This window comes from Rhinolophus hipposideros (genome assembly GCF_964194185.1).
Source record: "Rhinolophus hipposideros genome assembly, chromosome: 18".
Taxonomy (NCBI): Eukaryota; Metazoa; Chordata; class Mammalia; order Chiroptera; family Rhinolophidae; genus Rhinolophus; species Rhinolophus hipposideros.
In genome coordinates this window covers 594014-735378 of record NC_138064.1, presented here as the reverse complement: position 1 = coordinate 735378, position 141365 = coordinate 594014, and the positions used below count along the sequence as shown (strand labels likewise).

The following is a 141365-nucleotide window of genomic DNA, read 5'->3' as shown; positions in this document are numbered from 1 at the left end:
TAAATCCTCTTTCTGCCCCCATCTCTTCTCCTCTCCTCTGAAATCCCATCCGTGTCATGAGATCCCAGCTGTGTCATTGTCCCACTGACCCCTGAGGCGCCGTTCGTGTTTTTCAGACTCTTTAATCTCCAGTCTTCAGATCAGCTGAATTCTGTGACCCGTCCCCACGTTCACCAACGCTGTCCTCTGGGATCTCCGTTCTGCTATTGAGCCCACCAGTAAGTGTTTCCTTTTATTTCTGAATTTTCCTTTGGTTCTTCATTGTCAGTATTGTTGTTGTTAATAACTTCCACTTCCTCGCTGAGATTTTCTATGTTTTTCACTTGTTTCAGAAGAATCCCCACTAGATTTCTGTGGTGTTGTTCTGATGGCTGCTTCAAACCCTGCGTCAGATCATTCCAGCAACTGACTCATGCTGGTGTGGGCATCCGTTCATTGTCGCCCCATTCATGTGATTTGGGCTGGGAACGTTTATTGCAGCCTGCATGCTTTGTCTGTTACGTAAGCAGTCCCTGGGTCCTCCCGAAACCTTTCATTTCTCAGGGAGTCACCATGTCAGGTGCAGCCTGCAGCTTTTCGGCCTGCTCTGTGGGCTGCATTCTAATGGAGAGCTTCTGTGTTCAGACACTTTGCATGTTATCCGGGCTCCTCGGTTCATCTGGCACGACTGACTGACACTGTCCCTCTCGTGCCCCTCAGGAGTGGAAAGGCGGTCCCAGCCTGGCTATCGGGAGGGGAGGGTGCAGTTAGTGAGGTGCTGTCAAGATCAACAGATGCCATCGGAGGGGCTCCCGTCAGCCCAGGTGAGGGACGCACCGACCTGGAACCCTTCTGCTGCAGGGCGAGCAGTCCAAGGCGAGCCTCGGGGCCTCCGACCGTTGGGCGAGGGGATGCCAGCCATCCTGCCATTATGCTCTGCCTCCTGCCCTGAGGTCTCCAGCCAGCTCACCACCTTCACCACCTTCCAGACTTCCCTTTGATTTATCATTGCGCTCACCAGGACCACGGGTCCAGCCGTTTTAAAAAATTAACTTTACAGTTAATTCAGTTCCACTGAGTGGAGCTGGACCACCGAGCTCCGTAGGCCAGGTGTGCTGCTGGATTTGTTTTTAAATACTCAGCTGCACAAAACAAAATGCATGCCGTCATATGTTCCTGCCAGGCATGACAGAAAGGGGAGAGAGAGAGTCTGTGTGTGAGTGTTTTGTTACCAACGTTCAAAGGGTGGGGACAAGAAAACAATAGGAAAACGGGCAAAGAACATTCTACAGGCAACTTACAGACAGGAAATCCAGAGGCCACGTGAAGGTTTGCCAAGTAAGCTGGCCTCACTCCTAAGTAAGGAATTGAGCAAAGGCACAAGAGCGAGCCTGCCTGCCCTTGGGCCCACACATGCCAACACGTGTGGTGATGCCATTGCTTTTGACATCGCTGGAAAACAGAACCTCTGACAGAAATGCTCCGCAGGTGAGAGACACCACACACCTGTGTCTTCAACCTGAGAACGCCGGCAGCTCCATCAGGCACCAAGCTCTCACCATATGGAAAACAGACATGCGCCCGCCTGGTCTGAGACCTTCCACTTTTAACGACTTCAAGATAACACACTCATAGTAAAGTTCCTTTTGGCAGGAAACAATTGGAAACATCCTGAATATTATAATACACAGCAGGGGGTTACAAACGGTGGTTACATACGTGAGAGTCCATTGGAAAAGTGAAAACAACACAGTCATTCAATCCTCCAGGTGATGGAATCAAAGTCCCCACAGAGATACTCCATGAAAAACGCTAAACGAGGAAAGCATTACACCACCACTGATGTAAAACTCAGAAGTGGAGCCTACATTCAGTCATGTCAGTGTTTAGTCACATGCAAACAGACGGACACCGGGAATTAGGGGCTGTATCGGGGCCTGGGCACCCAGGGCAGACGCCGTGCCCCAGTGTGTTACTATATGGCTCTTAGGTTTTCTACTTTAAATAAACGTTTTTATGAAGAAATCCCATTTTTCAACACTGGAATTTTGCCAGTAGTCTATGAAATTTCATCAGATAAAATGGGAGGAAAATAAGTAAGGTAAGAAAGACACACACACCCCCAGAGAGCAGGTACTCGTCCCAAACTTATTTGCCTTACACAAGCCCCAGATACGTGCTGCCAGAGGCCGCCCCAGGCCTCGGCAGGCAGCAGGGTACCGTCACAACAGTCCCATTTCACAATGAACACCGTCTGTAAGTAGTTACCTGGATCCAACTTCCTGCTTACAGGACTTTTTTTCAATAATTAAGATTAAGGTCATTTTTTAGTAGAATAAAGGTGTTTTGTGTGAGTGTGTGTGTCGATAGCAATTGAGTAGATGGGATGAATATAAAACCCATCTTTTATCTACTCACTTTTGAGGATTTTTAATCTCCAGATTGCAGCCTGCATCTGAAAGTCAGGTTCCAGGAGAGCACAGGTAGTGCCGTAAATAAACCCCAGAACATTAGCACAGAAGGGGACCACGGCCACATACCCCGGCTGACTGTCCCTGGTGGGTCCGTGATGGCCACATGCTTTGGGGACATGGTCCTGTCTGTGCTGGTCCCAGGGCCGCAGGGGTGAGCTGCTCATAGAGGCCAAGGGAGTCCTGGGACCCGAGGACAAGAAAGCTCCTTCACACAGAAGACCAGTGACCAGACACTGAAGCCCCCCCAGCTCGTCCTCCTACACGCACTTGTTATTTTTAGGGTTCACTCCCTCAGGGCGCGCCTGGCTGGTTCCGTGTTCCCTGACTGCTAGAGCACTATCTCACCTCACATCTGCATATAAACAGTTACAAATGACACTGCCCATGACCTGTCCCAGGAGATGGACACATAACATGGGCTTCGGATTCTCAAATAACACACTTGAGGGAAAAGTTATTGATTAATTTACTCAACTTGACAATATATTTTTTTTTTTGGAGACCACAGGCCATGACTGTCGGTTGGGGACACACAACATCAGGCCCAGAGGTACAAGGTGTCTGCGGCTGGTACAATCCCAGGTCTAACAGGGCAGGAGACGCACCTGCAAGCTGTGAGAAGATGCTAAGACCTGCGACGGCCTGGGGACATGTCCCCGTCCCACATCTGATGGATGTCCCCCAGGACACGTGCACGTTGGTCCGGGTGTGTCAGCGGTGACATGCACGGCCTGGGCCTGAGTGACGCTGCCTTCGTGCCTGACCCCGCCTGTCACCCCCACTCAGGAAGGACGGGCTGAGTGATGAGTAATGCCTGGCACCTGTCCCCTGGGTGGGCCCTCCTCAGGCCTGGAGCAGGAGCCAGCTTTACAGCTCAGACCTGCAGCTCACACCACCCTGGAGGGCGGGGCTGAGCCAGGCTGGCTGTGGCCCGGCGCTCGGCCATCGCTGCAGTGGGCATGGGCCAGCGGCCACCGGGCATCCTGGGTTCGGCCATCGGGAAAGCCTCTTCGGTTCTCCACCTTGAAGGCAGGACCTGGCACTTCCTGTCATGGAGGGGGCGGTCCTGTGCAATATGCCAGGTGTTCGGTGCATGCCAGGGCCCCCGTGTGCACAGGTGGCAGACGGGGCAGCACACGCTAAGTGCAGTCAGTGTTCAGTGAGCCACGGAGTCCAAGCCGTGTGGGAGGGAAGGCGGTGCCCCGTGTCCTCCCGCCCTGGCCCAGAAACACGCCCTGAAAGACCAGACGACAGTGTGGACATGTCCTCCGTGCTCTGAGTTCAAGCCCAGCTCTGTCACTCCACTGCCTGAGCCTGATTTTCTGAGTCTACGAGAGGTACTCTCTAAGACACCTTCCTGCACGTGGCTCTTAGGTCGTGGCTGACCCTCAGCACAGTGGCTGAGAAGGCCCTCATCCCTTGCCTGGCACAGGCTCCAGCCGTCTGGGCCCCAGAACTGAACTGCTGTCAGAGGCCTCGTTGATGAGAAGACAGTGAATGGCATGGAAGACGACGAAGAAGACACGTTTTGTGTCACAACTTTAACCTCTGACACAGGCAAGCGGGAGGGAAGGCAGCTGTAGCAGCAGCGTTTTTTCTTTTTCTTTTTCTTTTTCTTTTCTTTTTTTCTTTTTTGCAAACATAAATAGCTGAATATAAGAGATTCTAATGTCCCAGCTGAGAAACGTACAAGAGATGGCTTTGGCTGTCATGTTCATACAAGCCCGAGTGTCACTGCAGAAATAATTAGAGCTTTATTTAGCTGCTCCAACAACATGCTCGCACGCACGCACACAGCAGGCTGCAGGAAGGATCAGAGGGCCAAGGGGCTCAGAAGCCAGGCTGTGGCTTCAGTCCTGCAGAGAAGGCTGTGGGGACCCGACTGAACAGGCATTAGCAGCGGGGGCTCACCTGCGGGGAGGTGGGCCTCTGCTGGGAGTCCTTCCGAGCCTGTGGGACCTGGAGGGACGCTGGGGGCTGGGAAGTCAAAACACCCAGCGGGCTTCCTGCACTGAACACGCATCTTATGGTTTTGTTAAGTTGGGTTGTTTCCTGAAGTTACACTGTTCTGAAAGTAGTTTTGATGTTGTTTTTCTAAAAGAGGTTTATACTCCCTTAAAAGTCTTAGAACCCAGAAGCATGAGATGGTCTGCGGCCGCCTGCCTGAGCTGCTCCTGCCACACTTCACTCTCCTATCACCTGTTCCTAGGGTTTCCAGGCGGGAATTCCCACCCATTCTCAGGAATATCTTTCTCTTTCCCATTCCCAATCCCAAGAAAAGTTGGTCGGGAAATCGGGAAAATCAGTTTCTTTTTTTTTTTTTTTTAATTTATTTATTGGGGGGACAATTGTTAGTGAAATTACATAATTTCAGGTGTACAATTCTGTATTACATCATCTATAAATCCCATTGTGAGTTCACCACCCAGAATCAGTTCTCCTTCCATCACCATATATTTGATCCCCCTTACCCTCATCTCCCTCCCCCCCGCCCTTGTTTGTCTTGTTTTTGGTTTCATCAGTGAAATCATATGGTTCTCTGCTTTTTCTGTCTGACTTATTTCGCTTAGCATTATACTCTCAAGATCCATCCATGTTGTCACAAATGCTCCTATATCATCTTTCCTTAACGCCGAATAGTATTCCATTGTGTATATATACCACAACTTCTTTATCCAGTCATCTATCAAAGGACATTTTGGTTGTTTCCATGTCTTGGCCACCGTAAACAAAGCTGCAATGAACATTGGAGCACACATGTCTTTATGTATAAATGATTTCAAATTCTTTGGGTAGATACCCAGGAGAGGGATTGCTGGGTCATGTGGTAATTCTATTCGTAATTTCTTGAGGAACCTCCACACTGCCTTCCATAGCGGCTGCACCAGTCTGCATTCCCACCAACAGTGTATGAGGGTTCCTTTTTCTCCACAGCCTCTCCAACACTTGTTGCTATTTGTCTTGTTGATGATAGCCATTCTGACTGGGGTGAGGTGATATCTCATTGTGGTTTTTATTTGCATTTCTCTGATGATTAGTGATGTTGAGCATTTTTTCATATGTCTATTTGCCATTTGTAAGTCCTCTTTGGAGAAATGTCTCTTCAGGTCCCCTGCCCATTTTTCAATTGGGTTGTTTGTTTTGTTGTTGCTGAGTTCATGAGTTCCTTGTATATTTTGGATATTAGACCCTTATCGGAGGAACTTTTTGCAAAAATCTTCTCCCATTCAGTCGGTTGCCTCTTTATTTTGTCGATGGTTTCTTTTGCTGTGCAGAAACTTTTAAGTTTCATATAGTCCCATTTGTTTATTTTAGCTTTTACTTCCATTGCCTTTGGAGTCAAATTCATAAAATGCTCTTTGAACCCAAGGTCCATAAGTTTAGTACCTATGTTTTCTTCTATGCAGTTTATTGTGTCAGGTCTTATGCTTAAGTCTTTTGATCCATTTTGAATTAATTTTGGTACCTGGTGACAGATAACAGTCCAGTTTCATTCTTTTGCACGTAGCTATCCAATTCTGCCAGCACCATTTATTGAAGAGGCTGTCTTTCCTCCATTGTATGTTTTTAGCTTCTTTGTCAAAAATTATCTGTCCATATTTATGTGGTTTTATTTCTGGGTTCTCAATTCTATTCCATTGGTCTATGTGTCTGTGTTTCTGCCAATACCATGCTGTCTTGATTATTGTAGCCCTGTAGTACAAGCTAAAGTCAGGCAGCATGATACCTCCAGCACTGTTCTTTTTTCTTAAGATTGCTTTGGCTATTCGGGGTCTTTTGCGGTTCCAAACAAATCTGACGATTTTTTGTTCTATTTCTTTAAAAAATGCCATTGGGATTTTGATGGGGATTGCATTGAATCTGTATATGGCTTTGGGTAATATGGCCATTTTAACTATGTTGATTCTTCCAATCCATGAGCACGGAATGTCTTTCCATTTCGTTGTGTCATCTTCAATTTCTTTCAAAAATGTTTTATAGTTTTCAGCATATAAATCCTTCACATCCTTGGTTAAGTTCATTCCAAGGTATTTTATTCTTCTTGCTGCAATTGCCAAGGGAATTGTTTTTTGTATTTCTTTTTCTGAGATTTCATTGTTAGTATATAGGAATGCAATGGACTTTTGTACGTTGATTTTGTAGCCAGCAACTTTACTATATTCATTGATTGTTTCTAACAGCTTTTTGGTGGAGTCTTTAGGGTTTTCTATATATAGCATCATGTCATCTGCAAAGAGTGATATTTTAACTTCTTCATTCCCAATTTGGATGCCTTTTGTTTCTTTCTCTTGCCTGATGGCTCTGGCAAGGACTTCCAACACTATGTTGAAAAGCAGAGGTGATAGGGGACAGCCCTGTCGTGTTCCTGAACGTAGAGCAAAGGGCTTCAGTTTTTCACCATTAATTATGAGATTAGCTGAGGGCTTGTCGTATATGGCCTTTATTATGTTGAGGTATTTTCCTTCTATACCTATTTTATTAAGTGTTTTAATCATAAATGGATGTTGTATCTTGTCAAATGCTTTTTCTGCATCAATTGATATAATCATATGATTTTTGTCCTTTATTTTGTTTATGTGATGTATCACATTGATGGATTTGCGAATGTTGAACCATCCTTGTGCCCCGGGAATGAACCCCACTTGGTCGTGATGAATAATCTTTTTAATGCATTGTTGTATTCGATTTGCTAGAATTTTGTTTAGGATTTTTTCATCAGTATTCATCAGAGATATAGGTCTGTAGTTTTCTTTGAAAATCAGTTTCTTGAATCCAGGTGGTTGGTAGTATCGGCCATCACTTTGTGGAAACGATTCATCGTGGAGAATAGAAAACAGTTTATATCTCAGGATTCGGGAACCGAAAAGCAAAAAAAAATCCTGAGAATGGGCGGGAATTCTGCCTGGAAACACTACCTGCTCCATTCCCAGCCACTTGTCATACTTTGAGGAAAGTAGGACCCAATTCAACGTCGTAACTTGTCCACAGTCACTCAGTAAAACAAGGCCTAAATGTAAAACCTAAAACTGGAAAACTCCCAGAAGAAAACACAGGACAAAATCATTGGGACTGTGAGTTAGGTAGAGTTTTCAGATACGAGACCAAGAGCACAATTCATAAAACAAGTGATAAGTTGGAGTTTATCAACATTAAAAACATCAGCTTCCTTTTGAATGAGTTAAAAGAATGAAAAGCTAAAATGAGCTAAAATGTGAGTTTGAAGGCTGAAAAAGCGGTCCACAGACTCAGAGACTGTATTTATAAATAATATGTCTGAGGAAGACATTGCGCCCGGATCTGTAAAGAATTCTCAATACACAGTAACAAAAGAGCAACAACGACTTTAAAAATGGCCAAAATATATGAATAGACACTCTACCAATGAAGGTGGCAGATGACACACCCGCGAAAGGTAATCGACATCATGAGTCACTAGGAAAACGCAGGCTAAAACCACAATGACATGCCACCGCACTCCCTTAAAATGGCTCACCCCAAAAGCTGACCATGTCAAGTGTGGGGAAGTCCACGGAAGGCAGAGCCCTCGTACACCGCTGACAAACACGAGAAATGGTGCCGCCACTTTGGGAAACAGTTTGGTTTTTTTCTTGTAAAGTTCAATAGACAAATACTGCAAGGCCCAGGGTACTTGAATGAGTGTGTTTTAAAATGGAAAGAGAGAGAGATGAGGGTTTTGCGGTAGCCCCTGCTGTGCTGAAGGTGAGCAATAATGTGCTTCTAGGACCTAAAATAATGGCAATAAACGCACTGCAGGAAGTAGCCTCCTGGAAACAGGTCCAAGAACAGAATGCCACCCAGGTCTTCTATTTTAAATCGACAGGACCTTGGACAACTATGGCACTTGGTTTGACTGTCACTGGGCTTCGTGCCATGTGCTGTGGGAGGTGGGCACGTCGTGGGACCTCTGAGTGCCTGTCCCTCTTGTGTGATGCCAGGGATGGCACCGGCCTCAGAGGCTGAGGCTGTGGTGACTGACCACATCATGGGGCTGGCACGGGGCTCAGGACACATGGTCATCAGCCACCACCGTCGTCGGTGTCCCCGTAACTAAGTGCCACCTGACTGCACAGGCCCCACCTGGTTTGGACAAAATACTCACCAGCACAGACATGCCTCCTCGACCTCGTCTTCAACATGGAGATTCGCTGGCAATTGAAACTGTGTTGCAATTGTTTCAAGTATTTTAGGAAGGACAAACAAGAACACCTACAGCATTTTTCCTACATGAGAAGTTCATGTAGCTAACACGACACAGAAAACAAGTTCCTCCACTTGCTTTTGGCCTCACTATTTCCATGTCATTCCAGCTAAACCTCTTGATGCCAAAACCCACACCAAAGCCAGGGCAGGGGGCGGAGGTCTGCAGGAGAGGCTGCAGGGCCCTCCTTGCCGCTGCCCGCCCTCCTTGTCGATGCGGCACCATATTTCTTGGAGCAGAGACTCAGGTAGAACGGGCAGCCTGGCTGTGGGGGGGGGACACGCACTGCCCTTGGGTCCTCAGATCCAGGGGTCACTGCCGTCACTGTGGGGGGTTTCTCTCCAGTGGCTCCTCTTTGGTGGGAAGAAATCAGCACCCTCAGGCCTGAAAGAAACTTATCATTGTCTTGTGGCCAATTGCAATGCAAGCAGCTGAACCGAACTATTTTGTCTGAAGTGAGCGAGGAGAGGTGTCTGTATAAATATAATTACTCCAATTTACAACGAAGGACACCGAAAAGAAATGATCGGTACTTTGAGCTTTAAGAAATGCCATCGTATAGGAACATTTGTGACAACATGGATGGATCTTGAGATTATAATGCTAAGCGAAATCAGTCAGACAGAAAAAGCAGAGAACCATATGATTTCACTGATATGTGGTATATAAACCCAAAACAACAAAAGAACAAGACAAACAAATGAGAAACAAAAACTCATAGACACAGACAATAGTTTAGTGGTTACCAGAGGGTAAGGGGGTGGGGGTGGTAGATGAGAGTAAAGGGGATCAAATATATGGTGATGGAAGGAGAACTGACTCTGGGTGGTGAACACACAATGGGATGTATAGACCTATATAACAGAATTGCAGACCTGAAATCTATGTAATTTCGCTAACAATTGTCACCCCAATAAATTTTTTTAAAAAATTAAAAAATAATAATAATAATAATAAAGAAATGCCATCATACATGTGGGAAGAAGGATGGTAAAAAAATGAAGAAATAAAATCAATACAAAATTTAAAAAGACTCCCTGGGCTTATGTCACCCTTCACTCATGTTTTCACTCATTCAGTCACTGGTTCACTCATGAAAAATTAGATCACGTGAACAGTCCTTTCTTGGGCCGGGCGATTTCGCCCTTGGAGCCCAAGCTCAGCGAAGCCCCTCCTTTCAGCCCCCTGAATACCGACACATTTCTCAAGCCCCCCAAAAAGAGCCTTCGTCCCCAATCTGGGTGCTTCTGCCCAGCAGGATCCTGCACCTGGAAGGTCTCCCCCAGTCGCTCTTGCGTCCCCAGCACCTGGCAGGGCGCCTGGCACCACTGGGACCCACAGACACTTGTGGGATGTGTGTGCCTGCGTGTTTGAATAGAGGCTGTAACCAAGGGCAAAGCAGAGACGGTCTCTGCCTTCGTGTCACCTACAACCTTCACAAGACAGGCGCAAATCAGTTTGCCGGACAGTTAGCACTGAAACCACAACAGGGGAGCTCCACAAAAGAAAGGTGAAATCCGGCCTGAAAACATTCCACAGAGGGGCCTGACCTCAGCTAGCCGAAACCCAAAGAATGAGGAGGCGTAAAGTGGAGGCCAGTCTCATAGCAAAGGTTGGAGCCAAATGACTGGGTGTTGACACCCTGTATCCTAGCAACAAGAAAAGGGCCACCTCATGCAGGTGTGTTCCACCTGAAACCCACCTGACTTCGCAGGACAGAGCAAGCATCCTCACGCCCTTTGTGTCAGGTCACATGCAGGGGAGTGCCAGGTGGGGCAGCTGATGCTACCTGGGACATATTTAGGGGAGAATATGTTCCAGAGAATATATACTCCCCAGAGAAAGGAAGTTTGCAGTGACTTTGATTTCTTTACATGTTTATACAAGTTTAATTCAGAGAAAAAAACTCTTAATTTTCTAACAATGAGAGAAACGTGCTCTTCAGTTTATTTTTTAAAAGGGTGCTTTACTTTGGGGAAAAAGTATTTAAAAGAACACTCATTTTCTCAAGCTTTGCCATAATATTTAAGTAACGTTGAAAAGAGCAAAAATGGCATGGATTCAAAGGCAATGGGGAAAAAAGGACATTTTCAGAATGTATTTCATTTTTACATTAACTTATTTGATTCTTTATAAAACAACATTATATAAAATTGAGTTAAGATTTTCCTATATTTTAGAGTAAATTGGCTGAATATAATTACAAAGAGAGAACAATTTTTGCTGTATTTAATCAAATAATTTCTTTTCTCTTAAAGAATTAAAGCTAGGTTAATATAAGTATTTAAATTTAAGTTTTAGAAAGTCTGTTTTAAATAAATTTCAAGTATCTAGAGAGCATGACAATGAGGTAGGTAATGAGACTGTAAAATTAAGTAATGGACCTGGGAGCAAGAATACTTGTGTGTGTGTGCACGTGTGTGCACATGTGTGTGTCCGCATGCGTGCGTGTGTGTGCGTGTGTGTGCATAGTAATGAAAAGTGTAATTTGCGTATGATAAATGTGAGGTGCTAATGAGAAATCCATGGCATTCAAAAACTGCAGTCTTGAAACTCCAAATGACCATCCTTGTCAAAGCCGTACATTTACAATTCATCTACACAGAAGGGTTGGGGGAGCTACAGTTGTGACTGAACTGGCTCCCAAATAGAAAGATCAACAAAGGAAGTGAAACAGAGCAGTACCTTGGCAATTTCAAAGTTAACAGCCCCCGCCCAAGTTATCATCGCAGCAATGTAATGTTTCCCAAAGGGTTCTTATACTTATTAAGACATCATTTTAAATCTATAAACTCACTAAGAAACGCCTCAATATTCAAAATAAAAATGGGGGCAGCCGGTTACCTCCATTGATTACAGTGTGGTGCTCTTAACAACAAGGTTGCGGGTTCGATCCCCACACGGCCACTGTGAGCTGCGACCCCCCACAACTAGATTGAAACAACTCCTTGACTTGGAGCTGATGGGTCCTGGAAAAACACTCAAATAAATAAAAGCTTTTTTTTTAAAGTGGGTTGTTAAAAAATAACAATAATAAAAAGGAAAAGAGAGAAACCCGATAAACATGACATCAGCCAGGAGATCAAGGTCAGTATCAACAGTGACACCTGGTGACAGTGCCCGTGACATGTGCTGAGAATGACACTTCGTTTCTGTGGTCTCGCTCCCAATAGCCCGTCACCCCCGTCTAATCAGGAGAGAAGCACCAGGCTCATCCCAACTGAGGGGCATTCCATGGCACAGCTGACCTGTCCTCCTCCAACTGTCCAGGTCGTCAGGGACCCAGATGATCTGGGGACCTGTCACAGCCCAAAGGAGCCTCAGGAAATATGACGACTGAATGTCAAGTGGAGTCCTGGGTGGGGTCCTGGAACAGGAAAAGCACATTACGGAAAAACTAAGGAGCTCGAAATAAACTGCGGGCTTTAGTTCATAACAATGTGTTAATAGTGGCTCATTAAACGTACCGGAAAGAAGTTAAAATTTATTTTTAGTTTTTTTCGTTTTTGTAAGCCATAATATACCGAAATTTTTTAAGGTCACATGGTAAGGGTGTGAAGGGCGTGGCTGAAGCGGGAGATGGACAGCGTGGAGGGGGGCAAGGACACCCCAGGGAAGGACCCCAGTACACGTGCTGTTGTTTCGGTCTTGACGTAAACGGCTCCAGAGCTGAGCTCTCCCAGACTGAGACCCATTTTGAGAACCACACACCTTCCCCTATAAACTAGGGAAATGTCCCCCAACCTGAAAAATAACACACAGTGCCCAGGAAACAAAGCCCTTTCCATCCTGAAACGTGGTGGGGATTGGGACAGGACTGCGGGAAGATCACGGCAAACAGAGGCAGGACCGTGGGTGGCACTGCAGCAGGGCTGCCAGGCAGCAAGCAGTGGGGACGGCAGGCTAGAGACGAGAGGTAACAAGAGAAGGGAACCTGCCTTCACCCTGCATGAGCATCTCCAACGGCCAGGTGGGTGCAGCTGCGCTGTCGACTGGTAGAGAATTGCAGTGGGACCCAGGCTGCAAGTGCTCTGTATCAGTGAACTGTTGTGGTCACCAAGACCTTGCATGTGCCCGGGTTGTCCCTGCCTCACTGTTCCCGTAAAGGAGGGGAGAGCACGCGGCCAATACTCTTAATTAGTTTTCCTTGACGTGACCATAGGTTCCATTGCAGATGTAAGAAAAACACTAAGATACCACATGTGCCCTTTGCCCATTTGCAGGGGTAGGTTGACAGGGAGTTACCAGCCTGCTCTCAGTGACTGGAAGACGTCACGGTCCAGCGATGAAGGACTGAGCCACTTTCTCCATCCTTGCCTGCACTGCATGTTTTTACTGTTTATTTTAGTCATTCTCATGGATGTGTGGTAACATTTCATGGTGGTTTTAATTGGCGTTTTTCTGTAGGCTAATGACCTTGGACATTACCTCCTGTGGCTGTTTGCCATCCGTACATACTCTGGTGAAATGTTTCTTCGTGTCTTTTGCCCATTTTCTAATTGGACTTTTTATTAATGTTTCATTTTGAAATTTCTTTATGTATTCTAGATACTAGTCCTTTGTCAGATAGGCAGTTTGCAAATATTTTCTTCAGTCTGTAGCTAGTCCCTTTAGCGCCATAACAGGGTGTTTCACAGAACAAAAGGTTTTTAATTTTGATGCGGTTCAACCGATCGATTTTATTACTGATGATGCGTTAGGTGTCAAGTCTATGAACTCTTATTTAGCCCTAGAAATTCTGTGGAATCTGTTAAAATTATTAGAAATAAGTAAGCTTACCAAGACTGCAAGATATATATCGGACAAAAGACTTGTCAACGGAATATGTAAGCCATATATACGAAAAGACAAGAAATTAAATATTTGCAAAGACTTGAGCAGATTATCACAGAGAAAGAGAAACACATTATCAGTAAACGCTGGTAAAATACTCAGCATCATTAGTCATCAGAGAAACACAGATTAAAACCACAATGTGGTACCATTTTACATTCACCAAAATGACCACAGTTAAAAAGGACTGACAATATCAAGTGCTGGCAAGGACGTGTAAAACTGCTCTGCCGCTGCCGCTGCTCGAAGGCACCAACCCCGTGACCTAGGACCCCACTCTTACAAGCCATCCCCCCCCAAAAAAATGTGTGTCCACAAAACAACCTGTGCAGAAATGTTCACAGCAGCTCAAACTGAGGAAGAAAGACAATTAGGTAACCAAATTGCCTTCTATCCATGTGATGGCATGGCGCTCAGCAATGAAACCCCAAAAGTTATTGATACACACGCCAACAAGATGAGCAGTTGGGCAAAGTAGCCTGACGCACGCGAATGCATTCTTTCTGATCCTCTTTGGTTTTGTCTCTAAAACACACAAATCAATCTGTGCTGAGAACACTCAAGAAGTGGTTGCTGGAAAGGGGCAAGATGCAATTTTCTGGGGGAGGGAGATACTGGGGGTGACTACAAGGAATGTATACATATGTCAACATTCATTTAGCTGTACCCTTAAAATTTCTGCATTTTCCTGTATGTAAGCTGCACCTCAATAAAAATACTCCAGGAAACTAAAATGAAATACTTTGTCCATTGGAAATAGTTCACAATAAGACATGAAAGGGCTTCGAGGACCATAAGCAGGACCGACATGCATTCAGACCCCATCCTGACACACTCCAGACACAGACTGTCCCCCCCCCATTGCTCATGTGCCCTTTCCTTGTCACACCCACTCCCTCCCTCCTTAGTCCCTGACAACCACCAACCCCGTTCTCCATTTTTACATTTTGTCAGCTCTAGAAAGTTATATAAATAAAATCGTACAGAATGTAATCTTTGGGGGATGGCTTTTTCACACAGCATATCTATTCTCTGGCGACTGAGCCAAGCAGTCGTGTGAATCAGTTCTTCCTGCCCTTACAGTAACGAGCAGAATGGACGTGTTACATATAGTCGGTTTAGCAGTTCACCAGGGAAGGGGCAGCTGTGCTCTTTTCTGTTTGGGGCTCTTACTAATAAAGTTGCTATATATAAACTTTTATATACAAGTTTTTGTGTGAACATGAGTTTTCCTTATTCTGAGGTAGTTGCCCCAAAGTGAAAATGCTGGGTCATGTGGTCATTGCATGTTTAGTTTCATAAGAAAGTGTCGCACTCGCTCCCTTCCAGAGTGGCTGTACCATCCATATAGGTGGTCAGTTTCTCTGCATCATCTCTGGCATTGGATGTTTTCATATTTTTTGTTGTAACCATCGTGACAGGTGTGTGGCAATGCCTCACGGTGGTTCTAACCAGCATCTCCCTGAAGGTTTGTGATTTGGCGTGCTTTCATGTGCTTATCTGTAATCCTCTCTGGTGAAATGGCCCTTCGTGGGTTTTGCCCATTTTCTAACTGGCTGGTTTTTCTTTTTGTTCCCTTCTTTTACTGATTTACTTTTGACAACTCTTTACGTACGCTAGATACTAGTCCTTTCTCAGACATGTGGCTTGCAAATATTCAGTTTTGCAAATAAGCAGTTTGTCCTCTCACCATCTTAATAAGGTCTTTGCCGAGCAAACATTTTTAATTTTGGTGAAGTCATAAGTGCATTTGGATGGAGGAATGGGAATCCCTGGGCCGTGCTCAGCAGGCAGCCTGCACCCTCTGCATAGTAACTCATCTTCACCAGTAGTGTTTCCTTCTGGGACTGTCCCCACACTGGCCCGTGAAATCCTAACAGGCAGCCCTGTACCAGGACCGCTGGGAACCCCATCACAGCACAGCTTCTCGAACTGGGTTGTCTGTACCACACCACCAAGTAAGGAAGACGGGTGAAAACAGGCGTTACTCCTGTTATTCTCCAACAAACACTGTGAAAGCAAAGACCCCCAGAGGCTAACCCAGAAAGTTCATAAAATCCACTTGCTGCAAAGCTGTGAGCCCTTGATCAATACAGCAAATGTGGGCCTGGGTCCAACCTCAACTCTTACAGAGCGAAGGAGAAAGCATCAGAACAGACATAATAGCTGAGCTCTGTTTTCCTTTAACAATGTCTTTCCGTAAACATTTATTTTAAGAATAATGAGGCAGTGGAAGAACTTCTAAATGGAAAAACCTCTGTCACACCAGAAATGCCAAAAGATTTCTAAATTCTCGTCCTTCTCTCAAGAAATGTCTTAATCACTGCAAAACGAGCTTTTGGAAAATGCCTGATGCTCATCCAGACACATTCCTTGATGCTAAGAATGACTTCCGGTTCCTGCCTGACCTCTGTCTCGGATCCTTCTGCAGACAGTGGCTGGGCAGCTGTGAGCCATTGAGGTACCAGCAGGAGCAACTCGGGCCGGCGCCCTGCCAGGTCCGGGAAAGTGGGCTCCTGCGGGAGAGCAGTCAGGGTCGAGGTCTTCGCAGAAACACTGCTTGTCCTGTGGAAGAATGCCCTCTGTGATGCAGTTAAGGAGAAGCCCATCACGTAGAGCATAATTCGTTTATGCATGATTGATTCTCCCGGTCTGTGTCAGGCTCCATCACTTCCAATCCAAGCCCATCGATGGTCTACAGACACTTACCGGCAGCGCTCCACGTCCCCGCTCACTTTGGAAAGGTTTCTTCCCCATCCAAGTATGAACGTGATTCCCACCTTCACACCGTTTTCCCTCCTGCAAGTGAAAGCCTGGGGAGAACCGTTTCTACCCTGTGAGTCTGAGTCTGTCTTTCCCCATGCCGTCAGCCTGCCTGTCCTTCCTCCCCTGGGAATGCCCTCATCGGGGTCACAAAGAAATTCAGCTTTATCAAAACTCATGGGAAATCTTCAGTCTCCACTGCACCAGCCTCTTGACAACATTTGACAGAGTGGACACTGTGCCTCCTAAGAAAACACTTCGTCCAGTGCCTTCCCGACCTCAGCCCTCCTGCTTCTCCTCTGCCCAGTCCCCATGCTCCGTCTCAGTGGCCGTTCCTCCTGGAGGAAACCCACTCCTTTACCAGCAGCCGATGTGCCAAAAGGTCCACGTTCGTGCAGCCCCAAGTGGCCCCTCAGCTGGCGTCATACTCTGCTGCCTCTGACCCCCGTATCTGGGTAACAGCTGTTGTTCCCGCCGCCGCCACCATACTCATTTGGGTACGCAGTGATAGCCATGTCAAGAACGTCTAGTCCCCAGGCCTCCTTTGTTCCCTTGGGCCCTGTCACATCTCACCACCTGTGTCACTAGGTCCCGTCTGTGCCCTGGGTTACTCAGCACAACAGCTGTCGACGGCCTGTTAGCATAACTCCAGTAAAACCCACTTTGGGTCGTTTGTGCCTTTTAAAGAATACCTCCTTTTGACATCTCCACGTCAAATTCATCGGCACAGACTTACTCCTGATGTTCCCTAATTTCCCGTTTTTAACGTCTGTGGGATCTCCAGCGGTGCCCCTTTTTCATTTCTCATGCTGGTCATCTTCTCGCCTATGTGCTAACAGGCCACCCTTGTGTGGCCCTGCCCCCTCAGAGACCAGGGCTGCTCGCTGGCTCAGGTACCGACTGGGCAGCGGGGCGACTGGGCTCAGCGCCCACCACCTGGCATCTGTGTGCTTTCCTGGTGCAGACCCCCCCACCCGATGGTGGGGGGCCCAGGCGGCCTCACCAGTACCTCACTGGACACTCGCGTCCTCATGCGTCTCTCAGTCAGCGGCTCCTGATTGGAAGGTGAGGGGCCAGGCTGTGGCATCTCTGCTCCTCTTCACCTGAGGCCCCGAGGACGAGAGCTGCACACGAGGGAGGGAGTCAGCGCACACGCAGTGTCCCAGCCACATCTAAGGGACCAAGACGTCACACAGACGCTGCAGCGGGCAGCCTGTGTCCACCTTGGGCCTCAGTTCTTCAAGGTCAAGTCAGTGATTAATTCATCACGACCTCACCCATTTCTTCATCCCACAACTGTTTATTGAGCTTCAACTACATGCCAGGCAAGGTCAGAGGAGCTGAGGAAGCCACAGAAAACAAGAGACAAGAATGCCTGTCCTCCTGGTAGGAGAGACAGACAGTAAATGAGGTTAAAATATAGTACAGCCCATCTAGAAAGGACACGGGTGAGTCCCGGGGAGCAAACACTGGAGGAGGGGATTGGCGGGGTGTGCATGCGGCCGGGGTGGGCAGGCTGTGGATGGTGTGGACAGAAGGCAACTGTGGAAGCAGACGGGCCGGGGACTGTCGGGAACCCAGCACAGCACCTGGCATCTGTGGGAGACCTGGGCACAGGGCCGCAGAGGCCTTCCAGGGCCCCTCCTGCTTTGAGGACCATTCTCATCTTACCAGCACAGCTGTGACCTGCTCAGGGTCCCTTTGTCACAGGACCAGTGATGTGAACGGGAAGCTTTGGTTCATTTCAATGGAACCAAAGCTCTGTAAGCTGGGAAATTATGAGCCCGTTTCTGACCAACCATGGATTAATCTGAATCGAGTACAGACACTGCTCGTCCTCCCCAGAGTTGGCACCTCGGGCCCCAGCTGGCACTTGGTGGAGTAGGTTTTCTCTCTCCCCTGAGTTCCAACTCCAAGACAGCTCCGTGCACCCCAAAGCCCCTTGCTCTGCAAATAACTCTTCAGAGAATCCTTGCCTCTTGTGGGGAGACCCCCTCCCTGTGTGCATAGGAAGCTGCCCTCCCGCACCTGCCCTGCCGTCTGTCCCCTGGGTGTCCTTCCCACGCCTGCACCTCGTGGGGGCAGGTCCCACTCACAAACGCAGCAGCCTTTTCCACATCTAGTCACCAACATGACCTGCAGCCCTGCTCCTGTGACCCCTGGGGGAGCCACCACAGTAACAGAAGAGAGGGAGTGACTTCCCAGGCTGACACGTGAGGGGAAGAGATCGGACTGCACTGGGAAGGGACATTTCAGAAAGAATGGCGGGGCCACAGCCCCCCTCCCAGCACGCTCCCTCCCCTGGTCCCACCTTGGAGGATGAAGGTCTCCCGGGACCAGGGTTTGGGGGAGGGGCTGGACACAGGACCCGCCCACCCTCAGTCTCCAGCCACCTCAGTAGTAACAACAAAATCCACGTTCTGAGACGCCGATCATCCAGACGGAGCTGAAGTTGTCGGAGGACATTCCAAGACTAGTGTATCAGAAAGTCCTGAGTAATTGTGGGAACACTGTTCTGCATTAAAACCGGGCATTTTTAAGGGAAAAACAGCAGTAATTGCGGCAGATGAATGAAACATGTTCATTACGTGTGAGGAAATGGAAAAGTTGATGCCATGGTTCCTCTGAGCAGCAAGGATCTCAGGCTCAGGCCAAGCACCATTCCCACAGACACGGGAGTCCTGGACAGTTAATTAAGGTTCGAGAGGAAGGTCATGACAGTATCAAAAAGGATGAAAACCTTGGCAACGAAACTTACGCAGCATCTTACCAAAGATGTATAACGAAAATATTCATCTTCCATGAAATGCATACGACAAAGATAAGGGGCTGGAGTGATGGGAAGAAACGATGTTTCAGACAGGAGCCTATCATAAAAGTGCAAGTACCAGCAGCACATGCTGTGGACCCATGGACAGACAGCAGAGGTGGCTTTGAAAACCCAAGGGCAGAGCCGGTCCGTGGGCACGTGATGACGACATCAGATGCTGGGGACCGACCTGCCTGGAGGATGCCGGGCTCCGACAGGCTCAGCACTGGTTGCAGGAGGGAGACGTTCCGTCCTAAGCCCGAGTGCCCAGTGAGGCTGAGAACACAGAGTCCCAGGCAGGCGGCCTTCATGCCTCGACGAGTGAGCCCACGGGTGCCTCAGACCCACGCGTGCAGGATGGGGGTGGTGACAGGCCCCTCGTGGGGTTGTTGGTGACAGACACACAGAGGCATGAGGGACACCCTTTGCTGCAGGGGTGATGTTGGTCGTGGTCAATCGAACAGGCCGCCGAGGTTCAGAGGGGGCTGTGAGTCTATCTCCCCAAGAATCAGAGCTGGCGTGTAAAGTGGGGGCACCACAGGAAGACGTGCCAAGATGAGGCGGGGCGATGAGTGTCACGGGGGCTCCCAGGTAGCTGGGGAACAGACTGGTTAATTCTCTGTCATCTCCTGGCCTGCGGAACCATTGAGCATTGACATCCAATGGCAGCTGGACCCAACACTGGAAGACAGGAAGACGGCGCCTCTGGCCCGTCACAGACCCTGACCTTGCTCCTCGGGGCATCTGAGCCAAACAGAGGCAGATCTGGGCTGAAGTGAAGGAGGCCAGGGTTGGGGGAGGTGACCGGGGACCAGCGCTGGCCTGGAGCCCTAAGGCTGCACCGGGGTTTCTCCTGAATGGACTCGGGGTCCCCAAACATCAGGCACGTGGAAAGGGCAGGAGTGAGAGGCTAGAACCGGACTCCGCTCGCCTAGCTCCAGCCCTGCTGCCTTGTGATGGAGTAGAAGGTTCCAGAGCCCACGCCCGACTGACCAGTCCAGCCGTCCAGTGGTGGGAACTGTCTGTAAGACACGTTTCTGAGTAAAGACTGACCTCGGTTTCCTCCTGTCACCTGGGGCCCTGGCAGGTGGGGCGGGGAGCAATGGGGGCGCTGCGGTTGTGAGTGTCAGAGCCCAGGTCTGACACTGGCAAAGAGCACGATGGACACGGCTGTGAGTGGGTCTTCGTCCCACCATGGGCCTGGCCCACCTGGCCCCCAGGACGGAAGGTGGGGAAGGCCTCGTTACCTGCCACACAAAAGCCCCTGAGGGCAACCCTCTGACGTCACCGCCGTGGCCAGGTGGCCCGGACGTGGACAGGAAGGTCAGTGGTGCCGCTGGGCCTGTGCTTGTCACAGAAGACACTTCAATGCCCTGGGGTCCTTGTTCTGCTCCCACACACTCTTTCTGTGCGCTGGGAAGCAGTTTGCCTTTTCTGAGGGGAGCCCCACGGCTCTTGTCATGCGGCCTTGTCCGCGCACGTGCCCTGTGGAACCCCTGGAAGCCATTCCCACACACCCAGGATAGCAAGTCTGCCAAGGGGCTCCCCACAGCACGTGCTACGCGGGCCAGGCTGGTGCGTCTCTCCCACTCTCCGTCTCTCCTTCTCACCCTCCCTCCCTCCCTCTCTCTCTTGTGAATAGAAATGACTCAGGTTGGAACGTGCCCCCCAGGCAGTTTCATGTGTGCCCATTCTTGGGGCTACGTAAGGGTGTTACCTTCCTCCTCCAAGGGCGGGCACAGACTGACAAGTCCAGCTCCTCAGGCGTCTGCTAAGAAAATAAGGCTTGTCAGCCTGCGCTATGTTTAGCAACCCGTGATTTCATTTGGCATCTTTCTAGATAAGTGGTAAATTCGATGACACAGCAAGACTCCAAGAGCTCAAGGGTGGGTGGACCGGGGCCGCCCCACTGAGAGCACTGGCTGTGCTTGTCGGGACACGCCGCTGCCACAGCAGGGCTGCGGAGGGAAGTACACAGGTGCAGCGCCACACATGCAAGTGGCCGGAGGACAGAAACCTGAGTCTTCTAGCTCCCTGATTGATAATGTTCGTCTTCCAAATAAAAAGATGTGGCTGATAATGGAAAGAGTCAAGCATAGGGCAGGTGGGAGCGGCCACAGTGCGTGCACCAGGGTCCCAGCCACAGAGACCCAGCTGGCCAATGAGCAGCAGCCAAGCCTGGTCTTCGAGGGCATTACAGAGGGGAGGGGAGGATGTATGAAGGAAGGAGGGTCCTGTCCTCAAGCTTGGCTGGGGCTCCTCCCATCCCCATGTGTCACCTGAGCTGGGTTTTGCCTCAGTTCTGCTTGGCCCCCTCCCTTGCCCCATCCCTCCCCAAATCCTTCTCCAACTTCTGGGACCTAAATCTTACTAACCCTCTTGCACATGACGCCTGCTTTGGGGGAACCCGACCAGGGAAGGGCCAGGGCCAACGTGGGCACACTGCCAGGAAGTGGAGTGTCTCCCATGGACCATGAGCCACCTTTCTCCTGCACTCAGCCTTTTCTCTGCCACTGGAGGCATTCAAGACACTAGTAAGAAACTGTTCAGTCCGTCATGATCGGATGAAACAGAAAAATACTTCTTTCTGAGAATCGCTAACTTGACCTCGGGCATGTCCTTCCTTGGGTGACCTCGGTCATGGAGGTGCAAACGTATTCACAACACACTTCTCAGCGTTTATAACAGAATGCCAAGCAGAGATGTCAGGTAGCACAGCGCAGGCTTGGAGCACACACCTGCGAGCGTGTGTGGCCGGGCGTAAGCACCATCCTCAGCATCTCTTCTGTCTCCGGGACACAAGCTTGCATCATCCGTCACCACGTGAAGCCTAGCCGGTCACCGTGACCCACAAGTTCACTGCAGGAGGAACGCCCCCACCGCCACCCCCGGCAGGAGGAGCTTTCACCCCCGCAGCTCTGAGCTCAGAGGAGAGACTGCCTCCCCCGCGTCCTCACATCCCCTGTCTTTCTGGCACTGGGCCCTGCAGAGGTGCATGGAGAGGAGCAGCGAGAGAGACCCGAGCACCTGCTGAGGCCTGAGTCAGGCCGGCTCTCTGGGTGAGCGTGTGGCTAACACATGTACAGCTCAGAGCGCTGAGTAATTGCTGTGTGTCCCTGAGGCCAGAGTAGAATGCACAAGTTCTAACAATGGAGGCAACTGGAAAATACCTCCACCTCCGCGGTTCATTCTGCTTTACTCTGAATTCTGTGTAACGTAGGATGCTATATCCGAATCCCCGAGCCGCTGCACTGAGACGCTGTGCCCAAATCCAACACCGCCCCCCGCGGTGGCCTTGGCAAGCTGGTCACTCAGCAAGGGCTGCCCGGACACTTTCCAGAACCAAGCCTCTGCTGCTCCGTGAGAGATGGAGCAAAACTTCAGGGCCGAGTGTGCTGCAGTAACTGAAATGCAAAGTCTCCATTTTCCAGCATACAAGTTATCAAACACCTCGGTCCCAGGGCTTCTCAGAGTGCAGCCAGGTGCAAGGTGTCACAAGGCCTAAAGTTGCCCTTTGCTTCTGTGATGTGTTTCTTGTGAGAGCACCTGGCTCCTAAGGCTATTCTGAGTAGAAGCTCCTCCAGGAGCTGTCAGTCACAGCAGCGAGTTTTTGCAGAAATTCTCTCATGAAAAAAATGTACTGCTTTGGCTGGAGACCCCACAAATATACATTTGGTGAATGTTTACATAAAGGTACATTCCGGATCTTTCCAGGTTCCTGCGTGGAGGGGTCATGTCCCTGCTATGTGGGTCACCTGACCCCACAGCAAGGCTCCACAAGGAAGCCACAACCCTGGCACCAGACCCGCTGGTTCTCAGACTTCCTGCCCCAAGGTCCCCGACGGCTTCATCATCACCCAGGGTTGGGGGCCAGACCAGGAACTCCACACGCCCAGAGAGGGCTTCTCCCCTCGTCAGAGGGATGAGGGGGCCCCAGAAGGCGCCTGCCTGTCCCAGCCTCTCCCATCTGGGATCTGGTGGGGCTCATGTCTGCACCACATCCATTTCTGCAAAAGGCCCTAACTCAGCCCCCACCCTGTCGCCCTGTGGTCTGCGTGCCATGTTTGTCACCTCTCCCCAGCCCTCCCACCTCCCAAGGCCCTTCACCGTCCCCTGGAGCACATGCACAGCGGGCTTCCCCAGGTCTGCTCTGCCCGCAGCGGCCAAACACTGTGTCCCCGGGAGCCAGGTGCCACTCGTCTCGTGCTGTGCCGCCTGTGCTGTGGCCTCAGCCCCCGCTGGCCCTGCTCTTGCCCGCCTGGCCTCCAAGCTGCATCTGCGGCTCCTTCTGGTCTGTGCGCCTGGGACCCGTCCCATCTGCTGCCAGCTGCCTGCTCGCCTGGCCCCAGCCTCCCCCACTCCCCTCCTCACCTGCTCTCCGCTGTGGTCACTCACGCATCACTGTGCTCTTGCTTTCCTTTCCCTGTTGGAATCTAAACCCTGAAAGTGGGCGTCTCTTCCGTTCCGCAGAGCGTCCGAGGTGCCCCAGCAGAGGCCTGTGCATGTGTGGGACGCAGCAGTGCAGCCCGAGGGCCGTGAGCGTGAGGCCCCAGGGACACCTGTACTTGGTCTCCTGGGTGATGGGCTGGGCGTGTGGAGGGCACACATCCAGTGCTGGCTCTGCTGGCCCGGGCAGCGCGGCGGGTGTGGCAGCCGTGGCAGCCCCCAGGTCACCCTGCTGCCCAGGAGGAGGGACAGGCCTGCGAGCGCTCAGACGCCCACACCCCCGGCCGCTCCGGTGTCTTCTGTGCATAAATGTGCTCTTGACCTTCCCTCTCCCCTGCCCCCAGCTCCTGACTCACCTCAGTGTTTGGGGTAACAGCCGAGAAATGCATCAGCTGCAGGAGAAAATCCTCCAGGCGTTCACAAACCTATTTCCCGGGAAGGGGGTCTGTACATTCTCACATTCATTTCTTTTTGTTTTCCTTTGTTAGAGATAAAATGACTGATTAAACCACAAAGAATTTTCACACATTTTCCCATGTTGAGAAGCAAAGTTTATGGCATCTTTTTTTTTTTTTGAAATTTTACAGAAACTTTAATTACCTTAAAACTTTAAATAAAATCTGGTTCCTGGCTCAGAGAGGAAATGGAAATGCCACGGCTCCCCCAGAAAAGCACAGCAGCCGTCACTCGGTGTGGCACTGCCAGAAACCACCCAAGAGCGTTTGCATCACCTCTCGGCGGGTTCCGACTAGACCCAGCCCGATGGTGAGTTCCAGGCTGGTGACTGTAAAGTGCCATGCAGGACAACAGTCACTTCGTCTTATTTTAAGATGAGATTATTTGTCAGGTAATGTGAGGTCCGGCCTGTGCCGGGCCGGGCGCCGTCCCCACCCAGACCAAGTCCAGTGTGCAGAAGTAGCCAGTGTTCCCAGCGTCGTCAGGCTGGGCAGGGCCCACCTGGCAGTAAAGAGCCGTCTTTGTCATTTCGGCAAGAGCGTTTGGCTTAAGAGATGGTAAAATATAATAACATGATGACTTCAGCTTTTCCTGCATTTGCTCAAAGTGGGTTTCAGTGTGTTTAAGGAAATCTGAAAAATTAATATTCACAGTTGCTATAGGCTTCATGTGGCACCAACACCCCTTCCACAGCAAGGGAGGGCTTCACACTTGTGACGGCACTGACATTCCCAATGCAGCGAGGGACCTGGGGTCGTCATGCCACACAAGTGACGCAGGGGCCTCATCTGGAAGCCAGGCCATCGGCACAGCTAGCGCTCCCGTGTCCCTGCTCCGTGCACTTCCCCAGCACCTCACAGACACCACTTAGGGTTCTGCGGCCTCATCTGGCCACTCCCCAGTCATCAAACAGGATCCTGAACCCCACTGCTTCCCCTCCAACCCCCCCATTCCCCTGTCCCCCCATTCTCCCTCGTCAGCAGCCCTGACCCAGCGCTCCAGGGTACCGATCACAGATACCTGGGTGGCAGGAGGCCCTCCGATTAATGGTCCTGACTTGAGTGGCACCCTGGTGTCCCTGTGGATTAAGCACTTTATTTTGGGTAAAACAGTGCACTTTGCAAATGCAGAAAAGGCACAGGAGGAGCGTTGCTTGAAGTGGCTGCTTGGTTGGACTTGGCCTGGTGTTCACAGGCCAAAAGAGCCTCCAAGAAGGTCATGAACATTTTTAGGCTTTGATCACACTGCAGTATTTAACTTGGGCTTGTTTTTCTACTTTTAACTTTCCTATTCATCCTGCACGTTTCACCTACCATTTTTCTTTTTTAACCCTAAAAGCACTGACTCTTCAGAAAGACTGTCTCAATTAAAGTCCTTCTGAGAAAGAATTATCTAAGAAGTGGCAGCCGTGCTCTGGCGCGGCTGTGCCAAAGTGACAGACGTTTGGTGTGAGCACAGTTGCCTGAAGTTCACCCTCGTTCTGCTGTAATGGGTTGGAATCTGAGGCTCAGTGGCTGCGAATCATTTGTCCCCACACTCAAGCATTAGCAGCTGGACGCAACGGCCTTGGCATTCTCTTCTGTGTGCATTACTTTTCTCCTGGAATCAAACCACTTCATGGCTTCTTTTTTCTACAGCTGAGGACAAGTCCACAGGAAAAAAGTATATAATAATTAGTGGTACCAGCAGGGACTAAAATGTAAAACGACATTTTCTATACGATTATGGCTCATTATATCTTACAAAAGGAAAACCATGCATTCAAAAATCTTGTTCTAATTTTCCTGAGTTGTTTCAGAGAGCCTGAGAGGTCATACAAAGCATATGGAGAAAAACTGTACACATAATTCGCTAAGCAAATTAAGTTTGCATGTTGCCGTGTGGCCTGACCGAGAAAAGAAGAGAGAGGACACAGGGACCAGTGTGGGGACCAGCCTGCGGACGGTGCTTCCCAGTAAGAAAGACGCCTCTCTCATGGAAAGGTTACGAAAAATGCACGGGAAGGCGTGGCAAAGCTAGGCAGGGGCGAAACTGTAAGCGGCCTTGCAGCCATGCTAAGGAGCCTTTTCTCGGTGTAACAGTGCAACAGGCACGGCTTTCTTGTCAGTCAGACCAAACTTACATGATCTTTTTTCATAGCCGGCAATACTTTATCTTCACATATTGATGTATAATAACATAATTAACACATTTCCTGCTGTTGGATGTTTGGTTGTTTTTCAGTATAGATTTTGTAAACAGCACTGACGTCACTGCCCGTTTTGAATTCATGATTTTTTGCTATTGAGTATTATGAGTTTCTTACATTTTTTTTTAATTGGAGAATATTGGGGGACAGTGTGTCTCTCCAGGGCCCATCAGCTCCAAGTCGTCGTCCTTCCATCTAGTTGTGGAGGGCGCAGCTCAGCTCCAGGTCCAGTCACTGTTTTCAGTCTTTAGTTGCAGGGGCCGCAGCCCACCGTCCCATGTGGGAATCGAACCAGCAACCCTGCTGTTCAGAGCTCGCGCTCTGACCAACTGAGCCATCCAGCTGCCCTCTTACACATTTTAGATATTAGCCCCTATCAGATGTGATTTGCCAACATTTCCTCCCATTTCGTAGGCTGCCTCATCACTGCTGACATCACGTGCTGTAGGTTGTTTTAGTTTGATGGAGCCCCACTTGTCTATCTGCGCTATTGTTCCTTGTGCTTTAGGAGCCAGATCCAAAAAAATCCTCCCTAAGACCAAAGTCAGGGAGTTTTTCCCAGGTTCTCTTCTAGGAGTTTTATGGTTTCCAGTCTTACATTTAAGTCTTTCGTCCAGTTCGAGTTCATTTTCATGGGTGTGTAAGACAGGGGCCCAGAGTCTTTCTTCTGCGTGTGGTTATCTAGTTTTCTCAGCACCATTTATCGAAGAGACTGTCCTGTTTTCATTGTGTATCCTTGGCTCCCATCAAATATCAGTTGACGGTATATGGGAGGGAGGGTTATTTCTGGGCTCTTGATTCTGTCCCATTGCTCTGTGTGTCTACTTGTATGCCAAAACCATGCTGTTTTTATCACTACAGCTTTGTACTGTGGTTTGAAATCAGGGAGTGTGATGTTCTTCTTTCTTGACTGCTTTGGCTTTGGGAGTCGTTTGTGGTTAGGGTTGTTCCATTTCTGTGAAAAATACCGCTGGGGTTTTGGCAGGAATGGCACTGAATCTATAGATGGCTTTGGGTAGAAGGAAGAAACTACAGGCATCAAGCACAGGGAAGAGAAACAAGTTCTTGCTGACAGAATGAGCCGCCAGTGCTCCTGCCACTCGGGTGCAGACGGTCTCAGAAGGCTCCGGCACAGACAGAGCAGACACAAATGCCCTCTCTGCTCCTTGCTGAATCAGGAAGACAAGCATGGTCATGGCCGGAGGCGTAAAGGACCCGGTGAGTTCCATTACTGCGTGCCTGGCACTGTGCTGGGTACATGTGCTTTTGTTGTTTTAGCTTCTCAGGACTGGCCTTGCTTTGGAAATGAGGAATCAGGTACAGGGAGAACGTGACAAGCCAAGGTCACACAGCTAGGAAGAAGCTGAGCCACATAATCAAGGGTGGGAGCTGGCAACCCACAGGCCCACGCGGGACCTTGTTTTGTAAGCGGTTTTCCCTGGAGTGTAGCCGCAATCACCGCTGTGGCACTATTCACAGCTTCTTTTGCACAAAGTGACGGAGTTGAGTGCTTGCAGCGGAGACAGTATGGCCGGCAAAGTCTAAGCCAGTTACCGTCTGGTCCTCTTCGGGAAACAGTCGCTTTTCACTGTGCACAGCTTTAAAGCTCCAGAAGAAAAAGCTGTTCCATAGGTTTTATGTGGGGCACTATTGGAAGTCAGGGCTGTCAGTGATCGATTTCTTGCTTTGTAAGAAGAGAGTAAAAGAACAAAAAAAAAACAGCACAAAGTATTTTTTCTTGCAAACCATTCAACCCACTAATTCCCAGAAAATTAGAACTCTACACCCCAAGAGCATTTGGTGGTTCTAGAATCAAAATATATATATATATCTACTTGTTTCAGGCAGTCCTGCAGCTGGGAGGTATTTTATTTTAAAGATACGTCACCATGAATTGAGCATACGCGATGTGCTGGGAACACGTCAGATACTTGGCGGCTGTTTGCACCCTCAGAACAGCCCAGCGACATGCGTATGTTTGTCCTCCTTACAGAAGAGTGATCTGAGGCTTCCTGAGATAATTTCCCCAAAGACAGTCATGGACAGAAAGACCCCGTCTAGACCCAGGGCTGTGTGACTCTGGAGCCCCTCGCACCGGGCAGAACGAGGGTCTCAGACTAGGAGACGGGAAGCCCGGCAGCATGGGGGTCGTCACCTCTGCCACAGACCAACTGTCTCGGGCCCCAGAGCTGGCACCTGGTGCCCTTGGCTGAGTGCCAGCCACAGGCCCTGGCATGTACTCTTCCCCCTCTGCTGCAGAGGGGGAAACTGAGGCCTGGAGAGGTAAGAAGCTCCCAGACTCTTCTCAGCCCTGCACATCTGGCTGGGCCTTGGTGTTTCCGTTTGGGCAGTCCCTGTGGATGTCACACATAGTTCAAGGTTCCACAGCACTGCTCCATGACAATACGATGAGGTGTCACTGGGGACCCTTCTCTGTAATGACAGCACATCACTGGCCACACCCCAGCCTCTGTTTTGCACACATCCGCCAACCCCACACACCCCCAGCATAAAGCACAGCCCAGGTGGAGAGAAAGTCACACGAAAATGCAGCCAAGAAACCAAAGTGGCCACCAGACCTCCACCTTCTCGCTGTGAACCTGAGACGCCACTGCCGCTCCTGCTGCAGAGACCGAGAGAGAGCGTGCCCGGGCCTGTTCACTTCACTTCCTTGTCAGTGTCCTGGGGAAACAGACAATAAACATCAGGACAACAGGACGAGGGAATGGATCCGAATTACTGTAGTGACTAATTCTTATCAAAAGCTCCACCCAGGCTCCAAGCAGGAGGAGTAATAAAAGCAGTGTAGATTGGAGAAACGTGGTTTTCTGCATGTTTCTCTTCCAAATTCCTTCGATATATGAACTCCACATGGAGTCCAGGACATACAAGCTGAGCTGTTTTACAAAGTCATGGGGATGGGGGCTGGTGAGGGGGCTACAGCACAGCCGACCACGCCTGTCCCACGAGAGCCCCCCGACCAGGAGGGGCCAATGGTTTCCCCGAATCTGCTCCCAAGAGGCCGGGAGAGGAGCTCCATGGACCTCCTTCCGTCTGCGGTATTTAGCTTTTGTAAATCTATGTTTTGGCCTTTTAATTTTAATTTAAACACAGGCCAGGGAATGCTTTCTCCCTAAAAAGTTGTATAATGAAAAAGCTGTTCTCCCTCTTGGTTAAAAAAAAAAAATCCATGAACCCCTTGGAAATCATAAACAACACTGTTTCAAGAGGCTGTGATGTCATCCTCGCTTTCTGAAAAAAGGCAACGTGACATTTCAATGGCATCAGAAACAAGAGAAAGGCTCTAGCCTCGTCTCATTTCAAATAAATCTTCCCTGAAGGTGTTTATCTCTGACTGAAGTCACAGTCATGTCAAGAATAGGAAGTGAACTAGACCATCAAGGCGAATGCTGTCTGATTCCAACCAAAAGGCCAGCAGCCACGCGGCCGCAAGTGACCGACAGGGTCTGCTACGCCTGGGATAGTTCGTTATCCGTGCCCACCTTGGTCACTTCTGCATTAATGCCCGTTCCACACACACTTACTGAGCTTGTCCCATCCCCCAGGCACTGATGTCCCATCCACTGGGCACTAATGACACGGAACTGAAAGACCACAGCTTGGCACCAGACAACCCTGCAGTCGAGGAACAGACAGCAGCACAGCAGGATGAGCCCCGCAAGCAAGGCCACCAGGGAGCTGGGACACCCCGAGGGACAGCCTAGTGGGTAGTGTGGAGAAGACTTCAGAATGCCCGGGCGAAATCCTGGAGTAGAATGGAAGTTACCGGCGGTCAGGGAAAGGCCATTCCGGAAAGAAGGGCAGGGCCATCGGTCTGCTGGGGAGACCATCACAGAAGTGTGTCTTCTCACAGTCCTGGACGCTGGGAGCCCAAGGTCAGGCTGCTGATTCAGTTCCTGGCGGGGGCTCCCCTCCGGCTTGCAGGTGGCCGTCTTCTGACAAGGGAGACCGTGAGACAGCCAGATCTCTAGTTAGAAGGACACTAATCCCCTCGAGGGACCCCACCCTCGTGACCTCATCTAAACTTGATCACCTCCCAGCGGCCTCTGCTCCAAACATCGTCAAGCTGGGGTTTACGGCTTCAATGTAGGAATTAGGGGGGCAAGGGGGACACAAACATTCTGTCCATTAAAGGGCACAAGGCTAGCATGGGCAGCCTGGACATTTGGGTGAAAACTAACAGACTTTCATCAGAAAAAGCTTGACCTCTCGTCTCAATGTCCTTCTTCATCGGCTTGCTCTGCTGCTCCTGCGCCTCCTCAGGCGTTTGCTGTAAAAGAAACACCTTCATAGCTCCCAGTCCACTGGGCCCAGAGGGGTTAGGAACCCTCCTTGCTCAGTGATGTTTCCAGATCCTTCCCCAACCTTCCTCCCTACAACCTTCCATCAGGCCGAGTGCCGGGAACAGGGCACATTCGGTCGCTTATTTTATTGAAGGACTGCTTGTCACCCCGACCCTGCCTTCGCAGTAACCCCCACACTGGTCCTCCCTGTGCTCCTGCAGTTTTAGAATCTGGTTCACCTGACGTCACCAGCTTCTGCTCAATACACTCAGGAGAGGCCCTCTCTCTGCCCGGTCTCTCCCTCCCTGTGTCCCTTTCCTCTTTCCGGAGGCCCAGCCTCGGCCATGCCCATGCCACCCAGACCTCCACTCAGCCTCAATCAGTTGCCCCTCCACGCCCATCTATCGCTCCAGGCCCCTCCCTCTAGGTAAGGGCCCTTCAGCGAGAAGCTGCCTCCTGCCCTGAACTCTAATCCCTGGGTCTGAGCAGCGCTTCGCTCCGCATCCACACTTCCTCCTGACCCCCGCAGATTGCAGGGAGTGTCACCACAATGCCCCCTTGCCCACTCTGCCTCTATCCCATTATCCTGGTCAAATCCCAGGTCTGATCAGTCGTGTGACACTAGCAACGCCATGCTTCCCCACACCCCTTGTTGGAGAAAACACGACCACGTTGAAGGTGTCAGCATATGCTGTCTTAGCCCACTTCAGCTCCCCTCTGGTTGGGAGACTCACGCTTTCTCTCTTCCCTGAAAGTCCACAGCATGCCCTCCACGCGTGTTCTGGACTGATGATAGCTCTTCCCAAATCAAGCAGAAGCAAAGCTGAGAGAACAGGGACTTGTTCACCTCATGACATCCAGCCAACCTCCCAAAGCCAGACCGTCAGATCTGGTTTCATTTACTTCACTCAGCAAATACTGGTTGAAGACCATTCCAAGTGCTGGCACCTCAGTCGTGAAGAAGGGGAAAGAGACAAATCCCTGCTGTCACTGAGATTATAGTTTCCTGTTGCTGCTGTAACAAATTATCATAAAGTTAGTGTCTTAACTCCAAACAAATTCATTCTCTTACAGATCTGGAAGGCAAGAGTCCAAAACTTGTTTTCAGGGGTTAAAATCCAGGTGTCAGTGTGGCTCATGCCTTCAGGAGGCCACCGGGCCTACGCCCCACACTTCTAGAGGCTGCAGCAGCTCTGGGCACTGGCCACTCCCTTCACTCTCTGCTTCCATCGTCACATGTCCTTCCTTCTCTCCTTCAACGTATCTTTTGGTTGGTATTTGATGGAATATCTTAGCCACCCTTTTTGTTTCTGCACTTTTATGTCTTTGTACCTGAAGTGAGTCTCTTGTAGAAGCAAATAGTTGGCTCCCGTTTTCCTGTTTGATAGGTGCTGCGAAGAGTTTCACCCATTTACATTTAAAGTAATTACTGTTAAGGAAAGGCTTGCTTCTGCCATTTTTCTATTTATATTCTGTAAATTTTATATCTTTTTTGTTTCTCAATCCTTTCATTACTACCTTGGTTTTTATTTCATTGATTTTTTTTCTAGTGTACCATTTTGATTCAATTCTCATTTTCCTTTCTATAGTATAATTTTTAGTTATAGCCTTAACTAAATATTCTTTAGTTATTTCCTACTTCATAATCTGGAGATTATCATTAACATCTTACATTTTTAACAGTGCAGCTTGAACAATACCAACTTAGCTTCAATTGCCTAAAAAAGCTCTGCTATTATGCCACCCCATTCATCCCTTTATTGTAGTTATTGTCACAAATACTTCTTTATACATTGAGTTCCCATTAACATAAATTTATATTATTGTTTTATGTATTTGAATTTTAATCTGTATAGGAAAAATAAGAAAGACAAGTTACAAACCAGAATACAGTAATACTAGTTTTTATGTTTACTTCTGTAGTTACCTTTACTGGTGTTCCTTATTTCTCCAGATGCTTTTGGTGTCTGTCTATTGTCACTTACTTCAGCCTGAAGGAATCTTTTTAGCATTTCTTGTAGGTCAGGACTACTTGCAGTGAATTCCCTCAGCTTTTGTTTCTCTAGGAATGTCTGAATTTCTCCTTCATTCTTGAAGGAGACCTTTTCCAGACCTAGAATTCTTGATTAACAGTTTCCTCTAGCCTTACTTTAAATATTTCATCCCTCTTCCTTCAGACCTCCATGCTTGCTGGTGAGGAATTGTCTGTAATTCTTATTAAGAACCTTTCTAAACAAACAAAGTAAGTTGCTTCTCTCCTGCTGCTTTCAAGATTCGTTCTTTGTTTTTGTCTTTTAAAAGCCTGATTATAATGTGTCATGGTGTGGATCTCTTTGTATTTACTGTACTTGGAGTTCACTGAGATTCTTGGATGTGTAGATTCATGTATTTCATGAAATTTGGCAAGTTTGGGGCCATTATTTCTTTAAATATTTTTTCTGCCCCTTTTTTTCCTTCCTCTTCTTCTGGGGCTCCCATTATGCATATGTGGGTACACTGATGGTATCCTACAGGTCTCTTAGGATCTGTTCATTTTTCTTTATTCTTTTTCCTTTCTGTTCTTCACACTGGATAATCTAAACTGAGCTATCTTCAAGTTTGTGGATTCTTTCATATTCCTGCTAAACTCTGTTGTTGAATTCCTCTATCATCTCAGATATTGTGCTTTTCAGCTCCAGAATCACTATTTGGTTTCTTTATATATTTTCTATCTTTTGTTTCTTTATATATTCTCTATTTGTTTAGATATCCTTTCCCTGGTTTCCTGCAGTTTTTTGTCTATGGTTTCCCTTTAGCTCTTTGAGCATGTATAAGATGGTTTGTTTTAAATCTTTTAATAGTAAAGCCAATGTCTGAGCTTCCTCGGGAACAATTTCTGCTCAGTAGGCTGTACTTTCTTGTTTCTTTGCATGTGTTGTAATTTTTTGTTGAAAACAGACACCAATATTATAATATGGTAACTCTGGAAATCATAATCTCCCTCTCCCCAGGGTTTGTAGTTTCTGCTTTTTGTGGGTTGTAGTTGTTTGTTTTGTGGCTCTTCTAAACTCTTTTCTGTAAAGACTATTCTTTGTCATGTGGTCACTGAAGTCTCAGTTCTGTTAGCTTAGTGGTCAGCTAGTGATTTGATGGAGATTTCTTTAAATGCCTGAAGCCAACATAATAAAATATTCTCCCAGTCTTTGCAGGTGGGCCCTGTGTTCGGCACACCTTCAGTGCATGGCTAGGCCATTTATAACTCTGCCTTATCCCTCACTTCCAGAATGAGCAGGGCCTAAAGGTCAGCCAGAGATGGAAGTTTAGGGTCTCTGCCAGTGTCTCCTGAGCATACATCCATCCACGGGCCTGTGTGTAGCCTCCTAGATTCCCAGTATACTCAGAAGCTTTCCAAGACCTTACTCCTCGTTTGCATTCCCATCCCCCTCTAAGCCTGTGGTCTGTCTGCTGCCTGTCCTGTCTCTTGCCCCTTGCCTCAGGCAGCTGCTGCTAATACATTTGCCTTTAAATATGTTTGACAAATGCCACCCAGGAGATGCTCCAGCCCTGAGAAATTTCCAGGCAAGTGAAACAAAGCCCCACACCAATCCCTGAGGGAGCCACCAAACAGACACACAGCCATAATTATTTAAGAACATTGTCCCCTCTGGCACCAGCGAGTCACACTAGGGACACGGTCTAATACCCCCAAAACTGCCACTGAGCTGGGAAGTGGAGAGTTTAGGCGGGTGAGTTAAAACACCACAATGCTCTTACATCAAAATGGAGGAGCTTCTTTTTCCATGAACTATTCCTCCAGTTGTAGTAAACTTTTTATTAGATTCCTGAATTTGGAAAACATGGTTCTGATATTTTTTGCCAGCTTACTTGTTGCTTTAGTGGAGAGAAAGAGTTTTGGAGTTCCCTACTCTGCCATTTTCTGTGCCATCGGTCCCCTGACTTACATTTCAGAATATCCTCTGGCTGCTGCCCCAAGAGCAGACTGTCAGGGGGACGAGGCCAGGGAGCCACCAGGAGCAGTGCAGGCGATGACAGCAGTCAATCCTGGGCCTAACTCAGAGGTAGAGACAAAAGGCTTTGCAAATGGATTGTAACGTAGGTCGCAAACAGTGTGCAGCTGAGAGGCCCGGTAAACTGGATGGGTTTGCCATGTGCTGGGTTCTGCAGGAGCCTCCCACTGGCCTCTGCTTCCACGCTCAGATTTCTATCATCTGTTCTCAACAGGACAGCCAGAGGGAGGGAGACTCAGATGCCAAGTCACATCACATTACTCCAGTGTCCCCATCCCAAATCCTTAGAGTAGCCTGCAGCTCGTCTTGAGATCAGAAGGGGTGAGTTCAAGCAGGCTTCTCTTTCTTCTGAAATGTGAAAGCCTGCCAGTGCCCCAGGAAAGTGCAGAGAGCTGGACGAGTCTGGGTTTTTCGGCCTCCCTTTGGTAGGAGAGCACACTGGCTCCCTGAGACCTTTCTGTGCACATTTTCTGACCCACTCACCCTGTTCCAGCTCTGTTCCAAGCTGGCGTCATTGCTGTTCCTTATCTCATCCTACCAGCTTCTGTCTCAAGACCGTTGCCCTCGTGTTCCCTGCTATGTTATGTATGTTATGTATGTTGTGTATGTTATGTATGTTATGTGTGTCCCACCTCACTTCTTTATGGATCCAGGTAAATGTCACCTTGTTAGAGACACACTGACTGCCTTATGCAAACAGCAGATTCAGCTGCTGCAGCCACCCTGCCACTTCCTGTTCCCTCCCGCTCTTGCATTCCCTCCACAGTGTGTGTTGTGTGGCTGTTTCTTTGTTTGATTATCATCCCTCTGTACACGGTTGTCCCACATGACCTTAGCTCCATGACCTGAGACGGCAGTTATCCTCGTCTGGTCTGTCCCCTGCACCTGGCAGTCAAAGAGCAAGTTCATCTTTCCTGAGGTCCTGAGCAAGGTGCAGTTTCCTGGGAGACACAACCATTCTGTTCAGAGATTCCACAGTAGAGAAGAGAAGAGGGACAAGCAAGCCAGTGATGGTATTCAAAGGATGAGCCCCGTGCTCAAGAAGAACATGGGGGTGGGACGTGGCAGGGTATTCCCAGGGCAGCTGGACAGCCCCCAGCCCCATCACAATGAGTCTGCCCTAAAATCCTTTATTTTATTTAGTTTTTATTAAAAATATAGCTAACGTACCATATTGTATGTTTCCGGGGTACACCACAGTTATTCAGCATTTATGCACCTAAAGAGGTGATCACCATGGTAAGTCCAGCAACCATCTGACGCCATCCCACACTGTCACAATGTTTTGGACTGTAGTCCCCAAGCTGCACATTATGTCCCCATCACCAGAATCCTTTCTTGTTGTTGGTGCACCTAAGACTTCGTTTGACAAAATTCCTGAGCCTCAAAATAGTGTTGGAAATGCCTGGTCTGCCCCACAGGCGCAGTTCTGTGCTCATCCCCACCGGTCTGCACGACTGCATCGCGGCCCTGCTGGGGTGAGACCTGCCACTAACTCCCCGGAGGTCCGGGCTGCCACCCGCTAGTTCTGACCTCTACAAGGAGGGTGCCAGAGGACGTTTCCGGTATGGTGTCCTCCAGCTTCAAAAGTGTGTCACCTGAGTCTATAAACACTTGGCCAAAAGGAGACAGAGCATCCTCACAACAAAAACAGTGAAAAGCAAGAGTTTATCAAGTACTTTATTTCTCCCGAGAGGCTTTCCAACTGCTCTTTGCTTTGCTTCTGTGCCTCAGAATTACGTTGCATGACCGATGCGACTTGTGCCATGGATTTATCGTCATCTGAACTTTCATGTCACGTTTCCATTGTTGGCTTCCTTGCGTCTGAGATACTTGTCCCAGGTTTAGAAAGGCGCTTTTCTGCTTTGTTTACAACAGATGCTAAAGAAATACAGCCAAGAAAGAGAGCCACGACCACTTCCACCACAGCTTCCCGTCAGCATCTCAAGCAGATGTGAAAATACGCAGCAGGCAAACCACTGGCCCAGAAATGCAAGCAGGTTTCTCCGCTTAGAGATACACGATCTTCTCGTCATCTTTTCTAAATCCTTTATATTTAAAAGGGTAGCTCATTTCTACGTAATTGTTACACGCTGGTAACACAATAACCAGTGACCTGGGCTCCTTATCATTAAAAGACTACAACAACAGAGAGGGTTGTCAGAATTTAAAAGACCACAGTAGGAAAAGGAGACTATTTGCTAAGGGGCACAGGGTTTGGGAGATTTGGAGGGGGGAGTTATGAATACGTTGTCAAACTAGATTATGGTGACGTTTGCACAACTCTGTGATTACACTAAAAGTCCTTGAATTGCCCGGTTTAAGTGGATGAACTATGTGGCACACTGGTATATGAATGACAGCTCAATACAAGTACTGCACTCTGCACGGAGCCTGGGGGTCACCAAAGACGTAACCCTCAGTTCTCTGCAGGGGAGTGGCGGAGGGCAAAGAGGGACGGCTCCATACAGAGCTCAGAGGCATGTGGTCGCCTGCCCCTCCACACGTGTGACGGACGCACACCTCCGACTCAGCGTGCCCAGACCTCAGACCCAGTCTCCTCCAGACCACGTGAGCAGCGTACCCGCCTCAGCTGACCACGAGGCCATCACTGAGGGGCTCGGGCCAGTGACACGGGAGGGGTTCTGGACTTGGGTCTTTCTACGCAGCCCCGTCCACGCCACAGCAAACCCTGTCCATCGTTGAGCACCTCACCCACGCTCACCCACACTGGGTGCGGTGGCAGCCTCCCCTCTGCTCTCCCTCGCTCAGCCTTGCCCTCCAACGCCTCTTGTCAACACCGCAGCCCAAGTGAGGCTGTCAGATGACAGTCCAGAGATGGGATGGCTCTGCTCGAGATGCTGACGAGCTCCCACGACTGCCCTTGGGCGCTGCCGGCCTGGCGCCACGAGCTGCTGGCACAGCGTCCGCGCCATGGCGCCCAGCGCAGCGCACTTTCCTCATGCCTGCTTTGCTGTCAAGTGGCCGACCGGACTCCTCAACTCACCAGCTGGGTGACTGAGAAAGGGAAACTTTCAAGCAGAGTGGTCTTTTCCATTTTTAAGGAACTTTTAGTTTCAGAACAGTTTTAAATGGCAACAAATGTAGAGGAAAGTTTGTGAATATAGTGAAAAGAGAGCTCACGTGCCCAGTACCGGACTTCCTGTTTTCATGTTAGCACGCCACGTCTGTCGCATTTGGGCTGTGTCACCTCCACAGCTTTGCCTCCTGCCTGGGCCACCCCAACAGCCTGCCCTCTCGCCCTGCCCCATCCCTCTGCCCTGCGGGCCCGGGGGCCATGGTCACCTGTGACAGGCCTGCCATCGACAGCTGTGCACCGGGGACACCCGGCTCACAGCCCCCACCCCCTCCCCTTCCTCACACGGGCGACAGCGGCCCCACTCCAGGTGGGGCAGGGAGCCGTGGAGGCCACACGGACGGTGCTCCAGTCACACCCAGCATTCAGCCGCTTGTTGCCTCGATCTGCTGAGACGCTGCCTTTTCCCACTAGAAAGCCCCAAGTGGGAACTTGAATCTTGGGGCGGTGTTGAGCACAAGGCGAGCCTGACACAGCTGATTCAGCAGGGGGGAAACAGCCAGATCCCCTTGGGTTGGAAGAGTTTATTAGAGGCCAAGTCGGCAGAGGAAGAGCGGCCAAAGCTGCCAGCTCCCCAGGCCCTGGTGTGGCAGCAGTGAGAAACCTCCCACACGCAGGGGGCAGGTGTGGGCAGAGGCCTCACACCTCCTCAGAATCCGGGGACAAGGAGAAACTCTCAAGCCAGGGAAGTGACTGAGACAGGCAGCTCCTCACGGTCTGGGAGCACCTGAGAGATCCCAGGGTCCCATGAAGGAGCCCCCCCCCCCAGGGAAGGAGGCGCTTGTGGAGGGGGCTCACAGGTCTGGGGTTTCCTGCAGAGAAAATCGAGAACCCTGTGGATTTGAAGCAAGTTGATCACCTAATCAAGCTGGCCCTGCATTAGCTTTGACTGTCACTTTTCCAAAGCTCTTTGAGGAGAATGAATGCTCAAATTATCATGAAATAAGGAAGGCAGCTTTTTGTTAAATAATATTAAATAACAGATTTTAATTTTGGCTGTTTAATGCCTCGACGAAACTCCATTACTGAAGAAGCTAAGAAAAATACTTTTTAAGATTTTCTTGCCGGATTATGATTTTTCTCACCACATTGGACTTCCAAAGTTCTTGGCATTTAATGTATTTTTGTTTTATGAGACACCAGCGTGTCAGCAAGTATTCTGAAGAAGAGAGCGCTTCTTGCAGGGGAAAGAGTTGGAAAGCTGCTTACATTTTAGAAAAAGCTGGGGTTGGGGGCAGGAGGGCAGGGTCGACTTTGTGGGGTACTTAGTTGTGCAGAGTCGGGTCAGACTTCAGAAGTGAGAGTCGGGAAAGGCTCCCTCGGGCACGAGTCAGAAGCCCCGTCACCCAAACTTTGGCGGTGACAGGGCTCTGTTATTCTGATGTGTGTATATACTTTCCAATTATTTCCAAGTACCTCCAACAGGGGAAAAAACACCTTTCCCCCTGACCGCTCTAGGTTGTGCTAATAACCACGAACGCCAGATTAACCGACAATCTGACAAAGTTAGCCAGCATGTCACAAAATCAAGTTTTATCCCATCAAGTCCTCCCTGCAATAATTACATTCTGGGGGGTTTTCCCAGCACTTTTGTCATTAAAATGACTACCTATTGAAACAATTCCCTGTTGCAAGACTCCAGGGGAAAGGCGCTGACAGTCTGCATAACACATTGCTATGGAGTATTCTTGAGCGTTACCATGGACCGGTCAGCTTGTCCTGGTCCCCCTGTTCGCGGACATCCTGGAGCGTCAGCGCCCTCTAGGGACTCGCCGCGACCTCACGGCCGGGTCGGGGTTTGGGGAGCAGGACCGAGGGGGAGGCCTTAGGCGCTGTCCCGGCCTCCCCGTCCACTACTCAGATGACCACGCTGGGGGGGAAGCCGCCCTGACAGTGACCAGCGCGGCCGTGTAGACACTGAACTGAGCAGAAGCGCGCCTGCGACCTCGACAGTCTTTGGAGACACATCCCGGCTCCAATTTCAGAATCAAGGCTCTGTGGTTATTTCAGGAATAGATGTGCCCCTGAGGGATGTTTCCTTTCCTTTAAGTTTCCAATGACATCGGAGAGCCTGTTCGTGGCTGTCCAAGCAGGTGACACACAGCTGCCAGGAGCGGCGGGCAGTCAGGACGGGCGGCTAAGGCACCACGTGGGGGGGCCGAGTCAGGGGCTGCGCTCCGAGGGCGGGCGCGGGGGGACTTGTCCTCTGTCGAGCCTCGGTATTACCACTGTTTTATGTAGTGTTTCTTTATCCGCTATGAGGACACTGGTCTTCCGATTCTGAAAGGGGGGTGTATATTGACACACGTACACAGAGGGGAGACGGTGAGTGGCATGGGTGAATGTCAGCTTTACCTGCCGCTACGAGGGGGCTCGCCAGGTTGGACGTCAGGGGGCCCTAACGTGCTGTTTCCGGAGCAAACTGCGAAAGGCTCTTCCACGAAACCTACCCACTCACTCCTAGGGCAAGTGTCCAATTTCAACAGCGTCCAGGAAAGTCGCTTCCGCTGTGGCCGCACCGGTTCCCAAGCCTGATTCACCAGCTCTCTCCGAAAGCGTCGTTTCCAGTTGGAGCCTGGACCACGCGCGTCCTCTGGCGGCCACCTGGAGAAGGGGCGCGCGCAACGCCGAAAAGACGTCCGCGGAGCTGGCGGACGCAGGTCACCCCGACCTCAGGTTCTCGACTGCGCAGTGTTTTAATGGCGCGGAATGAAACAACCCCCAAGTCTCCACCTCCGCGCACCAGAGAGAACTTAGTGCAGGGGTACTAAGTGGCCGGGGGGAAATTGTAGTGAAAAATCACCAATTTTAAGGACTGTTTGATTATTAATTGCACTTCGGCAGTGCCCGCTTTACCGTTTTTATTATATTATTCTTTAGTTGGGCATGGAAGCTCTATTTGAAAGCGTCATCAGGGAGAACACCTAAAACAGATCAAACCTTGGACAAGCCCTGCTCAGGACTCGTTCCACGCCGGCCCACTTTGCCCACTGGGGACTTGCGGGGCGACAGCAAGTGTAAGCCTCCACCGCTTTGAGAAATGACCCTGTAAAGGGCAAAGCCCACGAGCACACCTGCAGACGCGCATCTGTGGGGCCGGGGAAGGGGACGAACGACCCCGCGGGTGCAGATAAAACCCCGAATATTCGGCTCCCCGAGACCTGAGGCGAATCGGGTCTCCTCAGAAATGTCCCACGAATTCCCAAGCCCGAGGACTTGAATTTTGGAAAGCTTTGCAAAGCACACACGGGTGCGGAGAGCGCACGCCAGGTCCCTCGACGCAGGCTCGCCGCGGGAGACCCCACCCGGGGCACAGAGGGAGAAGGGCGGCGGGGACTCCAGGTGGGCCGGGGGCCGGCGGGGCTGGAGTGACTGGGGCCTGGAGACGCGGGACGGCCGGAGGCACCGGGGCCGCCGGGGGATGGGCGAGCCGGGTTCTCGGGAACCGTCAGGTACGCGCGAGGAGCAGGTGCCCGCGTGGCCGCGCTGCGCCGGCGGGATGCGCGACCCCAGAGCCCCGCCCGCGCGCGCCCGCCCGCCGCCCCCACCCCCTGCGCGCCGTTCCGGGGCGTGTCCTCGGCCACGACGGCTCCTATATAGGCCGGCGCGCCGGGGCCGCGCAGATGCGAGCGCCGCACGGAGAACGAGACGCTGGGCGCGAGCCGCCGCCTGGGCCACTTCCGCAGCCTCGCAGTCTCGTGTCCCACGGTCCCCGTGCGCCCCGGCCGGCCGCGCTGCGGGTCCTCGCGGCGATCGCCATGCAGCTGACGTGCCCCGCGCTCTGGGCCGCGACGCTGGCCGCGCTGGCGCTGCTCCGAGGGCCGCCGGGGGCGCGGGCGGGGGCGGGCGCGGGCGCGGGCCCCGTGGTGCGCTGCGAGCCCTGCGACGCGCGCGCGCTGGCCCAGTGCGCGCCCCCGCCCGCCGCGCCCGCGTGCGCCGAGCTGGTGCGCGAGCCGGGCTGCGGCTGCTGCCTGACGTGCGCGCTGCGCGAGGGGCAGCCGTGCGGCGTCTACACCGAGCGCTGCGGCGCCGGCCTCCGCTGTCAGCCCGAGCCCGGCGAGCTGCGCCCGCTGCAGGCGCTGCTGGACGGCCGCGGGCTCTGCGCCAACGCCAGCGCTGCCGGCCGGCTGCGCGCCGACCTGCTGCCCGCGCCGCCCGCGCCAGGTGAGCCGCCCGCGCCCGGGGGCCCCCCGGCTTTCCGCGCCCCGAGGGGGGTGCGTGGCGAGACTGGGGCCCCGCGAGGCGAGGGCGCTACCCGAGGGACCCTCCGCAGCCGCTCGGTTCTCTGAGTGCCGAGTGCTTGTACATTGCAAAGCGATTTCGGCGACAGTGGGTGAAACATGTCGTGGCGGGTGTGGGGGGAGCAGTCACGGAGGTGGGGGGTCAATGGGAAGGTCCTGGACAGAGGAGACTCGCGGCCGCGTGAGCCCGCGCGGCGCGAGGACGTGGGCGTGGACTGTGCCGCGGGCTCCGGAACGCGACTTCGGTTCCCAGGAACTGGGAGCGAGCGTATCCGCGCCGAGGGCTGGGGGCCGGGGTGCAGGGAGGTGGATTGGGACCGCGTAGTAGGAAATGGTACCCGCCTTGCGGTTTGCAGAGCAGTGTCACGTCCCGGAGTGTCCCTAAAGGAGCCAAGTGGGAATCGGGTTATTAGAGTCTTTGCGCTTGGACATCTGACGCTTAGAAAGAAGTGGCTCTCCAAGGTCCCTCGGAGGCAGGAGCCTGCGCACAGGCCGCGGCACACCCCACCCGCCCCTGCCTGAGGGGCCCTCAGACACAGGCCAAGGGCTGAGGCCGCGGGCAGTGCGGGCCCAAGGGCTCGGTAACGGGAAGGGAGATGGATGAAGCCCCGGGGCTGTTTGCTGCCTTAACCTGAAGTGGGAGGAATGCGTCCAGTTCCGGAGGCGGAGGACGCATCAGGTTCGCGGCTGGTGAAGGACCGCACATCGTGTTCTGAAAAGAGCGTCCTCCAATTTTCACGCGGCCTCAGCCAGCTAGTGCAGCGAGCAGAGTCCCGACACAGCCAAAGGCTCGGGGAACTCGACCCCCGCCCCCTCCAGCCGGCGTGGGGGCGAGCGGCTCCCTTTGTCACCCCTTCCCCACACTCCACGGGCGTGAGGCTGTGTGCTTGCTAGGCAGCGCTGGCTCCGTTTCTCCCAGGACCGGTGGAAAGACAGCTTTTCAGTTGCTTGACACAGTGCTGTGTCGTCCCAGTAGGACTTCAGAGCACCAGCAGCGTTTGTCTCTTAGGGCGAATGGCTGTGCGCCACCGCGTTGCTGCAGCGCGTTTCCGGGCGTTCGGAAAGTGATCCGAGAGGCTCTTATAAACCTTGTCTTCTTGAGTTGCTTTATTGGACATGTTAATTACTACCACAGTGTGAATTGATGTGTTTGTTACAAAATTATTATAAAGAGACATAAGTGAGTTCTAAAATCCATGGGGGAGGGGCATAAATGACAGTCAAACGTTAAAATGCTCTGTTGCTTAAAAGGAAAGGTTTCCTCTTCAAGCCTCAATCATCAGGCATTAGAAAGGGGTGCTTAAGAAATTACTCAGAGTTCTTGGAAAAGAAATGCAAATATGTTTATTTACATATTCTTAGCACACCCTTTGCATCAGTACCTCCCCGAAAAAGAAAAAGGAAGAAACGAACGTTAAAGGAAATTGAAACCAAACCCTACCAGTTCAGGGCGTGGGCGCTGGGCCAGACGAACAGCCTCCCGGCACCACACCCCTTGGGAACCCTGGGCCCCCTCGCCTCCTAGGATCATTTCCTGGGGGGCCGTGGAGCCCCACCTGGTGCCCCTGCGCGTGGCGCCTCCAGAAGAGAGCGGGGCGTCTGCAGCTGGAGCGCCCTGACTGCCAGCCCCACTCGGCCCCGGGGCGCCCCGAGCGCCGGCGGACTTGGCGGGCTTCCCGGCGGTGGCCCGCTGCCACCACGCGCGGCATGTTCCTGGAGGGCAGAGAGCGGTCCGCTGGGGCAGGGCGCTGAACACGCCAGGCGGAGCCGACTGGGGCCCAGATGGCGAGGGGGCCTCAGGGCGCCCTGCCCTGAGTGGAGTGGCCGCGCGGCAGCTGCCCGGCTGCAGGGACAGGAAGGGGGGGCCTCCCGCGCTGCCCCAAGTTCCTCCTGGGCGTTCCCGCTGCACGTCAGCGCAGCTGCCTCAGTGTAGTTAAACCCCATGACAGTCGCATCCGACACCAGTGTCACCGCAGGTATTATTTCAGCACGTGGATTTCGGAGAGGGCCCTGCGGGAGGCGCCTCCTTTCCCGGGAGTGGAAGCTGTGGCCACAGTCGTGGGAGCCTGATGGCGCTGGTGCTCTTTGCGCCCCATCACTCACGTGCCCACTAGAGGAAGGTCTCACCCAGGAAGGTCACCCGGGACGCAGGTCTGAGCAGCGCCTGTGGGTGGGCAGTGAGGTAGAGGTGTGACAGGGGACCTCTCACACCGCCAGCCTGCCTCCCAGGGGGGCGCTGCAGGGGCTCCTGGTGCTGCCCGCACCCCCAGCACTGCTGATTGGGGGCCACCGGGGTAGGCAGGGCCGGCGGGATCTGTGAATCCTTTGCCCGGGGCTCCCTGGGGCTCAGCTCCGCCCCCTCCTGGTGGAGGCAGGAGGCCTGGAAGCTGAGCAACACCCGCATTGTAAAAGGTCGGCTCGCGTTTCCTTTTAAAACAGCTGCTTGAGGTAAAGCCACCACGCCACCGCTAGTATGACAGTCACAGTACCCAGGTGTTTTCGTGACTGCACTTGGAATCTTGAGTCCCATCCCCACTTAGACGTGGCTGGGTGCCACAGCAGGTTTTGAAAGGACTGCGTTAACCATCTGCTCTCCCTGTGGCTTCTAGAAAACAGCAGCGAGTCGGAGGAAGACCCCAGTGTCGGGGACACGGGCAGCCTCGTGCCGCCGGGGACACACCGGGCGCCCGACTCCAAGTTCCACCCTGGCCACACCAAGATGGACGTCATCAAGAGAGGGCACGCCAAGGACAGCCAGCGCTATAAGGTCGACTACGAGGCCCAGAGCACAGACACCCAGAACTTCTCCTCCGAGTCCAAGCGCGACACGGAATACGTGAGTCGGACCCTTGTCCCCTGCTGACCGGGTGGGTGGGGCCCGCCTGGGCGCTCCGAGGTCACGAGGTCCCTGTTCGCTCAGGAGCCCTGTGGGTAAGTCCAGCCAGCTGCGAGTGGGCAGCCTGGAGCCCTCCTTCCACCAAGGACAGTGACCCCCTCGGAGCTCTGGTGAGGGCCAAGGTGAAACAGTACTGCTGGAAGCGTGAGGTGCAGGCCTTGCAGTTCAGGGAAATGCTGTCACACACACTGCACTCTGTCTGCTTGGCCTGGGGTCACTCTTTCCTCGGTTCTAGGCCTTGTCTGGGGACACACAAGAGACGAGGCCGTGGTTGTCCGCGTCGGAGTGGTGACAACTGCATTCATGGGTGCAGCGCTGGTCCTGCCAGGCAGGCTCAGGCATGTGGGGTTTTGTGAGGCAGCTGAGCTCCCGAATAACCACCCCACCACCCCCCAGGGGCCCTGCCGCCGGGAAATGGAGGGTACACTGAACCACCTGAAGTTCCTGAACATGCTGAGCCCCAGGGGTGTCCACATCCCCAACTGCGACAAGAAGGGCTTCTACAAGAAGAAGCAGGTGAGCGCGGCCTCGCGAGGCCCTGTCCCTCCCACCATCCACTCACTGTCCCCTCACACCTGGCCTCCCGAGAGTAATAGGCTGTAAAGGGTCCAACACATTGCACATGGGGATATTTTAAGCCACAGGAAGTCACTTCCATAGATCCCGGTGACATGGTGGCAGCATGTCAGTTGGCTTTCTAGTCAGACAACTCCTTCTGGTACCTTCAGAATTAGCACCGAACAGCTCTGCCACAGGCCCGCCTTCTCCAGTGGCCGTGGCCTCGTGGCCTCTCATCCGTCACTGTCCAGCAAACTACCTGAGAAGCCAGCCTGTGCGTGGCATGGGGTGTGTTGTCAGACACACGTGACGGACACAGGGCATAGGCCGTTCTCGTCCCTCCTTCAGCACATGGGCCTGTGGCCGAGTGTCCACGTCTACCCAGGACCCCGAGGGACGCGATCCGCCCTGTCCCCTGCCTTTGTGGACAGCTGTGCACGTATGGCCTTGCCCGGCCTGTCCACGGCCTTTTCTCTGGCCATGCTGGGAAGCCAGCCCGGGTCCTGGCACCTGCCCCTGCCATCAGGACCCTGCGCTGGGGGCCTCCTCATTCACACTTGGTCTCCTGTGCTCCGTCCACAGTGCCGCCCTTCCAAAGGCAGGAAGCGGGGCTTCTGCTGGTGTGTGGATAAGTACGGGCAGCCCCTCCCGGGCCACGACGCGAAGGGTAAAGGGGACATGCAGTGCTACAGCGTGGAGAGCAAGTAGACACAGCACGTAAGCCTGGGGCTGGGGGCACCACGGCACCTGGCTCCCGCTCAGCCATGGGGCAGGAGGGTGGGTCTGAGACACAGGCCTGCAGGCTGCTATACCTGGCCCGGGACAGACCCCTGAGGAAGGTGCAGGGGGCCCAGGCCAACTAAACAGGAGGATCTGGGCTCAGCTGTCTCAGAGACACTTCGCTTCATTTTAAAGAATGAAGATCACGTGAACATTTATACACAATATAAGATTTTCTGAGTTAAGCTTTTTCCCTTACTCCTGACAGTTCCTTTATCATCACATATAAACTCTTTTCATCCAAAGGAACATGTTAAAGGAACATGTTTCTAAGTTAAAGATGTGGCTATAGTTTTTCCTGTAAAATGCATTGTGGATCTTCTGATAGTCTGTGGTTAATAGAATTGTAATAAAGTTTATTTAGTCTGATACGGAAATGAAATTTTAAACCATTGTTTTAAAGAAAGCTACCATATTCAATATTTTTTCTTTTAATAAATGAGAGAGTTTTGGGGAAAAAAAGAATAAATATATTTTCATCTCAAGACAAATTTACATAAACAGAAGAAAATTTCATTTTTATGTTTTGTTTCCTTGCAAATTGGAGAAGATAATTCTTATTTTAGGGTGCCTTTCTGTGAGTGTCTTATGGGGCTTTGTTAGCAGTGTAGGCCTGGGTGTCACTTGGCATTCTCCCAGGGCAGGCGTGGGGCCCTGATTGATGTTGGGGGTTATTTCAATATATTTCTTTTTCTGTTTGTTTTAGTTAATGTGGAGCTCAAATACGCCTATTTTGCACAAAAGACTGCCAACGACGTGATCAGCAGCTGGCTACAGTCTCGATTTGTATTTCTTTCTGTAGAGAATTGATTTTTTTTTTTTCTTAAAACCAAAGTTTAGAAAGAGATGCGTGAAATGCCTAGGGCTCTTTCTTCTATGTGGTGAACTTGAGTGTTTTTCCACTTTGCGGTAGTTGATGAAACAGTGTGATTTTTCCTGTCGCTTCCTTTAAAACTACTTGTAAACTCAAGCACAGCACAGCCAGCCCTGTCGCCCTGCTCACTGATGTGGCGACCCCCACTTTGCGCCTTAGCAGCTGCACGCTTCGTCCCCTCTGTGACAGGAGCCCGGCCTCTCGAGAACAGGAAGCCCCAGCACTGTGATGTCTGGACATCCGACACGCCCACTGGAGCAAGAGTCGGTGTCCCCCCACCCAGAAGATAGCTCCAGTCTTCAGGTCGCCTGCCCTGTGTGGGAACCGGTAGAGGGAATCGGCAGAGTCTTGCTTATTAAAATAAACAAACAAAAGAACGTTCTGGGGAACTCTGGGAACCCATAATGGCGGGTATTTCTAACCCTCTGTTGTCTGACAGGGCTTTTGCTGGTGGCCCCATGGGGTGGGGGGCCAGGGGCAGAGAGGTGAGTGCCAGCCCTTGGTTTCAGAGGCATCGCAAATAGTAGCACGCTGCTTCAGATAATGGCAGAAAATGGTGCCTTCCTGCTCAAAAATTCAAGACCAAGGTTACTGTTGAGGATAAGTTCCTTCAAGGTAAAGGAAGTTTGCTCGTCTCTCGCCTTTCGTCCTCCTTGGCACGACGTGAACACTAATGATTGTATCTAATCAGGAAGACAGACAGGGTGTGGGGGGCCGGCAAGGCCAGCAGGAGCACAGAATGGCCCCCCGCCTTCCTTTCTGATTCACACACAGACACAGAAAAGCCTCTTCATGAGCGGCTGCCTCTGTGTAGATAACCCCGGCCGAGCCTCAGCCACACTACAGGCCACAGCCACGCGGCCCTGCCGCCCGCCGCAGTCACAGCGGGGTCTCCAGACATTTGCCTGCCTATTAGCTCGTCTTTATTTTTTTAATTAAGGTTTTTTGGGGGGAAAATATTTTTGAAAAGTTTGTCTTGCAATGTATTTATAATTGATAAATAAAGTTCTCACCATAAAGAACCCCTCTCCCATGGCAGTGACTGGCCCCCAATTTGGTGTGACTGTAATAACAAGGATCAGGGAGGGCAGGATGTCCCCACGGTCCACCGGTCAGAATGGCACAATAAGCACGTGCCCCCACCTGGCCCCACGAGGTGCCAGGCCACCGGTAGTGCCCTCCAGCCAGGAGGTCTGGCCGCCAGCCTCACTGTGTCCCGGGAGCAGATCAGCAGGAGCATCTCGGTGGCCCTCGCGGCATTTAGCTTTTGTCCCTGTTGTCCTCTGGGGCAGGGACAAGGGGACACACACTGGCCAATTCAGCCTGAAGTCCTTCCCCTTGGTCCTTTCGCCCTCTGCCTGGAGAAGGGAGTGGCCAAGGCAGGAGGAGACACTGGTGGGGTTCTGGGGTCTCAGTACCCCCTCCCTAGTCTAGAGACAGTTGCCCCTTATCACAAAGCCACTTCAGGCACAGTGCCAACCCCGTGACCTCAGGACGTTGAAGGATGTGCTGTGTCTAGGAATCTTGTATTTAGAGCCATTCCTGATTCACTAGGAAAGCATCTCAGCTGCGTCCTTCTCACCAGGCACGTGTGCTGAGCAGTGAGTGCTAAGTGTTGGAGACCCAGGGGTGGGGGCGGTCCTCGGAGATGACAGGGGATCCAGGAAGGAGAGTGCTGCTTCTGGAGGTGAGGCGCCTGCAAAGTCATGAGGCTGGAGGGAGAGAGGAGCCCCTCAGCAGGCAACCCCCCGGGAGAGCAGGGCCCACGGCCACGGGGTGGGGGCGGGTGGGGCGTGGTTACCTGGGCCTGCGCGGGGGCGCCAGGAGCTGGGAGCTCTGAGGGCCCCTGACCGGCCTTCCCGGAAGTGCCACATCACCTGCCTCCTTCACCCACCGGCCATCGGACATGTCCTCCATCCCCCTTCCTTCTAAGTGCTCTGCTGTTCTGTCAGGTGAACACGTGACGTTGGACCTGACTCTCTCCCGATCTTCCCTCCATCAGCCGGCCAGCTGGACCCCCGGAGCGCCCCTGGCTGCCCCCTTCACCCACCCCACACCACAGGTCCCCAGCCACCGTCACCATGGAGTGTGTGTGTGGCCACTCCACCCCCTGGGTCAAGGCCATGCAGACTTGGGCGTGGCTTTCCAGGGTTCCATTAGCAAGTGGACACACTTGAAGAGTAACGGTCACTGCCCATGACAAGGTGTGTCCTGAAACCTGGCTCCTCTGGTGCCAACCTGTAGGGACAGAGTCCCAGAGAGCAGTTTCCAGGCTCTCGGCCTCACGTGGGTGCTGGCTCGGGTAGTAGATGGTCACTAGCTGTAATTGGGTGGCCATCAGCTGTAACCAGTTAGCCATTAGCCACTGATATAGCTGCCATGGCTGTGTTGGTTGGTTGGTTGGTTGGCAGGCAGAGAACTCGACGTCGATTGCGATCATGTGGGTCCTACTTCCTGTGTCTCGCCCAGGCCGCCAGGCACGAGAATATAGTGGTGTGACTCCCCTACCCATAGCTCCGTGGGTGTTCCTTTTGGCTTCGCCATGTCCTGCGTTCTTGTGCAGGGAGCAGGAGCTGAGACCCCGCGTGACACAACCTGTCCAGGGAGATGTTTCCTCTCGCGGTCACACTCCTTGGCCCCACTTCCTTTCAAAGCACAGCTGGAAGGCACACAGGAGGCCTGGAGATAGTCAGGGGACGGGTGTGGGTCCGTGTGCCAGCGGGCGGTGGGAGACAGGAGCTGAGGCTAGAGACTGGTCAGGTCAGGGCCGGAGTAAGTGGGGAGCTGGGAGCGGAGGGGACAGGGGAGTGACATGGGAGAGCAATGACAGGAGCCAGGGCTGGTGCAGGGGGGCTGTGTGGCCAGGCTGGGGCATGTTTGGAAGACAGCACCCCAAAACCTGGATGGATTGTGTGTGGGCATAAAAAGGTGAAGGTAGGCTCTCATAAACGACAGCGAATCTGAGCGACGTGCAGCTGACTTTCCACAGCAGAGAAAACCAGAGGAGGCAGTCTGGGGATGAGGGCGTTGGATCAGGGACAACTTACGGCTTGAGGAGGAGGCAGCCCAGGACAGTCCTGAAGGAGAACTTCAAGGTCACCAGAAACAGTGAGAAGCCCCAGGCAACTGTGAGCAAGTTGTGTGCACAAAGGCGGGGTCACGCGGTAAATTTATGTTGAATCATTTGGGGAACCAACTACCAGACTGTTTTCCAAAGTGGCTGCACCAGTTCACGTTGCCACCAGCTGTGTACCAGGGTCTGATGTCCCCGCATCCTCCCAGCACTTGTTACCTGTCTGTTGACCGTAACCACCCTCGTGAGTGTGAAGTGACATCTCAGTGTGGTTTTGGTTTGCATTTTCCTGGTGGCTGCTGATGCTGGCTGTCTTAAATATGCTTTACTGACCAGTGTGTGTCTTCTTAGTCTATTCACAGATGTTGCCCATTTATTAATTGTGTTGTCTTTATATTGAGTTGTAGCAGTTCCTTATATATTTTTGATACCAGCTCCTTATCAGATATGTGATTTGCAAATATTTTCTCCCATTTTGTGAGTCGTCTTTTCACTTTCTTGATGGTGGCCTTTGAAGCACATAAGTTTTTAATTTTAATGGAGTCTGATTTATAGTTTTTAGTTTTATTGCCTCTGTTTTTGGTGTGATATCTATTATAAGAATTCTTTGCCTAATCCAAGGTCATAAAGACCTATGTTATCGTCTTAAATTTTTTAATTTTTAGATTTTACACTTAAGTCTTAACTTTTGTATATAGTGTGACGTAGGAGTCCAGCTTCATTCTCTTGTGTGTGACTATCCAGTTGTCCCCATTTATTGAAAAACAACACTATTTTATCTTCATCAATGATTTCCCACCCTCACTGACCATCAGTTGGCCATCAGTGTATGGGTTTATTAATGGTCTCTGAATTCTATTTCTCCCCTTGACCTAAATGTCTCCTTCTTCCAGTAACACACTGTCACCATTACCATTGCTTTGTGATAAGTTTTGAAACCAGGGAGCATGAGTCCTCCTACTTTGTTCTTTTATTTTTTATTTTCCAGGACTGTTTTGGCTGTTCTGGGCTCCTTGCAATTCCCTGTGGGTTTTTAAATCAGCTTCTCCGGTTCTTCAAAGCCGAGACTCTGAAAAGGACTGTGTTTAACCTGTAGGTCAGTGTGGGGTGTGCTGCCACGTTATGCTGTGAAGTCCTCTGACGCATGAACATGGTATGCCTTCCGTCTATTTAGATCTTTAATTTCTGTCAACAATGTTTTGTAGCTTTCAGGGTCTACGTTTTGTACCTTCTTTTGTTAAGTATATTACAAAGCATTTTAATCTCTTTGATGCTATTATGAGTGAGATTGTTAGTTCCACTTTTGGACTGTTCACTACAAGCACATAGAAATACAATTGATTTTACGTGTTGATCTTGTCTCCTGAGTGGTGTTTGCTCATCTATTAGTCCTGAGTGTGTTTCATGGATTACCTAGGCTTTCTACATGGAATGGCACGTCATCTTCGGATAGGAATAGTTCACAGCTTCCTTTTTCTGGGTGCCGTTTCTGTCTCTGTCTTGCCTGTTTTCCCTGATGGGAACCTCCAGTACGATGCCGAATACAAGGGGTGAAGCTGACAGGCTTGTCTTGTCCTGGTCGTAGGGGGACGTACATAGAGCTTCACCACGAACTGATGTTTGCTGGGGGTTTTCTAGAAGCCTTGTGTCAGCTTCCTTCTACTCTTAGTCTATTGAGTTTTCTAATCATGAAAGGGTGTTGGATATCACGTGCTTTTTCTGAGTCTTTTGAGATGGTCATATGGTTTTTCTTTTTTATTCTATTGATATAATTTACTACATTCATTGATTTGGGGATGTCAAAACAACCTTGCATTCCTGAGATAAATCCTACTTGGTCGTGGTGAATGGTTAATATGTTGCCTGAGTCAGTTTGTTAGTATTTTGTTGAGGATTTTGCATCCATTTTCTTCAGCTATTATGATATGAAATGCTGAGTTCACAGATCGCTTAGTGACTGGGCAGATGGAGGATGGCAACCTTGGGGTCGAAAGGTGAAGGGGGACAGAGGGAGCCCAGACAGGGGGAGGGGGGACTGTGAGAGGAGTGAGGCAACCTGGGGTGAGCAGAGGCTAGGGCTGAGGGGCGCATGGGGAGACTGGGCAGCGGGGCAGCCAGGAGGCCCTGCTGGGATGGATGAGAGGCCCATCCAAGGAGCGCTGTGGAAGGAGCTCTCAGCAGGGCCGGGATGAGGGGTGCAGGCAGGACAAGCAAACGGGTAACACTTTAAGGAAGAAGGGATCCAAGGAGCAGAGAGGACGGTGTGCCCAAGGCTGAGCTGTGCAAACAGAAGGCACAGGCAGGGTGCCCGGTGAAGGAGGCCACTCCGCTCTGCAGAGGACAGGCTGAGGGGAGGCGATAGGAGAGGGTGAGCCAGCAAATCAAGGGGTGCCTCTGTCTTCACGTCAGATGGGAGGAACCCCAGCCTGTTTACAAGTGGAAGGGAAGGGGCGAATGGTGAAGTTAGGGCAGCAGGAGGTGGACAGTGCCCAGCCCAGGGTGACCCCAATGCCGCTGGGCAGCGGAAGCATTGGTCTCGGGGGACCTCAGCACGGCAGTACTCCAGGGGTGGGGGGGCCGGGAACTGCAAGAGGAAGGGGGTTCTGCAAGAATCCACAGCAGTAGCAATGGCCCGAGAACATTTATTCCGAACTGTTCACATTGTGCAAGTGTGTCTGACCATGTATCCATGCCTGTGCTCACATGTAGCCACATTGCCACCTCCAGCTGTGATCAATCAACATTGAACTTCTGCAAATTCACACGCACCATGGATCGTGGACGAGACTGGAGCATGTAGTCTTCCGCCAGGCTCCACTGTCCTCCACTGGTCCGTTTGAAAAACCACAGCACGTATTTGATTTGGTGTTTTCTAAGCAGTATTTTCCCATGCTCTTTACAAAGAGAAGCACAAACCTTCGAAGAGCTCAAATGTATTTACATAGAACGTGGTAAGAAGTGTTTCATGATATATAAATTATACAGCACAAGTTACAGTGTAGAAAAATAACTTACAGTGAATAAATAAACTACACCTTTGTACATCAAGTAGTCTGTGCAGTGTAAAAAGTAGTTCCTATATATACATACACATATATATAAAAGTGTGTGTTATAGAGTATAAATATACCATGTACTTAAATATCTCATGGGAAAGAATCAGGCGTTTTGCTTCTCTTCTCAGTGGAAATACTGATGGCAGCTGGGGTCCCCTCTGACCTCCACAGACCCTGGGATCCTCTTCCCACTCCAGGGGTAGACACACCAGCAGAGCCCCGCCTCTCCATCCAGGGACGTCTCACACTGCAAACACAAGATCCAAGGTCGAGAGCAGTCAGTGGGAAGCTGGAGGGAGGGGAAGACAGAGGTCCATGCCACCCAGCACCATGCAGAGAGTGTGGCGGCTGGGAGCCCGGGCCACGGGAAACACCTGCAAGCCCTGACCATGACCGCGGGCAGACCCAGGAACCAGGAGGGGCCCTGGTTCTCCTCGTAAACTGGAGACAAAGCTCAAGTGTCCATTCTGCGTGTGTGCAGAACGGTGTGCTATGTGCACAGCCGTCGGCGTCATGCCCCCGTGGCAGAGCCCAGGCCCCCGGACTTCCCCACAAACTCCTAGTCTGTTATGAAGCTCTGCCCAGTCTTCAGTTTCCCACCTAATATCCACAGAACCTGCGCTTCGCTGAGTCCTAAAGGGCGCCCCAAATTGAGTCTTTGTTTGATCTCATTGATTGCCTGGCCAGCTGAGAAAATACTATTGTGTTTATAGTTTCTTTCCCCTTGTAGGGAGAAAAAAGCAAGAGGTGTCCAAGGCTAGCTCTCCTAAGCAGAGTGGCTCCCTCCCCTGGGGTGGCCGGTGAGAAGAACCCGCCTGCCCAGGCCGTGAGTACGGTGTCCTCCGCAGCCGTCAGCACTGAGCTGGTCTTCAGGCTCCCAGGCTGTCTGCTCCTTGGACCAGAGGGCTGGTTCTTACTTAACAGATCAGCTTCCTGGAGCGTTAGGGAGTGGGCGCCGTGTTGGAGGAAAGTGGGCTGTGTGGGGACACACACCTGTTTGCTGTAATAGAAGCCATTCTTGCTGCAGTTGGGCAGATAAAAGGTGTAGAGCCCGTCGCTCGCTTTCTGCTGCTCCTCAGCTAATCTCTCCAGCACACTGTACAGTTCCCGTTGGCAGGGCCCCTGAAAGAGTAACGTGACATTGGGATAAATGACAAGTGCATTCTCAGTCTAGGTGACACCGGGGCGGGAAGGCTGAGTGTGGCTGTGGAGGGCAGGCCTGGAGCAGCCTCTGCGTCTCCCCGTGTCCTGCAGTGGTGCTCGGTGTCCCTCTGGGCTTGTTAAGGATGGGACCTGGTGCCCTAAACGCCCCTAAGCACCATGGCTGTCTCCTACGGCTCCCGCCCCGTGGGTCACTTTGGCAGCAGCCGCCTGGTTGAAAGGAGGACGGCAGCCTCTCCGAATGGAGAACTTCGCCACAGAGATTTCTGGGCGTCATCGACTTGCCCTCTACAGCGTCAGTTTACAGGCGCCAAATCGGGTGAGGATGAAGGCATTCTTCTGGGCAGTTTGGCTCAGAATGAACTTTTCCTCATTTGTCATCACTTCCAGATGAAATTCTGAAGTGTCAGGAGAATGTTTCAACCCTTCACTTTCCCCGGTCACGCAGGTTGTGGAAGTGACTTTTGCAGAAATCCCCAGGAGTCACTCCCACTTCGGTTCTTTGTCGCCCTCAAGTGGCAGAATTAAAAACTGACGCCAGTGAGGAGGCCCCAGGGCGTCCAGGGATGGGCGGTTTCCGTGTGGGAAGATCAAGTTTTGAGGGGACAGGGGTGATGATGTCCTCATGCTACAGCACTCTAGACTTCCAAGTGGCTAAGTGCTAAATTGTATGCTATGTGTGGTTTACTCCGGTTTTTTCAGAAGGTGGGGGGAGATGTGATGGGGGGGCAGGGGTGTTAAGCCTGCTGTAAGCTTTAGAAGTCTGTGGTGATGTTCTTTGGCTGGCCTCATCTGAGGCCCTTATTCAGAGATGAGCTCAGAGACGTGAAGTAACAAGTCTAATGTCGCACAGCAGAGACTGCACAGGACCCTCTGCTCAGAGTCCTGTGCTCAGATCTCAGCTGAGAAATGTCTGCTGGGCTTGGGGGAAGAGCATGTTTGTGTCCAGGGCCTCAGGACCCACAAGAGGCTCATCTGCCTGCCCAGCACAGCAGGGTCAAGCAAGCAGCTCCCCTGCCCCAGCCTCACCTTCCCCTTTTTGACGTCGGCGACCTCGAGAGCGCTTGTACTCTGGAGATTACTGATGGCGTGCCAGAGGATGGGCAGGTCATGCCCAGACGGGCCCATCAGATGGGAACTGCCCAGCAACTGCTCCTGGGTCATCTCAGCGCTCTCAGGGGACACATCCTCTGGGGCCATGGAGCCCTGTGCATCTGAAAACGGAACGCCACAGACCATGAGACCTCCTGAGGCGTCTGCACCTGGCTCCCTGAAGACGTGTCCCTTCCCAAAAGACCAGGCTGGGACGCGAGGCTGGGACGCTGACCCAGAGCCACGCGGCATCCCTCGCCACAGGCACTTCTGAGGGTTCTGGGAGAGTGACACCGGCTGTTCTGGGAAAACGCTAAGCTTCGGGTCTGGCCAGGGTGCCCTGTGTTCTGCTCCCACCACATCAGAGAGGGAGCCACGTGCGTGCACCTTCATCCCAGTCCCGGGGAGGAGCCCTGAAGCAGCCACAGGTTATGGCTTAACTCCTGAGCTGCCCTTGGCTTCCTGCCCACAAAATGGACATTTCAGTAACTCCAGGTGAGCAGCGTGGGGCTGTGTAGGAGTGAGTCCAGATGCCCACATGGCCCTCCTCTCAGCCTCCCTGCAGACAGGGCCTTCTCCACAACTCCCAGAGAGGGGTGTCAGCACACATCTTGCAGATCGTCCTAGGGTGTGTATCGGGTGCTGGACAGAACCTCCCAGAACTGGCCTCCTGAGGGGCCGCAGGGAGCCCCTGGCTGGAGGACCTCGGGGCCCACTCCATTTCCTGGCCCCTGAAGGCAGAGAACCAGCAGGAAGTCTGTGTCCCCTGCACGGAGGGCCAGGCGCCCCAGCAGGGAACCTGGAGGTGGGGAGGTGGGCAGTGGGGGGAGAGGAAGTACTTCCTCTGGTTCCCACTACAAACAAATCACCGCTAAATTCAGGAAAGAGCCTGATTGTCAAGTTGTGGGGAGGCGGCAGGTACATCAAACACTGTTTTCTATGGCTTGAATCAGTGAGGTTTTCAGCCTAAACTCTCACATTATGTTCTGTAAACATCTGGGAAGCACATGCTGTCTCCACAGGGCGTATGTTACAAAGGACATTCCAGTCATTGGTGGGGGGCAGCTGGAGGGTTCCCATCGCATGCCTTCTGGAGGCCCCAGAGAGGTGGGCCAGAGGCCCCTGGGGCACCCCCACTGCCAGGGCACCCCACCGGTCCCCTGCACTCAGTGGGCTGCACACGAGCTCTGGGCTCTGCCCAGCTCTCCCGTCACGTTGCCGGCGCTCCTGGGCCCCTGCCCCAGGCTCCTTACAGGCTTCCACCCCACGCTCTGCGCTGGCGGGTTTGCGCCCCACTGGCTGTGGGTTTGGAGGTGCCCTGCCCCTGCCCGCTCCTCTGTCCCAGGGGAGGGGACCAGGTGGGGGTAATGGCGGTACCTGTGGCCTCAGCGCTGGGCGAGGGGTCCTCCGGGACGAGCATGCAGACGCCCTGGCCGCGGGTGAGGACGTACAGGGGCCTCGGCTCCCCGGGCAGCGCCCGGCAGCTAAGCCCGCGGCCGCAGCGCGCAGTGGCCACGCCACAGGCGGCGCCCAGGGGCAGGGCGCACGTCGGGCAGCAGCCGCAGCCGGCGGGCCGGGCGGGCTCCGGGCACGAGGCGGGTACCGGCGGGCAGAGCGCGAGCCTCTCGGCGGAGCAGGGCGCGCAGCGCCACGGCTGGGGAGTGCCGCCGACCGCGCCGAGCTGGGCGGCCAGCAGGAGGAAGAGCGGCCAGGCGCCGGCAGCGGGGACCGCGGACATAGCGGACATAGCGGGGGTGGCGGACAGGTCCTGCTCGCTGCTCGCTGCTCGCTGCGGGGGCTGCAGGTGGGCACTCGCCGGGCGGATGCTCGCTGGGCGCAGCGCGCGCCTTTTGAAGGGCAGGGGCCGGGTCACCTGAACCTCGAGGTTAATGATTGGCAGAGCCGCGTGCGGGCGGCCAGTGTTCCAAATAAGTTTGTTTTCTCGTGCGCTCAAGGCCCTGCGCAAACTGTGGGTGGAAAGAGGATTAACGTCCAGGTTTCAGACTGTTTGTCCTGTTGTCATGGGGTTCCCACTGGGCACACAGCCAGTTGGAGGATGACGCTGGCTCGTCTGGTTCCAGGGCACCTTGGCTGACCCCGGCAAAGCCCAGAGATCAGCGCCGTTCGCAAATGGGGACACTGAGGCCCAGGGAGAGAGGAAAACTGGCTTAGAACCAAGCTCTCTATCAGCCCTGGCTGGTTTAGTGGCCAAGCCCAGACTGCTTCTCCTTCTGCTGGAAGAAGGTCCCCAACCACTGAACTTCAGTCACCACCGCCTCTCCAGGAGGGAGGAGGGAATGGAGCAGAAGGTTCCCCCAGGGCTGAGGCCAAGCTGCCCGACCTCACCACAGCCCAGAACCCGCCTTACTAACCGCATTTCCAGCCAGGAGGCGGCCTCAGGGCCCAGACCCCAAGTTGCTTCTGACTTTCTAGCTCAAACCAAACTTTTATCAGGAGTCGAATACCAAGGCTTTCCTATTTCTTGAATATTCTCTTGGTTCACAAGAGAAATGTCACTGCACCTTCAGAGACAGTGAGAAATGGCTGCATTGTTCCCAGGAGCTGTAGGCACGCTCGCTGACACCCGGTCCCTGGAGAGCGGGCAGCTCTGTGTTCAGAGAGAAATCCCCAAACTGTGAGGCCACATAGGTGAGGAGAGCAGACGCTGCACAGAATACGCTGTGTGCACGTCACGTAATGTGAACTCCTCTGTCCCAGCGATTCAAAATGTGCCCAAGTCCTGAGAAGATACAGAAGAAACACCAGTGCCCCTCAGGGTGGCAATCGGACACTGAGGGGCCTGGCTCTCCCTGGGCCCTGGCTGATCCTTCTGGGTTACGTGATGCAGGAAACACTGCATTTGGTAAAATCAGGTACTTGCACTACCTAGCTCATCACCTGGCTTTAATCACCAAATTAGAATTACTGGGCTAACTCCGCTCCTGGCCACCACCCCTGAGATTCCTTCTGCTCTGCCTGTGACCAGAGACAGGTCACAGCTGCAGCGTCCCTCCCCCCCCGCCCCCCCGCAACTATCAAAATAAGTCCTGAGGATGATGGTGCTTGGAAGGTTATGGCCATGTTTGTCACTATTTTTCCAGAGCAAAGTTTGGTGTCCAGTTAAGGGGCGGATCAGGCCTCTGCTTTGGACTTGGTTAACACAACTTTTGCTGTGAGTTCCTGAATGGTTCAATTTCCAGAAGAATTTGTGCTCTGACTGTTCCCGACTTCCTCAGCGCGGAATCAGTGTGACCCAGAAATGTTTTCTTAATGACACATGAGAGGAGCACCGTAAACATCCGGGGGCCGCCTGCGTGCGCTGGCAGATGGTCAGCCCCGGGCACTCACCGCTGTGCACCTGGCCGGCCCCTCCCTCTCCGAAGCCTGCACGTAGTGGAAATCCCTCTCCACACGGATCGATAGCCCAGTGTTTCCACTGCTTGCCTCACAGCAGCAGCAGCAAAACAAACGGCCAGCAAATCCCTAGAGTACTCCCCCATCTGACCCCACAAAAGGAGTGGGACCCTCCCTGGAGGCCTGTGAGGGCCACCTGTCTGTCTGTCCTGTGAGATAAGTGCCCCTCCAAGCAAGCCGAGTCACAGTGAGGGGGCCATGCTCGTGGTCATCTCTGGGTGCCTGAACCTAGGCCCTGTGGCCCACTGCTGGGTGTCCACAGCCTGGCCTGGCCTCCTGTGCCCCCTGATCTGACTCCCAAGGCCGGCCCGACTAGGTGGACAGGTGCTCCCTGTGGTGCACAGGTGCAGGGAGCCCATCCTCCATGTTGAGCCTGGGAGCCTCCCCTCCCCATCCCAGTGCTGTGGACTCCTACTCGTGGTCCAGCCTTAATGTCCCCCTGCCAGCCCAGAAAACAAAACTGTCACATCTCCATAAGTTTCTTCTGTTTCTCATGCTCAAATTTCCATCACCTAATTCTTTACATTACCCTGCCATCCACCTGTGTCTGTCACCCATGTCTCTCCATCACCCACGTGTCTCCATCACCCACATCTCTCCATCACCCATGTGTCTCCATCACCCACATGTCTGTCACTGATGTCTCTCCATCACCCACATCTCTCCATCACCCACGTCTCTCCATTCACCCACGTCTCTCCATCACCCACATCTCTCCATCACCCATGTGTCTCCATCACCCACATCTCTGTCACTGATGTCTCTCCATCACCCACGTCTCTCCATCACCCATGTCTCTGTCACCACTGTCTCTCCATCACCCATGTCTCTCCATCACCCACGTGTCTCCATCACCCACATCTCTCCATCACCCACGTGTCTCCATCACCCATGTGTCTCCATCACCCACATCTCTGTCACTGATGTCTCTCCATCACCCACGTCTCTCCATCACCCACGTCTTTCCATCACCCACATCTCTCCATCACCCACATCTCTCCATCACCCATGTGTCTCCATCACCCACATGTCTGTCACTGATGTCTCTCCATCACCCACATCTCTCCATCACCCACGTCTCTCCATTCACCCACGTCTCTCCATCACCCACATCTCTCCATCACCCATGTGTCTCCATCACCCACATCTCTGTCACTGATGTCTCTCCATCACCCACGTCTCTCCATCACCCATGTCTCTGTCACCACTGTCTCTCCATCACCCATGTCTCTCCATCACCCACGTGTCTCCATCACCCACATCTCTCCATCACCCACGTGTCTCCATCACCCATGTGTCTCCATCACCCACATCTCTGTCACTGATGTCTCTCCATCACCCACGTCTCTCCATCACCCACGTCTCTCCATCACCCACATCTCTCCATCACCCACATCTCTCCATCACCCATGTGTCTCCATCACCCACATGTCTGTCACTGATGTCTCTCCATCACCCACATCTCTCCATCACCCACGTCTCTCCATTCACCCACGTCTCTCCATCACCCACATCTCTCCATCACCCACATCTCTCTATCACCCACGTCTCTCCATCACCCACGTCTCTGTCGCCGATGTCTCTCCATCACCCACATCTCCCCATCACCCACGTCTCCCTATCATCCACATCTCTCTACTCCATCATTCTTCTATGGCTCTATTCTGACCCCCCTCTTCCTGCACTTACCCCTCAGAATGAAGGGCCCTTCCTTCCAGCCCTCCCTCCCCAGTGCATGTCTTGATCTTCTGTGTTGCATTCTTTCCTCCCCCGCCTTTGGTGGCAGGACCTGTGGGTCCAGATGTCACAGGCTGCACCTGAGGACCTGAGATCTTATGTTGTATTGGCCCTGGGGGATGGGCCGTGGAGGCTGAGTCCCTTCAGTGAAACCGTGGCCCCCAGCAAAACCATCTGTGCTGGCACTTTGTGTGCCTAGATCCTGGCACATTATATAACCCCCCTGGCCTCAGTTTCCTCGCCTGTGAAAGGGGGACAATGCTGCTCTGGCACGTTAGCGCTGAGTGCGCCTGAGCTGTCACCACCAGCCTTAGCAGAGGTGGGGGGCTCTCTGGGTGAGAAGCGCACGGGCCCTTCTGTCACTCACTGTTTCCAGCTCTGCCTTCACACAGCCCGCTGCCTGCTCACAGGCAGTGGAAAATTGGGCAATCCATGCTCTGAAAAACAATGCTGGGTCAAGGGCAAAGCCAAGCTTCAAAGGGAGAGAATGCCGCAATCCAGGGACCCCTGAACGGAAGTTGTTTTCAACCTGGGGAAAAAAACAAAAATATGTTTTGCTGAGCTCTCTGATCGACGGGAATGATGTCAACTTGTGCAAAGGCTGGCCTGCTGCCCGGTCCGCAAGCGATGAAGGGTGCCGCCCCACACTAAAGGCACACCCAGCCCGCTCGCTAACCACTGTGGAAAAGTCACCACAATCTTGCCAGGTTGGAACAGCCCCGACCCTTCATGTGTCTACAGGCCCACCAGGGTCCTCTTACCAAGCCCACTGGACCCACCCATGGGGCAGCAGGGCCTCCCCCACCCACAGGGGGTGGCTCACGCCCACCTGTCTGCTGATCTCTGATCTGGGCAAACAGCAAGGACCCTGGCCCAAAACGGTACGACCTCTTCCTTCAGTCCCTAGTCCAATGTTGTGTGTACACTGGTGCATACGTGTGTGTGCCTGCATGTGTGTGTGCGTGTGTGGTGTGTGTTAGTTTTGAAATGGCATCACACGATACTGTCAGTTCTACAGCCTTTTCTCATGTAATGTGTTATGGACACCTTGTCTGTAGGGTGTGTTGCACACACGTGCATACACTGATGTACATACGTGCACACAGACACACAGCCATGCACACAGAGTATCCCTGCCCTTGGATAAGCCCTAATTTATTTAATCAGTGTGCTTTTCCTGGCTATGGGCATTGTTTCCGTTGGGCTCTTAAAGATAACGCTCCATGGACGTCAGAGTCGGGAAATGAGTGAGGGCTGGGCTGGTCATCTCCTGGTTTTCCTGTAAGTGGAACTGCTCCTTGAAAGGCCACACGTGGCCTCAAGTATCTGGCCCGTAGCGTCCTGCAGTCAGAAGGGCTATGTCCCCCAGGGTGAGGCGGCTCCTGCCCACTGCCCAGTGCCCACACACTGGAACTGGGAGGGGGGACGGTCTCAGGCTGTGATGGTCTGTGCTAACAGGAAGAGGACAGGACAGCCCCTGGAGGCGCCGTGCCGCTGACGGCACCTTCCGCACCCTCTGACCCTCGGTCAGGCCCCAGGATTCAGGGACCTCAGAGGATTGGGAGATTGCCTCAGCGCCTCAATTTACAGAGAAAAGACAGAACAGGTGACTGTAATGCAGGGTCTCAGCTCCTGGCAGGTGAACGCAGATGTGGAGACCAAAAGGGAACATGGGCACAGGGTTCACACCACTACACTCTCGCTGGCAGCTGGTCAAGGCACAAGAAGCAAACACCTGCCAGTACCCCCACCAGGAAGTAGGCTCCACACAATCCGTGCCACCAACAACACCTGCGCTTGCTGACATGGCCACGGCAGTTATATACAAAACAGTGGCTAACAGCCAACTGCTTACAGCTGACGGCTACTACCCGAGCCAGCACCTTTCCACGTGAGGCCGAGAGCCTGCAAACTGCTCTTCTGGCCCTTTCCCTACAGTGCCACAACCCCTCCACCCCAAACCACACAGTGGCTGCCTGCCAGTTTAGTGCACTGTACCTTTTCTACACTAGAGGAGACATCAGGAGCCCTGCTGCTGGAGCCTGGCAGGCCAGGTTCCCGTCTTGGTCTGCCACCACCACTCAGTCAATGCCCTTGAGCTGTCCTGACTCTCTGGGTTCAGTCTTCCCTCCATGAATGGGGATGATGGGGCAGGTGCAGGGATAAGAACAGACATGGTTGGGCCTCTCCACTGCTTTCTCCACTTAGTCCCCTCCCCCAAATGCTTCAGGAGTGGGAGGGGATCAGTACAAATTCAGTGAACTGGCCACTCATTAATGCAGGGCACCTGGGAGTTGTTAGAAATGCTAGTCATGGGTCCCCACGCAGAAACTGGGCCAGGGCAGGGTTCCCATCAGCTCCAGTTTGAGAACCTCTGATTGAAGGCTGGAAAGGACTCTGGACTGTGACAGGTGTGGTCATGCTCAGCTTCCCTGCCTCTGACGCTGCCCTCAGGACATGACATGGGGTGTCTGGTCCGGGTGCCATGGGGACTAAATTGGGATGCTGACCACCACTCCTTTGGGTTGTCCCGCTGATGCCTAGACCATGTGGCACATAGTGAGGGAACCACCATGGCTAGTTCCTGTTCGGGAGTCCACAGGCACCTGACTTCCTGAAGGCCGACACACACTCAGGTAAAGCTAGAACCATCAGGTGCAGACCCTCAGGGCTCTTGCCTCCGGCGCATTCTGCGCCTGCGCGGCCACGGGTCCTCAGGTGGGGGGCGGGCACAGGTGGGCTCCTGCCGCCTGATCCCACCTGCGGTGAGGACGCCCTCCCGTACTTCAGGGCGCTGGGCTCGCAGGGCTCCTGTCCGAGGTGGCTGTCCCCGCGGGAAGCGGGATGGAGCCCGGGGCGCAGGTGGGCCGAGCAGGAGCGGGGTGCGGGGGCGCCCGTAGGCGGGAGGGGCGCCAGGTGGGGAGGGCGGCTAGGAGGGGAGGGGTGCCATGGAGGAAGGGGGCACGGGGGGGGGGGGGGAACCAGGTGGGCGGAGTGCAGGAGGCCCCGGAGGTTCGGTCTGCGCACTGGGGGGGGGGGGGCGGGCGGGCGCTGAGGCCTCCGGCGCCCCGAGTCGTTACCGGACTCCTCTGGCGGCAGGCGGCTCCCATCCTCTTGGGCCGCCCCAGCCGGCGATTGCCCCAGACCCCAGTGGGGTGCGGAGCCAGGCCAGGGCCCAGGCACCGTGCCCCCCCCACCCCCGCCACCCCCCCAGTGTCCTAGGAAAGCTGGGAAGCCACAGGGAGCAGGGGCTCCAGGTTCGAAACGACAGCCGCGTGCAGAATTAGGTAACGGTCTGCAGGTGATGTTCAAAACCTGACCTCATACCGCGCGCTGGGCCCCAGAGGCACAGCTGGGTGGGGACCCCTGGGCACTCCCTACGGGGCAGGCCACTTCCTGCATCTCCTCATCAGACAAGCAGGGGTTTTTTCTTTTGTAAATAGGAAATAAACAGGTGTCCAGTGACCTTTGTCACCACCTGCCCAGCACCCACTATAAGAAAACACTGTTTTTAGCTTCTTCTGTAACTTTCTTTTTTCACAACCAGTAACTCATGTTTTAAAAAATATTTTTATTGGGGACAGTGTGTTTTCCAGGGCCCATCAGATCCAAGTCGTCCTTAAGTCCTAGTTGCAGGGGGCACAGCAATCCAATGGGCAACCTTGTTGTTGAGAGCTCACACTCTAACCAACTGAGCCATCCGGCCGCCCCTTCTAGAACGTCTTTAGATTCTTACTTTCCTTCTACCCAAAACATGGAGCTCCTTATCAGGATATTTTTAAAAGTTTGCAGGTAGAAAACAGTGAAAGGTCCTTGCATGTTCCTCCATTAGGGGGATGGTTTTTTCTCAAGTATTAGGAAGAGTAGCCCCTTTTATCTTTCATTGTGGTTTGTCTTTTCTCACTTAGTATATCATCTTTTGTTGTGTTTTTTTTTTTTTTTGCTTTGTAGACGTTTTCTTTTTTTAATTACATTTAGTTTAGCTTTTTCTTTTCTTCTATGGCCTCTGTGTTGTGCGTTATCCTTAGAAAGCCTACTTCTGACAAGTCTTCAGAGGAATAACCAGTATTTCCTCCCAGAACTTTTATGCTTTTGGTTTTTTTTTACATTTAAACCTTATATCCAGTTGAAATTTATCTTGTTGAATGATGTGATGTGAGAGTTTTTAATTCTCTTTTTTCCGAGTAATCTATGAATTTTTAAAGAGCATAATATTCAACCCCTGGTAACTCACTTTAGGGAAAGGCCTGAGGTGGGGCTGTGGCTTTGCTATTGTTCTGGGGGTTTTCCAAATGACCAACCAGTCAGAACAACGTGAAATGAGAGAGAAAACACTGTTCCCTACTCGTCTGAAATCCCCCACTTTCCCCTATGATATCCCAGCGAGTGTTTGGATCATCTATTCTGTTATAAAACAACACTGAATTGTTTCATCTGTAAGCTTTCATTATGTTACAATATTATTTCATCAAAGAATACATCAAATCACCAATATGTCATTATTGGTTCTTAGTGCACTTCATTCGTAGGTGAGTAAAAAGCAGGTTCTGTTAGGAACACAAGAAAATATGCTTGTGTTCCCTCATGTGTATGTGACTTCTGATGGTGGGTCCCGGACATGCCGGCCTCCACACCACACTGGAGAGGGCAGGTTGAGTGTCCCCGACACTCAACCTGCCCAACATGACTTATGTCCCAAAACCTGCAGTGTTTTCAACACGTTTGCTTTATTATGTTGAGTTTAAATGTTAAGATGATTTCATTGACAACACTTGGCACTTTTTTTCCTCAAAAATAATATTTTTACCTGAAAGCAACCATTTCCTGATCCCATCCTTAACAACACATTTTTGACTGGCGCTTAAAGTTTTCATCCCCAAAAAAGACGAAACTAATAAAAAGGCAGGCGTAGCGTCCGTGTCCAGTCTGACGCTGGGCCTGGTCTGGGTGCTGCCTGCCCTCCCTGGGGCCATGGGGGTCGCTCCTAGAGGATAGAGTGCCCGCTAGGCTCAGGGACCATCCCTGGCCTCCTCTGGAAGCCACCTCTGTGTGTCCTGACAGGTTTCCAGCTGGAGCTCCTCCGAGGACGAGGGCCCCCCTTCAGTGCCAAGATGGCCATCGTCAGGGCCGGTCCCCAAGCACAGCACCCCGGAGGAAGGCTCCCTTCCCTGGCGCAGGAGGCCACCGGGCTGTGTCCCCTACCACTGGGGAGGGGACCCTGCTGATGGGTCACCGCTGCCTTCACGCTCTTCCCGGGTCCTATCATCCTCCCTCAGAAAAAAACGGCTTTCTACTATCTGGGCCTCTGAGGAGTCCAGTGGGCAACTAGGGCCCGACTCGGACCCCCAGATTCCTGAGGAAGAACCACCTGTGCCAGCCTCGGTCACCCGACAACAGCAGCAGTGGCAGGAAGAGTCCCCAAAGAGCTGGCCCAGAAACGTGGGGTTTCCTGGGATCCAGAACACGGCCAGGAAGAGGTCTCGGAACCCCAAGAAGTTGGCTGCTGTGGTAGGCCCCCACCCAATGCTGCCCCAACCCCAGGAGGTGTCCTGTGACAGCTGGGAGCAAAGTCTCCGCCCTTCCATCCCTGAGGGCATGGTGAGGTCACAGGCTGGACAAGGCTAGAGGCCGGCCCCTCTCTGGGGTCCCAGTGCTCCCAGGTGGAGTATCTTTGCTTGTGCAGTTAAAACCTGTGCACCTGTTCCCATTGCTCCCTAAAATCCTGGGTGTACCGTGTAGACTGTCCCATGTTCCAGAGACGAGGCAGGATGGGTGGGAGTCCAGGAAAGCTGCTCACTCTCATGTCCCCTGCAACCACTGCGGCCTCCTCTCTGCTCTAGCTGGTGCCCGAGGGTCCCAGTGTCGTGGTCAGTCAGCAGGAGGGTCCCGGGGCCCTCAGCCTCCTGATGACCTCCCCAGTGACCTCTCTGTGTCCCGGTCAGAACCAGCTCCTCGGAGCCTGACCCCACCTGTCCCCACCTGTCCCCACAGCAAGCCTCGGCCCGCTGGGTGGTTGCTGGCTCTGTCATGGGGTCACGGTGCCCGGCTCATGCAGGGGGGCAGTGCAGGCCGGCCGGGGCAGTCTGGCTCATGGCGCAGATGGTGTCCGCAGCCTGGGATGGGCATCGCTGAGCCTACGTGGCTGGTCCCCAGCAAGGCCAGTGACCCTGCAGAGTGTTCTCAGAGAGCCTGTTCCTCCCCCAGATGGAGCGAGTGCGGCAGTGGGAGGCCCGCCAACTTCAGAGCATTGAGGAGGCCACCCAGCATGAACTCACTGTAGAGGATGACTGAGACACGCAGGTGCGCTCGGGACCCCTCCCCCCCCGCCTGACTGGCTCGGCCGTCCATCCGTCCACCAGTCTGTAAACCCCATGCCCTCCTCGGGACTTGCCCCAGGTCTCCTTCACTGGCACCCCCTCCCTGTGTTGTACCTGTCAGGCCGGGTGGGGTGGGTAACTGGTAACGGAGCTTTGTGTTCAGCACAAGTGTGGCGCTGAGAGGCGTCAGGTGCGGTGCCGGTGCCCAGATGAGGCTGCAGCTCCGCGTGTCCCTGCTTCCAGCATCTGGACGAGCCTTAGATGCTGCAATGACGTTTGGCAGAGAAGGACCTGGAGCTCAGCCACCCACCGGCCTGGCCAAGGCTGAGGCGTCCCACTCATGGGCTCAGAACGCCACCCAAGGAAAGGCTGGAACCAGGGCTCTCTCCTGAGGGGCCTCTGGGATCTGTGGGCACTGGTTTTGTTTGTTTAGTTGGGGACAGAGGAATTTAACTTCCTGCCCCATCCCTCTCCAGCACTGAGCTGAGGGTCCCACGAAAGGGACTCAGGTCCTATGAGCTTCACACTGAGGAAGAAGAAACGGGCACCCAGCGCACTTTAGTTACACAGAAACCAGCATCCAGTGCCCAGGTCGGCACCGCGACCATCTTCCTGAGGCCGACATACTCAGAGCCAGGCTTTACCTCGTAAAAGTTTCATCCCTACTTTATCTAAAATGGTCTGCTTTTCGTTCCTTCTAAAAAAACCAAAGAATGCTTATGTTTCCAGTCCCCTCCTGTGCCACCTCCTTGGCCCCTCGTCCAGCCTGAAGCAGGGCACCCCCAAGCAGCACCCGGAGACACTCAGAGTGTGTGGACACGGGACACGGTAGAGGGCAAGGGCTTGCTAGGCTCCGGGATGCAGGAGTGGGGGCAGCCCCGGCCAGACTTCTCCCTGGAAGTGCCACACCCTCTCCAGGGAGTGGGACAGGTGTAGGACAGGCTTCCCCCGAGGGTGGCATTAGGTGTGGCCAGTGGCAAACCCTCTCTGATCCCTCTGTTCAGGCTCCTTGGGGCACTTCTCTGCTAGGCCTGCCCTTGGCCTGCCAAACCCAGTTTTAGCCAACAATCCCGCTAAGCCTGCTGATGGCCCCAATCTCTCCCCCACTGTGAAGTCCAAGGCCCTGGCCTGGGTGTCTGACCAAGCCCCTCTCAGTAACTATGTTACAGCCCCCCACTCTGCCCAGGGGCTGACAATCCCAGCTGTCTTTGCTGTGTTGGGAGTGGGCTCCAATCTCCCCCATGTTGCACCAGCCTTGAGTGGACTTTTCCCTGTTCTCAACACATGTCCCATGAGTAATTTCCAGTGATGCGCTGGAGCTGGCAGCATGGTTAACTCCCGTCCCCACAGACAGGCCAGCCCCAGGACCCCTCCACCCACTAGGTCTGTGGGGGCACATGGCACATCAATAGGGAGTGAACCCCAGCTTGGATTATGGGACAACAAGATTTTTCCCTATTCTTTTAAAAAAGATTAAACTAGCAAGATAACTCAAAGTCAGGGGGAGACTGATCATGGGGTATTGCAAATTGTACAAATCACCTTCCCTTAGAATCTCTGGTTTAGGAGCAAAACTCAAGGGCCACAGTGTGTCACCACAGATCCACCTGTGACACATGGGCTTTCTCACAGGATGGCAGAGCCCAGCCAGGGCCCGAGAAGGATGGGGGCACATTTTAGGGAATCACAGAAAGTATCCTTCCCTGAAGGACAGTGAGTCAGCCAGGAGTGGCCTTAAAAACGGCCATAACCATTCGCTTTTCAATTAAAATGACAGAGTTTAGTCAAGCAATTTTTCTCCTTTTACTTTTGTTAAATAAGGTTCCAGAAAGTATAGTGCAAACACTCAGTAGAAAAACTGCGATTAAGAAATGTACATTCACATTTAACATTTCAGTCCATTCACTTTTTTAAAATAAAAATAGGACAAATTATTCAATTACTTGTCTCAATTTAACAATCTTGGAAAAGACTGGAAGGTACTCTACAGTGTCCAGTTGACATAAAAATAGACCCGTATTGATCATACAAATCTATCATGAGAAGTTACCGGTGAAATTGAGTTGTCATTCCGATCGTCATCTTGCTTTCGCACCTAAAGCATGCTCAGGGAACTCTCCCAGTGGAAGACCCATGTGCCACCCACTGTACCCCGTGGAGGGACAGCCCTACCAGCCAACACAGAGGGCTGAGGCCGCTACACACCTTTCTTATCAAGGACGGACAGTCCACGAGTGGACATGGGTTTACCCAAATGAGAATGGGATCTGCTGCTAAGAGGCTACATTCCGCTGTGTTTGCTTGTGCAAGGTGGTGCACAATCAGTGTCAGTGACAGACGGGGCTGGCAGGTGTGTGCAGGAGTTGCTCGGGCTCAGGCTGCAGGACCCGCCATGCCGGGGACGCTCTGCGGCCAGCCAGCAGATGGCCCGAGGCCGCCTGTCCTTCGGCTGTGCATGCTGCATGTCTTCAAACTAAATTTCACACAATTAGGGTCTTCATGGCATGCGACTCTGAGAGTGAATGGCTTATGTGTCGCAGTTTTTACAGGGACAGGGGCCAAACTGCTCAGCTCTGCAGGACGCCTGCTGGGAGTGTGGCTCTCCCCGTGTGTGCAAGGTGGCGGGGTTCCTCGGGGTTCCCAGGACAAGGGGATGGTCCCGAGACATGTGCTTCGTGCCCGGGGCCCGAGGCCCAAGGCTGCATGGGGGTTGCTGGTGGGAGGCAAGTAACAAGTTCTGGCTGTCCGTGTGCCAAGTGCCCCCTGCACACACGGGAGCCTGGACACAGCCACGAATGGCTGTCCTGCCGACTGCCCATACGTGGCTCACAAGCCCAAGAGGTTGGACAGATCTCCCCGGGGGTGACTCTAGGGTGCCCTTCACTTAAACATCAATTCTCAGTAAGTGACTGTTTTGGAAACCAACTCACCTGAAGTCTGAGCTGCCAGTTCTGGGGACTCAGGGCCCGAGCAGGGTCAGGGCACCCAATTCCCACCACCCATCGTAATCCCCAGTGAACCTGCTCTTGGCCGCCCTCCAATCCCCAGGGAAGAACACTGACAGCCTACACCAGGCCAGCAGGGTGACAATGACAGTGATGGCCGGTGGCTCTGACCAGGAGCCAGGAGTTAGGTTGGGTCCAGGTAAGTGGAGAAACACGTTCGGTTTGGGGGGCCCCATTCTCCCGTGTCTGATGTCAGAGGGGCTTCACAGAAAGATGGGACAACCACCATCTCGCCAAAGGAGAGCCTGTTAGACAGTGACAGGTTCCGCCGCGGGATATGGGTCACGACAGAAAGTGTGCCCGGACTCCGTAGGGACTTTCCAGGCCGAACATTTTACATCCTGCAGGATGAGTTGTTGAAGGACAGACAGGCTCAGGGAAGAGGACGACCCCCAGCGTGAGGTCCAGGTGAGGACATGCGTGCTGTCCTGTGCACACCCTGCCCTCCAGGCCCCTCAGCCTCAGGCCCGGGCTGCAACCCCTGCAGCCAAGGACACTGGCCCCAGCCCACCCGACTCAGGTGCGACTTGGTGGGTGTGGTGGGGGGCCGGGCCCATGGAGGTCGCACTGCCCTAGGCCCCCCACTGCCCTCTTTGCCAGCCGTGCACCCCGGGCTACAGCCTCTCCTCAGCCTGTGTTGCGTGAGCCCAGGAACGGTGGTGTCAGCGTCCTCGGGGGACATCTACCTCCTTGCTGTCCCCAACTCACGATGGCCGCCTGACAGACACGGGCCCCTGGCCCTGCCTGCCGACCTCTGGGCCTCGCCCCGCAGCCCCCAGCGGGTCCTGACTCTGATCTAAACGCAGCCCAGCTTTGGCCCCGGCAGGAACCTGCCGTCATCGTCACTTGCTGTGGGGCCCAGACTTTACACGGGAACCAGGCCGGCCGGCTCAGGCTCTCAGCAGGGACGTCCACAGGGGGCGAGGGACGTGCGGGGCCCAACCGCCCACCCGCACCACTCCTCATTGCTGCACCAAAGCAGTATTTTAAAACCAACAGCCTCTCAGAAGGCTGATGTCTTCTGGTTTTGCAGTTCTGTTTTTTTTTAATTGAAGCCATTAAAGGGGGGGCAGGTCCAGGGCGTCACTGCTTGGAGAGCCTACCGGTCCACACGGTGTCAGGACCAAAAGTACCAAGAGCAGCTCAGCCGCCCCATCCCAGGGCTGCTCAGGGACCTGCACCCGTGACAGGCACCTGCGTGCACAGTCAGCGCTGGCCGTACAGGACCCACCTCGGGACCCTGGGACACGCTGTGCAGAAGAGGGGTGCACGCTGGAAAGGAGATGGGTCCCCTGCCTGGCAGAAAACCTTAAGACAGGGCTGAGTGGTACCCCAGCCCTTCCTTCTGGAGCAGGAGTAAACGCAGGGCTCAGCGCTGCTTCCAGGGGGACGACGGGCGACCAGGTGCCCACATGTGATGTCTGAAGACTGGCGGGATCCCACCCGTGCCCAGAGCCCAGCAGCAGCCTGTGTACCACAGGAGATGGGCGCCTGGCCAGGAGCACAGCCCATGCACGTGCCATGCCCCCTGGACGACCTGAGACATGGGGATAAGTCACAGATGTGCCCAGAGCTGGGGTGCTCGCCTCCCTCCTTCCTCACCCGAGGACAACCTGGCAAGTGCTAAGGCAGGCCCTCTGCTTCCCGAGCCCGGGGCGCTGACAGCGAGCTCCCGGAGTGCGCTGCTCGAGCTGGGTCTGCAGGAAGGGCTGGGGGCCATGCGGGCAGCCCCACAGGGCCATCAATTCAGGCAGACTCGTCCCGTGACCTGTCTCTGAGCCAGCCCTGGACCAGACTTGTCTCTACAGTTTAGGTAAAGTTACTTATTGCTTCTAGGGACACCAGGTGTCCGGAAGCCCTGGTGGCTTTTGAGCCTGATGAACACCGCAGGCTCCGTGAGCTGGATGTGTGGGGATGTCTCCCTGCAGGACTCGGCACCGTGGAGAGAACCGGCCAGGGTCAGGGGTCTGTGGAAGTTCGGGCTGTGTTCTATGCTACTGAGGTTGGGCACAGGCACACAAGGGTCATGCAGGGTACATGGGTCACTGCGAAGGGCGGGTGTCACCCCGCAGGGCGCGACGCGTGAGGGGCACACGCATCGAGCTGAAGCGCACCCGTCACACAGGGTCCACTCGCTTCACTGCCGTAGGACTGGCGTGGTGTTTACAGAGCTTTCTAGTCAACCGCTTAGAGAATCCTGCTCAAAGGCTCCAACGTCTGGACGTGAATATCGTACAAGATGAAAAATAAATAAGGCAACACAACAAAGTCTTACCACAAATAAAAAGGACGTGCTTCGCACCAAACCCCAGGACTGCCGGCTCCCGGCCCGCGCCCCGGGAAGCAGGAGGGTTGCACCTGCTGGGGCTGGCTGGCGCTGTGGCACGGCCGTGGGCGGGCCCCTGGCGGCTGCCCGCCACCGGGGGGCATGTCTCCAGGCTTCGCACCACGGCTCTGTGGACCTGAGGTCCAGCCCTGCAGGGTGACGCCTGGTGGTGTCGGCTGGGCTGTCACCCCCACCTGCCTCCTCTCCCTGGGGCTGATGCCGAGTTCAGTGCCTAGGATTGTGGGGTAACGGCTGGGACACCCTCACCTTCTACCAGCAGCAGCCCCTCATCTTGGGGTCATCCTGACTGCCCTGCCTCCTTCCTCCTCTTCTAAGGGGACACGTGGTCATGCTGAGCCCCCAGATAGCAGGGTCCTCTCCCCAGCTTGCGGCCGTGCCCGTGACCCCCTCTGCAAAGCGCCCTTTGTCATGTGACAGCACACGCACAGCTCAGGCCCTGTACTGCCCACCCCCCTGCACCGCCCCACTGGTGGTGCGAGCTGGACCGGGACAAACGGGCAGGAAGGCCACACTCTCTCTGCTCCCCCTGAAGGAGTCACACTGTGTCTGCGGGTGGGGAGGAGAGGGCGGGAATTCGGCCGCCTTGTACTTCTCCACGGAGCAACGGCCAGAGCAGGTCCTCAGCGGGGGGACACCACAAAGCTCAAGGAGGAAAGGCCGTTACCTGCTGCCACCCCCACGGCAACACGGCTGGGTGGGGGTGAGCCCTCCCCAAGTAGGAGGCCACGTCTCACGCCCTCGCTGGGGATTCCAGGGACAGCACCAGCCTCTCACGGGACTCAGTCCAGAGGGAGCCTGTTCCTGCCGTGCACGAGGGCTCCCCAGGCCCCTTCGCCGAGTGGGTCTCAGCTGCAGCCCAGAGCCCTCCTGGAGCTGTGAGTCTGTGGACGGCCGTCCACGGCTGACTTGCCCCCAGATCCCGCCACCCTCCTCCCTGCACAGAGCTGAGCTGTCCACACACGTCCCTTCCCACTGTCCCTACCGGACCCGTCCCCAGCAGCACAAACAACGTTCCTCTTTCTCCACCTCCATGCGACGGTAGAGACATCCAGGAGAGGGTGGGGGGGCCCCAGACTTCCACAGAACTGCCTGCAGTCACGGTCCCTGCGGACTGGAGCGGGGACACAGATTTACAGCCAGAAACTAATTCCAAACACCACATCCCCGGCTGCTTCTGCCAGACACACCTCTTGTCAAGGAAGTTTCTCACGGCTGTGAGGGTCACTTGTTGTCAAAACCAACCAAGCCTTGCACTGTCCTTCTATGTATAGGAGCCCAAGATGCCACACTGGAAGGACTACATTGACTGACCAGCCAGTGACGGCAGAGTAGGGGCGCCGGGACCGTCAGGCGGGGCCGACCGGAGGTGCTGGTCACAATGCAGAGATGTGGCTGCAGGGTCCCCAAAATTCCAGAAGACCTGCCTCTGGCTCTTAGCAAAAAGCGGCTTTGGAGAAAAGTCCGCAGCCTCCACCATCCACGCGGTGGGGCTGAGACAGCTCAGTTGTCCCCAAACCATCCACGGCCTGGCCAGCTGTGGGCCTGGTCCCAGCCCTCATGGCCCTGCTGAGAGAGGCCTGACTCCCACTCCGGGCTCCAGCTGGCTGCCACCCAGGGCTGGAGCTGCCCATGTGGGACCCGCCACACTGGGCTGAGTGGGCTCCGTCTTAGGGTTCGCACGAGACCAGCCAGCCAGCCCTGGTGGGAGTTCTGAAAGTCCCGACCTCTTAGGCTGACCTGGCCACCCGGGCAGCCGGCTCCCTCAGCCACTGAGGGCAGGGTGGTGTGAAAAGCCTCATGTCCGTGCACACAGGGCTCCCCCTCCCCGAGTCACTGCCCAGCTGCTTCAGGTCCTGCCTGGACAGCACCCCTTCCCCAGCCCTTCTGTGCTGGCCGGGCTGGTCCTGCTGCGGTGACCGAGCCCCGAGAATTCTGCTCTGTGTCCCCAGTGGCCAGCATGGGCTCCACTAAGCCTCCTTCCCAGCTGCTCCGAGGGCCAGGTGCGGGCCCGGGGGCTGGGGGGTGAGCCCCGAGCCCTGCAGAGCCCCCAGCCCAGCTCCGACTGGGAGGCTGGCCATGGGGGGCAGCGGGGGGCGGCCTGCAGCCAGTCTGGTCTGGAGGCCAGTTCTCCCATAAGGACACATTTTCCGCTCCGAGTTCAGGAACCTGCTTTGAGAACCGTTTCCATCAGTCCTGCCTTCCAGGAAGTACGTCAGCATCTCGCCCTTGCCCTTGACGCTGACCTTGCCTCGGCACAGGAAGTGGTACGCACCCTGTCGCAGCAGCCGGTGGACTTCCTCTGTCACCTGCGGGGGAGAAAAGGGCGTCAGTCAGTAGCTGGGGCCTCTGCTCCTCCTGTGGTCACTCTGGTCACTCGCTGAGAAGGACGTGAACCTGTCGCGAGAACCCAGGGACTGGGAGGGGCCCCAAAGGGCCAAGCCTGGGAGTCCTGCCTGCCGTCGGCCCTAGACCAGCAGGAGAGGGCAGCGCTGACCACAGGGAGTGCCCAGAGTGGGAGGGGGCCTGGACGGGCCCCGCATAGGCCTTACCACAGGCTGGGGTGTGAGCTCTGTGGAACAGAGCACACCTGGCTCTTCAGCCAGGGCTCTCAGCACCCACAGGAACCCAAGACATCCCCAGGGGTCAGGGGCTGGCAGGCACCATCTATGCTGGGATGTGGACAGCAGAGAGCAGAACAACACCAGGCTGCCAGCCCGAAGCTGGCACGGAGCCCTCAGATCTAACATCCAGGGACCCATGGTGCCTCTGGGCCCAAGCCTAGGGCCACCAGAACAGAGAGTGGTGGGCATGTCCCCCAGAGAAAGCAGGGCATGACTTCAGGCCCCTGAGATTCAAGGTCCCAGTCAATATTTTAGCTAGAAGAATTCCTGCGTCACCAAGTAAGAAAAAATGACAAAAGACGCGAAAGTACTTTCTAACCAAGTTCTATAAACTGAAGAGACACGACTCCTTGCTCTGTCCTTGTTCTCATTGGAGCAGACCCCACGTGGTGGCATTTCTGGGATCGTCAGCCCACCCGGAGCCCAAGCCCCCACATCCTCAGGGCACGTCCTTCCTGCCAGCCAAGTTTGGCCACTGTCCCATCCCTCACTGGACAGTAAGTGCTTTTCCCCAAGGGACCTGGTCTGTCTTGCCAGGTCCTATCGCGGCTCCTAAAACACGTGCCAAGTCTTCAGTAAGCATTTCTCCAGCGAAAGACGCAGGAACAAATGGACGAAGGAATGGATGAGTAGTGAGGATGAATGTGACCTGCCACCCAGGGCAGCACGGAAAACAAAAACAACCCCAGAACATCAGGACCCGCTGGGCTCCTGGGGCCAGGGAACCTGCCGCTGGGTCTGAACGCACCGGGTGCCAACCCACTGGTGTGGACGGCAGAGGGAGGAGCAGACACTGCACCTACAGGAAGGCGAGCGGCTGTCACTGCCCTTCGTTCACCAAGTCTGCCAACTGGTGTGGCCGTTCGTCAGTGGGATCCTGGCTGCCTGCTGGCCCCTGGCCCCGTCACCCGAGTCTCCACCTGCAGGAGGGTGCCTGTGCCTGGGGCACTTGGACTGAACTGACCTGGATTCTGCCTGGGACCCCGGTGCTGTCCATCCGACTGGCCACATTGACCGTGTTTCCCCAGATGTCGTACTGCGGCCGGCGAGCCCCGATCACCCCGGCCACCACAGGCCCAACGTTGATGCCTGGAAGGTGACCACCATGTGGCATCAGCGGGATGCTTGCAGGGGAGGGCGCTGCCCCTTGCAGGATTGCGGATTCCTGGGGTCACCTAGCATGAGCCCTTTCCCAAAGCAGGACCCACTGCCTCCGTGTGTGGACGTGGCCCCCAGGCTGCACCGTCCTGAGCCCCAGAGCCCCATCTCCTGGGACCTCGCTGGGCTGAGCTGCCAGCAGGAAGGCTCAGCCCTCAGTCTGCAGCATCACCAGTGCCCTGAGGGCAGCTCCCTTTTCAAGTAAGAATAGTGGCTCCTCCCTGTCTCCCTGGATGGGACCCTGAGGCTATTTGAGGGAGCCCAGGACTACTCACAGCATTTCAGGGCACTCTGAAGGGGAATGAAGGCCCCTTCTCTTAGGGGGCTCCGGGTCGGCTGGCCAGGAGAGCCATGAGGTCCCTGGTCGCCAAGGGAAGGGAGCCCGGAGGTCAAGGACCTGCCTGCATTGCACAGCTGGGCTCCCACAGCCTCTCTCTGGGTGTCTACACCGAGGCCTGGGCTCTAGAATTTGGGGTCAGCTGGAATGAGCACTTGCCTCAGTTGAGTGTGGACTCAGGCATCTAAACGTCTCCACAACAACCGAGATTTGTCATGTGCTTCCTGAGCTGGACAATAGCCCTTCCAGGTCCTAAGGCACTGATGCCCAGCTTTCAGAGAGACCTGTCCCTGTGTTCCCAAGCTGTCGATCTAGGAGGTGTCACCCTCCCTCTGGGAAACCAGGGCTGGCCTGCTGACCCCTGCTCCTAGGGGGTGAGCCCAGGCCGCCTGCCCTTGGGGCCCAAGTGCCTCGAAGGCTGGGCGCCACATACCCACACGGAGCACGAAGTCGTTGTACGACTGGTAGTTGATCTCATCCAGGACGTCGAACATCTCGATGGCAAAATCCGCCAGCGTGCTGAGGTGGGAGGAGATGCACTTCTTAGCCTGGACATGAGCACACACAGGTCATTGTGTTTGGGGGTGCAGGGGCAAGGGGGCAGGGACACTCAGCGGGTGCTGCCTGGGGGGAAGGAGTACCAGCCTGTGCCCCTACTGGGATTGGGGAGTTCATCCCACATAAGGCAGCAGCCGGTGGACCGTGCCCAGCTCCCTGGACGGGGTTGGTTTTCTTCAGGGACCTGCAGGACCTACAGCTGCCCTGGGCATGAGGGTCGTCCCCTCAGACAGGAGGACACTGACACAGAGGCCGAGTGCTGCCTCCAGGGGCTGGACCCACCCCGAGGCTGACCTGCGGCAGGCAAGGGTCAGCCTGTGAGTGGAGACCAGAGGTCCCAGCTCGCGCTCACAATGTTGTCACGGGCCGTCATACACAAGTAAAACAAGGTCCGTGGAGGGTTCCATCAGGGAGCAGCTCCAGCTCTCCCTCCCTCCCTCACTGAGACCACATCTGTCCTCACTCCATGGCACTGAAAGGCCATGTCTTTCATGAAACGACAGCCATACATTTTCTTCTTTTTTAACGATATCAAGGTTTCTCATTTTCCTTTTTTAAGGGGTATTTTACTAATCCTCAAAGTTGGGGAACTAATGCTTTTTTCAAAAATTAACTGACAGTTTTGAGTTTGCAGACAAATTGAGTAGACAGTATGGAGAGCCCCCACCCACCCCACGCCCCGTCCCCACACAGCTGCCTCAATTGTTAACATCCTGATTTAGGGTATGACACATTTGTTACCTACACTGATTCTTATTAACTAGAGTCACAATTTACATTAGGGGTCACTCTATGTGTTATAAATTCTGTGGGTTTCGACAAATAGAGGATTTCACGTAGCCACGACTGCAGTATCATTGCTTGCACAGATTTTTCTCTCAGTCTGTGGATTGCCTGCTCATTATAGTATCTTCCACAGGGTAGAACTTTGAAATGTTCATTAGGTCCAGCTTACGGGTGTTTTGTTTCACGGGTCATGCATTTGGGGCTGCACCTCCCCACTGCTGCTCAGGGGTCCTCCGGAGAGGAGGCGTGTTGTCTTCCAGGTGCAGGTGATTATAGTCCTGCATTTTACATTTAGGTCAATGATCCACTTGGAGTTCATTTTTGTGAAGACTATAAACTCTGTTTACATTAAATATTTAAAGATATTAGGTTGGTGCAAAAGTAATTGCATTTTAAAAGGTTAAAAATTGCAAAAATCCCAATCACTTTTGCACCAGCCTAATAGACAGACAGCTAGACGACAGTAATAGACAGAAGAGATGATACCAGATAGATGATAACCAGGTGTTCCAGCACCGTTTGTTGAAAAGACCATCTTTGCTCCATTGACTTGCCTCTGCTCCTTTGTCAAAGGTCAGTGGGCTGTCCTTGTGGGGTCTGTTCCTGGGGCTCTGTTCTGTCCCCCTGGTCGGTTGGTCTTCTCCGTCCCCAGCACCACACTGTCTCGAGTCCCACAGCTTCATAGCCAGTCTGGACGTCGGCCGTGTCAGTACCCCGACTACGTTCTTCTCCTATATTGTGCTGGCTCTTCTGGGTCTTTTGCCTCCAGCTTTAGAATCAGTGTGTCGATAGTCTCAGTCACCTCCTGGGATTTTCATTGAGATGACATTGAATCTGTAGATAAGTGGGGAAAACTGACATCTTGACCATATTGAGCCTTCCTGTGAAGATACACAGACCCTCCTTACCTAGATCTTTTCCATCCAAATTTTAGTTCTCCTCACACAGATCTTGTATACATTTTTAGATTTTCATCTGGTGTTTAACTGGGGGGGGGGGGACTTATGTAAATAGTATTGTGTTTTTAATCTCGAATTCCACTTCTTCATTCCTGGTATATAGAAAAGCTATTGACTTTCGCATGTTAATCTTATATCCTGCAACCTTGCTGTAATTGCTTCTTAGTTCCAGAAGTTTTCTATCGTTGTTGATTCTTTTTTATTGTCTATATAGTTTTCCTTCTTTCTTCCCAGTCCATATACCTTTTATTTCTTTTCCTTGTCTTACTGTATTAATTAGGACTTCAGCATGAATGCTAAAGATGACTGGTGAGAAGGGCCATCCTTGCCTTGTTCCTGATCTTAGTAAGGGAAGGCATTTGTTTCTCATCATTAAGTATGATGCTAAACTACAGGCTTTTTGTAGATGTTCTTTATCAAGTTGAGGAAGCTTCCCTCTATTCCTAGAGATTACTGAGAGAGAGGTGTGTGTGTTTGTGTGTGTGCGAGTGTGAATCAGGAATAGATATATTGGATGTTGCCAAATGATTTTTCTACATAAATTGATATGATCATGATTTCTCCTTTTTATTCTGTTAACATGGTGAATTTCATTAATTCATTTTGAAACATTGAGCCAACTTTGCATATCTGGAGTAATTTCAACTTGTATGTGATGTGGAATTCTTTTCGTACATTGCTGGATTCAATTGGCTGATATTTATTAAGGGCTTATGTATTGAAATTCATGAGAAGTACTGGCCTGTAATTTTCCTTTCTTATAATTTATCTAGTTTTTATATTATTGTAAAGCTGGACTCATAGAATGAGTTAGGAACTATTTCTTCTACTTCCATATTCTGGAAGAGATTTTAGAGAATTGGTACAATTCCTTCCTTAAATGTTCAGTAGAATTCACCAGTGAACCCATCTGGGCCCAGAGCTTTCTGTTTTGGAAGACTATTAATCATTGATTCAATTTCTTTAATAGATATGGACCTATTATTTATTTCCCCTTGTGTGAGTTTTGGTAGATTGTATCTTTCAAGGAACTGGTCCATTTTCTGTAAGTTATCAAACTTGTGGGCATAGTTTATAATGTACCTTATTATCCTTTCAGTGACCATTGGTTCAGTAGAAATGCACTCTCTTTCATTTTTATTAGTAATTTGTGTTTTCTCTTTTTTTCTTTGTTACCATGGCTAGAGGTTATCAAAGAGCCAGCTTTTGGTTTCATTGGTTGTCTTTACTGCTTACCTGTTTTCAATCTCATCAATCTGTGCTCTAGTTTTATTATTTCTTTTCTTCTGCTTGCTTTAGTTTTATAGTGCTCTGCTTTCTCTAGTTTCCTAAGATGGAAGCTTACATTATCTGTTTTAGATTGTTCTTCTTTTCTAATATATGAACTCAATGATATAAATTTCCTTCTAAACACTGCTTTTGTTGCACCCCACAGATTTTGAAAATACACAAATTGTATTGTTATTTTCATTTTGTTCAAAATATTTTTAAATTTCTCTTGAGACTTCTTCGTTGATCCATATGTCACTTAGAAGTTTGTTGCTTAATCTCTAAATATTTTGTAATTTTCCAGTTATCTCCTGTTGTTGATTTCTGGTTTAATTCCATTTGGGCCTGAGGACATACTTTATATGATTTCAATTCTTTTAAACCTAAGTTGTGTTTTATGGCCCAGAGCTGGTCTATCTTGGTAAATGTCCCATGTGCACTTCAGAAGAAGCGCATTCTGCTGTTGTGGGATGAAGGTGTCTATAGTTGTCAGTCATATCTGGTGACGGATGATGCTGTTCTGTGCAACTGTCTTTACTGGCCTGGAGCTGGACCTGTCCATCGCTGACGGAGGGTGTTGGAGTCTCCGACTCGAACTGGATCCATCAATTTATCTTTGGGTTTCTACCAGCTTTTGCCCACATATTCTGAGGTTCTATTAACTGCATGCACATTAAAGACTGTTGTCAAAAAAAAAAAAAAAAAAAAAAAAAAAAAAAGACTGTTGTCTTGGAGAGGTGACTCCTTCATCTTTAGGCAATGACCCTTTATCTCCGTCTGCTAATTTCCCTTGATCTGATGTTTGCCTTGTCTGAAGTTAAGACAGCTACTTGAATTTTCTTTTATTAGTGCTAGCATGGTATCCCTTCCTACATCTTTTTATTTTTAATGTATCTCTGTGTGTCTTTATATTTAGAGTGTGTTTTTTGTGGGAAACCTATTTGAATCTTTTTTTAAGCCACTGTGTCAGTCTCCATCTTGTAAGTGGTGTATTTACCATTCATATTTAAAGTGATTATTTACCATTTGCAACATACTAGAGGGTATTAGGCTCAGTGAAATAATTCAAACAGAGAAAGACGAATACCATATGACCTCACTTATATGTGGAATCTAAAGAACAATATAAATGAAAAGAACAAAACAGAAATATTCACAAATACTGAGAATAAACTGATAGTTGCCAGACGGGAGGGGGTGGGGGCAGGGTGAAGGAGGTGAAAGGATTAGGAAGTACAAATTGGCAGTTACAAAACAGTGACTGGGATGTAAAGCACAGCACAGGGAATATGTCAATGATATGGTGATCAGTGGGCACTAGACTCATGGGGAGGTCACTTCGTAAATTACATAAATGTTTAACCACTGTGCTGTACACCTGAAACTGATAAAATATTGAATGTCAACTATAATTGAAAAATAAAACTTTTAAAATGTAAAAAAAACAAAAAGAAAAGATAACAAGGATTCATTTAATTCTAGAAGCAAGAAAAAACAGACAAAAACGTGGGACAGATAGAGCTCGATTAGTCTGCACGACATTCATAACCGTTTTCCACTTGCTGTATTTCTGCTTCACATCTGCCTCCCTTTTCCTGCCTATTTTTCTATGAGCACTTTCTCCTCACTTCTGCTTTGGGGCAGCGGACACCCCGTGGTGCTAGGCGGGCGGGAGGCCCCGGGGCTGGCCTCTGTGCGGACACTGTGTCTGGAGAGAGCTGGGCACCGACCAGACGGCCCACAGGCCGCCGCCCTCACCAGTGCGGGGGACCAAGGCCCTCAGCAGAGCTGCCGGCCCGGGCAGGGGGGACACTCACCGTGGCCCCGACCGTGGGCGCCAGCCCCACCGCGGCCATGTACGTGCTGCCTATGGTCTTGATCTTCTCCAGGTCCTTGTAAAAGTCCTTCTCCATGAGCTTCGTTTAAAACACAAAACTGTTCAACGTTACATAACATTTCAGACAAGTCACGACAGCGACAGGCCGCCTCAAGCCGCCGCAGAGAGGACGAGCGCAGGAGAAAGCAACGTCTTCTCTGCTGTGGGTGCCAGGCAAGGTCTGGGCAGAACTGAGAGGTGCAGAGCATGCCCTGTCCTCCAGCTCCCGGCTCCCGGGAGGAGAACGGGCCTCCGTGGGAAGGACGCAGCGCCGGAGGGCACGAGGAGACCACCACCCACCCACCATCCACCACCCACCCTGTAGGTGAGGCCACCCAGCCCGAGCCCGTATTTAAAAGACAGGGGATAGGTATCCTCGCCTGGCCTGCAGCCCAGTGCCCCCGCCACGCCCTGGCAGCCTTCCTCCCAGTCTTATGGCTAAGACCCCTCTTCAAATGTCACGACTGGTCTGCACCCCAACAGACAGAGGCCGTGTGCTTTCTCCCCATCCCTCCAAAGGGCACGTGATCCGGTGCTGGGCCCAGCTCAGGACTCGATTGGGAGAAGGTGCTGCCCAGCACCAGGACACCACCCCATCCCCCAGGGTGGGGACGGTGGGGACGGCGAGGCACCCTTACCTCATCGAAGTCGGCGATGATCTCGTTGAGGAGACGCAGGCATTCCACCCCCATGTTGTTGCCATCCAGCTCGATGTAGAAGTCATTGAAGTTGGGGATGGAGGCGAACATGACGCCCACCTGCGAGTACGACTGGTAGTAGAGGTCCTGGGGGTCAAAGGCCAGGTCAGCAACCACGCAGGGCTCAGAGGGCTTAGGGACCACCACAGGTCAGCCTGCACAGTGGGTGCAGAGCCCTGCGGCAGCTCCCTCCCACCCCCGTGTCGGAGACCAGGGGGCACAGAGGGAGGGCTCTGCCTGGCCCAAGGCCCAGCCAGAGGGAAATGAGTCCTGGGAGCTATTTCAGGCCAAGCCAGGCAAGCTGACTTCCAGCCCAGCTCTTCCTTTGTGAGCCAGCGCTGCCAGCCCTGTTCTGTGTCCTGTCCTGGGCAGCTGCGACCACAGGAGGCTCTGACCAGCCCAGCCCACATTCGCCCAGGTTACTGAAGCAGCCATCCTTCCTCCTGCGGACGATGGCACTATGCTTTCTCACGGGGGCAAATGGAGGACACCCCTCTGGCATGCCTCGTGTGTCCCAGGAGTGTGGCTCAGACACTCCCTGCCCCTGGGGGTGGGAGAGGGGCCCCCTCAACGTCAGTGTGACTGAGGGCTCAGAGATGGCCATGCTTTGTGACTTTAAACAGAGAAGTGATGGGAGGGCGACCCCATCGGACCCCCAGCTGGGACCTGGGACCCCACCCCAGCAGCCCACCTGTCAGCGCCCATGCGGCCTGCTCACCATGTTCCGGGGGTTGGACATGAGGAAGTGCTGGGCCACGTGAGCCGGCAGGAGGTTGAAGAGAATCCTTCTGTTGTCCAGCTTCACTCTCTCCATGTCGTCTCGCTCCTCCTCTGCCTGCGAGGGTATAGCCTGCGTGAGACTCACTGACACCCCCACATGACAAGATGCTCTCCCCGACCAGACTCTAAACCGTCTTCCCAACCAGACCATGACTCTGGGGCATCCCTGCTCAGCCAGTGCAGCCAGTCCTCCGCCCCTGACATCTGAGCCCCCTCTAGGTGACATGGGACCACCAGGCCTGACCTCCGCAAGAATCCCGTTAGGTCGGTTTGGCCAGAAACCCCCGTGACTTCTCCCCATCTTCTGGCCCCCACCTGCTCCTCGGCTAACCCCCCACTTATCCTGCATATTTGGGGCTGAGCCCTGTCCCTCTTCCCAGGGCATTGGCCCCCAACTGTCCTGAACGTCAGCCTCACCACCTTTAACAAGTAAGAAACCAACGTCCACTTGACACCTTTACTGAAGTTATGGACATATGCTTTCCCATCCCCCAAACCAAACTGCCAAGGCGCTGATGGTCTACACCAAGTTCTTCCCCACCCCCACCAGGCACAGGACGATCCAGAAGATCCACAACTTCCTGGATAATTCACCACCCGATATGATGGAACTTTCAAAGGACAGACAATGAGTCTGCCACTTCCAGAGTCTACCCCCAGCCACCTTCTGGGGACCAGATGTCTGCAGCAGCCATTTCCCAGGCACAAGCCCACTATCAGGTCACACCGCCCCCCATGTCACCCCCAATGTGCCCCAGAGCACTGAGGTGCTGCCACCTGCCCCGCTCACGGGAATGCCTAAAGCCGCCCTGCCCAAGCTCCCACTTCCCTGGGCACAGACACAAGCAGAAAGCTGTGGGGACCTGACTGGGCAGACCCAGCACCCAAGGAGCTCAGCCAGGCACCAGCTCCCAGGACCAGGTCCAACGAGGGGGACACGGCAGAGCAGCTGGCGGGCACAGCAAGTCCCAGCTGTGGACCTTTGCCCCTGGGCCGGCAGAGAGGAAAGCAGCCGAACACCACGGCCCTGCCCATCGGCCACCATGACTGCACCAAGGGCACTACTGGCAAAGTGCCAACAGCAGCCAGTGGCCAGGCACCAGCCCTCAGTGACAGAAGCCTCAGGGTCGCATGGACACAGCTGGGCTCCCCACCTGGCACAGAGCCCGACCCGCGACAGGAGCTCAGCTTGGGGGACATCTCCAGGTGGGCGGCAGCATGACGGGCACCACACTCCTGAACATGAGTCGTACGTGGTGCCTCAGTGACGGGCTGCAACCGGGCCATCAGCAGCTAAGTCCTGAAGGCCACTCCTTGGTTGGTGTCACCTGCCCAGGTGACATGCTCCAGTTTCCTCTTCATAAAATGGGTGTAAAGTACCCATTTTTAAAGACAGCGTTCCTGTTTATGAAGGGGGTAGAAGAGCACATGCTGCCTAGCAGGCCAGGAAGTGTCGCCTCTGTGATGTCACTGCCGTACAGCTGAGCTGGTCAGTTACGTGCTGCTGGATTTCACATGGTGATCCTGCCAGTTAAAGGCAAGACGACGGATTTGCAGAGGTCACCATGGGCACAGGAGCCCGGCACGCGTATGCCCTTGGCCACAGGGGACGGTGAGGTGAGGCTACAACCAGCAGGCGAGGCAGCCTACAGCCCCCCAGGCCTCCTTCTGGGCGTTTCCAAGGAAAACAGCCCCGTGACACAGTTATCAAGGAGACTGACCACATGACCTGCTTCCTCCTGCTCCTGAAAGCAGGTAGGCAGGCGGCAGGTGAGGACAAGAGAAGGAACCAGGAGCTACGCAGCCTGCGGCTAGGAGCGCGGGCGCTGCAGACAGGAGCCCTCGGCGTGGGCAAGTCTGAGCGGGGCCAGTGGACCCCCCGGAAGGACCAGAGGGGAAAGAAAAGGCTCTGAGTGGAACTGGGAACCGTCCCCAAGACAGGCGTGACCAGTCACCTACGACCACGTGTGCACAACACACAAAAGAAAGGGTTTTGAAAGATGAGATGAAGAGGAAGTAAGTAACGTTTTTAAAAGAACACTTTATTAATGGCATAGTTTGCTCTTAACAAAAAGTCACTGTTAATGTTAATATTTTAATGAAAGCAGTGTAGGTGAGCGTGCTTCAACTTCTTAAAAGAATCTTGCTCTGTTGCTTTGTGATGAGAAGCCTTGGTTCCAAGTTCAGTCTATTTCAATTTATTTACAATTTGCTCAGATTTGTGGGCTATCAGATTAGTGTCTTCCTAAATCATCATCTATTTTTTAATCCATTCACGGATACAAAAGTTTTTGTTGAAATTTGACTGGTAAGTGTCCATCTTCTTATGAACCAAGCAGAGGAACTTGTATAATTGTCACCCTTGTCCTCAGTTTTGCTTTCCACAGTTTCAGCTACCCACGGTCAACTACAGTCCAAAAATATTAAATGGAAACTTCTAGAAATAAACAATTCGTAAGTTTCACATTGTGCGCCGTTCTGAATGGTGTGATGACACTTGACCTGTCCTGCTCCGTCCTGCCTGAAACGTGAATTGTCCCTTTGTGCAGCGTCTCCACACTGTTCGTCACGTGGCAGCCGGCTCGGTGATCAGATCGACTGTCACGGTGTCACGGTACTTGTGTTCAAGTAACTTATTTTACTGAATAATGGCCCCAAAGTGCAAGAGCAGTGATGCTGGAGTTTCGGAAACGCCAACGAGAAGCCCTGAGGTGCTTCCTGCGACAAGGTTGTGTGTAGAAGAATGGCGCTGTGGCTTGTGTGGGGACCGCCCCCACCCCAGGACCGTGCTACTGTCACAGGTGAGTGGAGGGGGCGCCAGCCACTAGCTTGGCTGCAGCACCAGAACTCCGTGTCTATGCCAGCCCTCCCTCTGAACGCAGATAACAGCGGCTGCACAGCCACCCTCAGAATGAGCATTCATTGGTACAGAAATAGTGGTTTTATTATTATCAAAATGACAACTGATGCCGTGATTACCTACTGAGTCCAGAGAGAAAAATCGCACTGGAACAGAAGCGTTCTGATGGTTAAAGGCCAGGAGGCTAAGGAAGTCATCTGGAGCGAAAAGCCTGTCTGTTTATGTAGGTTTGGACAACCAGCCTGGTCTCAATAAATAATTAACCCATGAGTCTTTGGCCTGGCAATTTTGCAATGGTTTGAGGACTCTGATATCTACACAACATACTTAACTATCCAAGGGCAAAAACGCAAAGCCTAGAAACGTCCTTGTTTTGTTGGATTTACTGGAAAGTGAGGGAGCACTTCTTGTGACATATCCTTGGAAAATTATGTCATGCATGTTGTGTAGGAGTCCTCTCCTGGGACACACAGAGTCCCTCTCCTGCACTGAATCCCTGACAGCCTCTCAGTGGGACCGGTGGGGCGCATGGTGTCACTGGAGGGGAACCCCAGGGCAGCACTGGTCACCTATTATGTTTAATGACATTTAAAGGAACACCAACATCAGAAAAGCTCTTGCCAACACAGATGAGAGAAAATGCCTGCCCTGGGGCGTCCCCAGCTGGAAGAGCCATCAGCCAGGGCCTCAGTGCTGCTCTATCAGTGTGAGGACCAGAGCAGAGCGGACGCCCAGCCCACACGTTGGAGCCCGAGCCTCACACACCCCCAGCCCTCAGGCCGGTCCAGGTCTTCCCTGCTTACCCATTCTTCTCAGGCTCTGAGTAGCTATTCATAAATGAAAGACTGGAAACCAGAGGAGCCAGCTGACGGTGGGTAGACACATGTCAGGGAGCAGCCAGCCCAGTCACCCTGGAGAGCTGGCCAGAGCCACACAAGACCAAGTTCAGGGCACAGCCTGCCACGAAGACACCACTCTCCATGGCCCGGCATGGCCCAGCAGCTGGCCTGCTGTGTGTGCCGGCATCTGCTCTGACCCAGCCCACTGGGAGGGAGGACGCTACCAACAGGCCCCTGGCCGCTGCTTCCTGTTGGGCTTGGCCAGTGGGCAATGAGGGAGGATAGTATGCTGGGCCCCTGCTGGCATGGTCCCTTTGGGCTGGCTGTGTCCCTTGGCTGAAGGTCGTGAATCCTGTCTGGTGGCCCTCCCAGTCCCCGGCTCTGGGATCCACTGCCCCTGCCCTCGAGGCCTGGGGTAGGGACCCTCCACTGTGGTGCCCAGGGCACCCACCAACCTGGGGTTGTCTCACACCTGCCCTGTCTTTCAGATGGCCCAAGCACCATCAGCTCTCGACCTCACCTGCCTGGAGTATGCTCTCTGCCCTCTGCCAGACTGAGTCATTCGTCTCTGAGGCCACTCCCCCTCTACCACAGCCCCTCCCCCGATGGCCAGCCCTGCCTGGGCTCCACAGAGCCACTGCCAAGGTGCCCTCTTGGTGGCCCTGTGACCCTGCAGGTGGTCCCCCCATGGTCCCCTACCTGCCACTGCCAGGCTGCCTTCTGGACATGGCAATGAGATCATACCATCCTGCCCATGGAGGACGGAGGCCTTGGGGCCACGCCTCTGCGTTGGCTCTGAGCCTTCCGTGGTCCCCACCACCCTTCCCACCTGGAGTCTCTTCGAAGACCCTTCCTGCTGCCATTTGTCTCATCCCCTCAACAACAGCTCTTCATCCTCCAATGGTCCTCATATATCCAGGGGGTCTGGGAAGCACAGGCTCTCCCCAGAACGCTGGGGGGGCTTCACGGGACTGTGATGGGCCTGAGTCCCTCAAGGAGAGGGGATAAGCCAGCAGCAGCTGTGTCCCACATGCAAGCCCACACCAGGGCACCCCGTCTGCAGCAGGAAAGGCCCGTGCTGTCCAGAGAGCCCGTCTGGGTATCCCCGCCCCAAGGGGAGGAGCCAAGGGGCTCAGGTCTCCAGCCCACCTGGGATCCAGAATCCAGATGTGGGTGGACACGTTGGGCTGCAAGCCCTTAGGACCAGGGCTCCCCGGGCCACCACACAGCCTGGGCAGGACCTGGAACTGCACGTGGGCTACAGCAAGTGCACAGGGCAAACCCATGGAGGCCATCACCTGCCTCCGGGGGGTGAGGGCCCAGGGGCAGCTCCCACGTCCACTGCCTCTCAGCCCCTTCATGCCTCTTGTGTCAGAATTTCTCAGGGGACACATTAGAACATAGATTCCAGTCCCTACCTGCAGACCTACTACACCCAGGATGGGCCGAGTGAAATTGCATTTTCTGGAGTTTCCCACAATCCAGATGACACCCTCGTCATCTCCAACCTGGGAGAGGCTGAGCCCCTCTGCACCATCACCCCTCTGCTGGAATGCCTCTGGGGACAAACTCTGGCCATCAGACACGGTTCATCCCCCCAGCCTTCCTGCACTCGGGCCCCCATCCCACTCCTCACCCTAGACAATGCCTGCCCTCTCAGCCAGCTGGGGTCCAGCTGGAACCCCCACTGGACACCTGCTCCCAAGGGGCTCCTTTGCCACCCCCCAAGGAAGCAGAAAGGGCTCATCTTGCCTGCGCAGCCCAGAGGTAGTCCAGCCGCAGTCTGATGTCCACCTGCCGGGCGTGCAGGGCCAGCGTGCACGCGAACAGCAGGATGGCCACGATCGGCTCGAAGCTGCGCCCGGAGACGGAGCTGCCCCTTGGGGAAGCCGAGGAAGGAACCCAGTCAGTGCCAAGATTCGGTCATCAAACACAAGCCCATCTGATGGCCGCCCCTGAGATACGACACCTGCAGCCAAACTGGGGACAGACGCAGGCTGAGCTACATCTGGCCGGAACCCGAGGCTACCAACCAATGAGCTTCCCAACCAGCAACCAGAACATGTAGCGATTCGCACAAATATAACGACACCTGCTCTGCTCTATTCTGGGGGAGAGGCGCACCTACCCCACAGCCTTGGTGTACCCGCTGAGCTCCAGGACCAGGATGTAGGACGCCGTGAGCACGGACAGCAGAATCATTTTGGGCAAGGAGGACACCCGCAGGAAGATGGAGAGCGGGAGGGTGCCCACAAGGCAGCAGAGCAGGGCGTGGGGTGCAGACTCACAGGGGGGGGCCAGCAGCACTGGGTCCTGGGCTCCAGAAGACAGGACCACCAGGGATCCATTGGGACTGGAGCTCCAGGCCCAGGGCAGGCAGCCCACCTGAAGAGGAACGGAGGGCAAGAAGCTGTCCCTCCACCCCAAGCCTCTGCAGCCCACCCACTCCCCCAGGCGCCACTACTGGGACACAACCATCCTGCCTGTTCACAGTCCTTCAAGGCCTGTCACAACCAAAGTGAGGAGCAGGATCCCAGCCCTGGACCAGTGGGCGAAGACCACTAAAATGCTGCCAACCCCCAGCTCCATCCTAGTACTCTGTACCACCTCCATCCTGTTACTCTGCCCCACCTCCATCCTGGTACTCCTGTCCCACCTCCATCCTGGTACTCCTGTCCCACCTCCATCCTGGTACTCTGCCCCACCTCCATCCTCTTACTCCTGTCCCACCTCCATCCTGTTACTCTGCCCCACCTCCATCCTGGTACTCCTGTCCCACCTCCATCCTGGTACTCCTGTCCCACCTCCATCCTGGTACTCTGCCCCACCTCCATCCTCTTACTCCTGTCCCACCTCCATCCTGTTACTCTGCCCCACCTCCATCCTGGTACTCCTGTCCCACCTCCATCCTGTTACTCAGCCCCACCTCCATCCTCTTACTCCTGTCCCACCTCCATCCTGTTACTCTGCCCCACCTCCATCCTGGTACTCCTGTCCCACCTCCATCCTGTTACTCTGCCCCACCTCCATCCTGGTACTCCTGTCCCACCTCCATCCTGTTACTCCTGCCCCACCTCCATCCTCTTACTCCTGTCCCACCTCCATCCTCTTACTCCTGTCCCACCTCCATCCTGTTACTCCTGCCCCACCTCCATCCTCTTACTCCTGTCCCACCTCCATCCTGTTACTCTGCCCCACCTCCATCCTGGTACTCCTGTCCCACCTCCATCCTGTTACTCTGCCCCACCTCCATCCTGGTACTCCTGTCCCACCTCCATCCTGGTACTCAGCCCCACCTCCATCCTCTTACTCCTGTCCCACCTCCATCCTCTTACTCCTGTCCCACCTCCATCCTGTTACTCCTGCCCCACCTCCATCCTCTTACTCCTGTCCCACCTCCATCCTCTTACTCCTGCCCCACCTCCATCCTGTTACTCCTGCCCCACCTCCATCCTGTTACTCCTGCCCCACCTCCATCCTCTTACTCCTGTCCCACCTCCATCCTGTTACTCTGCCCCACCTCCATCCTGGTACTCTGCCCCACCTCCATCCTATTACTCTGCCCCACCTCCATCCTGGTACTCCTGCCCCACCTCCATCCTGGTACTCTGCCCCACCTCCATCCTGTTACTCTGCCCCACCTCCATCCTGGTACTCTGCCCCACCTCCATCCTATTACTCTGCCCCACCTCCATCCTGGTACTCCTGCCCCACCTCCATCCTGTTACTCCTGTCCCACCTCCATCCTGTTACTCTGCCCCACCTCCATCCTGGTACTCTGCCCCACCTCCATCCTATTACTCTGCCCCACCTCCATCCTGGTACTCCTGCCCCACCTCCATCCTGGTACTCCTGCCCCACCCCCATCCTGGTACTCCTGCCCCACCTCCATCCTGGTACTCTGCCCCACCTCCATCCTGTTACTCTGCCCCACCTCCATCCTGGTACTCTGCCCCACCTCCATCCTATTACTCTGCCCCACCCCCATCCTGGTACTCCTGCCCCACCTCCATCCTGTTACTCTGCCCCACCTCCATCCTGTTACTCTGCCCCACCTCCATCCTGGTACTCTGCCCCACCTCCATCCTGGTACTCCTGCCCCACCTCCATCCTGGTACTCCAGCCCCTGGTACTTCTGTCTTCTACATTATGAAGGAGCAGTTCTCCCTCTACCAGTAGAAAATTGCACTTCTTCCCCTGGATGAAGTCCTCCCACTTCTTGCGCACCCCCAGGCCTGTCTCTCCCACGCCCAGGCCGGCCCCCATGTGGCTCTCCACAGGTGTGCCTTCATCCCCACACCTCTCTGCTCGCCATACCCCGCCCTGCTGTGAGTCAGAGATGCTCACCACACATCCTTGGGCCACAGAGTAGATCAAGACTGCTATGAAAATACACAAGACCGTGCGAATCTGGATTGTCAGGCACCCTGGGAGACACTGAACAATAAAGTATTATTTTTTAAATAGCCTCTTAATACAAAGGGATTAATGTCCAAAGTAAACAATTCACAACGGATGTGCAGCGTGACCTCAGTGCTGCCGCAGTCTCACTCACTATACATTCCCGCGGCAATCTCTTGGTTATTTTCTTACAGTGAATCTCCCAGGTGGAAAACTTGCCCAAAAAGGGAGACACTGACACCTTTAAATTAAAAAGAGCAACACTTCCCCATCCCCTGCATTGAGACTTTGGCACTAAAATTAACTAAATATATTAACGTGGTATTTTCATAATATTGATTCTTTCTATCTTATAAATGGTAAGAATTTCCATTTATTGGTGTCTTACATGCTTTAAGTTTTATCCTTTTCTTCAAACAGGTTTTGTGTAATTTTTGTTATTAGACATTTTATTTTAAATGTATTTGCTCTAAATACATTTTGCAACATTCAACAATTTATGGATAAAACTCAGAGATCTTTTTAGATTTACACTCTTGAAAGTAGAAATAAAAATTAAATTAAAGATCACACTGTGGATGGTCAGTCGTAATGTGGCGGAAGCTGCCGGGTGACCTGACTTCAGCGTTTAAACGACTTGGGCAATGGGACAAGAACACAACCCAAGCTCCAGCTTTCATCTCCACTGTGTGATGCATGCCGGCCCAAGGAGCAAAGTCAGGGCCTCTGGAGGCTCTGACCAGGCAGGCACTCAATTAAGAAGCATGTTTCCATCACGGCCACAGACACACACGGCTAAAGCAAGATTCTGGGAAGCCCTGATTACATCAGAAGCAGGATGATGGTTTCCATTCATTTCTATTCCACTCCTTTTGTCCACACCTCACACAAAAAATGATTTCATAGCCCCCAGGGAGTGGGAATTTGAAGGTTGAAAAATACTAATGCCATCTCTGCTGAATAAATGAACCCCTGGTCTACCATACGAACACACGACAAACCAGCTCTCCCCTGTCCCCAACTAGTGTTCACTCAGTCACTATCCGTCACCCCCCCGTCATGCCACAACCTCTGAGCAATGTCTGGCACACGATGGGGCTTAATAGGGGCTACCTACCTATCAGGAGGGCAGGCGAGGGGACAAATGCCTCCACAGCCCCACCTGTCCTGCCAAGGGGGCAGGCAGAGGCCACAAATGGACCTGTCTAGGTGATGTCAGGTGCAGAACACACGCATGCACGTACCTGGACCCGGGCGACGTGCAGATACAAGACACAGGCCACTAGGAAGCAGATGCAGAACACCAGCAGGAGCAGGACGGCCACGCTCCTAGAACAGAAGACACGTGGTCACCGTGAGCCGGGCTGAGAGATGAGCCTGAGGCTCTGCCCCGCACGCCCCACCTGGTCCCCTGGGCCCCAGGCGGAAGCAGCAGTGTCTGGGGACTTGCACAGACTCCCCGGCGTCTCCCTCCAGGACCTGAGTCCTGAGACTTTGCAAGAGGCCGTTCGGTCCTGCTGGGCTCCTGCTGGGAACCTGAGCCGTGTTGAGCCCCGGGTGGAGAATCGAGGTGGCACAGTGTGTCCACGTTGTGGGGAATTGGCGTCCATGCGCCTTCCGGAAACTCGCTGTGACTCATGACGATTAAACGTTAATAAAATCACTGTATTTTTCTTCCTTTTCAGAAGCCACTTTTCCTCCTTTTTATGGTTTTGAGAACAACACACACCTAGAAACCAATGTGCCCATTTGGTGCCCTGTTTGATCTTCTCCCTTGGAAGCTGTCAGGAAGGCGATAGTGCGTTGTGTGCCAGACACACTGCAAACATAGTGTCTCAGAGTTGCAAAACTGGGAATCAAAACCTCAGCGAGAGCAGTCACACACACTGCCATGAAGGCTGGAAAAACCAGTTATGGAGTCACTGCAGAGCTGCTGTGGGCTCGTGCGGTCCCTGAACACTGGGCCATGATGTGCACAGACAGAACTCGGGGGCCGTCCCCCGACCGACCACCAACCAACCGACCGATTGATGGGGAACCACACTCACTGCGGGATTATCAGCAGGTAGATGAGGCCAAATAAGGCGGCCAGGAGGAGGGCGAGCACGACGGCACTGGTGAAGTACTCGTCCTGGAGCTGGTGGTACTGCAGACACAGAAAGGCGCAGGCGGTGCTGCCGTCCACAGGGCCACGCCTGTCTTCCCGAGGGCACCGCCAGTGCCCAGAGCCCCGGCGGCACCGACAGGGACAGCACCGCGACCACCAGACGAGAAGGAGGCCACATGTAGGACTCCTGGCCGCTCCTGGCCAGTCACCTACCTTTCGCTCCCGCTCAGCCTGCTTGTACTTCAGGGTGAAGAAGTTCAAGTCCGCCATCTCCAGGTCGGTCTGGCGGGCTTCTAGGAGGCGGCCGATGTACCTGTTGACGCGGGTGCCTGGGGTGGCGTAGACGACATTTGTGGAGAACGACGAACGGTTTCTGAGTTTTTCCGAAGCTGTTCTCAACGCCCGGCGCTGCAGCCATCGAGGAACGAAAGAAATGTTGTCACGTCACCGCTTACTCCCCTCGGCTTGCGCCCTGACGCACTGCCGCCCGGGCGGTCTGCGCGCCACCACCTGCTGGCCATGCAAACCCAGGGGGGTTAGCTAATCAGTGATGGGGTTCCTGGTCTGGAACCTCCACACAGCGGACCCACGTGAAGGGGTACAGGACCCCCCACAAGTGCAGTGGGGACAGTACACTCTGTGCCCAGCACAAAGCAATGAACCGAAAAGCTGGTTCTTTGAAAACATCAATGAAATCAACAGATCTCCAGCAAGTGTGACAAAGAAAGAGACACTAACAAATTCAGGAATGAAATGTAACTTTACTCCAGACATCAAGAGGATAATGAGGAGACAGTACAAACAGCACTACACGCGTGACTGTGACCACTTAGATCAGTGAGCGACTCCTCGAACACACAAATTACCACAAGTCACCCAACATGAACGGTAACTTGAATAGCCCTATAATTACTAAAGAAATTGAATTCATAATTTTAAAAACTAATCTCTAGGCCCAGATAGTTTCACTTGAGAAATCTACCAAATTAACAATTAACAACAATTCTACACAATCTCTTCCAGAAAATGGAAGAGGAGGCAATACTTCCCAATTCACTTTACAAAGTCAATATTAACCAAAGAAAGTACAAAAATGGGCAGCTATAGGCTATATCGCTCATGAATGAAGACACAAAACCTGTAACAAAATATTGGTAAACAGAATTCAGTAACACATAAGTAGAATTATACAGCATGACCATGTCTAGAGGTGCGAGGCTGTTTAAATATTTCAACATCAGTGCCGTCCACCATATTGAGAGGTTAAAGAAGGAAACTCCCAAGGTTGTGTCAATTGATACAGAAAAAGCTTTTGACAGTATTCAATACCCATTCATGATAGAAATTATGAGAAAGCCAGGAGCAGAGGGGAGCTCCTCCACCTGGGAAAAGAACATCTATAGACTACAGCTAACGTCATACCCAGTGGTCACAGAGTCAACGCTTCCCCTCTGGGACCTGGACTCAGGCAGGGGTGTCTTCTCTCACTCTCAGATTCACATGGTGCAAGAACCCCCAGCCAATGCAATAAGGCAAGAAAAAGAAAAGACAAACAGATCAGAAAGAAAGAAATGCGACTCTCCCTATTTGCAGATGATATGATGTTCTACATAGAAAATCCCACGAAACGTACCAAAACAAACACACACACAAACAAAAAGCTCTTAGAACAAATGACTTCCACAAGGCCACAGAATACAGGATAAGCATAAAAAGAACAAAAGTGGTATTTCTTGATATTAGCACTGAGCACGTGAAGACCAAAATTAAAATATAGGACCACTTACAATCACTGAGAAAATGAAACACTAGCTGTAAATCAAACGAAACATGTACAGAATTTATACGCTGAAAACTATACAAAGCTGACGAACGAAATCAAAGATCTCAGTATGTAGAGAGACATACCATGCTCATGGATTAGAAGACGCAACACAGTAATTCTCTTGTATTACACGGGTTTAACATAATTCCTGTCAAGTCTCAGCAGGAATTTTTTTTTGTAGACAGACAAGCTTATTCTTAATATTAAATGGAGAAGAAAGGGGACTAGAATAGTTCATTTTTCTTAAAAATAACAAAGTGAGAAAAGTCACTCTACCCAGTTTTCAGACTTATCATATAACGAATCAATTATGACAATACACTGTCAGCAGAGGGACAGACACATACATCTGTGGAACAGACTGGAGGGCCCAAAAGAGCCTCCCACAAGTACAGTCAATGGATTTTTTTTTAACAAAGTGCAAAAGCAATTCAATGGAAGGAGAAGGAAACAGAAGATGGGCATCTACCCAACAACATACTCAGCACCCAGAGATGTCAGGGGTGTGGGAGTGGCATTTGGGGACTCAGGGACCCTGAGCACATGGGAGACAGATGAGAGGAATCCTGACAACTCCACTTACTGCTGGTGTGAGAGGACAGAGGGAAGGGCCTGCACAGAGGTGACACAGGACAGGGAGGGACAGAGCTGGCAGGGCTCCTGCACGCTCCCAGGGCACCAGGGTCAGACAGCTGGAGAAGGTTGCCAGAGAGCCCAGGCGTCTCATTTCTCCTGAACCTCGGGAGCCACTGGGTGGGGTGGGACACACTGCTGGTGCCCTGAGGTCTGAGTAGGGGCCACTCCACCCAGGAGGGATGGGGACACCCATGCTGAGAGGGCTCACCAAGCCACTTTGAACCCAGGGGCCCCAGGCCCTGTCCCAGATCAGCACAGCGGCCAAGCCCTGTCTGGGCTGCCAGGTCTTACTAAGCTGGCCCGTCAGTCATCAAAGGGAATGACAACCCCTCCCATCCCTCTCATTGGGGGCTCTGCATTGTCCTGAGTTCACCGAAAATTCTGAGGGGTTTATTCACTGTGGAGTCTTTCAGATTAAATTTGATTAGAAGTATTGCATTAACCATTAATTCTCTTGATAATAATTGAGTTTGGCACATGCACTTAAATTATGTGTCTGAGGGGGTGCCTCACTCCCCTTGCGAGTCCCAGTGCTAGCGGGTCAAGTGGCATCTGGGAGAAGAGAGAAGGCCATGATCAGGTCAGTGTTTCCGTTCTGGCCGTGTGGCCATGAGATGGCCTGAAAACTCTCCTGCTACAAACTCCAGATACTTCTGTTAACACACACAGACACGATTGAAACTGCACACCTGAGCTGACCAGAAAGTCAGGGAAGGATGGGGGCCCAGAGGTGGGAGCCTGGATGGGAAGGTGGCTGATGTGCCCTGCGTGCCAGTGTCTGAGAGCCAGCTTCCACAGAGCCCAGGCCCGGGCAAGGCAGCCGTGAGAGCCAAGCCTGCTGAACCGCAGGCCCGGGAGACCCCACCAGCAAACACCACCGGGGAGACCTTGACGAAGCGAAGCTGCCATCGAGACGCCCCCTGGGACAAGCCTGCACACACGTGCACACGCACGCACACACATGCATTGCCTGGGATGTCGAGAAACCACAGCCAGGCTTTCAGTGCACAGCCCCCAGTGCCTGGAGGAGGGGAGGCCCACCTCCTGACGGGATTCACACCCACATAGTTCCTAAAGGGTTTCCACATAAAGTTCCCACAAACCTGAACTCACAGAACCACAAAATCCCTGAGGCAATGAGCCACCTCGAGTGACAGTGGCAGACTTTCCTAAAAAGCCTGTAAAGCTGGTGATGCCCTCCCTTTTAAAGCCCAGAAACAGAGAAAATGGGCACGGGGTGGGGGGCAGATGCACTGCGGGGGCAGAAGAATGTGGGTCGTGGACACTGCACATCCCACCGGGCGAGGTCGGGGACATAGGGAGGACACGCAAAGCTGCCATCAAAGTGGTGGTGGCCAGACCCCACCCCAGGCTCCTGGGACACGGCCCTCCTGCCCCAGGGGAAGGCCTTCCCTGGAGGGGACCGGGGTCTCTGGCCCGGGTGACAGACATGAGGCGTGTATGGTTTGAGTGGACGTTCAGGACCCCCACAGCCCCTCCCCCACAGCCCAGCAGAGGCCAAAAGACCTGAAAGTGACTGTCACCAATCCAAGAAGCAAGACCGAAAACAGTGCAGCGGGGCCACCGTGCAGGCGCCCAGTCAAGCAGAGGGGTTCAGCCAAGGCCGGGTCTTGGGACACCAAACAGAAGCCCATGGGAGGGGACAGCCAGGGACACTTCCCACAGAGGGAGGGGCGGGCTGGTGACCCTGGGACAGCGTGGCTGCCATGCAGGCGTGGATGAGTGGGATCTCAGCGTGAATCCACAGCAACGTGGAGCGCCACGCTGCAGAACGTGCAGGATGAGACGCAGGATTCCGTGGGGAAGCGAAGGCAGCCCAGCTGGGCAGCTTCCCGGACAGCATCCTACCTTGTCATCGTCCTCGCAGGTCATGACGTTGGAGAAGGGAATCTCCGCCTTGAACATCTTCCGGCAGTGCATGAGCTGCACCAGCAGGTAGCATACGGTCCGGAACCTCAGCCTCTTCGCGGGCTTTATGTCTGACAGGATCAGCCCCGGGAACACCTGTGGGGACACACGGCACACTCGTGTGAGCACACGCCTGCCTCTCGGCTGCCCAGAGTGCGGCTACGATGTGACGGGCCCTTTGCTGAAGCACCACGCCTCGGGGACACGCAGGGACAGGACCAGCAGTCTGGCTCCCAACTGTACCCACTGCCTGCGGGACACGTGGGGTCCGAGGAGGGACAACCTGGACGCCTGGACATCACCCGTCACACGGCTGGGTCAGGTGGCTGGGGAATGTCACCCACCAGCCCAGGCCCCTCCCACCCACCTTCCCCCTGGGACTTCAGTGCCTCCTATAAAGGCGTCCCTCTGCCTACCCCCTTTTCTCACCCCTCACCCCGAATGTCACCAAGGGGGCAGCTCCTTGTACCAACTGCTGCCACGTTGCCAGATACTGTTGTTGGAGGGGACAGGGGCACCCACGCGGGGCACCGAGGCTTGCTCCCCACTCACAACCTCCCGGGTCCCTGTGGCTCACAGGCCTCCCTCCTCAGCCCCTGCCTCCCACCCCCAGGTTCTCAGGGGACGCCAGCCCTCCCAGGGTCCAGCCCTGACCTCTCACCTGGCCCTTCTCCAGGCCACGCTAGCACCTATGCTCCTTCACACACTTCCCTTCTTCGGGAGTCAACTCACCATGCCAAGCCCACCCCGAGCCCCATTTCTCCTCCCCGGCCGACGCCACTCCCACTGCAGTGCCCCAAGTCACATGGAGACCACTGCATCCCAGGGCCTGAAGAGCCCTGGCCCACAGGCACATCAGGACAGGCAGCCAGGAAACTCCCCACCCTGCCCAACCCGCTGTGACCTGAGGCAGTACTGGGCCACCTCGGCCCTGACCCCTCACCTCGGCCCTGGCAGCAGCTCAGCACCCTCCATCCATCCCATCCAGATCACGTTCCCTGGGCAGGGGGACCCCGATGCCCCACATAAGACAGTCACAGCCCTACTGTGTGCACAGCACCCCTCAGGGTACAGGGCACCCCCATCCTGACCCCTGCAGGGGGTTTCCAAGCCCGTTTTGCAGGAAAGGCAGTGAAGGCCCTGCCCCTGAGAACTTCGGCTCATACTTGACTCCCCCACACAAAGATAAAGGGCCAGGCCAGGGCAGGTGGCAGTGGGGATGCCCCCCGCCCTCCGCCCCAGAGCTCCAGGCCTGGAGAAGCGTGATTCCAGAAGAGACAGGAGCAGTCGGTTTTGAGAAGGTCACACAGCCATCAAGGCAGGGGTGCTGGCACCTTTCGCCGGTGCGAGGGCACAATGAAAAAGGTCTCGATGTTGTGAGTTCGCAGAAAACTGTTCCTCTCCTGCCCGTGGCCCGGCTCCACCTCATAGTCACCGTTCAAGCACGCCAGCGTCGCCTTCGTGATGTGGACCTTCCTGCAGAAAAGGAAGCAGAGATGGGGATCGAGCGTGACCCTGCAGCCTCAGAGTCAGGGCACAGCCTCCCGAGCAGCCACAGGCCTGGGCCCCCAGCTAGTCTGGCCAGTGTGCAAGGCCCCAGGCCCTGCGGGTGGTGACAGTGGCTTCCCCAGGCCATCGGGCATCACAAGCGCCACAAGGAACACTGGGGAGAAAGAAGAGAGAGGGAAGTCTGGAGGGTGGGACAGGCAGGGAGGGTGAGAGCAGGGGTGGCTGGGGGCAGAGTGGGGAAGGGCTGGGGGAGGGGCAGTGAAGTGACAAACAAGCAGAGGTGTCCTGAACCCCCATGGTAGGTGGACCGAGCCCAGCGTCCCTCATGGGTCAGCAAAGGCGGTGGTCAGTGCTGCTGCTGGTCCCCCTGCCCCACATGAGGCAAGGAGGTGGGGACAGTGCCGTGGGGAGGGTGTGTTCACCCTCAGGCACGTGTGTCCTCTGGGAGGGGAGGACGAGCCTCACAGTTGGCACACCTGAGCAGGAAGGTGGGGGGACAAGGCAGCGCTCCGGGCCTCCCTGGGCCCTGAACCGTCTGCAGAGGCCACCACTGGTCACACGCGCCCTGACCCAGTGCCCGTCCTCTTCCGTGGGCCCCACATTCCCCACCTGGCACCCCGCCCCTGCTCTCCTCTCTGCCTACTGCTGCCCTTCTCAGTGGACTCAGCCCTTTGTCATCTTCTCTCCTTTTCCTGGGGGCCGCATTTCAGTGGCCCTGTGAGCCCCACTCCCAGATTCAACCTCCGGCTGAGACCCCCACCCTTCCCGTCACTGACCTGTCCCCTCAGTGCCAGGGAAGGCTGACAGGTGGCAATGGACCCGTCCCCACCCAGCCCCAGGACCCCCAAGCCTGGCCCAGCCCCATTCATCACCCGCAGGACATGCTGTCCACAGCCCCCCAGTGGGGCTCTAACCCCAGCACGTCCCACACAGAAGGACAGAGCAAACCAAGGGCAACAGCTCCTCGGACAGCGCCCAGGACCCCTCACTGTCCTTTCTGCCGGTGCTGGCGGCTCCCAGGGGATGGTTTCCCTGGTCCCTACTGGGGGGTCAGGTTCAAATCCCGTCTCCCACGCTCAGGGCCCAGCGCGGGCCACAGCCTGCCCTGACTTACCCAGGCAAGCCAGCGGTCTCCATGACGTTGGCCAGCGTCACGTCGTTGGACCACACATCGTACTGCCACTTGCGCAGGCCCAGCACGCCACACAGGACCCGGCCGGTGTGCAACCCCACACGCATGTTCAGGGCCACTGCGGTGGCCTCGGCCACAGACCTGGACACACAAGCATAGGGTGTGGGTTGGTGCCACCGTCTGCCCCTCGAGGCATAAGCACAGGGCCGGGCCGCGCTGTCCCTGCCCTGGGGACAGAAGTGCCAGCATCTCCTGCCTCATCAGCCCAACCCCAAGCTGTGGCCCCAGTCAGGCAGGGGCCGCGCCAGGCGGGTGCCCAGCTCCCTGGCCACTGGCCATGTCATACAGCATCGTACCAGCCCACCCAGAAGGGAAATGACCCTGCCATGTGTCCCAGTGACCTGGTCAGGGGCCCGCCTGCTGGTCGATGCCAGTGTGACAACATGGGGAACATCTGAGAGTCTCTGAAGCCCAGAAGCCCTAAAAACGGTCAGGGTTTGACCCTGAGGCCCACAACTGGGGTGGAGGCTACAGAGTGGCCCGTGGGGACCCAAAGCTCTGCACGCCTGCCCGAACGGTGGGGGCAGACTTCAGGGACGAGATGATGGCCTGTCCACCGGGGGGAAGCAATAGAAAACATGCGAACGCTGAGACCAGACCACAGACCCACCTGCGCTCGCTACCTCCCCACCCGCTGACAGACAGGCCAACCTCGGACTCCAGCCCCCAGCTGAGGGACACGGGACAGCGTGAGGCCCTGAGGCCTGGGCCACACAGCCTGGGGGGGAGGGCAGCGCCCGTCACAGGACATGCTTGCTGTGCCGGCTGATCGGAGGTGGTTTAAAAGCTCCTAGACGGAGAGGGCGACTGAGGCCGTGGGCGACGCAGGCAGAGATGCCCGCGGCACACGAGGGAACGTGCAGGTGCCCCCACCCTGAGGCTCACTCTACGTGGTGTGTTCCTGCGGTCGCACAGCCAGAGCAAGGGGAACGCAGCGTGGCCACCGGGAGCCCACTGACGCCTTTTTTCTGCATTTTCCACTTTTCCCCAAAGGGCAGAGTGATTTTATTTTCAAAAAGTCTAAAGCACGTGGCTGAGGAAGGCACGGTCCTGTCTGATGTCCTCCGAGGCACAGCGAGGGAGGCCGTGGAAGGGGAGGGGTGAGACTCGGCGCCTGTCTAGAAGGGCCGGGAGGCGGAGCCAAGGCTGGATGGCGGCCGTGAGGGAAGGGAGAGCAGGAGCCCACAGGCGGGCATACAGGCCACACCACCGCCACCCCAGCCACCTGCCCCCGCCCAGCAGCACCCCGCGGCTGAGCCACGTCGAGGCTCCCCAAGCACAGGAGGCGCTCTGAGCCTGAGATGTGAGCTGCAGCAAAATGTCACCCTGCTCCTGACAGGGGCCGAGTCGTGTGAGAGCCTGTGCAGGAGGCAGCCTCGAGGCCCAGCCCACACGCCGCCTCCCAGAAGCCCCCTCAGACGTCTCCCCACAGAGACCCCCTCATCCCGGCCCCTTATCACTCTGCCTCAGAAGGACAGCTCAGGTCAGGGGACACCGCTGTGCCCACACAGCCATGTGGCCAGAATGACCCACACTGACCTGAGACCTGGCGGACACTCCAGGCCCCTCCCAGACTATGGGACACAGTCGGTGGACACACTGGGCCCTCAAATGAAAAATCTCACTGAAAAGGATGAAAAGAAGATGAGCGGCTTCCAGTGAGGGTGGCACAAAGAGGCCGGGAATCTTTCATCGGACACTGTGGATGTGACGAGGACACGAGGACATCGCAGGGGGCTGGCAAGGAGAGCAGGAGACAAAGCAGGTCCTGAGGCTCTGGCTGACAGGTGAAAGGACACTATCCCTAAGTCCAGTCCAGCAGAAGAGATGACAGAGCCAGGACCCCCGGGAAGGGCCAGGCCCAGCAGCCTGAAGCAAATCCCCCAGATTCTGAGACCGTCCCACGACACCTTCCCAGTGGTTCCTGGTGGTTATTGACAACCCACGAATCAGTCACCCCCCTAATGCCATCGGCGGGAGAGGAGTGAGTGTGGACAGCGGCAGGGCAACAGGACTGGGCTGTCCCTGCCCATTTGGAAGCCACGCCCATGAGTGTTGCAGGCACTTAAGTGGAGGCCACCGGGGGGCGTGGGGGCATGGCAGACAGGACACCGAGGGTGCTGGGCCCTCTGGAGGGCCCCAGCCTCCCCGGGGGCAGCACTCGTGCTTTGTCTGCACATGGAGGCTGTAAATACCTCCAGCTCTCTTCCCGCAGGCGTGAGCTCCCTGCCACACGCAAGCAGGATCACCCCTCACTGGCTGGACAAGCAAAGCCCCCAGCCTCAGCCTCAGGGGAGGTCAGGACCGCTGTGGCTACACGCTGCTGCCCTGCTGGGCGTTCCTCTTCGGTTTCCACGGTGACCCTCTTCAGCTCCCGTCTATGCTCACACATGCGACCATGGGCTATCGTGTCTGCACAGGCAAGCAATCCTGGCGGGCGTGCTGCCAGCAAAGCAGCAGCCTGAGGAGGGAGCTGACGGCGGTGGTTCTCCCGACTGGGCAGGACCAGCAGCCGGGGCCACAGTCTGCAGGAGACGCTGCAAGAACGTCACAACCGGCGCCTCCCACTCCTCTGTCTTTGGGTCGCGTCTGTCCTCAGTGCCCCAAGCCTGCAGCAGACCTCTCTGTGGCCCTGCCAAGGCACACCCCTGAACAGCAGCCTCTTGTCCTTGCTTGTCACCTGGGGCCACCTCAGGGCCTTCCCAAAGAAGTCTGTCAACAGCCACCAGAATCCAGCCTCGTGGGCGTGGGAAGGGCTTCCTGGAAGAGAGATGAGCTCCAGACAGAAGGAAAATGCTGCTGAGAACACAGACCTCGCCGCCATGCCTCGAGGAGCAAACGTATTGCCACAAACGCCGCTGGCTAGAGGCCCGGACGCCAGCTCTGCTCACTGGCCTCATGCTCCAGCTCTTCTCCACATGGCCTGTCCTTCTAAGTTTCTGAGCCGAAAGCCCCACTCCAAGAAGAAAGCCACACACTGAACATCCGCCTGTGTGGGCCACCCCGCCCTTCGATGGACATATCTGTCGTATTCGTCCTGCATGAGTGTCTGTGTGCAGGAGGTGGACACGTGCCAATGTGGCCAGCAAGGAGCCACCAGCATGCCAACCGTGGCCTTCCCCAGAAGGCTGTCCCCATCTGACAGCCAGCCACGAGGACTTCCGCTAGCGGTACCTGGCTCTGTGACAGGCAGAGGAGGAAGAAGGGCTCGTTGGGGCAGGAGGCCATCTGCAGAGCTGTCTCTCTGACACCTTCTTTCCAGAACCACGTACTGGGTGCAGGGACTCCAATTTGTCTAGATAGAGACTCAGCATCCCAAGGACCTCAGGAGCGGAAGTGAAGGGCAGCGTTGAGAGGCTGAGCAAGACACCCAGCTGGCGTGGGGCAAGCCGCCTCAGGTAGCAAGACCCAGAGTCAACGGTCTCCGCCTGGCAGGACCCCAGGGACTTGGGGCCGGTGACTGAAAGGCCAGGAGACACAGCCAGGGGACCCTGTTTGCTGGAACAAATACTGCATGGAGCAGAAAGGCAGGCAGGTGGACCCAGCCCAACTCAGCTCAGTGCCAGGCGCAAACCCGAAACTCAGTCGCAAGTTCCGGGGCAGGACCAGGGACACGCCCCCTCCACACACTCCCCCCCCCCCACAGAAGCGTTTTCTGATATAAACGTCAGATCGAAAGGCAGAAACGGGAATAGAGGAAAACGCAGAGCAGGAGGTCCTGAGCTCACGTGGGAAGGGCTGCCGATAAGCACAGAGAGCCTCAGACTGCATCCTCCAGACTGGACAGAAGGCCCCTGGCCTCTTCACGCTTGTCAATTACAAGCACGTGACAAGGAGAGGCTGGCTAAGGAGTGGCAGGCCAGGCCCATGGTGCTCCAGGAACACTCACCTCTCCAATGGTCAGCCCTCAGAGAGCACCTGAGACCTGGTCGCCTGCCCCAGGAAGACAAGCACATGGGCTTCCTTTCCAGGTGGAACTCAGCTGGCTTTGGGCCACGTGTTTACCCAGGCAACTCCTTGACCATCTTGCCCCGTGAAGCTCTGGCAGCCACTTTTCTGGGTAACTAATGTACACCCGGGAACACCTGGGTTACCACGGACCAAGAATGCGGTCCCAACAAAGTGCAGAGGGGGTCACAGGGGTTCCACAGACCGGGTGGCACTGCCTCACCCAGGCAGTCGCCCTGCGGGGTGGTCCTCTGCTGCCCTGGCACAGGTGACCCACCTGGACAGACAGGCCAGGACAGCCGCAGCCTGTGGGGCCTCCTGGGGCAGCACGGGGTAACACTCACGTCATGGTGTCGATCATGTCCAGGCCCATCTCCACGCAGCAGTGGGCGTGGTCAGTCTTGGGCTGGGTGAGGCCAGACACGCAGTAGTAGCAATCCCCCAGGATCTTGATACGGCGGCAGTGGTTCTCCTTCAGGCGAGAGGCGAACGGCACGTCAGTTACAACCCAGGCCGGGCACCTTCCCCACCACCAGATGAGGTCACCACAGAGCACAGCGCACCACCCATGCCAGGGCCCGGGGCCCGACCCAGGGGACTCCGCATGGGCCCCACGGCTGGGATCAGGGTCCCCCACACCTGCGCCCAGGCAGGGGTCCGCCCACTGATTCTTCTGCTCGGGAGCCCCACAGACCCTGCCAGGTCGGAGAGCCACTGGGGAGCCAGCTCCTCTCCCGAGGCGGGCTCTCGCCCCCAAGAGGGGCTGACACAGGTACCTCCTGCGTCATGTGACAGGCCTTTGGGACATGCCAGGTTACGCCACCCACCAGGAGGGCAGGTCACACACACCTGTCCCTGCGGCTGTTAGCCCTGAGCCCAGGCACACAGGACGTGCGAGTGGCTCTCTCTGAGAAGCAGCCTCATCCGTCCGCTGCTGTGCCCGTGAGATTGGCCTCTCCCCGCCTGAGGTCTGCAGAGCCCGGAGCTCCAGACCCACCCTGAGAACACACCCACAGCTTCTGTTTAACTCTGAGCCCCAAGCCCACACAAACGAACTGACTCCTGCAGCGTCCTCAATGCCGTCGGTCTGGGGTTCAAGACCCCTCCCTCCCAAGGGCTCACGGAAGTAACAGCGCGTACTGGCACACAGGCACTAGTCTTACATCAGATGGGTCACCTAATTCTGGAGGTCTCGGATGACCTGCCCCGCCTGGTGGCATCTCTGTGGACGTGTGTGTGGGTGACCATGGGTGTCCGTGTGTCCCCAGCTGGCTCTGTGGTGTTCCCAGCTGTGTCTAGGCCCCGTGACTCTAAGGCCTCCCTTCCTCTGTGCGTGTCCCCAACACCCTGTCCCTGGGACGACAGGCGTTTAGCATGAGGCTGCTGAAAGGGTAGGTTTGTGTCAGTGACTGAATGGTCTCAGACCCCACAGGCAGATTTGAGGGGCAGTGCTGTAAGATTCAAAGGTGAATTAGGGGCTGCCACAAACAGCCTCACCTCTGCCTCGGAGATGCAGGGTGGCCCCCCACAGAGAAGGGAAGTCGCTGGGGGGCTGGCACGGTGGGCTCTGCGATGGCAAGCCCCATAGGAAGGAGACGCTGCTAAAAGGAGGTTTAAGCAGAGATCTGGGGTGCCAGCGGAAGATGTGTGCTGTGACTCCCCAGAAAGGCTGAACTCCGAGTAGGGACATCTAGAGGCAACAGGCAAGTCCACGATCGGTGGTGCGACAGGCAACATGGGTAGGCGAGACCGTGTTCCTGGTGGGGCGTCTGAAGCAGCGGCCGTCCTCAGCGGGACGGTCAACACACACCACTGGAGTGTGGGTACAGCCCGTCAGTGTCAGGGGTTCCCCAAGATGCAGAGCTGTGTCCCTCCTGGCCAGATTCTACCCCAGGGCAGCCAACATGGCCCAGAACACAATGGGGAAGCAAATGCTAATACATCGTCTGGTTTACTCATCTCAAGTGTCCTGGCTTCTGTTAGCAAGCCCGAGAGACCAAAAAGGCCGTTTTTCACTGGTCGGTGTTTTAGAGTTTAAACTCTTCCCTGTAAATATTGAAGTCAGCACCTGGAGCTCCCTCCAGGGAGCGTTTGTGATGCCTGAACAGCTGTTTGCAGCCAAAGCAAAGGACACAGAGCAGGGGGGGTGGCTGGAGCGCTGGCTTGGAAGGGCTACGAGAGGCAGGACGTGACGACAGAAGCCCCTCGAGCAGCAGCGGGAGGGGCTCATGCTCTGCCTCCCGGTGTGGTCTGCAGCCTCCAGACAACTCTGTACCCTGGCCCGGCCTAAGCAGGCAGCCAGGGAGCAGGCAGGCAGAGACCCTCCCTCTCCAACCCCTGACCTACAGCCCGCCACCACCCCAGGCCCACGAGGAAGAGAGAACCACTGCCAGAACCTGAAGGTAACCCAGCCCCTGAGGCCACCTCTGAAACGGTGGGGTCCAGCAAGGCCAGGGGCTGACACACAGACGGGATTCTGGGATGGCAGCGGCTCCAGGACCTGGGGGCAGGGGTTATGGGGCTGGAAGGGATGCCCTTCAGGCCCAGCTGCTGAGGAAATGCTTTCCCCATCGCTACGTCTCTACCGGTGGCCTCCATGCAAATGAGGCACCTTGGTCCTCCAAATATCTACTCACCTCTCAGCACACAGTCCCTATTTCCTGCTAATGAAGGTTAAAGAAACCCAGGTTCATTGGGGAGTTCAGGAAATTAGAAATCATGCCTGATGCCTGAGCAGCAACCATGCCGATTGGGCGTATGCCCTCCCAGCCTCTTCTCAGCGGCACCCTATAGTGTGCAAACACACACACACACACACACACACACACACAGGTATGCACACGTGCACACCCATACACGTGCAAACACGCACACACACATGAACACGCACACATCCAGAAAATTGGGGTGTTCCTCTCTGCTATCTGACATTCGACTTCATCCCTGAACTCGTAGCCATGGGTCAGATTTTCAGCTGAAGGTGGACTGCACAGCTGCTGCCATGTCCCCCAGACTGTCCCCAGATCTGGTTTACGTGCTCACCATATTCCACCAATCGTCTCGTTCAGCCCAATCCTGCCATCCCAAAATTATCAGCCCCAATGACCCCATCCCCAAACTGTACGTGCCCAGGCTGAGGCCTGTTAGCCCTGCCTCTCTCTCAGGCGCATGCCGTACCCCACAGCACATACGACCTAGTTTGCCAAAAGAGCAGGGTCCAGCGTGAGTCACGGCTGACCACAGCTCACCACCAAGCAGGCTTCAGGCCCAAGCGTGGCCAGCTCTGAAAGCTCACAGGACTAGCTGCCATTTGCAGGGGACGTGAGGATAAAGTGGGGAGTCCTCACAGCTGCCCGCTGAGACCTGGCCCCTGAATCAGGCCCAAGGAAGTGTCCGGAGCCAGGGACATGAGGAGGCGTGGACATTAATACACATGTGAGCTAGGAACTCAGCGGGCAGGTCTCTGGCCCTAGACCTGCTTCCATGGGTCCCTTCTGCAGATATCCGAGCAGCGCGGAGAACTGAAAACACTGCACTCACTAACACAGGTCACAGCAGTCACCTTTCCGGAGTCAGAGGTTGAACGACACGCCGACCACGCCCTGAGGTATGCTTTGAGCTATCGTCCGTCCGTCCATCTGCCCGTCCATGCAGAAGCGGCCCCACAGCCGAGCAGGGCCTCCCACCCGCTCCTCACACTCCTGTCCCACTGTTCCTGGGGGCGGGTCCTCGGGTGTCACCAGGGCTCCCAGGTGTCCGTGTTTCGGGACAGCACGGACCGGCTGGCCCACAGGCAGGCGTCCCGGAGGAGAGCCCACCAGCAACTCAACGAGCCCCATGGATGTGGACACTCAGATCCGAGAGGAAGTGCCTCCCACACTTGTCCGGCCCCAAATGCCCAGTGACACGAGGGACCAGTGGGCTACCTGCACCGTCCTGAATCCCACGTGTCCCTGCCGTGTGCAGGGACAGCCCCACGGGGGCTGAGAAGCTTCAGCAGTGTGACGGGCTCTGCACAGAAACAGCCCCTGAAGTATTCCGGGCTCATGACCAGAGCCCAGGATGGGCTTCCATCACCTGTCACGCTGGGGGGTGAGAACAGGACCCATGCAGACGGCTCACGGACACGAGGCCACGCCGGGTACAGACTTGTCCCCGCAGCGGGCATGTGGCCTCCTGGAACCAGCCGACTACACATGTGCCTTGTGTAGCCACTCCCTTTCCCACTAAGAGACCTGACATCCAGAAGGGTCCCTCCCCCCCACAGGTGTGGAACGACACTGAGCCCCAGACAGGTGTCTCCCCGTCGGCTCAGACGGACGTGACCAGCTTCCCAAGTATACGGGGCATCAGAGCAAAAGCAAATCTAAAATGCATTCAGTAAGTGGGGGAAAGGTCAAAAGCACTGTGGACTTCTGCAGCCTGTCCGTGGATGAGGGGCAAACAAACCATGTGCCACCCTGGAGCCCAAGGCAAACACGCTCCATGCTCCGGCAGGCATCTCATGAGGAAAGGTGTGTTTGCCGCACAGCTGTGTGTACCTTCCACGCCTGCACACCTGATGGGCCTGCGCCCCCCCCACACACACACCAGGCGCGCAGACAAGACGGCCCAAGAAGACTAGAGAATATATTCTAAATATATACAGTTCCATCAATGCACAAAGGAACCAAGAAAAAGCAGTAAATGGACGGGATGGGGCTGTTGTAATCTGGAGCGCCCTCACAGTCACCTGACAAGGGGACAGGTCCACACTGAACCTGTGGAGATGGGAGTGTCTGCATGGTTGCTGCTCCATGGACGAACGGCAGCAGTGGAGACTGTCCAGAAGGAAACAGAAGGAAAAAAGAATCCAAAATGTAAAATAAGAGCATCTGAGCTCTGGGGCTCCTGGGGTCCCCGAGGGGACGGGGAGGGGGTACAAAAGGTATTTAGAAAAGGATGGTATTTAGATCAAGGTGCCAGATTAGATTTTAAGAAAGCAAAACCCAACACTTAAAGTCAACATTTTACATAGAAAGAGAGATTAAAGACAAAAGGATGGGAGAAGCTTCCCTCCTGACGAGAATCACAGGATACTCAGAATGCTGTATTAACAGGAGACCGGATCACAGAGCGCAGAGGAGGATCAGGAAGAAGAGGGTAATTTCTTCGTGAGAAAAGACTTAATTCAGCATGAGGAGCTAACAATCCTAAATGTTTACAAATCTGATAGCAGAACTTGGGAAAACATGGAGCCAAAGCCGGTAGGACTGAGGAGAAGTGGGGCCGACGACCAGGTTGGAGAGCCCGGGTTCCTCTCTCACTCACCAGGAGCAAGTCCCACAAAACCCTAAAGGTCCCCACACATGGGCACCGCACCAGCCAACTGGCCTACCCGCTGTCCACAAAACATTCCTGAACACAAGATTTCTAGAAAAGCAGGAGACACAGTATTTTCCAGCGTACATGGGTCATTCACTATTTCTGGGCCATAAATTGAAGAGGATTCAAATTTAAAAAGTATGTTTTCTGGAATAATGGAATTAAATTTGAAGTAAAAAATAGAAATATCTTTGGAAAATCCCCCCCAAAAAAATCCATTGGGTCTAAGGATCAAAAGAGAAATTAGAAAATTTTTTGAACTGAATAAAAATAAAAAAACAACAGAAATTTGGGGACGCTGCTAACACAGTATGTCAGGGGATATTCACAGCTAAACATTTCTATTACAAGAGAAAAAAGATCTCAAATCAATGGCCTCAGCTTCTACCTTAAGAAACTACAAAACAAAGAGCAACATAAAACCAAAATACGCAAAAGAAACAAAATAATACAAATCAGACAGAAAATTCATAAAAATAGAAGACTGGAGAAATCAATGAAACCAAAAGCAACTTCTTTAAGAAAATCAATAACACTGACAAACGCCAAGCCTGAATGATCAGGGGAAAAGGGAAGACACAAATTACCAAAATCAGGAACAGGAGAAGTGACAGCACTACAGAGTGTAGATAGTAAAAGGGTAACAAGAGATACTGTGAATAACTTTATTCTAGTAATTTTTACAGCTTAGATTAAATGAACAGATTCCTTGGAAGACGAAAAAAGAACTACCAAGCTCATTCGAGGAAGAAGAAAAAGGATAACCTGACTAGCCTTATTTAAAGAAATTTAATTTGTAGTTAAAAACTTCCATGAACAAAAGTGCAGGCCCAGATGGATTTACACATTTAAGAAAGAAATTATACCAATTCCACACAAACTATTCCAGAAAACTGAACAGGAGGAAATAGCCCCGAGCTCTTCTGCGAGATAAGCACCACGTTCACATCACATAAAGACAACCTAAGAAAAGAAAGCCACCAAATAACGTCCTTCAGGAACATAAATGGGAAAATTCTAAATAAAATGTTAGCAAATCAAAGCCCACAACACATGAAAAAGGTAAGATAGTCTGTCCAAGTCGGGCTGGTGCCAGGAAGGCAATGCTGTTCTGACGTTCTACCATAAACCGACGTTATCCATCATATTAGCAGAATAAAACTGAAAACCATAGCACATCGCTGTAGACGCAATCCAACATTGGACAAAACCCGGCATCCACTTCTGAGAGAAACAAAATGAGAATAAAAGGAAATTCCACAACTTCATAAAAAGCATCCACAAACCGTGGGGCTAGCATCACACTTAGAGATGAAAGACTGATGCCCTTTCCCTGTTGCCATCAAGCAAAGGAGGCAGCTCAGGCCTGCTGCAGGGCCTCCGCCAAGGCCGGCGAGCAAGAGGCTGTGATGGCAACCACGTCCCCACGGGCGGCCACAGCCTCACCGCACTGCCAGCCCGCATGGGCCTGGAGCCCTTCACAGCAAGAGCTGGCTGGGCGCATGAACGGCTTTCTGTCTGCAAACCCAGCACGCGGCCCCAGGAAACGCGTCACTGAGCAGGGAGCTGACACAGCGGTGACCATGTTGGGCAAGCCCACCTCTCAGGCAGGCGGGACCCCAGACCCAGCTCCAACGACGTTGGAACACAGGGCTGCGCTTACCGTGGCCAGCTCATCAAACTTGCCGAAGAGCTCGTTCAGCAGCTTCACCAGCTCCTGGGCAGTGCACTGGGACGCCAAGCCCGTGAAGCCCACGATGTCCGCAAAGAGGATGCTGTAAGAGAGGGGGTGCTGCGGCCGCCACCCTGCAGGACACACGCCGCCCCTGCAGCCGCCTCCAAACAGCCTCCCGTTATTCCTCAACCCAGGCTAGAAGCCAAGGCTCTGTCCTTCCCATTCTACAGGCTGGGAGAAGCCAGACTCCTCGTGGTCATGGAGGGAGGGGACGCTGCAGCCATCCAGCGCTCCCGCTGACTCCCCCCCCCAGGGTATGGGGGAGCAGCTCCATGTCCACTGGACTTCCCCCTTCCCAGGGTGGCCCCATAACAGTTGTAGCTAGTGGCACAGGAGCAGGAGTGACATGCTTTTAAGAAGTAAGGGGTCGTCTGCACCCTCTTTCATCTCCTGCCAGCTGACACAGGTGACACGAGGCCTGCACATTGTTGGAGCCTGACAGTGGATTACTGTGCTGTGCAGATGACAAGGGCACACCTCCCTTGGAGGGGGGAGTGAGGGAGGGAGGACTCAGAAGTACAAACAGCATGTGCAAAACTCAGGTGGGCGAGAAACCGCACAATGGCTTGGCAAACGCCAAGAGCTGCAGACGGGCCAGAACTCGGGTACAAGCTGTAAGCCGTGCAGCACGTCTCCAGGATGAAGACTCCCAGAGCCAACCCAGGAAGGGCAGGAGGGGAGCAGGGTGAAAGCTGGGACCCTGCATCATTCACGGCAACGGGACCCCAGGCAACCTGTCTAGCACTCCACCCACCAGTCCTTCTTCTGGAAAATAAGGACGAGACTGGAGTCCATCTCAGAGGCTGTAAGGGTTAAATGCATTAACAAGTGTAAGGCTCTTAAGCTGATTCCCTGCACCTAATCAGAGCAGGGCCTCCTCAGGCCTTCCCTGAGCGTGTGCACAGCCTACGCTTGCCTTCTGCTCCAGAAACATCTCCAGAGCCTTTCAGAGTGCCCATGGACATCTCGTTCCTCAGCTTTTCCGTTGTTCTTGATTCCCTAGCTTCTTGCCTCACTGGTCGTGCTGCCTAAGGCAGCTCTGAGGCTAAACAGTTACCACTGATTGTTTTGATCCAACACCCTGAACAGGTGCTGTTCACACTGAGCTTTGATCAGCCCCCATAAAGACAAGTCCGTGCTCGCAGGACGTCCAGGGGACTTCCAATCGAACTATAAGTGTTATCTGACAAAGGGGCTGTGAAAGTGACCGCCCCTGCGGGGGCTGTCAGGCTGCAGGTTTCCACTGTGATCGCAGCTGTGGGTTTTCAAAGCCATCGTGAGGCTATGGTGAGAGAGATGGGACAGGGCGACTGAGAAGTCGGCAGAGCTCCCTGTTCTTACCAACAGTTAGCTGTTTTTCTTAAATCTCCCTGAATTCTTGCAAAGCTTTGGTTAATTTCCCATGTTCTGACAATGTTGATCCTGACCACGTTTGCCAGGATTGCCATTGCGTTTATAAAGAGCAGGGTTTCAGATGTCCTATCCCCCATTCCCGATGGCATCAGCCAGGTATGAATTGTGAATGGCGGCTTAAGTTTGGACTTTAATCCAGGAGCAATGTGGACCCACAGAAGGACTCTAACAAGGGCAGCAAGGAAATCAGTGTGCAGCTGGTATTTGAGCTGGAGAAAGACGGCTCCGACACATGCCGGAGGGTGGCCAGAGGGTGGCCAGAGGGGGTAGGGTGGGGCTGGCGCCTCCTGCCGCAGGGAACCTCAGCTTCGTCTCCTGTCGTGCCCGTATCCAGCACACGGGCCCACAAGCTGCTGGCAACAAGGCTCCCGCCAGGGATTAAGAGTGGAGACTTTCAGCCGTAAAGGGAGGTGGTGACTGGCCACACCCACGATTATTGTCCCAGGTCAGAGGAGAGGCGGGGAGAGGCACTTGGGCACCCATGCACCATGCCCACCTCCACCTGCAGGTGGACCCAGGTGACATCTGATGCCTTCCCTACTGCGTGCAGAAGCTTTGCCACAGGAGGCACTTCCTGGAATGTTCTGGTCTTCTCAGCAGAGGCTGGGTCGCTATATTGCGTCCTTACCACTAAGGAGAGGCATGGGCCAATGGGAAAAGTCTAAGCAGTTGTCACCTGACGTCAGCCAACCCCAGGTCCAGCCTCAGCCCCTGCTCACTGGGTGGGGTGTCCTCATACTTGCCTCACTTGCTGGACCTGTTTCCTCTCCTGGAGGTGACAATGCTGGTGGACCACTGGGCTGTGATGACATCAACGGAACCCAGTGTCTAGAGGAGAGGTACGTCCTCCTGGGCTCAAATGCTGGCCCCCACACGGGGTCTTCAGTGTGCCCCTCTGCAGGGGGACAACACTGGTCCTTACCAAGAGGCCCAACTGTGGGAGCGAGTGTGCCCACAGGTGAGGAGCTCAGGCAGACGGCAGTCAGCCATGCAGGCTCGCACACAGGGAGAGCTCGGGCCCGGGGTGAAGGTGTACCAGCTCCAGCGACCGGCCTGCAGCACTCGACAGAGACAACGAGGGTGTCTCAGCCATTTGTGTCACAGGCCCTAGTGGACAGGGAGGTCTAGCACCCACACCAAGAACCAGCAAAGAACAGGGAACAGGAGAGCGGGATGGGGTGTCCAAACCATCTCCTGCCTGAGTGGGTGCAGTGCCACCCAGACTGGCAACGTTAGGCGGAAGTGCAAGATTTAACATGACAAAATACAGACGCTTTCAAAACAAACAAGCGAAGTTGAGAGAGTCTAAGCAAGCTGTTCCCAGCGGGCTGTTTCCTGACCTGTAACAGGGGAACAACAACCCCACCCCAGGGCTGTCGTGAGATGGACAGACTGGAAGAGGAGGACACTCGCCTCAGACCCAGCACCAACTGGAATAATGCTGAGCTGTTAGCCAGATGCAGGAAATTCCCAGCCCAAAATGCCACTCACTGCTCAACACCACTTAGCGCCAGAGCTCCAACCTCTCTGGCCAACACAGGAAAGAGGAGTTGCTGAATAATCAAAAACAGCAGCTGTGACAGGTGTCACCTGAGAAGCCACCACTCCACCCCCCTTGTGGGCCCTGCTTCCTGCCAGGCAGGTGCTCACCTGGATCTGCTAACACATACCTGCCCCCTCCTCCCCTCAAACTGGGGCCTTCTGCACACCTCAGCCATCACCTCCCACCTCCATCACCTCTCACCTCCATCACCTCCCACCTCAGCCATCACCTCCCACCTCCAACACCTCCCACCTCCATCACCTCCCACCTCAGCCATCACCTCCCACCTCCATCACCTCCCACCTCCATCACCTCCCACCTCAGCCATCACCTCCCACCTCCATCACCTCCCACCTCCATCACCTCCCACCTCAGCCATCACCTCCCACCTCCATCACCTCCCACCTCCATCACCTCCCACCTCCATCACCTCCCACCTCCATCACCTCCCACCTCAGCCATCACCTCCCACCTCCATCACCTCCCACCTCCATCACCTCCCACCTCAGCCATCACCTCCCACCTCCATCACCTCCCACCTCCATCACCTCCCACCTCCATCACCTCCCACCTCAGCCATCACCTCCCACCTCCATCACCTCCCACCTCAGCCATCACCTCCCACCTCCAACACCTCCCACCTCCATCACCTCCCACCTCCATCACCTCCCACCTCCATCATCACCTCCAGCTCAGCTCCCAGGCCCACTGCCGCCAGCCAGTGTAGCCCTACCTCACATTGTCGTGCCGCTGGATGTAAATCTTGTGGAAAATCCTCTCAGGGGGCTTCAGGAAGTCCTCCTTCATTTCCATGGCAACGTTCCGGGGCAGGAGGCTCATGAGCAGCCGCTCCTGGATGGGAGCAATGGGCAGCATTATACAGCAGGGCCCTCCCTGTGTATCGTCCACGTGACTACCTGGGACGCGAGGCCAGCACGTAGTCCGGTCCTGCGGGCGTTGCCCGACCCAGGCCTGGATGGTCCTGCGCAGGTAACTTGCTCCTAGAGTGCTGGGCAGATGCCAGAATCACCTGCAGAAAGCCAGCTGCCCGCGGTACCCCACCTGTTCCCTGAGCTGCTGGCCACGTGCCCCAGTGTCACTGGCATTAGGTCACAGGAAGGAAGCCAGGCAGCCGGCCCCGCTGCTTGCCCCACTGCCCGGCATGAAGAGAGGGACGTCGCGATGGGCCAGGAGAGCCCCTGTACCTTGGGACAGACAGAAAGAAGCAGGTCTGGAGGCCACATGGCATTTTCTCCTGGTCTCCAGGGATCAGTTGTTCTTTCCCCCAGAGGATAGAATAAACACCTGAGCTTTCCCAGACGACTGCCCCCTGGGCAAAGGCTGTCCCCAGTCCCACCACGGACATAGCTCAGCAGCAGAAGGGAATGGGCTGTTGCTATGACTGAATCCATCTCCAGAGGACCATGACAAGTGCCAACCCCACAAGCCCACATACTTTGTGATTCTCCTCTAGGATGCCCCTGGGATGACACCTTCATAGAAATGGAGCAGTTCCCCTGGAAGCCTTGTCTGTGCAACCAGCAGGCCAGGCCTTCTTTCCGGCAAGCTTTCCATTTCTGAGTCAGTGTCTTACTGGTCATAGGGTGCTTTGGGCTTTCTTCTTCTGGGAATTTGACCATTTTGTCTAAGCTTTCAAGTATTCTGGCATCAGATCATTCTGAGTGTTTCCCTATTATCTATTTTTAACCTGCCTTTGTCTGCGGCCGAGCTTTCCTGTCCCTGATGCTCTCCTTTCTGTCTGCTCTTTCTTCTTGATCCAGGTCTTGGAGGCTTTTCTATTTCAAAGAATCAATTTTGACATTTTGTTCTGAAACTGAAGGCCTCTTAAAGATCTCCACAGCCTTTGGGATGTGTCCCCGGGTGTCCATAAGCCAGGACCTCCGTGTGAGCCTGTGCAGCATGAGGACACCTGAGACATGGTGGCAGGGCATTCTGGGCTCCAGCCATCACCCTCTGCCACTGGCCACTTTGTCACTTGCTTCATTCTCCTACCCAGTCAATTACATTCTCTGAGCCAGCCCCTGTACTCAAATTTATAAAACAGAACACAGTTTCTTTAGCTTAACTATGAAGCAGAGGCCTGAAATTAGCTTTAAAGAACCAAGAACCCCGACGGGAAGGACAGACACATCTCTATTCTGCCAGGACCCTTTCCTGCGGCCCGGCTTCTTCTGAGACAGAGGGTGTGGCATCGCTTCAGCCTCCCCGAGTCCCTCTCAAGGGGTCACCTCAGGGACTGAGCAGCAGGGCAGGGTGGTCAAAGTGCAGCAGAGAATCATCTGGAAGCATGTAACTGTTCAGCGGGCAGACACGGCCCTTCCCACCATCCCCTGGCCCCTCTGGTTCTGTGGGCTGCCCTGAGCAGGACGGACGGCTGCCCCAATATGTGCACTTACAGAAACAGTGGAGGGGCCTGGCTCTCTGAAACCAGTCCGGGGAGGCCACGTGTGTCTGTGTCGGCAGGAAGCAGGGCAGGAAACCAATCAAAACTCGGATATTTGCACCAAAGAAGTCACACTTTCTTTTAAAATTTTGTCCCCTGACTGCAGGGCTCTCAGTTCTAACCCACAAAGAAGGGGAGGGCTACCCCTCATGCTGCCGCAAATATCACCTTCGTCACAGCGTTGCTGCCAACTCAGTCACTCAGGCCCAGGCCGCGCAGGGACAATCCTGGCGCGCAGCTTGAGCAGTGACGCTCACAGCTCACCGTTCCCTGGGACAATCAGAGATTGTCCCCCAGCCCTGGGGTGAGGCGCCCTACGACCTGGGTCAAAAAGGAACTGGTCAGCCTGGGCCAGAACAATCTTGGCACCGAGTCTGTAATCAGTGAGAGGGGCCGAGAGCCCAGGAGCAGAGTGGAGCAGGCGCCATGCTTCTTAGGCTTCCGTCTGCTGGTTCCTGTCCCCAAACAAACAGCTGGCAGCTGGGACAGACAGAATCTATCACTGGGGAGTGCATTTCAGAACCAGTCCCCGCTCTGCCCTCCCGAAAGTGGCGGCCACACTGTGCAAGTCCGTCCCGCTTTACAGACGGAAGCAGTAGCCGCACCTCTGCCACATGAGCACCCTGCACAGGAGAGAACACGACGATTCTCCCAGTACGTCTGCCCACCCACCTGTAGGCCCTCACCTCTGCACTGAGCCCACACCCGCATCTCACGGGTCTCCTGCTGCACATGTCGCGCCGGCCGCACTGTCACACGCACGTCCCTCCACGTGTGCACGGCCGGTCACGCTCAGCTCCTCCAATCTCCTCCACTGAGGTCACAGCAAATTAAAGGCCCCCCCCCCATGCACCAAGAATATGCCCCAGGCAGCTGCTCCTTCTCCTCCCAGACTCCACCCGCTCCAGGACCCTGTTCCCAGCCCCTCCAGCCCCAGCCCTGCGTGTCCTGCCACCTGCAGAAGCTGATGGCACTCCTGCCCCACACAGTCATCAGTGAAGAGCTGGGCCCCCAGCAGCCTCTCCCATGACAGGGCCCAGCCCCACCCCACCCTCAGTGCCCCTGTCCCTGAGTGGGGCCCGCGCTCCGACCTGCTTCTCATTCTCATCCTCCAGCTTCAGCCGGTCCTCGATGCAGCTCCGGGCCAGCAGGAAGGCCCTCCGCTGGGAGCGCTCGGCCAGGACTCTCACGAAGACCCCGTACATGTTCACGCCCACGAAGAGCAGGGCGTTGGCGCTGAGCTGGAAGGGAGAGGACAGCGAGACACTAGCAAGGGCCTGGCTCCAGAGTCCTCACAGCCTCCAGCTCACAGCCACAGAGGAAACCCCGGTATCTGCCCCCACGGGGTTTGTGAGAGCTGTTCCAAACGCCTGCCCATCGCCGCACACATGGAGGGTTTCCGTGTCTGATGGAGCCAGGCACTGCCGGCAGGCTCCCAGGGCCCTGCTCCTTGTGAAGTAGCCAGAAATCCACCTCACCTAGGACTGTCTGCTGCTTACATCACACAGAACAAAACAAATACAATTGCCGGCCAGCCACAGGTCGTGGTCACAGGGCTCCAGGCATTGAGGGTGGGATGGCCTGGCCAGGAAGAGCTGCAGGACAAGCAGACAGGAAACCAAGAGTCGTATGGACGGACCCCTGGCAGCACCTCGGCTGGGGCTGGACTGGAGGCAGGGGCCGGGGAGACACCAGCCACGGGGTCTCCAGCCTCGAGAGGGCAGAGGCCACGAGGAGGAGAGATGAGGAAACACAGAGGGGTTGGGGCTGCTTGTGTCCTACTCCAGGTGATAGGACAGCCTCAAAGACATGTCCCTCAGTGGGGTGGACATAAAGGGCTGTAGTCAGCAAGGACTTCCACCTAGAAACATGAGAGCTGTTCACAGGAGGTGACAGAGAGAGACGAAGCCCATGAATCCATAAACCCCAGCACTCAGCCAACATCTCCAGAAAACAAGAGTGAACTCATTTCAACAATGTGAAGGGAGCCAAACGCGCTGGGCTGCCACCCCCGAGGCATAACTGCCCTGCCTGTCATGCCCCAAACATTTTTGGATGTTACAACAATACAAAATAACCCTCGGACCAGGCCTAAAGCAACACTGTATCCCAAAGAACAGTTTGCAGACATAACAGAAAGCACTTATGATTACCGGACTGAAAATAAAAAACATTGTTTAGAATCAGCGACACTATGTTACATTATCTGCACCGGCAGCAGTGTCTTCCTTCTGTGGATGTCATTGTCCCCTTTCCTTTCTCATAAACACCCATCACCTTTGTCTCCTCATCCGAACACCATTCAGGCTTCTGCCTCAATCAGTGCTGCCCAAATAGCTGTTCTTATTGTTCTCAACACAAGCTGTCGCCTGTCACTCTGAAAGGCCCTTCATTTTTTAGGATAACACTTGTCAGCAAGGGGACAGAGCCAGGTCAGTGCCACAAACACCTGACAGAGAGGATGCGCACAGCTTAACATCTCAGGCAGACGTGAGGGAAAGCATTCCTCCTGGACGGATGTGTCATAAGGTTTTCCTCATGAAAACCCCTGTGCCAGCCAGAGGGACGGACAGCCACCCACCATGAGGGGTCTAGGGGATTGGCTGAAGGTCCTCTGCAAACAGTGCCCACTCTGACCCCGATCGTCCGCACGTGACCTTGGACATCTCCAGTTCTCTTAGCCTGGGCGCTCTCCCCTATCTAGCACTCCAGGCTTGTGGCTGTGGTGCCGGCACCAGCTTCTCAGCGGGCTGGGTGGCCAGCTCTGGCTGTGCCCGGGGGCCATGTGCGGTCCTGGTGATCAAGGGGGCTTTCCTGCCCTTTAACAGACCGTCTGCTGTGTTTGGCCATATGCTAATGCCAGTCTGTTTACAAAGGCACTTGACGGGTGACAGTTGGAAGACCGGCAAATATGAAACAATAAAGTGCATCTTTGTGGAGTCAATATTTAAATCATGCTGAGTGTATTAAAGTGCCCACAGACACAGCAATGGGCACAGCCATGGCACAAGCCACACTTCTCCTTCCAGGAGACACGATCCTTCTGGCTCCCACATGTCGCTCCCGGCTTTATTTTAACATCTTGAACATGCAGAACATGTGACACATAGGACACCCTGCCAGGCGGCAGCAGCGCCTCCCAAAACGCTCTCCCTGCCTGGCACCTGCGACTCTGAGGGCCCCTGCAGCAGAGCTCTCAGCTGTCATCTCCTCAGGACACTGCAGGTCACACTCATGGGCCAGACAGACACAGCTTTTCCAGGAAGCACGGCCTCAGCTCGCCCAGAAAGGGGACAGGGGAAGGCAGGCGACCCCACCGAGGTCAGGGAGGGCCGAGGGCTGAGGGGCAGGACAGTTTGGTCAAGGAGGAAAGCACTAGTGGAGTAGGGACGGTCACCCCTCCACACCCACTCTACTCCAGCCATGATAACCCCCCAGGGAAACCGTCAACCCACTGGGTGCTCACTGAGCAGCCAGCGGCGTGGCCGAGAGGGGATGTTGGGTCACTGGCAGCAAAACAGGCTGAGAGGGACCTGAGCTCAGGGAAAAGCACATGTTGGGACTGCAGGAGGTGGCAGGGCTGCACAGCAGCGAGGACGGCGGGGCTGGCCAGTGACGGGTAGCCACCCCACGGCTGGTCTCTGGGCTGCGGTGCGGCTGAGAAGGCCAGCCTGTGGCGGTGCAGCCTGTGGTCAGCGCTCTCCGAGCCCCCGTGCCAGCCCTTTCCCCTCCTGAGCTGAGGAAACCCATTCCCCTCCCCCACAGTGCCAGCTACTGCTCTTGGGGCCTGGCCCCTCCTCATGTCCCACAGTTCCTTTGGGGTGCCACCTTTGATGCTCCCTGACCCCCAATCTGACGAGTGGCAGCAGGTCCTGCCCCAGGACGCTGCCCGCAGGAGTGCCCACGCCCCTCCCCGCCCCCACCCTCCGCAATCGGCCCAGCTCCCCCGGCCCTCCCCCGGCTGGGCTCTGCGGGTGGGCTCTCAGTGAGCACTGGCCAGCACCTTGGCCTCTTTGTGGGCCACTGTCCCTGACAACCCTTCTGGAGCCCACAGCACACAGCCCCACGACCGCAGTGGGCCCATGTTCCTGGGCAGTGACCTGTCCTCACTGTCCCCACCATCGTAGCTGTGGGAGGAGACAGAGCCTGGGGACCAAACAAGGACCAGGTAACAGCGGCAGCAGAGGCTCCCCCCCCCCCATGCAGACCCCAGCAGGCAGTGGTGGGAGCGGTTTGCAGGCCACTTAGAGAGGCAGACAGGGGTGCACATCTCACCAGGGCCGAGGACGCAGGAGCCAGGCACGCACCGCCCCAGGGCGAGCTGCCACTGTCCATATTTGGGGGGAAGACACAGGTTTAGAGAGGTCCAGCCTCCCTGAGGTCACCAGACCAGCAGGCACATAACTGCAGTGCCTGCCCCACCCCAGGTGCCATCTCTGGTTCCAGGGCTGGGAGGATGGGCTTTGGGGGTCCCATGGACCCTACATAGGCTCTGGTGGGCTCAGGACTGCCGGACTGATGGCCCTGGTGGGGAGCGGGGTGTGGCCATGGCTCCGCCTCCCCTCGTCCTCCACACAGGGCAAGAGTAGAGGCTGAGAAAGGGAAGGACCAGGGCAGGGGAGGTCACGTGCCCGGCGGGGCCAAGTGTGAGGTGGCCGAGTGCCTGGCAGGGCTGGGGGAGGAGGGACAACAGGGACGCAGGACGAGGACCCGTCACAAGTGCTGGGGAGGCAGGAAGTGGCCATGACATGGCCTCCAAGAGAATGTGAACAGACTGCCCAGAGGGATGAACTCTAATGCAATGTGCGGGTGGCAGAGACCCCCGGCCATGGCCACTGGCGGACGCAGGGTCTGGAAAGGGTCAGGGCTGAAGGCGGGAGCAGGGACCGGCAGCCTGCAAGGGCCGCTGGAACCACGAGAGCCACACGAGGAGGCCCTGGGAGACGCCGCCCGCACGGAGGCCAACACCACCTTTTAGAAAAAGTGAAAAGTGGACCCCAGCCCTCAAAATAAACACTATAATTAAGAAAATCAGTAAGGTCCCTTTTGAGATTTTCTCATCATCTTAGTTAGCTTCCCTTCTGCCATCTTTGGGGTTAGATTACAGATGTGTGTGAGCAGTTGATGGGGCCATAAAACAGCCAGTATATCAGTTTGCCAAGACAACTACTACTGAGTCCCCGGTCGTTGTCCTTCGGCCAGGGCCCCCGGCCCCAGCAGAGGGAGGCAGCTGTCCTCACTCCCTCCCGGCAACACCCCTGCCATTTCTGTTCACTCCACATCCTGCCCCCGGAGGGGCTGGCACTGAATGGTGTTAGGACATCAGAGGCTTCTCAGACTGAGCCGAGCCACTTCTGAGCGCCAAGGAGACGCTGCAGACTTAGAATCAAAACCAAAAGCCCCCGGAGTGTCTGAGAGCCTGCTTCCCAGCATGCCATCAGCTCGGCTCGAATAAACTCCCACAAAAATTCTCAAACTAAAGCAAGCTCTTTCCAGACAGGGGCTATGCCGGAGATAGGGACCCCCTCCCCTGTAGGGTGCCCACAGGAAGGACCCCCAGCCACAAGGGGTCCTGCCCTGCACGGGGATGCTGCACCCACTTTCTGCACGCTCTCAGCTCCCCAGCATGAAGGCTGGCCTGGGCTCTACAGAGCCCCAATCACAGGGCCAGCACCCCAGATGCCGCACAGCAGGGCAGCAGGAGACTGAAGGAAACCCCAAGATCCTCCTTGCAGGGGCCAGAGGTGCTCGGAGCCCCCTGCCCCTGTCTGTCCCCAGAGCACCCTATGTCCAGCGTGCGTGTGACATGCTGCTTCTGTGCAGCAAAGACGGCCTCGTGCATCGTCCTTCTTCAGCCTCTGAAGAAGGGCATCCTCCTGCTCTGAGGCCTCTGCCCCCCAAATTCACGGTGCCGAGGAAGCCACTGTCAGCAGGCTCCTGCCCCACAGGGTGGAGGGGAGACGTGGAGCAGGGAGAGGCGGGGCGCGGGCTTTGTAAACATGGGTGCTGTCTTCTTCACTCGTCTCAAGACAGAGTCCCAGACTCCCAGACTGCCTAACAGGGGTGGGGGGCGTCCCTGGGCACCATCGAGTCCCCTCACCAGGTGCTCCTCTGCACCCACCACCATCAATTTGTCACTGTCGCCACCACTGCCATCTACTCGAGAATTTGAATGCATTCTAAAGAAGCCAAAAGATTTAGAAATGGCAGGAATTTTCGAAAACAAGCTTTTCTGGCATGAACATCTCACCTTCACCACAGCCCTGCAGAATAGCCGTCATGCCCCTTATACAGGTGCGGAAACTGAGGCTCAGCGAGGGAAAGGCCTGTATTGCTCAGGAGGGCACAGCCAGGAGCAGTGAACCCCAGACGTCTGCTCCCTAAGATGGCGCCCGTCTTCCTGGGGAGGGGCCAGCGCTCCCTGGGCCTCAGGCTCCTTTGCCGACTGTCTCCTCTCTCTTTTCATCTTTTAATTCTCTAACAGGGATGACTGCAGCTGTGTAGGACATCCTCTATGTAAAAAGGAGAGGCTGACAGCACAGCCTTTCACAGAACCAGCTGAACGCTCAGCACCCTGCACCCCCACGGCCCGCCAGCCTGTCAGGTCAGCTCAGGCCCCACCCCACACACACCTGACCTGGTCTCTCTGCCTCTCTTCTGGTCCTTGTGGGGAGGTTGTCCTGGCTGGGGGACACACAACAGAGGGGAGGCTGGCAGGGAGAGAGCTGCAGGAGTGACCCCTGAGAAGGTCACGCAGGCCAGGTGCCACCCACAGGAGGCAAGCAAGAGGCCCGCCTGCAGGAAGCGCTCCCCTGCCCCTCCGTGGGACAGCAGCCCTCTGGCCCTTTCCCTTTCCTCTGTCTCCTCGCTGTTTCTGGCCCTCACCCCTACTTCTCTCTCTGTCTTGCCTCCCCCCTCCAGGTCCCCTCCAGGGGACCCCCCACCCTCCACCCTGCAGCCCTCCCAGCCCCACCCCTCCCTGGGTTCTGAAGTGCAGGCCCAGCATTGTATCCTGTGGCGCCTCTGACCACGTCCAACCCAGGCATCACCGTCTGGGGGCACCTGGCTCCCTCGGGCCGGGTGTGGTGGAGCCTTGGTCCGCCCTAACCCCAGCTGTCCTGTCTGTCCAGTTTCCCTGCTCACTGCCACCCCCATCGCTTCCATCTGCCGCCTTCTCTCCCTCCCTCTTCCTCCTCTGGTTCCCACCACCCTCCTGCCAAAATACATCCCGAGACAGAAGCAGAGCTTCCCTCAGGGACCCGCTCCGAGCCCGGGTGGGCGGGGCTGCGTGGCGGAGGAGCTGGAGAAGCTGCGAAAGCCCCACGCGGCCAAGACGTCTGCTCCAGTCGCAGGGTCCTCGCCTGGGAGGAGCCGGTGGGGAGGGACCGCGCGACCCCATCCTTACCACCATCTAGCCCGCCCCACCCGGATGACGGTGACGAAGTTTGGGTGCCGCGAGCCAGTGCCGAGCCACAGCGGAGCAGGGATCAGAAAACCCTGTGCGACACCGGCAACCCCAGTCCTCCTCGACGGACACGGGTCCACCACGGGACGCCAGAGACTGAAGGGCGTCAAAGTCCTTTCCACTGCCACGTCCCTGGGGGGCCTCGGGGCTGGGAGCGGAGTGTGCGATCCCCGTGCGTGCGCGCGACGCAGGCGCGTGGGAAAAGAGCCCCGAGCCGTGCGCCCAGCCGCTGGGGAACCCTGGCCGCCTGGACCCGCTCTCCGCGCCCACGGTCCGTGCCTCGCTCGGGGATGGGCGCATCCCGAGCGACAGAGCCAAGGTCCAGCCCCGCGTGGCGGCTCGCCAGCTGCCTGACCTTGGAGCAAGCCTTGCCCTCCCCACTCTGGTCTCGGGTCTCCACACTCCACACCCAGCGGCGCTCTGTAGACTGTCACTAGGAAACAGCGGCGCCCCGGGGGCCAGCCCCACTGCGTCTCCGACTCGCTGAGCGACCTTGAGCGCGCCTGCCCCCCCCAGTTCGGGGCCTCAGTTTCCCCACCGGCGCCCTGCGTCCGCGGTCCCCCCCGGGCAGGTGCGCCCGGACCAGATAGGGGGCGCGCGGCGGCACTTACCGTCCTCCAGAGGCGTGGGCGCTTGGCAGGGACCACGGTGGCCGTGACCAGCAGGTGCGACGCGGCCACCACGAGCCCGAAGCCGACGGCCAGCACGCTGCGCACGGGCAGCAGGGCGTAGGACACGAAGGTGAGCAGCAGGAGCTGCCACACGCCCTGGTCGGCCGCCGCGGAGCCCGCAGCCGCCCCGGCGCGGAAGCCCGCGGGGCCGCCGAGCGCGAAGGGGCAGCAGAGCAGCGCGAGGGTGAGGCAGAGCAGCAGCGCGAGCCGGCCGAGGTGCTGCAGCTGCGGCACGCGCAGCGAGCGGACGTTGGTGACGACCAGCAGCGCCAGGAAGAGCGCGCAGTGCACGGGGTGCGAGCCCCCCGCCAGGCCCGGCGCCCGCCCCGGCGCGCCCAGCACGTCCGCCAGCGCCAGCGCGGCCGCCAGCAGGCTGAGCACGGCCAGCGCCCTCAGCGCGGCCGCCTGCTCCACGCGCAGCGTGTAGCCGCGGAACAGCGCCTCCAGCTCGGGGCACGCGAAGCCCTCGGTGCACGCCCGCAGCCCGCGCTCGGCAGCCCGCTCGGCGCCCCCCGGCTCGCCCGCGCCGCCTCCGCCTGGGCCGCGCGGCGCCCCCGCCATCTCAGCGCCATGCAGCGGGCGCGCCCCTCGCCGGCCGGGGCGCCGGGCAGGGCGGGCGGGCGGCGAGGCGCCGGGGCCGCGGGCCAAGCTGGGGCGCCGGCTGCCCCGCGCGCGCGCCCCGAGCGCGTCCCCTCCCTCCCGCCGCGCCTGCGCACTGGCGCCGCCCGCGCCCCCGCCGCGCTCCTCGGGCAACCGCGTTGCGACAGCCGCGCTCGGAGCGGCCGGCTCGGGCGCGCATGGCCCACGCGCGCCCGCAGGCCCCCTGTCCCCCCGCCGCCCAACCGCCCGGGTGACCTTGGGTGCCCGCTTTGCCCCTCCGAGCCTCAGTTTCCCCAGCCGTTTGCCGTCTTTGGGGGCGTTACAAATGTCGACATCCTGCTCTGTTCCCCAAAGGGAATCTTGACAAATGCGTTCCCCCAATATCACCGGGCCCCTCAATTCCGCGGGAGCTCCAGATGGTGCCCGCGCCTGGCTGCGGACCAAGGAGCCTGTCCCGCTTTCATCAGGCTCAGTGCCCAGGGCCCACACTGTCCTGACACAGCTCCCAGGGTCTGCGGCACCGCCCTGTGGGTCATCCCACGGGCTCCTCGTGGCTCCCTGGACAGAAGGTTGACCACAGAAGCAGAGGCCTGGAGAGGTTCGTGCCAAGTCACAGAGACAGGACGAGCCAGAGCACAGTGGGGTCTCGGCCTCCCAATGCCAACCCCATGGTTAAACCCAGAGGGCCTGTCACTGTCACAGGGGGGAGGGGGGAGGGGGGACTTGTACTGCTGACATGTCCTCTTCCCTCCCTGTTTGCTGAGCTGGAAGAAGAAGGCCTGACACGGACAGTGACCAGCAGGGACATGGGGACATCACTGAGAAGAGTGACGGGGCACACCCGGAGTGCCCCACAGGCGTCATCAGTTGAATTGTATCCCCCAAAATTCGTATGCTGAGGTCCTAACCCCCAGGACCTCAGAGAGGGCCTTGCTTGGAAAGAAGCTCCTTACAGATGTAGTTAAAACAAGGTAATACTGCAATAGGTGGGTCCAAGCCAATGTGACTGTCCTTTTACAAAGGGGACATTGGAGACAGACACGAACGCAGGGAGGACACCATGAAGCTGGGAGTGTTGCTCCCACAAGCCAAGGCACCAGCAGAAGTCAGGAGGGAGCCGAGCGGTCCTGCCTGGCGCCTCCGGAGGGAGCGGCCCTCCCTGCCCACACCTGGGTCTCAAATGTCCGGCCTGCACGTCCATGGCAGCGTAAATGTCTGTCCCTTGAGCCCCCGGTCTGCGTCCTTGTTATGGTGGCCCCAGCAAACTATGCAGCTGGTACATGGTCCACCCTTCCTGACTGTCCACACCACAGAAAGTGAGTATCAGCACGGGCTTCCCCGGTCACACAGGAAGTCCTGCTCCCCCAGAGCCCAGCAGCAGGAGGGAGCCAGCACAGGTCCCCTTGGTCCTGTGGGGCTGGGCATTCAGCCACCTGCCCGTAACCACACATATGCTTTCCTCTCGGAACAAGTACGGACGCCACCGTTGGCCCTCTCGGTCCGCGGGGACCCATTGGCCTCCCCGTCTTAGTAATGAGGGTGGGGCCTCCTTGAGACAGGAATATAGTGCTTCTTGCTACAGTGACACCGCCCGGCATCCGTCTGGCTTTTCACCATCTACAGTCTCATGTGTATCTTTGTTTTGGAGCCTCACAACTGTCAAGGGCTCTCGCCTTTGGAGAAACCAAACAAATTGCCCTGGATCGTGGGTGGGCCACCACAGGGGCATGTGTGGTGTCATGGCTAAGTGGGGACCCTGAGTCACGTGTCCCAGCTGTGTGACTTTGAGCAGGTTACTCAACCTCTCTGTGCCTTGTCTCCTCCTCGCATTGGCTCACAGAGTTCTCATGGGAAAAGAGGCCCAGTACACACACACCTGCACTCAGTGAGCACAGAGCAAAGCCGGCTTTGCCCCAAGCAGTCGGGTTCTGTGCTCACAGGAGTGAGGCCGCTGTGACTGTCAGATGTTTGGGCACAGCCCGTCGCTGCCGGGAAGTCACTGTACACCCACTCCTCGCCAAGCCCCTTGCACTCCAGCTGCAGATTTGGCTTCAAGAAGCGCATGTTTCTACCCTGCAGCCACTCTGCATTTTGGCACACGCTTCCGGGGGGAGAGGGGGAGGCATCCCGCCCAGTGGACTGCCCCCCCAAGTAGGGAAATGGGCAGCTGGCACTCACCAAGGGACCACTCTCGGAAAGTCGACTTGGTCAAAGCCGGTGCTGGGTAACCGAGCCACCCACACAACAGGCTCTATTAACCATCAGGATGGAGAAACCTGGCGCCGGTTGGCGCGAGCTCAGCAGGCTGCATCTCCCAAGCAGCTGGACGCAGGGCTCTACTTCCCAAGCTGCCTGGGATGTTTCCTGGGGACTTGTGGCTTGGGGGATGCGGGGCCACGAACACCATTTGTGGACGGCGATTAGAAACTGTCAAGGGACCTATTTGGGACTCCTCCAGTCGGAAGTGGCCCTGACTGCCTTAATCCAGACTCTGGGAGCCTGGACAGCTGGCTTAGGACCCACAGATGACCAATCACCTGAACCCCTCGGCAGAGACGGCCAGATGGGACTGTCTAATTCAACCCCTGACACACCAAGCAGCGGGATAGAGGTTGGCAGGTCTTCAGAGGGCTCTGCCTCTGCTCTCTGGGTGACCAGGGTCCCCCTGTACCAGGTGTTGGCCAGTCGCCAGGTGACAGGCATCAGATATCATCCGACTGTACGCCTGCTTTGCAGGGAGAATGGCTGGCGTGGGGTAAGGACGGTGGTGAGGCCACACTGGGCTCTGCAGCTGACGCCCAGGACCCACGAGGGTGCTGAGCCCTTGAGGCCCAGGGCAGCTGTGGTGCCCCGACAGGAATCCTGCACAGAGTCTGGGACCCCTGAGGTGCCTGTGTCATCTTGTGGGACACATGGCCTCACGAGGAGCGGGTACCAGCCACGAGCAGGCAGAAGGGTTTGGATGACCCTGGGAGGGAGGCCATGCGCTGTCAGGTGCAGCCCACTCACACACACTGGGTCTTCGCGGAAGAGCCGTGGCCACCACGTGACCACAGCCCGTGTGAACCACCACGAGTGCCTCCCCTTCCTCTCTTCTCTCAATTGCAATTTTCTACTAAACTAAAAAGAGGTTATGAATAGATTCTGGGCAGGTATGGTGGGTATTTCCGAGAGGAGGAGGCCCTCTCTGCCCAGCGGCAGCCAAGCAGGCCACGTGCCCTGCTCAGGAGCAGGCTGTCGTCACCTGGGCACGCGGACAGCACTCTCACACGGGACTTGCCGGTTCCCATCTGCGCCACGCTGTGGAGGGCACTACTCTCCCCCAGCAAGGTCAGCCACCAAGCAGTGTCCCCGGACAGGCTGTCACTTATCCCTGTTTATCCCAAAGTGACAGCAACTTCACAAGTGCTACAGTCCTCACCATGTGTCGTCGGCACCGTGGCCGGGATGCGGGAAGGTGCAGGGGTGAAGTGTGGGAGGGGACGGGCAGGTGTCCAGGCCCAGCACCCGGCCGAGCATCACCCTAGGGCACCTTTGGGACACTGCTGCCACCTCGATGCTGGACACCTCTCAGCTGATCTACAGCCACGTCAATGTGACTCAGGAAGGACCCGGTGTGCTCTGTTTGGGAATCAGCTGGACGGCGGAGCGAGGCCAAAAAGGAACCAGAGATGGCGGCCAGAACCAGGTGAAGTTCTAGCAGTGGGAGATTGCCTGAGGTTAGGAAGGACCCCATCCAGACCTAAGGCCGTGGGGGCGTGGGCGTGGGAGGGGCAGAAGCTTCCAGAAGAGACCTAGAGGGAGATGCCTGCCTGGCACAGAAGCTGAGAGATGGAGGCCGGGAATCAGGGCGCTGGGTAAGAAGTCGGGCGCTTTGCTCCCTCTTCCTGTGAGCCTGTCTCCCTCTCCCGACTTTTAGGGACATGGGGCTGGGCTCCATGTGGCCCTGGGTCCCCCACGACCCACTCAGCAGATGGACAGACAGACACCGACGTCCAGCACCATCAGGGGCTCTCTCCAGACATAGCTGCCTGGTCCTGTGTGGCAGGGACACATGCATTTCAGTCAGGGGCCCCGGTCAGGCCCCCTAAAGTAGAGCCACCTTAGGAGACAGGCAGTTACGGAGGCCTCACCCTGCCCACCAGGAGCTCACAGTCCAGCAGGAAAAAAGACGAGGACACAAGAAGCGTGCAGGACCCAGCTCTGCCACTGGAGAGGACGAGAACAGGCGGTCCGTGTGGACCAGGGCCTTGTACCCTTAAGGCAGGTAGGGTCCCCTACTGAATGGGGTCAAGGGCGGGATTGTCTGTGAGCCCCCAGTGACAGTGATACTCATGAAACAACACCCTTAGTGCTCACTGTCCCTTGGGGACGTCCACAACCAGGACAAAGAGGGCAGGATGGGTGAGCACCGGGCTCACCCCATGGCCTTGCTTATTTATAGTAACATAGGGGACCTAAGGTGACTGGCATTAAATGGATGTGTGCAAACCATCCCGAGGGTCAGGGCCGAAGATGGGGGTGGCGCTGAGGCTGGGCGCCAGGCTCACCCTCACACACGCACCGGGAGAACGGAAAATAAGGTCCCCACATGGAGCCAGCTCTGACAGCTGCGCCCGAGAGGCAGAGTTTCAGCCCGAGGATTTGTGCTAAAAATAGATTCGCTGGCTTGTGGATAGAGAATTTGACCCAATTAGAGATTACCAGTTTCAGGAATTACTGGAAAAGAAATCTCATTAAATAGGTTAAATATAGGTGCTACGGCTGGAAAGGCCGTGTGGAATGAAAAGGAAACCAACAGTCCAGACGCATTTAGGAGAGACTGTCCTGTGAAAGGAGGTACTAGATGCTGGAGAAACGCCGAGACGCCAGGAGCTCCTGCTGAGGGCAGTGCTGTGGCTCCGCCAACGGCCCCTCCCTGTGCGGAGGGATGCTGTGCTCACAGGGCTCAGGTCACCCCCGAAATGTTGGCAGGGCCCCACCCAGACCAGCCTGGGCCGCAGACAGCACCGCACCTGCCGCCGGGAGCCAGCAGCCTCCGTCTTCGCCTCCCTCCTTCACCCACGTGCCATCTGTCCCCAGGTCCTGGAGGTCCGCCCCAAAATAGCCTCCACCCTCAGCAGCCGCCCCATCCAGCCTTTCCCACCTCCTGCCAGCAGCCCTGGGGCCAGCCTGCCATCACTCAGTCGCCAGCACACTTAAATGGGGAGGGCCCTCCCCATTCCTCGCTCTAGAAGCAGAGCTTCCCCTGCCTGCCAGCATCCCCCAGGCATGTTCTCACAGCACACGTGCCCCGAGGGAAACCCTAAGGACAGCGAGTGCTTGTGCTTTCGAGGGACAGGGCTCGCAAGACTCCTCCCCTTGGCTTAACTCAGCCTTTCAGCCAGCTGACCGCAGAAGGCCTGGTGGCAGTGTGAGCTGGCTGGCCAGCACCCCTCCCCTGCACACTGGTTGCCTACTGCCCCCACTCAGGTCCCCTGCCGTCCCCTGCATGGCTGGGCCCTGTCCATCCTCTCCTCTGCTGGGCAGTCTGACCCACTGCACTGGCTGGAAAACTTCCAGCTGCAGCCCAGAGCAGGGGTGGGGGTGGGAGCGGCTTCACATGTGTCTGTGATGAGTCCTGAGGCGCTCAGCTTATCTCCCAGATGCCAGCAGGAGGGACACAGCACAGGCAAGGTGTCCCTGTGCCTTGAGTCACTCCCTGGTCAGCTCTGGCCACGTGCTGCAAAGACAGCCCAGCAGCCCCAGCCTGCCTGCCTGCTGGGGCCCTGTGCCCTCACCTGGGACAGCTGCTGAGCCGGGAGCCCCAGGTCCCCTGCCCACCTGGAGGCACAGGGATGTCGGGGAGACACGTAACTTGGCCCCCCTTGGAGCCATGTCAATCGGGAAAGGTAGGGATGCTGAGGACAGAAGCACAGTCACCACACCCCCCGAGGATGGGCCAGCTGTCTCCCTCTTCAGAGAAGGAGTCCCAGCTCACCCCTCCGCACTCCCTTTGCCTTTCTGCTCCCCATGTTGGCCTTTGTAGTGAGCTGGCACCCCCCCCACACACACACACACACACACACATTCATGTCCAGCTGCAGCCCCAGAAAGTGTCTTGATTTGGAAATCGGGTCTTCACAGCAGCACTGAAGGACCTGAGGTGCCCCATCCTGCACTTGGATGTCCCTGTAAGAGGAGAGGACCCAGAGGGAAGACAGCCTGCTCCCACAGGTTTCAGAGCCCATGGCCCTGCTGACACCCCGATTTCTGATTTCCAACCTCCAGGTGGGGAAAGGAGGGGTTTCTGTTGTGAGACAAGCACCATTTACAGCACCCAGAAACCACGACAATCTGAGTGACAATTGCAGAGCCACCTCCCCCCTTTCCCTGTGAACTCCTGGGGCACAATGGCCACTTCTTGCTCATTTTCATGTCCCCTCCCCGGGGCCCAGGCTGGTCCTCAGCAAATACTGGGTCTCAGTGCTGAGGACCCAGAGTTCCAGAACGGCGAGGCCGGAGTCAGGGCCAGCTGCTCAGTCACCCGTGGTCCCTGGCACACCTCAGTGTCACCCCGCCCACATGCGCTGGAGGTGAAGCTGCCAGCAGGCAGAAGCAGGCAAAGCCAGGGGCCCCGCCTATCCAGTGCAGAGAATACTGACGATGTCTTCCTCTCCTGTACATGTTTCTGTGGTTTACAAAATTTTATGACAGATTTTTATCATCAGAAAAATGCAATTCAATACGATGACGTTTGATTGAAATCTAACAGGTTATAGGACCTGTGAAGACCAAAGAATAAATCAGAATGTGTGTGGAATGGCTCTGGCCATTGCAAAGCACAGGCAATTGCTGTGATATTTCTTATGCAGGTCAATACAGATTATAGACAGCGAGAGAAGTGAGCCGATGTGTACATTCATTCCATTCAGCTAAGTCCCTGCTGCGGGGTAGTAGACCTCCTTCCAGGCACCAGAAACCATAGCAGATGGCACTTCCTGTGGTCAGAGGTCGTTTAAAAGAGAGAAAGCTGGGACACTGCAGGCAAGCCTTCCTTCTCCCCACACAGGCTTCTCCCAGCAGCCTTCCTCCCGGTGCTTGGGCAAGCGGGGGTACATGCTCAGGTATTGTGCACTCATTAGTTCTTCTTCCCAGGAAGAGACAGAAAATTCTAAGAAGTCACCGTGGCAGAGATCAGAACTCCAAGGGAATGGGCAGGGTGCTGCGTGGAGGACACAGGGCTCAGGGCTGTGGGCGCAAATGCCATGGCCCCAGTCCCCAAGGGCGGAAGTACACAGCCCCACAACACCAGCCCACGTGCCCGAGCACACCTGAGCACCCCTGCTCACACCTGAGCACACCAGCTCACACCTGAGCACACCAGCACCCGTGAGCCAAGTATAATAGTATAGAAATCTAAAAGAGCAAAAAGCTTAAACATTGTAAAATTATAAAGAGCCAGACTGTTATTATTTGAATATTATGATACTATACATAGAAAATTCATCAAAGTCTATACCTAAATTATTTAACCATAAGACTAACATCAAAAATTAACCAACATGTTTATACCCTGCAACAGAGACAGAATTTTCCAAAGGACCCCATTTATAAAAATAGCAAAAATTATAGGTACCTAGGAATGAATCTAACAAAAGAAGTACAAGTGATCTAGGGATAAAAATACGAAACTTTACAGAAATTGCTGATGAGAACCCAAATGAACAGACAGATACACTATGTTCGTGGGTAAGAAAACCCTACATCCGATATCCGGTCTCTCCAAGTTGACCTATAAACCTATCGCCATGCCACCCAAATCCCAAAAGAGTTTTCTAAGATACATTGACGAGCTGATTCTGAAACTCCGCGTAAGGGCCGAGACCAAGGAGAGCCGACACTGCTGCGGAATAAGCTGGGTGACAAGTGGGACCAGCCAAGAGAATGACCTAGAAATGGACCCACATGTAGGTGCACGTTTGATATGTGACGAAGGTTGCGTTACCGCCTGCGGGGAAAGTGAGAGACATTCAGCAACATGCTGGGAATCCGGAATTTGGGTCCTCACTGTGCACCCCCCACAGAACTCCAGCCTTCATGGAATAAAGACAAACATGAGGGCAACGTTTTAACTCTCTTCTGGTAAAATAGAGGAGAGGCCGTTCTGACCCCGGGCAGGAAAGGATTGCGTCAACAAAATGCCAAACGCGACACTCACTGAACAAACATGACGACATTACAACTGAAGGTTTCTGTTCACCAAGCACAGCATGAACAACAAGGGTCAGCCACAAACTGGCAAGTCAGGTCCCACCTGAAGCTGAGAGCAGGTTACCACCCAAATTATATGCGAAATTCTCGCAAATCAATAACAAAAGATGAACGACCGGTGCCCTGAAAAGGGGAAGACGCGGGACAAATGTTTTCAGGGAGAGGAAATGAAATTGGCAAATAAGCATGAGAGCTGACGGGGGACCACGATGGAGGCCCCACGCCCCCAGAGTGCACGGACCGAGTGTGAGGAGACGCAGCTCGGAAGCAGGAGGGAGAACCGGCCCATCTTTCCTGGGGAACAACCTGACCTCATCTGGTGACCGCAAGCCCGGTGACCCAGACAGAGCAGGCCGTCCTGGCTTCACACCGGAGAGGCCAGGGCCCGTGCGCCAAACACAAGCGCTGGAAGTGCAGACTGCATTGTCCCTCGTGACAGGACCCGGGAAGCAACCCTCCAGCCACCAGAGGAGGAAAGTGACCTGTGGCAGGTGGCCTGACGGAATATTATAGGACGACAAAAATCGGCGTAGGCACGTGCGCGAATGTGCGCGGCTCGGGACACACACACAGGATAAAAACCCGGTTTTACCAGATCTGGGGGGAAAGTCCGCGCGAGACGGTCAGCTGTCTGTCACTCACAGACAGAACCCGCCCACTGCCGTGCTCTCTGCCGTCACAGCGCCGTGAACCGTTTTCGTGTGGGCATGTGCGTGTGTGTTTCACTGAATTATGTGATCGAAGCCTTGCCCCAAATTACGTGCTGTAAATCAGGGCTCCGCAAATTCGAGCATCGGGACCCCTGGAGGGCTGCCCCCCAGTTTCTGGCTTGGTACGTCTGGGCTGAGAATGTGCATTTTAAACATTTCCTAGGTGACCTGCTGTATTTATTACAAAGTGTTACCAACAAACATTTCTTTGTGCCTAAAGAGCCCATGCTCAGGTGCAGGAGCCCTCGTTTCCACAGTGAGTACAAATGGTAGCCCTCCTGTGGCCAGGCCCTGCTGTGAGCTGGAGGTGGGGACATGTGGAGACACGTGGGGACACGGCACAGCGCTGCAGGTCCCGCAAGGCTCCCTACAGCAGTTCAGCTCCAGAGTCCTCACTCACGCCTGCACTGGAAACAGGAAAGAGGCAGCGAGGGGTGAAAATGAACCTCAGTGCAGCCGTGGGCCAGGCCGTGTGTGCACAGCTGTCCTTTCATTGAGCCACAAGGGCCTTGCTCTGGGGCTAAGGGCAGAGAGCCACGGGGGCACCTTGCCATGGGCCTGGCACAGGGGCCTTGACAGGACACAGCCTTTGCAGCTGGCCTCGTCCCAGAGACCCACATTGGTCATTCTGAGGGTGGCCATTCTTGGAAAATAGGAGTGGGCAGGTCACCCCGTATTTCCTGCAACCTCCCAGAAACGTGTTCGCAAATGTGCCTTGAAAATCCATGGCCCTCAGTGCGGTTTTTCTCCTCATTAGAAATGAAAAGAATCAATTTTCTTCACTGGCTCTGTGTGATGCCTGATTTGTTTTGAAAGGAGAAGGAAAATCATTTCATCTGGGGGTTTCGGTGTGAAGGGCAAACTGAAAAGCAGCATGGAACTCGCCAGCCGCACCATCTCCTCATCCCAAGAAGCCACGGTTTCCTTTCCACTCTTTAGAGACTAAATTATTTTGAAAAGAAAAATGCCGTTCTAACAACGGTAAGTGGCTGTTTTTATAGCTCTCAGCCTTTTAAAAGACGGTGTATTTTTGCAAAAATTAAATTGCATCAAACTCATATTCTCTGGGAAGCCAGCGGGCTGCCCCCCAGGAAACCTCCCTCTGCATCAGCTGTACCGTGTTGACAACAAGCCATTTCACTCCAGATCCAGTCGTGGTGCTCGCAGTGCTTTCTGGAGTAAGCAGGTGCCGTCCGGGCCTCTCCCCACAGCGCAGGTGGTACTGCCTCTTGTCTCCTCCTCATCTCTGACCTCATGCGGTCTAGCTTTGGCCCCAGGACCGTCAGCTGTCCTATAAATCCTCGGTGGACAAGGAAGCCACTGGCTGTTTTCTGTGCAACCTGGGGCGTCATGCTGGCCTACAGTGCCCCCTCTCGGCTGATGAGGGGGCCTCCCTTACTCCTTAGCCTTTCATGCAGACCCTGCTGCAGCCTGGTGGAGCTCAGCCGTGGTCTCTGACATGGCGACTTGCGAGCAGGAAGTTTGCAGGGTGAGCTGTCCGCGTGAATGCCTGTGAGTCAGGGAGCAGGAATGAGCAGGGGACACGGGCGCTCCCACCTGCAGGTGCATCACCTGGGCTAGGGAGCCGGTCCCTACACCCCCAGGTGGACACAGTACGGGGCCACCATCACCTCTCACAGGAGACAGGCCATGGGCTGACACAGTGGCCCGTGGGTGGAGGGTGTGGCTGGCACCAGCGCTGACCCCCCCACCCCTAGTGCCTCGGACAACGTTCCCCCTCCCCCGCTGACCCTGCCACGTCCCTCCCCCCTCACCAACACGAGTCCCTGCCCAGTCACACTGGCCCGAACACCCAGAGGCCCCTCCCTCCCTGCTGTGCTGGGAGCCCCACCCTGGGCTCATCAGCTCCTCCCCAGGCTGAGAACTCCCCTGCAGACCCTGCCTTCTCCCTGCAGGCCTCCCCCACAACGGTGGAGAGAGGACTTGGGGATAGTAGCACTTCCAGGAGTCACTAGACTAGGAGAGAGAAAGAAGAAGAGGAAAAACAAGAGGGAAAGTTATCAGAACTGAGAAAGGAGACCAAAAAGCAGAAACTTTTATTCCCTTGTATTACCTGGCTTAACCTACATAGCATAACCTGCATATATAATTTCTAAAGGTCATAAACAATGTTAGCATAATTGACATTAACAAGGTAACTATTATTACAGCAGGGATGATGTAGGCACATTTCAGACAAAAATCACACAAGAACAAAATGCTTTTGAGAACTTAAGTCTGTGGTGTGAGGAAAGGTGCCTGCTGCAGCCCAGACCCTCTGTCCACACTGTCTGTGCAGCCCGGTTCCTCCGTCCACACGGAGTCATTGTTTCTCATAGTCTGCAGGCTGGATATCCAAGGGCGAGGTGCCAGCCAGTGGGTTCCTGGTGACGACTCGTTCCTGCCTGCCGACTTTGCCTGTCCACTGTCCTCCTGTGGCAGAGGGACAGAGACAGAGAGATGATCGCAGCCTGGGGTCTCCTCCACTGCTCATAAGGACACTAGAAATATAATCTGGGGTGGCGCTGCCGGTGGTTTCCCCTCGAGGGGGGAGCCCCAGCCCTTCCGCCTGGGGCGGGTGGCTGGCCTCTCCCTGAGCACATAGGAGCTGGCCAGGGGGCGGAGAAAGTGTGATGAGCGGGCAGATGTGCTCACACGGGGCGGTTCACAGGCTCCATAGAAACCGCTGTGTGGGCACTAGAGGTCCAGCTTGCCGTGATTTTCAGGGATTCCCCACCAGCAAGGAGAAGCCTGGGCATCCCACCCGGGGAAAAGTGGGTGCTCCCAAGACCACATGTCACAGGTGTGTGTGGGTTTGTGGGGCGGTGAGGGCCTGGACAGGAAGGGGGCCACCGCAAACCATTTACTGTTTCCTCATGGTCGTTTTACTTTGTCTCTGTGGTCACCTCAGGCCTTAGCTTGTTATCCTGGCTTCATCTCGTTGCCCTGGTTTCCTCCCCACACTGAGCACATGCTGCTGTCTCCTTCTCATGGAGACACTGCACTTGTGTGTCTGATAAGCTGTACCCGCCGCAGCCAGCCCTTACTTGAAAATCTCCTTTTCATAGACCGCAGGTTATCTCCTCCGCAGTGGGGCAGCTGCGTCCTCTGCCAAAGGTGGCCCAGCCACACAGCTCGGGCAGCGTGTGGCGCGTGGCAATCTTTTCTAGTTTGGGGGCGGCAAAGGTTTTCCCATTTGTTTTCCTCAGTCATTTATATGGCTTCAGGGTTGGGGACCCAGGAGCCAGGCTCAAGTCCCCTCCTGGGTGGCACCACACCCCTTGCCAGCACTGCCCTGCCCTTGCTTTTTCTGTGTTCCAGTCCCAGGAGGAAGAGTTTGGGGGGCAGGAACCTGAGCTCGGGGGTTCTGGAAGCTGGTCCCGCCAGACTTGCCCACATTGCATGAGGCCCGGATGTTTGTGATTCAGTGAACCCCAGAAATCTGGACTTTTCTTGAAATTCTAAATGTGCAAAAGTAGCATGAATGTCTTCGGAGAGCAGTTTCCTCATAAGATCAGCAATTCCTTTAGCTTCTTTAGAAAAAAACACAAAATATCTCCTCAGATTCCCTTTTTCAGCACACCTGGACACAGAGCCTCATGCCATCGGAAAAACGGACAGAGGATGCTGTCCAGTCGTCTGGCCAGCCGAGGGTGGGGGCCGGGGACACTGGTTCTTCAGATCCCTCAGCAGGCGGAGGTTGGGATGCCTCCTTCAATCACTGCAGGGCTCAGCAGGCACCAGGGTGGAGGGACGGCAGCACAAAGGACAGCTTCTGGCTGTGACACACAGTAGTTGGTGTCACAACAACCTGAGATTGCGGGTCGCCCCCCCCCCCACGAGGAAGCTGAGAACCATCAGGGTTTGGTCACCTTGACCCCTGACACTGACCACAACCCTGCTCACTGCTGAGGAAACGTAACTGAAAACAAAAGCACTTCCTGTCCCAGAAAACCTCACAGGAGCAATGAAAACCGCTCTGTCACTGAGAAGCAAAATAAGAGAATGGGACGCACATCCCAGGCTGCGAGCATGCAGGGTCAGGAAGGAGCCCCACCCTCGGGGGCTAAGCCAGCTGCACACATGCTCTCAAGGCAGACGGTCACTAGTCCTCATAAGAGACTGGACAGCACCATTTGCCACAACGGTCCATCCTAGACACGGCTGGTCACTGGGGGTGACCACCCAGGCCAGCCAATCGGTTCTTTACAGAAGAACCGCCTCCTGTCCTTGAGATGGGGAGCGGGGAGGGGGCTTTGTGCCTTAGAGCCAGGCACCCACTGCGCTCTCCTTCCCACAGACACTAGAAACTAACAGGGTCTCTCTCGGACTCTGCGCTCCCAAAAGATGGCTCCAGGTCCTTGGGAAAGACACTCCTGGGTTGGCAAGCTGGGGAGAGCCTTATTTTCTTTTAAGCAGATTTCTTTCATTTCCTGGGGCACAGAGGACTTCCAACTGCACTCTCCCTAAAGCACATGCTCCAGAAAAGGGAGGGCCATTGCTCCCTTAATTTACAGAAGGTTGGGGCATCTTCTTTAAATTCGTACTTGCCTTTGCCTTGCCAGCAGACAGCATCCTCCAGGGTTGGGATGACACAGCACGGCCTATCCCTGGGCCTTTCTGGGCCCTGAGTCAGGCCGCTGACGCTGCTCTGCTTCTGACGGCTTGTGTGAAGGGGCAGGGGCCGCAGCAGATGCTCACCTGCTCTCATGGGAGCATTGAGGGTTCGCGTGTTTCGTGCCTGGTACTTCCTTATCACCTTGATTTGGCTGGCGACATCAGAGGTGCTTCCGTCTAGGTTACGAAATCTAAGGGAGCCGATCTATCTATCGGACGACTGTCCGCTGCTCATGCTTCTCTTCTGGATGAAGGAGAACTTAGGCGGAAGCAAACAAGGAAAGGACAGCTCTGTCTATGGGATCTCCATCTGTAGTTTTTCTTACGCAAATGTCCATGAGACTCTAAGTCTCACATACCCTGTGTGTGGTATTTGGCAAGAACAGCAAGAGTCAGCATCTTAGCAGCTGGATGCCAGCGCTCTATGTCCACTGTCAGTGGTCACTTCCTCCCGATCCTAAGAAAGCAGGATCGTACTCTGACCTGGGTGAAGACACTCAGGTCAGAAAACACCCAGGAGAGGCTGCCAACCAGCCTTGCCCCACCTCCTGGCCCCACTGCTGCAGGACACTCCATGCCCGGCAGCTACTCAGCAACCAGCTCTGTCCCTTTGACTTCGGATTTTTCTATGGTATCATAATTTAACATTTTTTGTTAAAATCTAACACTTCCTGGGGCCGGCCTGGTGGCTCAGGCGGTTGGAGCTCCATGCTCCTAACTCCGAAGGCTGCCGGTTCGATTCCCACATGGGCCAGTGGGCTCTCAACCACAAGGTTGCTGGTTCGACTCCCGCAAGGGATGGTGGGCTGCGCCCCCTGCAACTAACTAGAAAACAGCAGCTGAACCTGGAGCTGAGCTGCGCCCTCCACAACTAAGATTGAAAGGACAACTTGACTTGGAAAAAAGTCCTGGAAGTACACACTGTTCCCCAATAAAATCCTATTCCCCTTCCCCAATAAAAAATAATAATATAAATCTCTAAATAGATAGGTAGATCTAATTCTTCCTGATCTCTCCCATTACTTCAAAGCTGAGGATATTGTCTCCATGATAATTTGATTTCATGTTTTTTGCTAGCTTTCCACTCGGAGGAACATTCCTAAGCACGCCCCACCACTCCCTTAGACACTCCTTCCTGCGAGGGTCAGTGTGTTTTCATTCATGTCCTTTGATCTCAGTGCCCATATTTTTGCTTCAACCTTCTTTTGTGGATTTTAACTTGGTGGCCCTGTCTTAAAGAACTTGAATTCCTGATCATTTCTATTTTGCTAAAAGCTTTGATATTGGGGGATCAGGAGCGAGTCTCCCCATCGTGTTCCCTCCTGACATGCAGATTATTTCGAGCTGAAGAGAGTTAAAGCGCAACAATCTCAGGGAGCGTTTTGTGCCTCCTCTCCTGCCGAGAAAGACTCCGATGCAAAGGCCTGCTTCAGGAAGTGCCCCTCAGCAGGTCACCTTAGCACAGGCGATGGAGTGTGGCCCACAGGCAGACCCAGCTACAGCCTGTTCCCTGGGCTCCCTCTGTGTCTCCATTTCCAAGTGGCCTTTCTCATCTCCTGTGAATGGCCCACCTTCCCCTTCGCAGTCCAAAATGACATACACACCTCACTGTCTTTGGAATTTTCATGCTTGTGTGAATTTCCCGATCGCATGTACTGAAATTTAAATTTCTCCTCTTAATCTGCTGTGTGTCACTTGAGTAATTCGAACAGCCAGAAGAACTAAAGGGCTGAGGGGACAGTTGCCCATGTGCTTTCCTTTTATCTTCAGGATTTTTCTCGAATGCTTCATTCACTCCCAAGTCCTTTTAAGATGTTTAAAGACTTGGATTTGCATTAAGCACTCAGATGAACTGAGGAGCAATGATGTATTCTGCCTGCTGGGCTGGGGACCTGTCACCTGCCTGCTGTGGCTTCCTCAGCCTCTTACCTCCCAGAGGCCCTTGGAGCTCAGACAGCCCTCATGCATCTCATTCACATGCGCATTGTGTTTCTGTTGGTTCCCATCAGGCTCTGACAGATATTCCTGGGGAGGTGAATGCTGTTTATTTAGCATATTTGCTGGGAAGCTGTTCTTTTCACTCAAGTCCTTTAAAGAATCTCATTGTTTTGTAGA

At 54.7% G+C, this 141365-nt stretch overlaps 3 protein-coding genes across 4 annotated transcripts; 1 reads left to right on the top strand and 2 right to left on the bottom strand.

Annotated features, from left to right (window-relative positions):
* Positions 1-41334: 41334 nt before the first annotated feature.
* IGFBP3 (insulin like growth factor binding protein 3) lies at positions 41335-47962 on the top strand (the record flags this gene model as incomplete). The annotated part of the gene is made up of 5 exons (XM_081079361.1): positions 41335-41740; positions 44427-44653; positions 45110-45229; positions 45854-45988; positions 46758-47962. 4 exons carry the CDS (start codon positions 41335-41337, stop codon positions 45977-45979), a joined length of 879 nt encoding a protein of 292 aa, XP_080935487.1. The 3' UTR covers positions 45980-45988; positions 46758-47962.
* A 3801-nt stretch (positions 47963-51763) lies between these two features.
* On the bottom strand, positions 51764-57261 carry IGFBP1 (insulin like growth factor binding protein 1). Its single transcript, XM_081079145.1, has 4 exons — positions 56685-57261; positions 55245-55429; positions 54048-54176; positions 51764-53301 (listed from the first exon to the last, which is right to left on the bottom strand). Exons 1-4 carry the CDS (start codon positions 57052-57054, stop codon positions 53179-53181), a joined length of 807 nt encoding a protein of 268 aa, XP_080935271.1. The 5' UTR covers positions 57055-57261; the 3' UTR covers positions 51764-53178.
* Positions 57262-68565: 11304 nt separating this feature from the next.
* On the bottom strand, positions 68566-125660 carry ADCY1 (adenylate cyclase 1). Of its 2 annotated transcripts, XM_081080111.1 has the most exons (20): positions 125011-125660; positions 118026-118175; positions 115204-115322; positions 111443-111554; positions 104760-104887; positions 100390-100548; positions 99101-99242; positions 97707-97862; positions 93590-93784; positions 93318-93415; positions 92514-92598; positions 91216-91305; positions 88997-89253; positions 88621-88747; positions 83108-83224; positions 82330-82476; positions 81633-81731; positions 76677-76791; positions 75713-75837; positions 68566-74433 (listed from the first exon to the last, which is right to left on the bottom strand). In XM_081080111.1, the coding sequence occupies exons 1-20, from the start codon at positions 125629-125631 to the stop codon at positions 74095-74097; spliced, it is 3381 nt and encodes a 1126-aa protein (XP_080936237.1). In that variant the 5' UTR covers positions 125632-125660; the 3' UTR covers positions 68566-74094. The 2 variants fall into 2 exon arrangements, 1 of the variants encoding a protein (XP_080936237.1); XR_013995374.1 differs by lacking the exon at positions 68566-74433 and having other exon boundaries at positions 75814-75837; positions 81633-81750.
* Between the last annotated feature and the right edge of the window lie 15705 nt (positions 125661-141365).

Excerpts from the sequence above, each read along its gene's own strand:
- IGFBP1 (XM_081079145.1), bottom strand. The coding sequence starts at position 57,054 with ATGTCCGCTATGTCCGCGGTCCCCGCTGCCGGCGCCTGGCCGCTCTTC. Across the intron at positions 54,177-55,244 it reads CCGACGTCAAAAAGGGGAAG|GGGCCCTGCCAACGGGAACT; the intron begins GTGAGGCTGGGG and ends TTACTCTTTCAG. Across the intron at positions 53,302-54,047 it reads GCTTCTATTACAGCAAACAG|TGTGAGACGTCCCTGGATGG; the intron begins GTGTGTGTCCCC and ends TTGTGTTTGCAG.
- ADCY1 (XM_081080111.1), bottom strand. The coding sequence starts at position 125,631 with ATGGCGGGGGCGCCGCGCGGCCCAGGCGGAGGCGGCGCGGGCGAGCCG. Across the intron at positions 97,863-99,100 it reads TGCCCTCGCACCGGCGAAAG|GTGTTCCCGGGGCTGATCCT; the intron begins GTGCCAGCACCC and ends GTGTCCCCACAG. Across the intron at positions 92,599-93,317 it reads TACCTGCTGATAATCCCGCA|GAGCGTGGCCGTCCTGCTCC; the intron begins GTGAGTGTGGTT and ends CTTCTGTTCTAG.